Here is a 127406-nt window from a genome sequence, read left to right on the forward strand (position 1 = left end):
ATATTATACAGATATAATGTATGCAGTTTTTCACAATGTGGTGACCCAACGAGGACATCAGAGAACATAAAACATGAACTGCAACTGAAATACATCAGTTGGGCTGCCTTGAGGTGGGGAAGCACCAATAAAGGGTCACTCTTCCTTATTCATCTGTGAGACTGCAGGAACAAAAGCAGTATTTCTGGAAAAAATTCACACAAACATCTGGGGAAGGGCGGGGTGAAATACTGAACTTCATGCAAAGTCCCCCTTTTTCGTGACCACAAAGGTGCCGTTTTTGTGAACTTCAAAATAGAAATAGCTCCATAATAGCCATACCGCAAATAGCATCATCGCTTTCTGCCTACTCTGACTTGGAGCTCTCCGTCAGAGCCAAAAGGAAGAAGTGTCTGTGCTGTCCACCGAGTCATTTCTCCCGCTGCCAGGAACTGCAGTTGTGGAGGTGCTTTTGCAATGCTGACACTTGCTCCTTTCCAGTAGAGCTCAGCACCGAGATCACCAACTAATTTCACAGAGGCTCCTCAGAATGTCATCATAAGGCACCGGTTGTGTTCTTGAAAGCAATGCAATATTTAAATTTTTCAGAGACTTTCATAACTTCCTAGCAATGCTGTCACTAGGAACAGAAATACTTCCATCTGAGGTAGAGATCATGGGTCTGCCACCTTAGGCTGACCTCTGGCTGAATTCTGCTGAATGTGAAATGGCTCTGCAAAATAGTGCAAGACCTTGGGAACCGGAATAGTGACTGAGAACTGTTAAATCTGACACATAGAAACAAGGAGCATACTGGCCCACGTATCTAGCCCCGTACATACAATTTATTGAGACTATAAATACTGAAACAAACAAACAAGCCCGGATGGCTTCTGTCTCTATCATGTCCAGAACAAAGAAATCTCACCAAATGATTTAAAGGACCCATCAGCAACATTTGGTAGAAACTGTACTTTACAATAAATGGTTTTTCATTTCACGGAGACCATCAAAATTACCTGTATAAAGCTGGATTTTTACAGTAGCCTGGATGTTATCTCACTATTACAGAATAACAGATAAAAAATAGTTTAACTTAAGCTTACACAGAATTGTTTATCCAGGGCTACTGATTTCCTGTTTCCTCTACAGATGATAACGCTATGGAGATAATGCAGACATTGGCATGTATCTAAACCAAACAGTTTCTCAATATAGCACATCTTAATATAGCACCATGCATGGGTATAGATCAGCAGTAAAAGCAGAGCAGCTTCGGTTGGCTTTACCTTACCTTGGCCTGAGTGTGGAACACACATCCAAGGAAGCAGTGCAAAAAACATTGGAAGAAAAAGGAGAATTTCAGTGTTAACTGAAGGAACACCAGGGAAGGATCATTAGAAATGTCTCTAGAATTTCTTGAATCATGAGGATGTGATTACATCAATGTGGCAATTAGTTCCGCAGGATGCTACGTATAAAACACAGAGCTGCTAGATCATTCCGTGAACTTGAGTATAGGGATTACAAATCTGTGTAACCGAAGTACCCCTACGGATGGACACTTGTCACTCCAAGGCCCCATTCAAAGTGGCACCGGTTAGGACTATCTTCTCCTAAGAAGTATTTTTGTAAATGAACTATCTGATCAGAAGTCTAAAAGCTCGTATTTTCAGTGAAACCCTTTCTAGCATAATGCTGTATTTCCTTCTAATGAAATGTCAGAGAACTGGCCTTCATTATCAGTACTCTTAAACCCCATTAATTTCACTGTACAAGCTTCTTTCTGTAACAGACAAAAGTAAGTACAGCCACAGCAATTTCATGTTGTTCTTTTTGTCCAGTCTTAAAACAGTTGTTCTGAGTAGAACTTTTAAGAACCTTCTTTTACTCTAGCTACTTTTTCACTTCCTACTGTTTAAATCTTCTTACTATCCTTAAAAAATAATTCAACAAATATAACTGGAAAGCTCGGGAGCAACAGTGCAATGTTTCTAAAAGAGAGAGGCTCTAAAAAACGAACTGTTAACAACTGCACAATTATCTGAGGAGGGCAAGGCTAAATTATTTTTCTATGCTTCCCACATTAAACTGAAACAGATGTAGATGGAAGAAAGATAAATATACGACAGATGAAGACAGGCTCACAGCCAGAGGTAGGTTTGCCAAGAGTGACAAAGGAGGCAAAGAGGGGAAACTTGCAGGACTGTAGCTATTTTGGAGAACTTAAGATAGCAGGGAGTCCTGACTCATTGCTTCTCTGTTATCAGTCCATTCCTGTGTATTAATATGCTGCACTGCTCTGCGGTGCAGAGACATCCCAGTAAGTCATTAAATACATTATTTAAGTCCCAGCAGAAGTGTGGCTGTTCAGCAAGAAGAAACCTTGCTCTGAAAACTTTACGTTATGAAAGACAAGCTAGGTAAAGAAGAGGCACAATGAACAGGAATTACTTGTTGAAAGTTACATGAAGACCTCCAACTTTCCAACGATACCTACTGACAAGATGGCCTTTATGTTCCTGGTCTTGCATAATGTACCGGAACACTGCTGGTCTTAGTAAAAGGTGAAATAAGTTTTCTTTCATGGAGGACAGCATGTCTGTCCTCTTTAAATCATTTCCTGCCTCTCCAGCTCTCCCTTATTCAGGAACAGCTGCTCACAAACTCTCACAGGATCAGGGCAGCAGGAGAATGAACCAGAATGATGTGCTACAGTTTGTACCGCTACGCCAAATCTTGGCAAGCTATTCTATTGAGGAAGGGAATTACAAGCAGAATGTGTGAGAATGAATTCCGCAGGAGAAACTGAAAAATTAAGTAACAGTAGCCCAGTATGAACAGTTAAGTTGTTCTTTCTCAGTCACTGAAGAAAAACATTACCAACTCTTAATCACTAATGCAAAGGTGTTCTTACTCAGCTACTAACTACTGAAAACTTACTAACATGAAGGGCAGACTTCAGTAAGCAGTGGAAATGCTGGGTAACAGAAATGATATCAAAGTACTGCTACTGCCCAGAACTGATATAAGCACCCTAGTTAGACGTAGCAGTTAAAAGCTCTCTCCTGTAACTCCGATTGTGATTCCTCTCCGCTACCAACTATGAAGTCTGTTGTTACACTTTGAAATACCCTTTTTAAGCACCAAAAAAGGAATTACACAACCCAGAGATACAGAACATCTAAAACTATAAAGCCAGCAAGAATCAGAAACCCTTAGAATTCCAAAAAGGGGTATCATATTTCAAAAGTGGTGAAACACAAAACATAACTTGGAAAAAATGACAAAACTGAGTAAAACCCAAAACTCTCGTGTCTTTATTTCATCAGTTAATTGAATGATTTTGCTAATATATCCCAAAGCAACTTCTGAACAGGAGTGGAATTAATGAAAGGCACTTGATTCTTTCTTACAGAAGGAAAAATATTAATGCCATAGGAAATTGGTTAATTGTATTTTATTAAATGACTCTAACCAGATGTTACACACCAGCTCGTTAACCAGACAAGGATTTAATGGCTTTACTCAGCTATAATTATAGAACAGAAATTAACAAATCTGCACTTAACACAGGTAGCTCCTTATTTAAATTAGTTTCACATGCCATTAAGGCTACTCAGCTTTTTGGCAAACTGCAGTTTTATAAGTCGGTGTATTATTTGCAATTATTGCTAATTGCTATGAGCAATGATTGCAGTATCTCTGGAACACATCTGTTGCTGACACTATTTAAATGTAACAATTTCATGGCTAATGACTCTGTACTTGTTATTGAAGTACCATTACCCGTAAGTGACTGATGAAAGTCTTCCATTTTTATACTTAGAAATACAATAGGCACTTTATCTGACATAATGGTTGATCTGTATTCTCTCTTATAAGGGGCCAGTTTATGCGTCCTAAGGTATCTAAAATAGCGGTTGATCTTCAGACAGTCTTAACTGGATCAGGTGATTATTCATGTAATAAAGTACAATAGAAACGCTCGTTATCAGGCATTCCTGGGGCTGGAATAGCTGAAAGCCTGTGGCCAACACACAGGACACATGCTAATGTCTCTGACACAAACCTGTTTGTGTGAGGGAAGGTTGTCCTTTACATATCACACCATCTGGAAACAAGGGGAGATAATAAACATCTCACTTCCAGTAACAAATACATTTCAACTGCCCATGCTATACTACATATGTGCCATGCAGATATATCCATACCCAACAGATGCTGGCTTTGGTAAGAAGAGTGCACTTTCTCTATGCTGACTTCAGGGGATAACACGTTAAAGAAGAGAGACATTTTCAGTCTCTAGGAATGTTGATGTAATCCCCCTTTGTGCCATGTCCACTGTAGCAGATAGATGTACAGCCTCACAGGCTAAAGCAGCAGGTGGGGAGTGCACTGTACTGTGGAGACAGTTGCTGGAGAAAGAGAAAAAATTCCAGTTAAAAAGAAATACTTAAAAAACGTTCAAGAGACAAGCATAGACCTGACAGAACTTGCATCTGGTGGGATGTTGGTGGGATAAGTCACAGAGTTCCTAAAGTGTTTTGAAGACCTAAGGTGCTGGTATAAATTCTGAACATTACAGCCAGTTTGAGATGGGTAGGAAACATTCCCATCGGGCCTGATGACTATCTGACTTACATTAAGTTTGGCATTGACAACACTCGTGCCCAATGAAGACCTTCAGAAAGGCACTATCCTTACACATCTGAATGGGCATAACATAAAAAAAAGAAGCAAAGGATTAGGAAGAATGAAGGCAAGTCAATGTGTGACAAGGCACCTTAATAGTAACTGTAGGCCAATGCATTTTTTAAATGAAAAAAGTTAATAATATCTAAGGACATCAGCAGTCAGGCTGTGCGCTTTGTGAATCCAGTGTCAGACTTTTACTCACTGAGGAACAGTTAAAGCTGCTGTCAGCAACTATGCTAGTGGGAATTCACAATCTGTCCCACTGCGGTAATATAATCCCCGAGGCAGCAGACATGTGGCAAACTGGTGAGCATTTGAATAGAGTGGTTCTTTGTGACAGAAGCTGCAGAACAGGAGAGCTTACAAGGACCCCAAGAAATAATCCAAGACCATTCACCTAACACGATGTCAAGACCAGCTGTAGCTGTGTCATTCCCGACAAATGTTTGTTTAACCTGCTCTTGCAGACCACCCAGAAGCCATGGTTTCACAGCACTAGCTGCAATCTGTTCCCATGCCTTCCTTTCCTCCTGCTCAGAAGCACACGGGTATACTGCCCATGGATGCTACACGTACCACGTGCGCTATGGATGAGAGGAAGCTGGTCTTTCTATAATGGCTTTTTGTATATTTGTATATCATACTTCCTGTCAGTCTTCTCTGCCAGGCTAAGCAACCTACTTGTAGATTACGCTACTTGCAGTTGGATCAGACAGATCTCATGTCTCCCTCGTTAAATTCCTCTGTCTCTTTCTCCTGATGGGCCACATCTGCCTTGAAGTACCATGCCTAAAACAAGACTATGGCCTTACAGCGGACAGGGCAGAAGGCTGACTTCACGTGTTTTTTCAAATTACCTTCTTACTCAGAAATGCATTAAACTGATGCTTATTTAAAACGAAAAGAGTATCTGTTATTAATGGAAATCGCAGCTACTGTTTCTTGTGAGCACTGTGAAGGCCCTTGTCACAAATGACATCTGTTTTTTCCGTTCTCTGTCTCTTAGTGGGATGGGGGAGCTTTAATTTCTGCCAAGTACTAGTACTGTCTATTATCTTAAATAGTTCTCCTATCATCATGATGCTAATTGATTTGACACAGTTTTATAAAGTATTTATATCCTTCTGTCACATTTTTGCCAGAGAACCTGAAATAACTGAGAAGCCTTTCATACCATGACAGCCCAGGGCTGCCCTTTCTCCTGCAATAAGCCCTCTGCCAGGAGTGCTAGTTTAGACATCAAGGCAGTTATAGTCCCTTCTGCCTCAAATGTCAAAGCTGACTCTGACAATGTTTTTCAAAAAAACAATCAATCAAGACTGCAAGCTCAAGTTTACCACTGCATCCTATTGCCAAAAGAATCCTGCGATCCCCTTCTTTAATTACTTAAAGAAAGATCCCATGGAACCTTTATTTTGGAATTTAGATTGTAAGAATTGATTTCAAATTTAGACAACTACAAATAATCCAAATAATCGTACTTTCTCCAGCCCTGTGTAAGACTAGCTCCTTCTATTTCTGAATGCCAAATAAGCAGTTTAACTGATCAATGCTCTGTACTTCACAGCCCCCAAGCTGGAGGCTCCTGACCTTTCCAGGGACATAAGTCACAAGACTATTCTTAGAGATAAACATATTAAAGCAAGAACAAAGTCATAATTTTCAGTCAGATTTTACACATACATAGACATTTACAATTACTTAGAGGCATATATTTGGTTTACTTTGAAAGAACGATAGTTATAAAGTTACTGCCCCTGAATGCAGGATCACAAAACAGAAAGAAATCAATTTCTTAAAATTTTCTAACGTTTTATTTGTAGCCTTTAGCTAAAGATCAACTGCTACTGAAAAACAATCCTTTTAGGCCTTTTAAATAAAGTTGGGAAGACTAGAAATTAGGTCCTTACATAAGAAAAGTACATCAACATTTCTGTTGGTATGACTTCACTTTTAGAGTAACACAGGATATAAACTTAATTTATTTAGTTACCATTAAATCACAACACCTCTGAACTAAATTCCTCGTGCTACTCACTGTCTGAATCCTTCCTTTATTAAGATGAGCCCCATACTTTTCAGATGTTTAGCCAGTGATTGCAAAGATATAGAGCGCGTCAGTTCAAGCAATGGACAGTGCTAGCAGCCACTGAAGGAACTCTTGGTAACAGTTTCTAACCACCCAAAAGACCTAAACCAAGCAGACTGGCATATCTGAAAAGAAAAACACGTAAGCCTTGTGCAGAAGGACTACAAACCTGGAGTTAATAACAATACATACCGTGCTGCTGAGAATGACAGGAACAGTATAAGGCAGACAGCAGCAACTGACCCTAATCCAACAGCAGTCATGTATTGCAGAGTGGGTGATAAATCTGAAAGAAAAATATCAAACAATTCAGACAAATACCAAATAGTGTACCTTCAGTCTGGTGACTGACCAACTGAGTCTGCTCAAAGGTAAAATACTGGACTTACTGCTCAGTCAAGTAGTAAGGGAGCTGACTATCTAGTAGTTACTGTCCAGTTGAGGAAGTAAGATTAAACGGTGTATTTCCCAAAAGTGATTGTACTTTTCCATCACTCAGTTTCCTGCGTTCTTCTTTCTAATTCAGATACTCAATGTCAACATTTTCCCCGCTCACCCTTGGGAATTTCAGTCTAAATCATATGCCAAGGTGGTCTCTGGTGCCAGAAAATCCTACTGCTTTATTAAATGGCTTGATGCATCTCCTTCAAAATTTTTAAGAATTTTTAAGAATTGCCTGAATTGTCTTCCGCATTCTTTTTTTTTTTTCCCCCCAAGCAACAGAATAGAAATAAACCTGGCAACGACAGCCTTACCCAAGCCCATAATACCGTAAGCCACCAAGGGACAGAACAGAAGGCTTACTTTTCACTGTCAAAACCAGAGTTATTAAGAACTACTGGTGAAGGTAACCTGACAAAATAGAAACTCAATCCCTTCCAGCCAGCTCCATCCCATTTTCAGCACTAGTTAACAGTTAACTATTTCTTACTGTATTTCCCACAGACATCTAGGATGCAGGATCTTATTCCTGCAAGATTCCACTACCCTACTTGGTGTTAAATTGTGTAAGCATGAGCCACGTTTTAGCAAAACTTTAAATTCTTGCAAAAATGGCACATATACACTTAAATGTATACGTCCACAATGAGAATCCAAGTGCCCAAACATCAGAAAAGCAACTTCTATTACTTAAACTGAACCCTTATTTGGCTCATATGAATGCATAGATGAGCATTCACCCAAAACACCCTCAACAATTGATCTGAAGCACAAAAAAAATCATACAAAGCCATATGGAGAAGCTGACAAGTTTATCATCTTTGCCTAACACTGCTCAGTGAAGCAAGGCTTGTACCTGTGCAGCATCTTTCACCTGTATACTTACTATAAGTCTGTCAAAATAAAGAATTTCAGACAGGGACCCTACAGGGAAAATCTGTTCAACCTACAAACATGTTCAGTTTTGGTAAAAGGAAGTGTGCTTTTAACAGCTTTCTACAACTTTTTATGACCATGATTTATCATGTAATGTGTAGCTTTGTCTAGATGGCACCTGAAACAGGGCAATTTGGTTTAGATTTAATTTACAGATTTGCCTTCCACACAAGTTGAATGAAGAAACACCCCTTAATGGATTTAGTGAGCCAAAAGTACTCTCAGCCTCTCCAGCAGCAGTACATTAGGGCCAAGGACACCATTTGGCTAGAAGTCCACTCAACATAAAGGCAAAAAATTAATAACAGAAAGTCAAAGGACTGTCCTGTCCTACTCCCATCTTCCAACGCCCATTCTTTAATCACAAAACCAAAATCCACCTATACCTAAGACAGTCTCTGACAATGCCCTACAAGCTGATAAATGACAAATTCAGAAGAGGGCGGATTTATGTCTTTCTAGAGTTATTTTACAGCTCTTGCCTATGCTGCTCTAGCAATAGAGCCCTCAAACCTAGCAAATCCTTGATCTTAGCCAAATCTCCACAACCACAAATTGATTAGATATTCTAAATGTGATGGTAAATTAGATTTTCTAAACGTGATGGTAAATGAACTAGGTCACAAGAGTAGGCAACTAAAGGCAACCTAGAAATACACAGACAGTTGTCACCAGAAGATCAGTAACAGCAGTAGTCAGATGCGGGGTTTGTGAACAGCAGAGGAGATGCACCTCAAGCACTCCATGCACTACATGATTTATTATAATTCCAAAGTACTGTCTCACTTTGCAGTGTCACTGGATTTCCTGACTCAAATTTGTCAGTCTTTCAACTCAAAAGCAACATTTAGAGTTTACAGGGGACTCCAGTGGTGCCACCTTCTTTGTCAGGGGAGGTGAATGTTTGCTTTTTGCTGAAACATGATGAAATGAGTGAAGAAAGTACTTTCTACCACAGTGGAAGGGAGGGCAACTTGATCTCTACTGGACTCCAAACTACTGTGAGGTAAACTCATTCACTAGAAACATTTTATAGCCAAAAAGTAAAACAAGGATAAAGCCATGCTGAGAAATTCACTGGCTTCTAAAGTTATGTCATTATACTTTTCAGAAACTGTGCTCACAACTACAAAAATTAGCAATATTTTTCATTTTTGCATGGTGTCTTTTATTTTCTTAAGTTCACAACAGGTCTTAATTCTCCAAGGATCACCTGAACATACAACATTCTAGCTTCTAAAAGCTAGAAAATGTCTTTTAAAAAAAAATATATTTAAGCCAATATAGAACTACTTTAAAATAGGCTTCTAAAATTTCACATCTTCTGTGCTTCAAATTCTTTGTGCATAAAAATTGCTCTGAAGATTTGGATGTGATGCATAGAAAGGGTAATATTGTAACATAGGAATTAGAGAATCCATTTTAGAATGGATTAGTGAATCCATTAGAGTGGAATACTAAAATGCAGGGCAAATTTTCTGGATCTAACAAAATCCTCAAAGTCAACTGACCATTAATGGCAAATGAAGAAACAGACACTGAAATTATTAGCTTATGCTGCCAAAGCCATGACAACTTCTATTTTCTCTTTGAAGGAAAAATTAACTTACTTTTAATTTGTGCCCAAACAGCACAGGACTGTGTTCTCACCTGAAAATGAAAACATAAAAATCACTGTTTCTCATGAGAGAAATTTATTATCACTAACACTCTGCAAGAGCAGCCATCCACAACAACTGTATTTTATCACTATTGGGAATGGAGTTTGTTATCCCCCTGGGAGCAGACTCTAGCTTGTCTGAAAAGATTATAAACCATAAAGACAAGATTAGAGATAGAGCTTTGATGAAAGGCTGGCTCTAGTCTTCTAGATCATCACTCTTCCTTTCTTTCTACAACCTAGGCATGCAAGTAACATGAAAGGATCTTTGAAGCTGCTTGGATAAGAATTCATTTGTGAAATGCTACGATAAGGCTGTATACTCTGTATTAACTCTATCCCCATGTAGAATATATATGTCAAAATAGGTACTAAATGGAATGTTTTTCAAATACTAGATGTAGGGGGGTTTTCAGTTATGACAATTTGCTTGGCAATTTTTAACAATTTTTATAGAATACTTACAGTAGTTAATGTTCACAGGAGTTGAATAAATCTTTATCAGGGGTCTGCTTTGGCAATTGGTTAGCAAGTTTGGGTTTGGTTGGGTTTTTTGTTTGTTTTTGTTTTGGTTTTTTTTGTTTGGTTTTTTTTTTGTTTTGTTTTGTTTTGTTTGTTGTTTTTTTTTTTCAATAAGCTTTGGTCCCTGTAGAGCTTTCTTCCCCCAGCACTTCAGACTCGCACATACACAAGATGTTCTATTCTAAGTTTGATTGTCTATTGTATAATTGCTGTGAAGTCTATTTTTGCAGTGCTTCTACACATACTTTCCCGCTAAATGACTTTCACAGACTTTCATAGAATACATACATATATGTTTTTCATGCTTTGGCAAAATGCGTATTATGTTGCTCTGCATAACAGTAGGTTTCTAGGAAATTGAAGGCTGCATTTTGAAGTACTTGCACAAAAGGACGAAGGCACATTTGCATGCTTAATCTTACTTTTGTGTGTCTGCATGCTGAACTGTGGAATCTCTTACACTCGTTTTTTATAGGGAATTTTCTGGTTATTTAAAAAGACAAAACACTAACAAAGAAAATCCTCTTAGGAGAGGGAAAATAAAGAACAAGGGGTGGATTTAAAAACTCAAGCAAATGCCTGATTATGGGGGCACTGGTATGAGTGCCATCATCTTGAAATAGCCAGCTCCATGGTATACTGTAGTGTGCAGGAAATCAGTCAACTCCTGTCTATCAGAGACGTTACAGAGCTCCCAATAATCTCAGCAGCAAAGTTCACTGATCTGTAGTTTATACTAAATCAAATTATAAATCCCATCCTCTGATGAATTAGCACCTTTCCAGAAAGCTATCAGTGAAATTACTCCTCCAAATACTTGAGTATCCATAGATCTCAAAGTCCATACTTCAACCCGGCTATTCACAGCCAGCTAAACAGGAGATAGAAACCCCTTCCACAGCTGCACACTTAAAGGAGTTCTGGAGAAAAGAGAAAACATTTTGCCATGCATGTACGCTTTCCAAAAAATAAAAACAGTAATAATAAAAAACAATAAAAATGATTTCTTATTAGGCTAATTAAAGACTTTTGTCACAGTAGGGGTCATTTTGATTCCAATTTTCCAAAAGCTCATAGCTTTTTTCCTGAAAAGATGGTGTGTCATCTTCACCTTTCAGAGGCCCACTCTCACTTCTGTCACACGCATCAACAGTTTGATCCAAAAAAGCCAATGCCGACACTGAACAAAAGCTATGCTAAAGAAATTAAGTTTAAACTCCAAACACCTTTTTTAGTTCTTGCCCTTCACTATGAGCCTTGGCTCTCTGCACAGCATGGAATCCATAAAGTAATCACTGGAGATTAAAATAGATACCAGATGGGTTTCAGTTATTTAATTAGCAGTATCCCTCACGGAGAAGGACAATTCTAAAGGTGGACAAATTGTTCCTGTTATGTAAGATTTTTATGATAATGACAGTAAATTTTCATTTGTTCCCAAATCCTCTCTTGGTCTCCATCATCTCTATATTCAAATTGCCAAATTCATTAGTATTAAAAATGGTAATTTCCATTATCTCTGACTTCCTCACTGCTTTCCATGTACATGCCTCCAATGATCTCCTCAAGATCACCTGACCAGCCTTTTAACACACCTGAATGTCCTGCACAAATGAAATATGCACTTCAAATCCTCCATCTTGAAAAATAAACAGAAAGTAAAAACTGCACAGCAGACACCTTTCTCAGGACCTCCAAATCTGAGAAAGGGATAAAGGAATATGGACTCAATAAAATGGAACAGCTAACTTTTCTTAACTGTGTCCACATAACTTAATCTGAACTGATTTTCCCACCCTTCCCACAGGTATGTTGAGGAATAATGGCACTGAAAAGTCAGAACCAAGCAATGATTTTGCAGCATGTATGATACAAATTGTACCATTCTCAGTATGAAGGGGCACGGAGCCAGAAGAGACACTGGAGGATGCCAGAACATTAAAGTATAATAATGAGAACATTAGTTAACAGTCTATGACATATATTTCTAATGTGTCTGTATTCAAATGGAAATATGTTCACAAGTAAAATACAGTACAGAAATGCTGATTTAATGTGCATTAATAATTGAGGGCAAATAAAAGGACAGATTTTTTAAAAAGCAGACTTTTAAATATTAACTCTTGAATCCAAATTCAGTTACTTAAGTAATCAGATTTTCATAAATTCTCAAAACCCAACAACCCACAATTTATAATTCTGAATGTCTTTAACCTGTTAATATCAACAATTGCACAAAATACAATAGCATGGGAATTGAAGATAAACCACTACTTTTGAGTCACAGATCTATGTTCCATTTCAAAGAAGCAGAGCTGGGAACCAAAGCTGTTTGGTATTTGCAACCCTAACAATGATTTATAAATTTTGTATGTAACTTTGTGTACTTCAACAAGTAACAAAAGCCATGCAGGAAAGTGTATATTAAGGAGCTGATCCATTCTAAATGGAAGGAAGTGAAGAGTGACTTCTACAAGTAACAGTAATAATATTCCATTAAATACTTCTGGCAATGCTAGAGATGAAACAACAGGAAATAATCTATATGAAAGAATAATGTAACTTAGAATCAGTTTAACGAACAACTGGCAGAGATGCATAAGCACTGTTCTGTGCAAGAAAAGACTCAATACAAGCAAGAACAGGAAGTGTTCCCAAGTATCAGAAAATATTGAAGGGAAAGAGCTAGGGAAATCAATGTATAAAATCCAAGGATATATAAACTGAATTCAAGGATTTATTTAGGAATGCTTGAAGAGGCTAAACTTGTATACATTTGACTCACTAACAGTCCTGTTCCACAGAGTAAATTTTTCTAAAAAATACAGTTTGTTGTCCAAATTCCAGGGTATTTTGGGCTAACTTAACATTATTTATGAACTGAATCCCTTCAAATGTCATTTCCCTACTTATTCCCTCACACAATTAATTAAAAATCTATGACAAACAACAGACTCATATCAGGATCAGAAACCACCTTATCTGTGCTATAAAATCTTCTCAGACTATTGTTAAAGTAGGTACCACACAAAACACAGGCTGCAGAGCTTAGCAGATGCCAGTAATGGCTATTACGTGTACTTGTTTTACTTCACTCACTTTGGACTCAGGCAGAGTTACATTTCCTAATAGAAGCTGTTTCCACTTACTGAGATTTGGGTGTGGGCTTCCAAAATTGTAGAGAATTATTTATAAGTGACTCACAGATCAGTTTTTGCATGCCTCCTTGCTTCGTGCTGTAGACACAAAGCCACAAGACTCCATTTTTAATTTTTTTGGGTGGCAGGGTGAGGCACTGTTTAGGTGGTTTTTTTCTTCAGTAGGGGTTGCTTTATTCTGTTTTTATTTACATTTGACATTCAGGAATTGTCTGCACATGAAAAGTCTATCCCCTGGCCCATATGAGAAAAGCCTCCTACTACTAAGACTTATGAAAACATTACAAGCTGTTGACCCCTCAGATAGATAATGACTGGAAAACAAGTGGCGTAAGGACATCATGAGAAGTAAGACACTGGAGCATGAAACAGCTGAGATGCACCTTTCAGAAAGTCTTTGTATCTAATTAAAATACATATTTACTTTTCTAATTAAAATAAGTATTTACTTTAAAATGAAAAAAAAAAATGATAGTAATGCCCTTTTTTCCACAAGGCTTTCCCAAAGGAGCTTGAGTTGAGATTCATTGCTACGTGGAAGGTAACACACATGATAAAATATGTTCTTCCTTGTCATTTGGAGAACTGGAATATTTTGTTATGAAATATTCAATTAAAAACTACAATGGGTGATTTTTTATTGCTAAGGAGTAATTTTCAGATTCTCATACTAATCTCTTTCACTAAATTCTAGCCCAGTAAAGACAACCTCAATTACTGAGGGCAGCGATGGTCATTCATTTTTAGTTTTTTTTCCATTGTTTGCCTTGTGGAATCCAGAGTTGCTCCAACATTATAATGACATAAATATCTGTAAGGAATTACAAGAGTTATTTAGAGAGCTTCAGACTTAATCTAATTCTGTCAACTAACAGATCCTTGCAACATCATAAAAAATTTAATACAAAGCTAACATCTTCCTCTTGTTTAACCAGCAACATTTCATTCAAAATGTGTCAAGAAAAGGTTTTAAAACATCCATTACCTTATTCCACTCACTTATTATTCTCAAAAAAACACAATATTCTTCTCCCAGCTTTAAAGGGGCATTATAAAACTTCCCGTAGTAATGTCTGTCTCCAAGAGCAATTGACATGTTATCAGCAACATCCTTCGCCCGAAATTCAGCTGCCACGTATCCTTTAGCCTCAGTGGTATTACTAAAGAAAGTTGCAGCAGCAAAGGAGTCACAAATAAAAGTGCTTTGCAAACCCAGAGGAAGCACAATCACTTGATAAAGACTGGAGTGAAACAAAAAAAGTAAATGTTAGCCCTCACTTCAGTGTACGAAGCATCAGACATTCATTAATTCACGTTGTCTTTTCTATTTGTAGCCTTTTAAGTGGTTTTTATTACCAATGTCCAAGACGAACACTTCTTACACTAAAGTATCTCTTTCTCTATGTTCCATTGCATTTTGAACCAAAAGCACTGTATGCACAGCTTAGAGCTGGTTCTCCTCATCACATGCCCATTAACTTCACCTGTTTCTTCATGTTCAGAAGAGCATCAAACTAAGTTATTGCAGGCTATCTCTTACTCTTCTCATCTAACGCGTAAGTTCATTTACGAAACAATACATCATTGGCCTCTAAAAATTTACCAGAAACAAGACTTTCTCTGTAACTAATATGAAATATTCAGAATATGCGTAAATACAGACAATGTTCACCATTTCGTCTGGCTCCTAGAAAAAAAAAACAAGTACTGGCTGCATGAGTTTGTTGGAAAATAAAAAAATCACATGGGTAGAGCTGTGCTTGGATCCATCAATAAAAATCTACTGTGACTTCACCGTGGATGAAGGAAAAAAGACCAAAACCAACAGTGAAATCTCAGAATTATCAAAAACAGAATTTTGTTCCAGAAAGCAGGGAAGAGTCTGAGGCCAAATATTACTCTGCTAAGGGAGGAGAAACTGGGAGTTACAGCTCAAGTTTTCTCCCATCGCTAACAAAAATAATCTAACCCCCACAAAACATTCCAATATGTAAGTTACATAAATCTGCAGAATGTTTTTTGAAAGGGTGAAGAGTGCACAGAGACAAACCTGATCGGTCCATTTCGATCTTCTGCTTTCCGGAGTCGGAGCAAGGGTGCAGAACCTTTTACTGCAACAAATTCTACATCTGGGAAAGGGGGATCTAAAAAGCAAACAGATACCAGTGCTTCAGAGAGGTTTTACAAATATTTCAGGCGTGAGGGTTCCTAGCTATTTTTTCCCCTCTGTTAACTGAGTCTCAAACCACTGACGCTAAAGTCTGCAGACAACATAGAGTCTGGTCAAGAAAAACACAGAACAAATAGAAGCATGATGGCATGGCAGCCCCAGCTCAAACCCCCAAATTGAAACATATCTGCTAGCTTGGAAAACAAACAAACAAACAAGACAGAGATGCCCAAAAATGATGGTAGACTACAGAGAAATGAGACAGGAAAGATTTGTTGGAATAAACAGTATTATTTATTAGACTAACTGAAATGGTCAAGGAGAACAAAAAAAAAAATACCCACAAAACCCCCCCAAACTCCAGGCACGCAGCTCACCAGGAGAAATAAAATGAATAAAGGAGAATCTATTAGCGCCAAAAACGCTTTCAAGAAAGCAACTTCCTTAGTTACTGCTCACACTCAGCTAGCAATATCCAGCCCCTTAAATTGGATTTCAATATGGGTACAGAGCTCTAATTTGCTTTAGTGGAAATTTGCATCAAGGCCAACCCTGAACAAACACTTCTGCCTCTGATTTCAATGGCAATGATGACATCTGCACACACACAGAGACTGGTGCTATGATAATGAAAAATACCACTGTATGCCTGGAAGCAAAAATGAGAAGAGCTTCAGTGTGCACAACCGAGGCAGCAGAGTGTGAAGCACAGACTCTGTCCATCCCAGAAGTCAGAAATAACTAGCGCAGATATTCACAGGTATTGCTAGGCTGTTTGAAAACTGGTGTATCAAGCTGCTGAGATGGCATCTGACTAAGAGTAACAAATGCAGTATTTGTATACAGAAAACCAAGGCCTCAGAGCACTGTCAGAAAGAATAATCAATGTCATGGTGACAAACAAAATAAAGCCAATGCAGATTGCCAACGTTAAGTCATGTCAGGCAAGATCTTGCTGAAAAGCATGGATTTTTCAAACAGCTGGAATACAGATAGCTGCACATGTATGTTGAAACATAGAAATTCCTTAGTTCAGCAGGAGAAAATGAGGCTTGTTAGAAAAAACTGTAAAGTGCGTAAAAAACTGGTAAACTGAGAGCTAGCAAAATACAGGATGTTGGAAGTGGAACTGCTGGGCTGCAGGAAGGTTATTAGAGGAGTTCCTCCAAGACTAAAAAAAAGTAAGTACTAAGTCTGGCATTTTGTAAACAATCACGGTGCAAAATCTGCATACAGATGAATTTTGCTCCTCAAACCATGTTAGACATTGTAAACCTGAGCAGTATGGAGACATCATGCAAGAAGAACTGAATCACCTTTACAGCTGTTATTTTGCAAAAACAGGATAAAAATTTACCAGTATAAAGTACAAGATAACCTCTTGCTACTAGCAAGAATTTTTCTGCTACTTGTTCTAAATTCTTTTGAGTAGTAGGAAGAGTATATTAGTACATCTCAAAATGGTATCAAAAAAAAAAAAAAAAAGGACAGGGCTGCTCTAAAAAGCATAAGAAACAGATTTCTGTAACACCAGAATAGTACCACCAGAGGTACAAAAAGCCCAGGTGTGATTATTTCACAGTGTCTGCAGTTGCAAACATTAGTCCAACAGAGCTAAGTGAAACCAGTGCAGAGGATGACTACAAGAAAGATCCAAATAAAGGAGAAATTGTCTTATATGAGGGAAACAAATCTTGTCTTTGTAGACAGTGAAAAAGGAATCTGAAAGCCTACATGATCTCTGCTTTAAACAGATGAAACACAGGAAAGGAACAATTTAAGCACTGTACACCCAAAATAAAGACAACAGGCCATACAAGCATCCCTGGCAATAAAAATCCTACCTTGCCCTTTACAAAGATCATCCTCAAGAGAACCTCCTGAGAACCTACTTAGCCAGATGAATCATGATGGTAGTTCCCCTCTACCAGGTTGTCTTCAAAATCAGGGTCTGGGTGAACTACTAGCGAAAAAAATAGCTACAAATGTTTAAGATTGAAAAGAGAATAAGATTTATATATAGCAAAGCCTTAATGTTCTACAGTGGTTTCCCTCTAACAGACAGGGCAGAAAACCCTTTCACATAGTCTTCTGAGTTAACGAAGTGTACTGCATGCCTGGCTGCAAGAACAGGAAATGGTATTTACTTCAGACGGTCTTTTCAATACTTCTGCAACCGCAGATATTATAAAATGTATAGATAGTATTTCTATCTGAACAAAATAAATGAACAAGTAATATTTGACAGCCAACCTTTATGTCCTTTGCACCTTGCAAACCAAAGCAAACAGAACTTAAGACCTGTAAACCCTCCCTTAACTTCAACGGTTCTTCAGCGCAGACATTGCTAGTGAAGAGAGTGACAAGAAAATGTATGTGTCAGGGTAGATTTATCTGGTACATTTCTCCTATCTTCCTTTCTTAGGTATCCAATGCTACCAGGAGACACCGTTATTAATTTGTCTTGAGAAGTTTCCCATTTCCAAGAAAAACTTGTGATTTTCTTCTTTAATGCTACCCAGAATGTACACTGCATGCAACATTTTTGCATCTTTTTTTCCAGATAAGCAGTGCAAGGGGAACAGGGGACAAAAAGACTGCTAAGTTCCTAAGAATTACTTTTTTTAATTTTCTGTAATTCGACAGGAAAAATGCAAAACATGAAAATAAATAGCCATCGAGCAGTGACAGCCCTAGTAAGTGGTCAAAAGAGAGCAGTTATCTGAAAAAACACGCAGTGCTTTTAAAGCTTGGAGTCTTTTGCCATTTTTAGTTGCTGGTAAAAAACCCAAGTTACTACAAACATCAAGCATGCTGAAGACAACCTCCCTGTTTTAAGAAAAGTGAACAACTTGCAACAATGTGAAGTAGTATTAATGTTAATTATAATGCTATAATATATTTAATGTAATGGTAATAATTAATATTAATAATACTAATAAATAACAGGAATGGATTTCATTTTTGCTTCAGTGACCAGGAAGGAAACTCTGAAGCAGTTATTCCATATGCAGTATTTGGCCACTACAAACTTTTAGTAAAAGAAGCATCTCTCCAGAAATTTAATACTTAAAAGAAAAAAAGAAAAAAAAAAGTCTTCTGTGAGGTCAACATAAGTTCCAGATTTAAAAATCCACATGGAAAATATACTAACTTAACACCATCTAGAACAGGTGGAGGTAAAAGGGTAATGCTACGGAGAGATGAGGACTTGCACTAGGCGGGCCGTGAGAAGAAAGCAAAGTCTTCCAGTCTGTTCAGGTGCTGTTAGCACTTTGCCTTTGTTAAACATTTTTGAGGTTTTTTTTAAACACTTCACCAGCAGAACAGACCAATGTATCTGTAGCAGCACCAGGAAAACACAGAAGAATGCAGCAAGAAATGCAAGTATATCCAGAGATAGTCCCACTCTAACCGCTTCCTTGCCACAGCAGTGCTGTGTTACTAACACTTGGACATTTCAGACACAGTCTCATTTTCCACGATAAGAATCCATCCACTGAGTCTCCCTCTGAACACAGAGGCAGGCTACAGGAAAGAAGTGCACACCAGGAGGTGCCTACCATTGCAACAGCACAGGGAAACAGCACACACCTGAACGCTGGAGCAAAAGCCTGCTTGGTGTTATACTGTAATCACACTCTTCAGAAAAAGCTAGCATGTTGGAAGCAGTTCACTGTTACTTATCATGAAAGGATTTCTCAATGGAACAGCTGCATTTCTTTCTATAATCCTGGAAATGAGCTGTTTACTTCTTGTTTTAAAGCCCTGTTTTTTGCCAATACTGTTTACTGCTGCAGAATGTGGACTTCAGAGGTAAACTGCTGCAATACAAGGAATATGAGCACTTTTATGACATTCACCAGTAGTGGTAACAGCAAAATTTAATGCCTTTCCTGTCACCTGACCTTTTGTACAGCTCTGAAGCTGTAACTCTGGACAGCACTGTACTACTTGCCTTTGTATATATAACCCAGGCAAGAAAGGTTTAAGTTTCATGTACACAGACACGTTAAAAATAAATGCACGAATCCATTTCTATCCCACCCTATATATGGATATGCAGAAAGCCTGTTAAACTGAATTATTTGTACCTTATTAAAAAACCTTTGCTTGGTGCCAGCATAGCCCTCTTTATGGCTTCCCTTCATCATTTTCAGCTAATGATAAAAGCTTTAAAAATAGTAATGGAATTGAACCACAAACTCCAAAACCAGATAGCAACTCTTCCCAAGTTCAGTGAAGTCAAATCAAAGATTCCTCTTAGAGCAAAGTTCTAACTGAAACAACCCTTCACTGAAATAACATTTGCATGGTCTTAGTTTCCTGCAAACAGGGATTTTTCTTAAGGCTTTGAGGGCTTTATGTCCAAAAAGTTTTTTACTGAATTTTAAAACAAGGAAGTCAAGAATACTGCTGTAAAATTAAAAAAAAAAAAAAAGGTAGAGATATTGATAGAATAGACAAGGGTTTTTACCATTTGTATTACTGTCTGAAGTGTAATTAAGTTTACTGTACATATTACAGTATAATTGTTTTAACAAAGTGAAGTGATTTTTAACTTGGAGAAAGACATTTCTTAAAGAAGGGATGATAGGATGGAAGGAAGGAGGTTGAATAAATCAAGACCACTTCTACAGAAAATGATAATTTAAATCTTCTTTAAAGATCGTATTTTAAAAATGGATATACTAGCAGCGTGAATGTGTGATCTGTTCATGTGTAAATTCATAGCTGAAAAGACCTTACGATCTATCTTCTTCCCCATTGTAGCCTATTCTTATATTGGTTTTTTTTCTGTTTTGCATTTCATTTATTTTACTTAATGCTAATTACATGAACTAGGTGAGAACAACATAAAGACTGAGACAGATACATCACTATAAATTTTTAAAGGAGTACCTGAAGCAATACTAAAGAACACCCACTGAAAAAGCAAAGAATTTTGTTCAGCATGTAAAGCACTGACTATAAAGCATAGACTTTACCACCTATATGAAGTGCCCTGTAAACATAATGATAGAGGTGATCAGAACATTCACGGTTTCACAAGTACTTATGAAAAAATTATTGCTATGAAGGAGGTCATAATAATGACAAAGACGTAGAGTTCATATGAACTTAAACATCATGCATTTGAATAGCCTCTGCATAAAAATACAAAGTGCATGCATCAATATATGTATGAAAGTGTTTAAAGGACTGGCAGCTAATTTCTTCCCTACGTTAAAAAAAAGCAAACAAAAAATCAGGTTTCAATCGCTCCCCTTTCCCCATTACATAATTCAGAAACTCCCTTCTTTGCAATACTCGTGGTCTGAAGCTGCACACTGAAATGGACTGTCTCTCTGGAGACACATGATGTGCTGTCAGAGTAAGAGCTGTCAAATCACCACATCTCCAACAGTCTTTCACTTCCTCATTGGAAAGTAGATTTGGGTTTTCCCTCCTTTGCCAGACCTTAAAGAAGTCCCTTTATGAAAGAACAAGTGTAAATCTTTTCCATCATACAATAGAGCAGAACAATAATGTATCTTTTATGTGTGTGTGTGTGCGCGTGTGCGTGTGTGTGTGTGTTTGTGTGTACATCCATGGGTGGGCAAACAAATTAGACATCACAACCTGATCTGTAATGTAATTTGTTTTTCAAATACCGTGATGAAAGTGCAGGGCTCTGGAAGAATATACTTAGCATGTGATGGAATTCATTCTTCTAATTCAAATCACTTTCTAGACTCCCTGCTTGTGAGTCAACTTTCTGACTTACGTGTTCATACAAAGACAGAGAGGATACAGACACAAGAGTCTGTGGCCTGCATGTATATCCTGGACTAAAACAAAAAGAATAGCAGCTGAGAAACATAGGAACTACTACAACTGTCTGAACTACACAGGCTCAAGGTCAAACCCACCAGAAAGTGCACGTACAAACGTGTAAGAAATGGCAGCAAGTGTGAACAGTAACCATAGAATAAAGTCAAAACACACCTGGGTTCTAAGCAAAAAGTTGAGAGGAGGAAGAGTAATGTGAAATCATCATTGAATCTAATATTAATTATTTTTACAAGTAGGAAATGTAATTCAGCAATTCAGGCATGAAAGAGATATTTCTAGTGTCCAGAAAATTTTCTGTCTTACAGACAGAAACTAAACTGCTCTAAAGTAAAAAAACCTAGCCAGACACCATAAATAAGCAGGCATTCATGACTTCACAAAGACCACAATTTTGTCACATCCAACATAACACATAACACATCTATCCCAAAGCAAACCTTGCAAACAGACTCAAATATCAATAGTATTTTAATGTGACTCAACTGAAGAAGTTACTCTTACTTAGGATATTAAAAACAAAAGCCAAAGAGCATTAGCTCTTTCTCTATTATCCTGGTCTTCAAACACTAGGAAGCAGTTACAAAATTCAGTCTTCTTAAATTCTTACGTGAAACCAGATAACGAAACAATGCCTTGTCTGAGCATGCCTTAATAAATGATCTTCAAAAAGGCTAATGAACAGAGCCACCTGTAAATAGTGTAATCCCAACAGAAATAATGAATGAGAAAGTATACCCACAAGACACTCCTTTCCTTCCCTGGAAACAGACATGAACTCCCTTCTTGCTTAAAAGACAGTCTTGCTACCATCTTTTTACAACTACAACATAATCACTAATCATTTTTCATAATTGACTCGATTTCCTATCTCAAGTATACAGGTGCTGAGAGCTTGTCTAAAATAAGCTAAGATGACATGAAAGACTGTGCAAAATGCCTGCTACTGGAAGTGTGAAAGGAGCAGAATTTCAATGATCCATGAAGCATTTACTTGGCTGTATTTACCATCCACAAGATGATGGGCAAAACCAACCTTGTGCTCAGCAAAGAACTATTTTTAAAGGATGCTACTTGCCAGGGAGAAATGCAGGCTTTTAAGTCCCCAGTTCTTGCTTTTTTTCTTTAGAAATACTATGGATATAACAAATCCTCATTTAGGAGATACATAGATATAAATATAGATATTCAGGATATAGAAGTAGCTTTCTTAACACGCATTTACAAATCTTGCTTTTTGAAAGAAGATCCAAACTTATCGCTAGCATTATACATGCTTATTGTATTCTGCAACAGTTGTTTTTTTTTTTTATTTACACAGATGACTATCCTTGTCAGGAAATTAAGCTTGTTAGGCAGTGTTCAGCCAACCGTTTGGGACATGTCTCTTCAGAGTAGGTGAAACTCCACAGTTAAGATTTCCCGAACTCTCAAAATGTGGGAGGTGTGTGGAAGCGAAGGAGATAACAACATCTAGATTCACCCCCAGCTGGGGAAACAGACCAACTGACTGTGCATTTGTTAAAGGATGCTGTATGGAACCTTAGACAACAAATGAGGCCACCTCCAGTACATTAACAGTAAAACACTTTCATAAGTCAGCTTCCTTAGAGCCTCTGGGCTTAAGGCATATCTTGCATGTAAGCAGTACCATTTAGCCAGAAAGCCCCCAGAGCCAAAAACCAGTTTTCAGACTTAAACTGGCAGAAAAATTGAGATCATTCCACCCATCCTGGAAACACAACCTTCTGGTTCAACAACGTACATGATTACAAAATAACGGACAAATGAAGAAGCAAACTATACACCTACTCTAAAATTATAAATAGTTTTTATATAAATTAAATTGCTTGTACAGATAATGCGATTCCCGAAACATAAGGCATAGAACTCAAAGGGACACTGCCAGAAAAATTATTTTAACTGTATCCTTTTCATTTTAGATAAACTGAAACAGCAACAAATTTAAAGTCTTATTTAAATTATCATTACTTGGTGAGCTTTCCAGCATGATCACTGTTGGCTTTTTAATTTTCACTCAATTTCAACTGCAAAAAGATCTACTTTTATTCTCTGGCTTCTATTAAAAAGGCACAACATGGAGTGTTTGCACGGCAAGTTTTGCATGAAGATTGCTAATGACAGAGCAACACCTACCTATTATTGCTTATTGAAAAAAGTAGCTACCAGATATAAAATGGCTTGTGTAGCAGGATCTTTCAAAACAGAAATGACCTAGCTTTTACACAAAGACCTTTTCTGGGGCTATGTATATGCATTTGTTAAGCACTAGCTCAGCAGAGAGGGAAACGTGCCAGCTGCTAAGGCACAAATACCATTTCACAAGCACCTGCTGCAAAGTGTTCTCTGTAGCTCTACTGAGCAACTGACTTGATGCAATCCTGCAGAGTTTAGGAAATACCACAGGACAACAGTGTAAAGGGCTACACCTTTACTCTGAGTATGTATTGAAAAATTACCTCACTCAACCAAATTCTGAGACAGCTTACTAGTTTTTACAAAACTACATGTACTTAGGAACTCCTGGATGCTACTTCTGAGTGACAGCTAGGAAGCTTCTGAAAATGTATTATCAAATCATTACTGTAATTGCATTTAAATTAAAAAAACCCCTGGTCATTGTATATCCTAAGCAGTAGCTTTAGGAAACAAGAGATGTTTTGCCTTTAATGAAGCTTAAAAACCTTAGATTTACTATTACAAGTACTGTAATACTATCAATTTCAAAACCACCACAAATCTCATTCTTCATGAGCAGTCAGAAGAGAACCGGTTCCATCTAGTGGCTGAACAGAATTTTACACACTCAGAGAGCTTGTTTCTTTGGAATTCCAATTTGTGGCCCCAATGGGAAGAACAACACCAGCACCAAACACTGCACTTAACAGTGTAACAGTAATAACCTAATTCAGAAAGTCTGACAGCATTGGGATGGTGCAAAACTGTTCAGAACTGTTTGTTCTAAACAAAAATGAGCTAAAAGGTGACGTCTGTTTTTTATCACAGCACCTTAGTGCCACACAAGTATCTTGCTAAATAGTGAAGCTGAGACTCTTCCCTACGGAATCGCTCAAATGCCTTTTAGGTTTTGTACTTTAACAATTGCAGATGAAAGTATATGTCTGAGGTAGTTGCAGGACTCTCTGCACTTTGGATCCTTGCAAACTTTCGTGATATCTGTTGTCTTGAATACTCACATGAAGTGCAGTTTTGCTATTATCTACATTTAACAGTGGTGAGAACTTGTACTAAAAAAAGTGACTTAGTCTCTAATACGGCAGGGAATTTAATGCAGCTCCCCTATCTACCCATCTTGTGTCTAACCCACCAAAGTATCTTTTCCCTGCTGTGCCAAAATGACACTTCAAAACATTGTACCCGCATTTCTCTCCCCCTTCTATTGCTGGACTGTCAGTCCTATGAGATCTGTGAAATCAAACAATGAACAATTCTAAGCATGGAAAGAGCACTTTGCTAACCCACCATATGACACAGATCAACAATGCTGTTTCACTTGAGCTTCCTGCACCCAACAGATGCTTTTGTAAATTTATAAAATAAACGGCAGGACCTACCTGTGATTTGTGTTGTCATGGAAACGAGCAGTGAAAAATTCAAAGCTACCATGGAAATATTAACTGAGTAATTGGTGCCTGGCTGCAAATCAAAACAAACTTCTGGAGCCTGCTTGTGTGTGGTGAGGTTGAAAGTCATTTCATGAAAGAACTCCTTCTGATACCAGCGCTGGCCCTGCACATGAAACTGTAACAAAACAATCAAGGCATAGAAATTGCAATGTTTTCATATATCTGCACTCAGTCATGTCATGTACGAGAAAAAGCAGAAAAATACATCACTGCATACAGAGTACCAAAAACGTTGGCGCTGACAGTTACTCAAATTCAAATGCTTCCAAAATTCGACAACTGCAGTCCTCTAGATCAGCTCTGGCATTGTCCTAGTTCTTTCACCTCTCCTCCTCCTAGTCTATCCTATTTTTTTATTAGTACTGTAATTTCCCCCAATTCTTGATTTCCTGCAAACATACAGGCTTCCAGTAATAGTGCACTTTCATTGTATTATTTCCTCATAGTGCAAAGTGATTAGTTCTAAAAGTAAGCTCACATGAACACCTCTCTGGTTTGACCCTGAGGATCAAGTCAAAATCAAGTAATTTTGACCTATGTTAAAATGCCAAGTATCCTCCAGGACCTGCCTACGGACAGCTATGTTTCCAGGCATATTTACAGAACCTTGGTTTTTTTATTGTTTCAGTTGGATTTTGTATGTGTTTGTTTTGTTGTTGATGTGCCAAATGATCATGAAGTTATTAACTTAAGACCTCTCCTGATCATTTCTCTATTAATGAAAACTAAAATGCTCACTGTATTTTAATGATGTGCTAATTTTCCTTTAAAGACATACCACGCCTTTACATAACCTCTGAGCACCTCTTAGCACACAGAGATCTGAGACAACAGCAGGTGGTCAAGAGTCTGGCAGAGACAGAAATGCCCTGCTGGGATGAGGGAAGACTGAAGGCATGTCACAAGACACAGTGGACTGACTCCGTGGAATTGGAACAGAGTTGTCTGAGGCCTGAGCGTGACAAAGTTGAACGTACAGATAGGGAAGGCAAAATAGAGTAGAACAGGGTGGAAAATAAGCTAGAAGCAGGAAACTACAAAAGAGCATGGTGGTTTCTTTCTTTTTTGAAGGTTGCTATGGAAGCTTACTCTCTGTGTTTTCATGAGAGACATTATTAGGATAAGGAACACTGCCAGCAGCAAGTGTTTGAAAAGTTACAGGGGCTTTTTTCACATAGGTGATTGATGTAAATGGTTTTCTAGATTCAAAATACAGATTGTCACTTACTGAGTATCTGTCTTCCACATCAGTTCCCCTGACACTTCTCCGCCATTTCAAGCAGGTCTCATTAAAAATTAATACATTATTGAAAGCTTCCTTTACTGTAGAGACAATAAAAAAAGGGAATAACTTATTACAAAAACTTCAGTTTCTTCATCTTAATTGAATGAGTAGCTGAAAATAAAAAATAAAAAGGTTTTTATTTTAATTCTATTCTGAGAAGGAGGCAGAATCTTATTTCTTTTTGAATGAACAAACACAGTAAATAAATGAACATATTCCAGGAAAAATGTCTTTCAGATAAACCCAAGCAGGCTATTCAGCAAATCAAGATAGGATTTATTTGTCCAGACCTACGGAGGTTATAATAACAGAAAGACCCAGGGCTTTAGACCTTCTGATGGAAATAAAGTTATCATAGAACAATTTGTCACAGTTGATGCCCTTTAGGAAAAAGCACAAGAGAAAAGGCATTTTTGTGGATTGCAAAGGCAATTATTTCTTAAGGTCTGTCTCATCAGAATTAGTATGTCAGAAGGCAAGCTTAAAGTTTCCACAACCAAAATACTACAGAAACCTGCTGTTAGAAAATGCCTTCTCTACAATTACTGAAAAACTGCCAGAACACTGCTCATCACTGCTAAACATAGGAACATTATCTATAATATTCACATTACTTAGATTAGTACCATACAGCTCAGCAACTGGGAATTCTCCCACAGGCAGAGAATCAGTTTTCAAGGCAAGGAATGGAAACCAGTAAGCACTGTACCATGGACTGAAATTTCAGCGTGTAGCCAGGAATGCCACTGCACCAATCCTGCCTCACACAGAAGACAAATATCCTGAAGGTGCAAGTTTGCCAAATCTTTCTGAAGGGGACTTACTGCCACTGCTCTGTTTACTCATACACTCAATGGCCACAGTGAGCAGAAAGAAAGATGTCTTCCAGAAAAAGAGGATGGTGACGGTGGCTACATGTGTGTAGTCAGCATCAAGAATGATATAGTCTAGGAGACAGCCTGTTATACTGCCTGCTAGACTCAAAACAGTGAATTCTGCAGCATAGTTAAGTTCTTTTATAAGCACAGAGAATACAAAGCACAACCTACCCTTTGTCTGAACTGCCACTGTAACTGAGACGGTGATGTTTGTGGAAGAGATGGTAGTAATATTCACCACGTAGTTACTGCCAGAGCTGAGATCTAAACACACCTTTGGATTATCTTCGCTTGTAGTGATATTAAATATCGCATCTTCCGAGAATGTCTTCTCATCCCATCTTTGGCCCACTATGTGAAACTATTAAAGGATTAACAAAAATGATGGTGTAATTGGTTGTGGCTCTCCAAAATTCAGAATACAAGTTCAATTAAGCCTTGAGAACCTAGTATTACATCTGTTTTAGAATATGAGCTCAATCAAAAAAATAGGCTTGTGACTCACTGTTTTGGTGCAACAAGATGGCTTAATAAATTAGATATTTAATTTCTGACTGTTAAAATTATGAATAATTTTTCATATATTTCTACAATAAATAGAAGGAATCTATAATGTGGACCCTACAAACATCTCCAACACAAATAGTAAGGTGTAAGTAAATGTTCCTTCTTGTTTACAGCACACAGATGGAAACTACCTCTGCTGGCTACTTTCTTATTTCTAGTTTTTCCCCTTGCCCTACGGAATCAGTACTAAGACTGAATGCCAAACAACAGTAAAAGACAAGCTGCCCTAAGATCGTCCCAGTGGAGTGAAAAAAAAAAAACCTGTTGTTTGAATGAGATGAAGGGACAGACTAAACTTATCTAGTTGAGCTCAAGGTAGTCCACACTGTGTTCTGGACTTTACTGCATGTAGTCTATGTCCACATCATCCTCAGTTTTGACTATTCTGAAGTGTCTTGCAGACAGCTGAATTCACACAAAAGCACATGCACAGAGCACACTACACCGGAGATCCACAGCTCGCCAGTTACCACTGGGTACATGAAAAACTGGTACTGGTTTTGAACTGTTAAGAGTAATGGTGAACTTGATTTTTCCATCTCAGCAGTGCTCAATAAAAGCACCCAAAGTAAAAATAAGTTGGTTTATAAGACAGGAGGAGAAAGACAGATTGTTTTCCAAACTTATTACCCAATCTTGAAACCTATTTTTCACATTAACCTACCCACCCTGGAGACCCTAAATAATGCCCTTTTTCTTTTTCCCCTATGTGTACATGCTCAAAAAAACAACCTTTCTTGGGATGCTATCATTCTCAAAGCATGGCAATTCATATCATACTGTTCTGGCTTTCGATAATGCTGACTGAACTATTTGTTTCTGAGAATTTATATCTTATCTTTTATTCTAGATTATAAATAGATAGCAAGAAAAAAAAATGGAAAAAAAAAGTAGTTACCAATGTTGTTTACAATTTTCTTTAAAAAACAATCCTAAAATGTTCAAATATAAGGTGGTTGAATCTCTTGAGCAAGGCAGGGTATTTCAATATACCTTGTATTTCTAAAACAAGTTACATCCAGTATGTGCAAATGATACACTGTTTACTTGAAATGTTTGCATCACAGACTGGACAGAGCTCAAGTTTTGCAATGTTTTCTATGTCAATGTGACCTTGAGCTCTACAACAGCATTTAACTAAAACATAAACTTGTGCTGAAACGCTTCTTATAGTTTCAAGCAGGTGTGTAGGTGATTTACTGGAATGGGACCCCAACGGCTTTTTAGTTTTTCACCTAACTTCAGGACAGGGATTTGTTTCTTTCCTAACCCAGACACCTTTGGGTTTCTAGGCAGTTTACTGGGAGCAGTGAGACAAATTACCATGCAAATAAAACCCACAAAACAAACCTCCACTGCTGACTCACCAGAATTAACCAGGACAAAGCTACTCCCAATCTCAAATACTGCCCCACTTACTGTGTACGTTTCCTGCACTCCCAGTCTTCCAGTTTTCCTTTGCCACTTCAAACACGTTTCATTGAATATGGACAAATTACTGAATAATTCCTCCTCTGTGAGCAAAAACATGAATACAGAATGAAACAGTTATTATTTCTCATGCAAATCTTAATATATTTGGAGCAATTGTTTATTTTTTTTCTGTTTTGTTTTGTTTTTTTTTCAAACAAGAAAAATAAAACAAGGTAGGCAGAAGTTAGGTAGCTAAGCTTTCCCTTAACTGTGTCAGCTCCTAAAATTAAAATACAAAGCTAACTGAAGAAGCATGTCCTGAGCTAATGACTGTGAAGACCTTAAACACACAGCCAGCATTAGATAAACTACCATGACTAATGAAAACAAAATACTTTGCTAGGCTTGCATTTTAGTGTAGAACAATTTTAATTCTAATGACTTTATAGCTCTTGAAGAGGACATTAAAACCACATTACAGTTTCCTGACAGCAAAGGAACAACCTTATTAACTCCATCAGACTTCTCATATGTTTCTATACGTAAAAGCATACATATACAACAGCATTGTTTGTTACACAAGACTCTTCAGTATATACTGTACTAAAGACTAGAATCTTTCATACCAGGTGACCAATCCCAACAAAAGCGCGAATGAGAAAAGACATTTTGCTGTGCTTCGGAGATTCCTCTTAGTCGTAACACATTAAACTGGTACTATGCATAGGCATTCCTGGTCAAAGTCTTTCATTAAAGTGTACTTATGACAGTATTACACCACCAAAAGTGAAGAACGATAAATAACATCCCAATTCCACTACTTCTGCCACCTGTCCTATATTCTCCTTGAACTTGGGTGCCAGCATCTAGATCTCGTGACACACAATGGTCTGTCTTCTAAAGAATGAGACACTCACAAATCAACTTGAAGACTTTGTAGACCATTGTACCTCGTGGATTAGAAGTGTCATTAAATTGCAAATGAAAAAGTCAAGCAGATTTTAAAAAGCTCTCTGTAAGAAAAAGACGCTACCAATAAGCCAACAAACTTAGAAAGAAAGGCTCTCCTGAATACAACAACCTGCATTAAAGCATTTTAAGAAGCCTTTTGTGTTAGACTGGAAAAGACCATTTTTGGAGCTGAATTAATGTTTTGGTTCATTATTTGTTTGGGTTGCTTTTTAAAAGGTGTTGATATTTTTCCTTGTTTTATAATCAATAAAATTAAATAACACAGCCACAGTAAAACACTTTTCAGAACAAACACTAGATTAAAAGAATGAAGCCCACAAAACTAAGCCTGTAGGGAATACAGCTGTAGCAACCAGGGATATATCCCTCAACATACCTGTGTTAATTTACACACTTTTAAGAGTTGGCTTATGCCTCAGAGAAAAAGCACAGCAAGGAAGATCAACTCATCCGTTCTTTTTTTAGGCAGTTGTCTCACTGCTGTCATCAGACACAGAGCAGTTGCCTTCACATGACAAGATAATCAAGTATTCTCCCAGAGCTAAGAACAAAACTCCTTCTGGTCACAACTCAGATTGACAGTGAACGTATTTGCTCCTTTTCTTTCCTTCACCAGCCTTCAAATCGTCATTCCTTTGTCCCAATACCAGATTTTCTTATTACATTCACTACATGACAAAGGTCATACAAATGCAAGCTCATATAGCTTTTAAGCTGAAAAACCCTTACTAACTGGTGAAACTATGAAGGGGTTTTATAGGACAGTCTTGGTACATACTTCAGAAATATTCACAAAGTAGTTGGTGTTAACAGTCTGGTGTAAAAGCAAGCATTAGTTCCCGGCACTCTTACTCCATATGTAAACTTCATTACCATTTCACAGGGACACCATTGTAGCACATGGACATGAAGCTGTCACTGAAATAAATGAGTACATCAACCATCTCTAAAATTGTAGGCAGTTTTTTAGAACTAAAGTGTAACTGTCTATGTATTTTGCAGCACTTTTCTTTTTCCTTTCCTTTTTTTTTTGATTAAAACTGTCATAAAACTGTCTTTGAATGATATCTCCCTCCACATGTCCAACAAACAGATGCCTCACTCTCTCTCCCTCAACTAATTTTAATTCCCCCACTCCAAACTGCTATTAAATATGGGAATTCTGTTGAAAACCCTCTACATAGCAGAAGAAGAAAGAGATTAATCTGCGGGTCCTCTAAAAAACAAATTTCCTTACAAATGACTGTGTGATTAACTGTATTTAATTGCTGCTTATTATTATTATCTGTTTCACAGTGATGTCTAGAAACTTCACAGTATTAAGGCTTCTGTACCAACACAGAGCAAGAGAGTATGTTCAGCTGTTGTGTTCTTTAAATCAGATACATTTATATTAAAAGAGCAGATGGCAAAAAAGACTCATTAGACCACAGCCAGAGGGAAAAATGTTTGCATATTCATGACATCTGAATTAAAATGCGTAACGAGGAAAAAAAAAAGGTAATCCCTGAGACTGCTCAGCAGATAATCAGGCACTTGATTCATAAGTTTATAAAACAATCAGTAAAAAAATAACGCAAAATAAAGCAGCAAACAACAAAAAAAAGTGATTATGCCAGCTATTCAGGCAAGGAAAAAAAATCTTATACAGTGGCCTCCTTGGAAGGAAGAAGGCAGAACTAGTAGCGGTTTCTTCTGTAATTACGCCATTTTTTCTGTCGTGCCTTCTGAACTTTCAGAAGGACAAGGCCAGCATGCAATTACCCACAGAAGAGCTGGCAGACTTTTTCTCAAAGTTTCCACTCTAAATGGGTAGGAGTGAAAGAGGATGAAAAGCTGCAACATGCTGAAAAAACGTGACCACCACAACAAAGTCCTGGAGACTTAGAAGAGACTGCTTTTCTCCCTTACTCTTACTGATCACACGTTCTTTCATTTGTACAGTAAGTGCTTGGTTTAACGTTAATTCCAGTAGCATAAACACAGTATCCAATAACAGCACAAATGTATTTCTGAAAAAAAATATTCTCACACCTAGAGGGAAACAGGTTCCCTGTCAGATTAGTTCTTCTGTGAAATTCAACAGTGACTTCCAGAGCTTGGGAACTCCCGATGTGAAACGCACTATATGTGCCTGACCTCAGTGTGAAGTCTTAGCAGACAGTAGCACCCAGATCTTCAACATATCTGATTTTGATCAACAGCTTTCACTCAGACTCACAAATGAGACAGGAGAAGTGAAGACCCTCAGCCTGCCCACAATTCAGCACTAGAAATTTCAACTTGTGATTTACCGAGAAGGCCACTGGATGCCACTGCTGCTCCACTGACCTCCAGCTTACCCTCACAGTCTCCTTCCTGTCCCAAGGGAAAGCGTCCTAGAAACAACATGCAAATGCCTGGAGACCAGAGCAGAAGGGTGGAAAAATACCCCGGAGGGGTCAAATACGGAATGGCAAATCTGTGAGAGGGTAGAGATATGCAAATACTACTTGGCTGTTAGCAGACAGGAAAGACAGATGCTTGTAAATAGAACACAAATAGGAGAACACAAAAAGCGAGCAACAAAGTGATGCAACAGTGCCAGTGAGTGTCGGTGCTGGGGGGGGACGGGGACGGGCGGAGAACTCATATTAGGAAAGACAAAGAAATTCATTCCAAGAAGGAAAACAAGGAGTGGAGGTCTGAGTCTCCTTTACTCCACTTTAAAAAGCTCGGCTAGGAAGGAGGGCCTCTCTCTGTGCTTAAGTGTGTGGGGAAAATCTTCATAGTAATTACATCCAGTGCCTCAATGCCTGTACTGTCAGGCTGTTCTGCCTTAACCCTGTGCTGTGAGGATCAACCTTAACCCTTTGTTTATCAGCCTCTTCGAGTTCAGGTCCCAGTACTCAGTGTTATTATTTGCTGATTCCAAAAAAAAAAGGTAACAGACAGACAACTCTATGTCTGAACAGTCATTAAACCCACAACTTCTTCCACATATACAATCCACTAGTCCTCAGTTGAAGGAGCACTTGACTACCACTGACCTCAGCTTGAGATACGTCCTATCAGTGAAGTATTTTTGAACTTGCATGAAAAAATTGTGTTTACCAGAAAGCGGACAGAACCAGCTCCAATCTGACATTTCATCTTCTGCAGGTAGCTAAAGAGCATCCACATGTGCAAATTCACTTATAGAGCTCTTCCCACCAATCCCCACACAAAAATGCAATTTAGGGGAAAGAAAAAAATCCAAATATTAGCTTTTTTGTAGGTTTTGCCTGTTCCAATTCTGTGAAAACTGTGAATGATGGTGCAAATGCCATCTGCTGCTAACACGCACCACACATGTGTTCAGACACAGAAATGAAAAGAGAGTGAACAACAATTCAAAGTGAACTTCTGCTCAGACTGTTGAAAGCACTTGTTCCATACCATACAGGCAAACTGCTCTTACACAGTAGCTTTTACAAGTACATATGGAATTTATTTTACAAAGACATCTTCAGTATTTATACTGTTTAGGGCAGCATGATAAGTTCTTACGAGTTTTTCACATTTTGAGTAACGCATGTGCTTCCAGTTTAACTAGCATTGCAAAATTTCAGCAGGTTTTCACCTTCAGTCCTAAATTTTACAGAGGAAGCCCACAAAGAAACTGCAAAGCTGCAGGCAGAGACAGTCAGGCAGGAAGGAGCAGACAGATAGCTAATGATCTACTACTTCCTTTGTTTGAAAAATCTTACCAGGAGACAATCAGGAACAGAGTAATTCATGTATTGAACCATACTGACAAAAGTGTAAGAGATGCACTTGTGAACATACCTACAAAGCAAAGATGTATCAATCAAGGGTGTCAAACCAGACAGGATTACATGGGCTGGGATTAGAAATGCACATGATCCCCACCTGAAAGAGGCTCCCAAAACTGGTATTTGCCACCATAAACTGGGTAATTATTAATTTGGGTTCAAACAAACAAACAAAAGCCTAAACATCCCTGTAAAAAGCTACACTTTCTTTTTCGTTCGTTTCAACTGTCACTGGGTTGCATCACTGATCTAAATACAACTTCCCATAACACAAACCTCCACCTGTGTTTTTCCAGGTAAGTAAAGAAATTACCAGAAATTTGGATTTAACATATCAAATTAGGCCTCTATAAGAACTAAGGCAAATCAGATCATTTTCACGGATGACTATAATTATTCTAACTGTTTGATAGGATTCTTATTCCTACAGAACCATGGATTTTGAATCAATGCCCACAGATATGAGTGACACCTTTTCTATTAAGCTCATAACTGTTGACATGAATTATTTACACATGGCTGGGAATAAAAGTTAGGACAGCAACAGTTAACTCATTCAGTGTCGTGTGGAAATCACTGATGCTGCCACCACACAAACATTCCAGCTGCTTTTCTATACCATCTCTTACTGCATACATGAGGATGTAAAAACTGACATTCCAGAGGGGAAATCAGTCATTGGGAATACGGATAAAGCATAGGAGAAGAAGGGAAAGTGAAAGCAAGGGGAAAACAAGTCTGGATTAAAAAGAAAGGAACTAGACCCTCTCAGTTGCACAACATTATCTCTGCTGTAGGTCTACAGTTAAATTACACCTGAAGGATGATCCTGCTCTGTTTATTCCTGACTGGATTCAGATTTTGCTTTTGATTTTTTTCAAGGTTTTTTTGTTTTTTATGATGTAAGTATTCTTTTCCTTTTCTGCAATGTTTTAAAGTGCACAGTGTGGACAATCTGCTATGCCTTCTCTGGACTGATTCATCAAACCACTCTTCCTTCTAAACCTTCAAATCTCTGAAGCATCCTCCACCTTCTTCATCCATGAGGATTTTCAGTGCACCCATTTTCTGGGAAATGGCTCAAAACCCACCAACACCTTATTCTCTTGATGCTTTGAAGATACTCCTCAGTACATAATACCCAAGTTTCACATGATTATCTCAACAAAATCTCCAAAGATCAAGACATGCAGCTAAACTCTATTTGTGGATGGGGAATAATAACGCAGAAAAATGAAGCATTCTGAAACAGAAAATCAATCTTTAGTCAAAGATGGACAGTTCACATTGCATTTCATAAAAAGTAACGTAAAAAAGCAAGCATGGACACAAGAGGTTATGACACAGAAGCTCCAAGCTCAGGATCAGAAAGAACGTGAATTGCTGTGAAGAATTATTTTTTTTCCATATTTGAGTTCCAGCTTCACAATACGTTGGGACTGGATCATCTTTTTCTCTGTACACCATGCACATGACACCTACAATCTGCCGACAGCCCGTACTGCCTAACATTGCTTTGGAAGGCTCTCACAACCAACCAGTAACAATTGCTGTGCTGTCAGACTCACCATTAAAGGGACACAGAGGTCAGTTTTACCTTTTGACTATAACAGCTATTTCTCACTGCCTGAGTTTTGGAATGTTTTACCAATAATGCGCATTACCTTTCCATGCAGGTCAGATTCATTCCCTCCACAACCTTTTTACGTATCTATGGACTTTTCCCACCCACGTGCAGCACTTGCCTCTTTTGCAAGGACAATATTTCACTTAATACATAAAAATCCACTTTAATAAATGCATTTCTAATAATATAGTGAATAGTGGTACTGGGGAGTTATTAAATACTGAGAATTTATTCCGTAATGCAGACTTACATTTTCTTTTTCTTGGATAAAAATAAGGAAATTGGACAAACCATCCTTCATAGACACCATATTGTTGCTATCCACACCAATAGATGCTAAACACATTGAATACTAAAAAACTCCAAAGAAAACAAAAACAGAGAAGGTGTTTTCTAGGAGCAAAATAATGAGCAGCAGCCAACCCAGCCTATGTGCTTACAGCCATTGACTAGAGCCAATTGTTATAGAAAGGACAGATCAGATACCGTGAAAAAACCCTCCATGACAAGGATATCTCTACGGCTAGGGACCCGAAAATTGGAAAAAGCCTGATGAATAGTAGAAGAGAGGACTCTGAAAATAAGTTAAAGAGCTGCAGTAGGTAACGGGACTATTTCCCTTTTCAAAATACCCCTAACAATTGTCCAATTAACATAGAAAACTGCACCAGACACTGCCCCTCTCTGTGCATGAACTGACCCCTTCATAACTGTGTGGAAGATTGGAAAAAGTACCAGTTTTAGAGCTACACATTGTATTAAGAGTAAGGCTACCCTGTAAGCACTCTATTATCCATAATTCATCTTAACTTTCCCTGGATGCCCAAGAAATAAGTTCTCAAAAGTTAAGCTCTGTGTGTGTGTGTGTTTGTGTGTGTGTTTGTGTATGTCTGTACATGCAAGCACACAGACAATCTACACATATGACAAGGGGAAAAGATTTTACTTCAGCATCTATGTTAGCCCTTCCTAATCTTTTACTATGAAACATTTGTATGAAAGTTCAATGAAAGATAAAACCAACTCGTTTACACATTTTCATTTCAGACACCCTCCAGTTCCTCTCCCTGCCCTTCTCAAAATGATACACTTCATGGACTTGGTAACAGCTTACCATATACATTGAACACTGTCCCACCTGCAAATGCAGACTTAGGAACAAGCATCTCAGATAGATAGCCAAGGCATAAATAACCTTTTTTTCTGGCCTTCTGACAGACACGATAAATAAAAAAAAAAACACACCCTTATCTGTGGAATCCACTCAAAAAGAGTAACATGAAGGGGATGACTCCCTTTATACTTTTTGCTTTTATAGAAAAATGGAACTATAAGTCTTATGTTACCTTATGTTGCATTTTGAGCACACAACCAGAACAACCTCTCTCACTAAGATTACTATCAAAAAAGCTCAAGGTGACAATTTCTCCGCTGAAATTCACAACAGGAAAACCAAGCTTCTTGTTTCAGACTACATGCTATAGTGCTTCATAGCCAAAGCCCTTCCCTGAAACAAACTGAAACATTATTCCTATAAGGGAATCTTGTTTTCATTCCATAAAGAGCTTCCCAGATTTACCATGAAATCCCATCAGAGCTCAACACAATGTGTGCCTGGAATAACAGCACACTATTTCTGCAATGAAAAGAAATGAAACCACACATTCCTACTCTGCAGGGCAAAAAGAAGTTCTTCTGGACAAGCTGTACAGGATGGCGAGACTCACACATTGAGCATTCTGGACAGCAGGTATTTAATTGCTGGTATGTTTTCTGCACTTCAGTCTCTTGAGTTTATGTATACACATCAACAGTTGGGAAAGGAAGACTGTAATCCAGCTGACTATTGCCAGACTTCATTGCTCATGACTTAATCCAACCAGTGCCTCTCAGTAATGTTGCTAAGCAATTTTTTAATATTTAAACCAGCTACTATAATATGTACATATATATATACACACACACATTTACTATATAGCCCAACAGACAATGCAGCAGACAAGGGCTTTCCACAGCAATCACTGCCTAAGAAATGAAGAAGTGACTATCTGCCAAAGGGAACATACTCATGGGAATTTCTTACCTTCCTTACTTCTAACGAGGTTTTTCAGGCAGTAGGAAAAGACAAATGGTTTTCCAACTTCTATCCCAAGTTATTTTCTCTCATTTTAATGGGAATTACCGATTAATTACACATACCCTTAGGATCCTATACATCTGAAAGGCATCATTACTGAAACAGAGATTTCATTTAATTTGAAAGTCATTCATTACCTCTAGTAAGTGTGAAAAACATAGCAGTTAAGAAACTCCGTAGAAGACCTCTGTAGAGTAGTACAGGAGACCTCTGTACTAACTTCCTATTCATGATTTTTTAATTTTTTTTCAAAGAGGCCTGGACTAGTTAAGACTATTTTTTTTTAAGTTTTTTTCTATTCTACTTGACATAACTCTGACTCATTTTTGGCCCTCTGATCCAACAGCTACAGCTGTAGTCTACATTTTGGCCCCTGGCAAAGCTCTTGCTGAAATCACTGGTAATCCTGTGGGTGCAGTCTGCAGGTTCAGGCCCTTCAAAGCTTGAGAGTGCTCAAGACAGAACTCGCAGCATTGTAACGACGGACATGCCTGATTAATTTAGCCACTCTACACAATGCTTGCTTCAAAACCAATTTAGAAAGTACAGCTATGCGAACTGCCTAAATTAAACATGAATTATGACTTCTAACACGAGCAGTTCCACTTTTATTAGGGCACTACAAAAAAAGTGAGAGAACTGCTTTTCTGCATGCTCATTTTACTTGATGTTTTATATTTGCAGCAAATGCTCAAGACATCAAGTGAGGCAAGGGAGGCATCAAATGGAAACTGTGAAAAGGCTTGGTCTGTGAAGTGGTAGCAGTCAAAGACATACTTCCAGTCCTTTTGAAAAACATAAGGACAGATTACCATCTGCAAAAGACAGCACTGCTACTTAGGAACAAGAGATGGAAAGCCGTAGAGCTATCTTGTGACACGTCTTTCTAAGGACACAGAACACTAAGGAGCACAACAGCCATAGTCCAAAACATCTGCTATTTTTTTGCTATTATTAAAATGTCAGTACATCCTGTCTCCAAGCCCACAGCATGACACCACCTTCACTACAAATTTTCTTTCTCAGGACTCATTCTTTTATAAGAAAATCCTTCTGGACTGAAATTCAGGCAACTAGATCTAGGCCGGAAAGGCAACCATGAACGAGTTTGGGCAAAATGAGAGAAGAAAAAAAAAGAAAAGGGACTTTTGAATTCCATTGGCCCTACTTTCATCACAGTGCACTTGACGGTATTAGGCCCACAATAAAATATTGTTAAACGTCTTCTGCTCATCCGGTGACATTCCCCTTGCTTTTAAATCTGTAGGTTCTCAGTGCAACAATGAAACTCAAATTACATTAGTCCCTTTCTGTTTGAAATAAAAAGCAAGACAGCTACAGAAAGATCTGTGGCATCCCCTAGAAACTGTTGCATGGCTAATATTCTCTTCCATGACCTTTCCACACAGAAGTACAACCATGTTCCATACATCGTAAATTAGAAAAGGATTTACTGCCTTCAGCCTTCCTCCTGTTCCTACCTTTGGAACAGGAATGAGAAACTATTTAGATTGCACATCCCACAGCAACGTCCTAGAGTAATATTTACCTTTGCATATGTATGTAATATTCTCCCACGACTGATCTATTGTGCATTCTGAAAAATTCCTGTCTCCATTAAAATAATATCCTTCTATACACTGATAGTACACTCTGCTCCACAGAGTGCTCGAGTTGTCCCAGATCATTTCTGTGTGTGGAATCAGCAAAGGTTTGCCACAGTCTGTTCCTGGAACAGAAAAAACAGGATAACAAAACCTGAAAATGAAAACAGGCAAGGCATATCAAAAGTGGTTAAGGAAGACAGATGAATTGTCCCAGTAAGTAACATTTCACTTTTTTTCACTTCCTAGTGATTTCTAGAGGTCAGGCCAGCCCTTTAGAACTCAGAATTTTGTGACTGGAGACTTTCTCAAAGGGTGGGGCACTTTGTCCTTTTAGAAATGGAGAATAAGGATCTCTAAGCGAATTTTGACAAATCTATCTTCTCACAGCACTCTCTTATGCTATTTATTCCTTCATTTTATGTATTGTTACTAACAATAGACCTGAAAAATGACACACAGTCCAAGGAACAACACGAAAGAACAGCATCAAGAAGGTTATGTTCCTTTGCCAGGGGATTTAATTCAAGCTTTGAAAAAAAGGTGAAGCTGCTACAGACAAGCAGAAAGAAAGTAGAAAATTTTCTGGGGGAAAATATGATGGATTATTCAGACCACTTTGGAGATAATTAGAAAGCTGGGGTAATGCACTTACAAATTAATTCATTTGCTCAGCTGCTTTCAGGGGCTTCATAATAAAATTAGGGAACAGAAAAGAATAAAGAGCGAAGATCAAATCAATGGAAGAATACTACTTAGGGTTAAAATTCCCTTTGAAATCCACAAAGAATGTTACGCCCCAACAAAAGATTCTGCATCACTTCACTTAAAAGAAGTAAACAATGTAGGAATTAAAATCTTACCTTCACTAAAGCTTATATGCAGAAAACAAGTGTTTTTAAAACTGTTTATTAAATAATCTTAAGTGATTCTGAAATTCTACTCAGAAAAAAAGGAAAACAAAGAAGTAAAAAACAAAGTTTATAGAATCATGATTTGTACAATCTTTAAAGGAAAAGTTTAACATATGAATTGCAGTGGGCAATACATCCACCACCATGACTACCTTCCTCTTCATATTCCAATGTGTATGAATGTACGTATCTATTCTAAATCATTAGAAAAAGCTTTAGAATAACAAATGCACATGCAAAGAATATGCTTAACTTACAGGACAGTATGTCAGAAGATAAAAAAATTTCTGCTGCTTAACTCCAGCTATTTGCTCATGGCCATCCCGTAATGAGATTGCAAGGCAGAAATGCAGAAGTGCGTTTCTGTGTAACATAGCGAACCTTCTATTTATACTGGCAACCCATAATAAGAATATTAAAGAAGATTCTAAAAGTAGAGAGTGGTTGTAACGTACAAATTGCACATTCAAAAAAATTAATACATTTGATTGCAATGAACAGAAGACTTGACCCTGCTGGATCAAGCTGAAAAGATACTAATCATCCAGTGAATGGAAAAGTGAAAACTGACAATGTAAAAATTGACTAAAGACTGTAATTATCCTGAGGTCACATTAATTAGTATTATGAGCTCAGAGTTAAAATACACTAGAAATCTTGTTAGGAAAAATACTTTGTTTTAAATGTACCTCTGTGGATGTACTTATCAAGGAGCTTGTTAGGCTACGTTCTTCCAAATCATAGTAACAAAAGGCATTTATGACTCATGTTAAATAACAATAGCATGCTTGAGCAACCATAGTTTGGAACTGGAAATTGTCCGAATATGGGAATTTTAAAGGAACGCTAACTGCTAATAGTGGCTCAATTTCTGGGTAGTGGCTTCAACCACAGAGTAGATATTGAGCTAGAAAAATGGCAGCAATTTAGGCTAAATTTTCATCTAATGGTAATCCCAATGCTTGACACGCACTGGGATTTTGTCCTTAGCATGTTAACTTTTAACAATTTATTGCAACTTCATTAGCAACACAGACAAAAAAAACCCCTGTTTAATATATGGCCTTTGTTTTGTGACTGAACTTCATATGCCAGGAGACTGTATAAACTGAATGCCCAAAGAGGATGTCTTTAACTGATGACTGCTAATTCTCATGGTGGCTGAAACAGTATCTATGCTAAATAAATCTGAAGACAAGATTTGATTTACCTTTGCACACCAAATCAGCACCATCCCACTGCCCTTCAGCATTGCAGACTGCAGTCTGATTGCCGCTTGCAATAAAGTAACCATGATCACAATTGTAAGTAACTTCACTTCCATAGGTGGTCCCACTTAGAGATACTGGATGCGCATTTAAAACAGAAGGTGGAACCCCACAATCCACACCTATGGCGAAGAAGAAAGAGGAAGACAGCCTTGTTAGTCAAGCAGCAGAAGTCTGCAGAATGATGTCTGCAAACCCATGAGTATTTCTTTTGTTACAAACTAACCCTCTTCTCCTGTGGTAAGGCAACGCTCCCTCATGTCCCCTCCGACATCCCCACCGCCGCTCCAAGCACTGTAGCTACTCCAGAGCCGCTTTCAAATGAAAGTTACTTCTCTCTGCCTTTCTCTCAGAATGGCATGCTAAAATCTGTGACTCCTTCCTCAACCTAGCTGCTGGTATACAGAAAATGTCCTGGTTTTTTTTGGGGGGGGGGTTGGTGTTTTTTTTTAATCTTTAAGATTCTCCCTTCTCATTTTTACAAACCTGATTACAGGTGGCAAGATGGTTCCATACCATTTGCAGTGAGCAACAGTCAAGAGGGAGGCAGGTGAACAGAAACTGCCTTTAGGAATCAAAATTTTTAAAAGTGCGCAGGGACCCGAGAAATGCAAAATCATAGAAAAGGTTACAACATACAACACAAAAAGTTCCTGTTAAAGCAAGGGTCTACATAGTGTTCAAAATGCATTGCAATAGTTGCTATATTCACGAACACGTTGAGTGGTCGTTTACAAATGCATAAAACAAAGAATTCCAGTAGCACAAAAAAGCTATTTGTGTGATATGATGTCCATTTCCTAAGGTAAGCAACCATCTAGAAAGCTTTCACGTTAGCATGACACAATGCACACACTCAACAGTTTAACTACACCACTTCACATACATCAGATCTTCCCACTAAACTATCTGACTTTTCATCTCAAGACAATTCTTCTATTAATATTCAAGGGAAGCTGTACTCTTCAATCCATATACTTATATTTAAAGTAAAAAAAGGGGATCTGCTCCACTTACATCACCCTGATGTTAGGTCACACATCTTACCAAGTTTGACCTACATTCAATGGCCAGTTTCATCATGACTATACAAAACAAACTCCTAAATTACCATAGGAAGGAAGACAAACAACAAACTTACTGATTTTCCTGAAAAAGACGACACTACACTTGGCCAGAAGAAATTCTTAAATTAGTGATAAATACTTATCAGGGAAGCTCTCGGAGTTTAAAGAATTATTTAAAGGTGCCTTTCCTAATATAAAAAAAAATAAAAATCAGACTTGCAGGTTTTACAAAACGAGAAGTCCTAACTGAAATCCAGGAAAAGAGCTTGCAATACAAAGAGGAAATAAGTTCGTCACTTCAGACTCATGGGCTGCCTCTTGGTATTTGATGTCTTTTATTTCAATTAACCATGAGACATGTGCTCAGAAACTCTGACCTGACCTACCATTTGACCATAGAAATTAAAAAAAAAAAAAAATCACATGAAAAAGCAATCATTGAAAAGTATTAATAAAAAACAAATGTATAAACAACTCACAAGGGCTGCATTACACAAGCTTTCTTTGGGGACCATCTTGAGACTTTGAGCACTTCCTTTTTGTTTTCAAATTCACTGTCCTTCATTAATTTTGGGGGAAAAATGTTATTTGAATTCTTTTATTTTTGATGCCAGTAATTTAATATTTTTTTTGTCTTTATTTTCTTATGAATTTTCTACTGCTATTTAATATTTCACTTTTCCCAGCCACACTGACTTAGCATCCTTATTGTAATTTATTTTCTTCCGATAGACACACACACAAACAGTACATCAAAGGGGGAAAAAAATAAAATAGGAAAGAATTAGAAACCAAGAGGGCTTTTGTATTTTGAGATAAGGAACTCCCCTCACCAAGTGGTAATTTTCAGGATGACAATTCTCCCCTGTAGAATTGTTAGACAGTATAGCTTCTACTAGCTAGCACTTCAAGTGTCATTTAACTAATCTACAGACTTTCTAACTACTTGCAGGAACATTAAATCCTACGCTTGTAAGTAAAACACCAAAGCAAGTCGAAGTTCTAAAGATGCTCTCACAGGAAATTTAACACTTGAGGGATGTGAAAGTGTTTGCTCATGCACAAATGCTCTTGAAATCGTGAAGGCTATCCAGCGACAAGGGGTGGTACGATGCCTCTCTCTTGCATCTACAGTCAACCTTTGGAAAAAAACTTCATAAGCTGTCAGAAAAATTGTGCTTTTCATGAGAGGTCACTAATGCCCTCCAACTCTGTGGCCTTTTCCATGAAATGCTACAGAAACCCAGTTGTTTTAAAGGCCTTGATTCACAGGCAAAAGGACATGTTGCAGTTTCTGTAAAAATGCAAGGACCAGCACCAAAAATGTCATTACACTAACAAGAGGTGGCACAATTTTATAACCTGTCCTTCTTTTTTCTTCTTTTTTTTGCAAATAGCCAGATCTTGAAAAATTATCCTTTAGATTGAGGAAACAGTGTACTGTCTTTCACAAACACACTTTCCCATGCATAAGCCCCCTTAATGAAGAATTTAAGAAAGATTTAAGACTCTTTTCACCTTTACAGCTTAAAGTGGCAGGTTCCCAAGTTTCATTTGCAGTGCAATACGAGAACTTTCCCTCATTGCTGTAAAACCCTTCTTCACATTCATAATGAACCGCACTTCCTGGTAGCAAGCTGTAGTTCCCCACAATGTAGCCATGCTTCATTTCAGGAGGGGAACCACATCCAATTTCTGCAAAGAGATTGGGTTAAAAGATCTCACAGTACAAAAATCACAACACATGACCACTTTAAGATGAGCTGAACAGTCACAACACAAAATACACCCAATCTGATGAATGTGAGGGGTCACCAAAGAGGTAGAAGATTAAGAGTTGAACAGTTGTGCTGGCCAGAGCTGGAGGAACACAGTGATCCAGGTATTCCGCTACATCTTTACGAACATACAGCCGGAGCCATTTACAATGCCAAAGAAGCGATACTGCAGTGTGATGGTGCTTTGCATGCCAGCCTCATTGCACCAATAGCTGAATGAACCCTCAATACCATTTCAGGACCCAAAGCACAGGTTTTATTTCCCTGTGCGTGAGAAAGGTGAAGCGCCGTGGATAAGCTGAAATGAAATGGTCTGCCCTTCAATTCCTTCACTTCACCGAACTAGCCTGCATACAAAAGCTACGTTTCTGCAGCACAGCTGCTTGACAGGGCTCCCTCGTCCTACTCTGCAAGTGACACCGTCAGTACAGACACACTACTTTACCACAGCATGTGGAGGGGGAAGTTGGTGAGACAAGCAGGATTATCAGCAATTACAGCAAGATGAAGAGGAGCACTCCAGCTGGAAAAACTGGGTAAACTACAGGCAGTGAGCTTTACTGACGGTTCTTGCAATAATTCAGAAGTGAGAACTGGACATAATTGAGGCAGTTCCTTCCACCTGGGATGCCTGAGTTCATTACATACTCTGACAGCTACAGCATACACTGCTAGCACTTCACATCTGTGAGAACCTACACTAAAGACGAAAGGAGAAACAGTTTCAAATGGATTTTTTTTTATGGCAAGATAAACAGAACAGTTTATTTATGCAGGTGGCACAGTATGTAATAAATAGCTAAACTATTATTTTATTATTCCTTTCCCCTAGCCTGTTTCATTCTTCTGACCTCTCTTACCAGCTATTTCTCATCTCTTCCCTTCCCAGCCACGCAGTGTGATTCTACAAGTGGATTATACCACACTTCCTTCCTATTCAGAAACTAACTACATCACCTTCATGGCAATGTTAAGTTTCTCTGACCCTGCACCTGAACCCCTGCTGAGAGCATGCAGAAATCGTTTCTGGTGTCGACTCTTACCATCCAAACATCACTGGAACAAACTGAACGCAAGAAGAAAAAAAATAAAAAAAAAAAAATCACACAGCAGGCAAAGTCCACAGAGAGGGCTTCTGCCCTGCACACTTAACAGCACAGGTCAGAGCAGGTACTACTATATCGTGTAAGATCTGATTTTATCTGCTAGCAGAAACAGCATCCAAAGACTCTCACCTTTGCATGAAACTATGTTCTCATCTGGATGAAAAGAACGCTCTCCATTTTCTAATTTATAACCATCATTGCAGTAACACCTGTAGCTTCCTTCAGTATTCACACATCTTGCACTGTGACCACACAGCCCAGACTCCTCACATTCATCTATATCTAAAAATTCAGAGAAAAATACATGCACTTTGTAATAGGTTGGGTTTTTCAGTTAATTAATGTAGGATCCAAGCTTAAAACAAATAGAGCATTCCACGAAGTTCCACATAGCTTCTGATGGCTCTTCTGCGAAACAAAGGAGCTTATCCTTGCCTGCTGTTCAAGCATCTGGAAGGAGAAGACTCTCAATTTTGTAGGTAGCTACCTTTTAAATTGTTTGTGCTTTACCTGAAAAATAGTTTCCAATGTTATCTCCTGCTACAACAATCCCAGAAATACCCTCTATCTGCAAATATCTTAATCAGTTACAACAGTTCATTCCTGTAATAAGAAACTGCCTAATATTCTACACTAAACATGAATAGGACATTGTTACAGAAAGATAAGTATCATTTTATTTTCTTTAATCTAGCTGCTGCTTCTGGAAAGACTACTGCTTGCATTTGACTGTGAAGCAATGATTTGTAACACAGCAAAGAATGCAAAATGGAACTAATTCATAGTGGTTAGAACGCAATGGGAAAAAAAAAAGACTTGTGCAGTAGATAATTAAGTTCTGGATTCATGATGCTCAAGATTCTTTGTGATGTCTACCTGTACAATTTGTGCCATCATTGGGAATGAATGTCTTGTTGTTGTTGGAGGCTCGGTATCCTTCAACACAAACACAGTAAAAACTTCCGTGTGTATTATGACACAGTGTATGATTTCCACAGATCTTGCTGGCTCCAATCTGGCATTCATCTTTATCTGTCAACACATTTAGAACATATTAAGAAAAGTAGAATACCCTTCCCTCTTCACTCATCCTTGTGTAACCAGACTTGCCCTTACTGTTTTTCTAAGTTATTTGGGATGTAAACACTGCTAGTAAGCTGGAGGATTTAGACCAACAGTGGCTGTTGCCCCTGGATGAAACTGTGAATAAAGTTTCATGACACTGCTTAAGCTGATCTAAGAGGTGTTGAAACCAGAGGGCCCTGCTCTCTGCTTCAGCTCTTCCTTACAGTTCCTCACTCAACTGGCAGAAAATTAACATGGCAAAATATGCAGCTTGTCTTCTCCCACAATAATGAGACAACTGAACTCTGTGCAGGGCCTGGTAGCTACCAGTGCTTGTGAAGGAAGGGGAAGAGATGGGAGCACAAGAGCTCAGAGGTGGAGGACCTTCCCTTTAAGCAGTGGTAAGCCATTACATATGCTCAGACACAGCACTTGACATCATCCTTTAGTTCATGTATTGATTTGTATGAGATAGTATTAAAAAGACACTATCGGCTACAGTAATAAAGCTAAACAATGCTTTTCATGTAACAGACATTTGCACTTAAGAACTCTGTATATATGCACACTGTTATTAAGAACAGACCTTCAACTTCTGAAATTAATTTTTAGTTACTTAGTAATCTGAGATAACCGGAACAATCAGCAAAAAAAAAGCAAAAATCTTAATAGTTTTATTATCTAGTTTTCAGTTTAAAAATGCATAGGTTGAAAAGAATAACAAAGTGAAGCCCACCATATTTATTTTTTTTTTTTTTGCTGAAGCTAGGATAAAAAATATTAAATAAACCATTCCAATATGTGATATTTAAAAAGTAAATGTTTGATAAACCCCAATATTTTCTAAGACAAAATTAATTTAAATCATTCATTATGTAACAGAAAATTAATAAAATAGTTAAGCAACTAAGTACAAAACAATACTTTTATAAAATACAAGTACAGTACAGTCCATGGCCAGCCGTTAAAAAAAAAAAAAAAAAAAAAAAAGGAAAACAAAGCTCTTACCATGTTTTGAAGAATTCAGTAATATTACTCAAGAAAGAACATTTTAGGAATGTACAGTTTCCTGCCAAGGCAGCCTACCTTGACAATGGGTCCTTCCATTGCCTACAAATCCATAGTTACAGATGCAGACGCTTTTTCCTTCAATTTGATGACATGTAGCATGGATGTGACAAGTTGCACAGACATCTGAAACTGATCTGTTCACAATTGCTTTAAGAACAAAAAGACGTGATTACTTTTTTTTTTTTTTTTTCTTTTAGAAAGGACCAGAAAGGTGGTTTGGTATAGGTAGCTGGCACAGAATGTAAAGTGAAGATAAAATCCAGATTAAAAAACATAAAACAAAATCCCATCTCCTCCCACCTCATTTTCAAATTTGCAGGAAAACCACAGCCATCATATTCAGAGACCAGAGATGAAAAAATAAACAGAAAGGATTAAACAAAATAACTATACTGAACAGTTTTCTCCACCTATCTATTCTTTGACAAAAAACAAAACAGCTTTTCAGCAGTTAGTAAGGCTTAAGAGACTTACAGTAAGTAGATCTATCCAATATTATTAATCTTTTCTCCATATTCATTTTATTTCCCTGTTGACTTGATTTCTGTTTCATCATTTATTCTGTTATTTTGTTTCTATTATTTACACACAGGCATTTGGGCTATTTATCAGCCTATTTGTATCTTATATCATCAATATGTACATGGTATAAATGTTATTCATAAAAACAACACGGAGAATGCTGCCAGCAGGAAAATGACTTACAGTAAAGTCATTTGAGAAATGACTTTATATTAGAAGTAGTTTAGCAGCACATGACACATAACCTAATTTACTGTAATTTGGTATGGCTATAAATACACATGAAACTAGAATAAAATACGAACTTACACCCTTAATTGTATTCACACTTTTAGGGCATTATGTGCATTTCTCTCCATTTTTTGTAAGCTCCTTTTGTTACCTTCGCACATGCATTGGCTTTCGAAATGACAAACCTCAGAATGGACTGCTTGAATGTAGGCAAAGCGTTTTTAAATAAGTAATTGATACTGCAAAAGATGATGTCTCATGATGCTGCACACGGCAGTTTGGAATTTTCTTACTCTTCTAAGACATCTAAGATTGGTAAGGACGGCGTGGTTCTTGCAGAATACAAATCTTAGTGTGTATATAGCAGGTCTGACAACACCTTGCATGCCTTTTCATGGTGTCTAAATACATAACTGTAACTGGATGGAGAAGGCAGCTGAACACTCTAGCCAGCTTTTTTTACACACCAAATTTATCAGCATGATAAAACTGCCCTTCAGCACGCACAGTGTTCCAGTTTTATTCACGGTGCACTTCTGAGTGCATTAAGACTCCTAATTTTCAATGCTTTTATATAACTTTATATACTTTTTTGCATGTGTTCCTTATAAGAACAGACAACAAAAACCGTAGGCATACAGTGGTAGCTAATGTAAATCAGATAACTAAATTTGAAAACAGCCATGGTAAGAGCTTTCTCATGATGCTTCAATCTTCTGATAAGACACGGGCGTGTCCTCCTCAGATTGCTGCTCTGGGAGATAAAAAACGGTTTTCTTCCCCCCCCTCCCCCCGCCCTACCCCCTTACTACCACACACTAAACTTTGCGACTTATTTCTCCTCAGTAACACACAGTTTTTCACTCCGGCACTGAAGTCAACCTCACGGGTTCGGTCCTAGCCTGGACGCTCCCTCAGGCGCGACTCCCGCCCAGGCCGGGCCCCTCTCACCCGCAGCCGCCACAGCCCTCACCGGGCGGCGAGGCCAAACACGGTGCCCCGAGGCCTGACGCCTCCGCCACCACCGCCAGGTCCCCGACATCCTCCGACACCCACCGCCTGCCCGCAGCCCTCCCACCGCTCCCCTTCGCGCCTTCCCCGCCTCGCCCGAGGGGCACCGCCCTGACGGCCCGGGGAGGGGCCGCACTTACCCCGCCGCCCCGCGCACTGCAGCAGCAGGAGGAGGAGCGGCCCCAAGGCCCGACCGACACCCGGCCTCATGTCCCCGCCGCCGCCTCCGCGCCCCTGGGTGCTGCGCGGGCCCGGTGCCTCTGCATCCTCCCCGCGGGGTGGAAGGTGGGAGGGGAGGGCCACAGGCCGCGGCCCCCGGCCCTTATCGCCGCCGCGCCCTCGGGGCCCCCCCGGCCTGGCCTCTTTCCTCCCTCGGCCGAAGAGCCTTTGCCCGCAAAACCCTCTCTTTTCTTCCTTTTTTTTGTTTTGTTTTTTTTTTTTTTTCTCTCTCCCTTCCCTGGCACAACCCCTTTCCTTCCCCAGGACGCCGCCTGGCAGCGCTGATAAGGGCTGTTGCCGTCCGTAGCGGCCGGCCCTCGCCCCAGGGGTGGGGGAAGAAATGGAGGGAAGGGTTATTTATGATTCCTGGGAGCGGGGAAGGCCGCTGTAGGGCTGCACCTGTGGGCAGGTGGCAGCTGTGCTGGCCCCTGCCCAGCCGTGTCGCCTGTGTACCAGAGGGACCCTCTGGACCCCTCTGTCCTTGGGCCCGCAAGGAGCTGGCACATCAGGTCTACAAGTGTGTGAAAATGGTGTAGCTGTGCTTGGCCCTCGGTGCTTGAGATTAAGGAGGCCTTCCACATCATAGGCCTTTGCCGCAGTACAGGTGGATTCCAAAACGTAATGTTTTTAATCAGTACCAGCAGTGCCGCCTGAAGGGTTTTCTCCTAAAACGTGATCCTCCTGAAGCGCTGGGTGCTCAGTCAGGCCTGCGAGCCTGCATTTTTAGAAAGCTGTGTAAACTTGTGTTTATCTACAAGTGCAGTTGCTGGGGTATCACAGCTACAACAGAGGAATGCCGAGGAGGTGAACGGGGGAAGCCTAACACAAATGTAGGTTTAGGCATCGTGGATGTGCTCTAATGAGCTTCCTGAAGAGGTTTTGGTTGTGTGCTCTGGTGGCTTTACATTAATGCTAACACAGTCAAGTCCCTGTCTTTTACTGGTGTCTGCTGTGTTATAACGAAAAAGACCAAACAATGTGTCTAATTTCAATGGAAACAAAACCCATTTTCATAAAACTATCAGCTTCATTGGTTTATTTATGTAAGTTGGTCTGTTCCACTGTTTTTTAATTACCATTCTGCCTACTTAAGCATGTATACATTTTTAACCAGCTTTGTTACCCTTATTCATCTTGACCAGGACAAAAAGTGACCTGATTCTTCAGCAGCGGCCAGTTACGTCACAAGCAACCCTTGTTTTGGAATAACACACTACACATGTCAGTACTGCATATTTCTATCTTAAATTACTGAAATTGGAGGCATGGTGGTAAGGAGTTTATCACTATAAGGAATGATTCAGAGAGGGATTGTTCTGCACAACGTATTAAAAATTGTTTAGAAATTACATTTTTTCTCTCTCTTAGCAGCCCACCTAGTTGCAGACCCACTAATCACTGTGATTTCTACTGTTTCTTTCATAAAAAGTAGTGGGAACAACTGTTTATAAACATCTCACACAGCCAACGTGAAAATATTTTTGGCAGCAAGCCTGAAGAAATATATCACTATATTTATAAAGAGAACAAGCTATGAAATGTAATATAAACATTCTTTAAAGAAAGTAACAAGGAAGGGTATCATTAAAAGAAAATACAGGACCTAGACTGGAACAAAACCTCATCGTTTTGTTCCAGTCTAATATGTTTTAAACAGCAACTAATTGTCTGTTTAAGACATACTTCAATACCAAATAATTAAACTAATACAAAGACTATAAATTACATATATGTTGTTTGCATATCTAAATTCAAAGCACAGTCATGTGAAATAAGTGTCAAAAGGATGATGAGAGGTCATCTCTTCTGGTTTTCTGCTCCACAACAAGATAAACTCTACATAGATGATTCCTGACATACTTGTCTAACCTGCTCTTTATAGTGACAGTGATGTAGAATTCACAGCATTCCCAAATAATCTGTTCCAGTACTTCGCTTTCTTTGTGATCTGAAAATGGTAATTTAAGGTTCGACTTAATGTTTAGTTAAGTTGTTAAGTCTTTTTTCAGTTCCCAACAGCCTTCATGATCTGGACCCAGATTTGAATCAGCCACTGAAAAGAGTCACTGATTGCTTCTGCTCTGAGGTCACCTGCATAAGCCCTGAGATAATTTATTTAGAAAGACAATTAAGCATTCAGGAGGGTAAGACAGATCAGTGTCCCAACATGGTGATCCTTACCGCCTAGGCAAATTTAGTTTATTTCATAGAAAAAACTGTCTATTAAGAATACAGGATAATACCCACATAGATTTTCTGTTCTGGATAGGATAAGGTTTTTAACCTTTCCACTGTCAAACATAAAGGACCTAGTTTGTAATTACAATGTTTCCTTTGTCCCTAATAGCATTAGATCTCACTACCCAGAACACATCTGTACCAGTATTTGCTTCCATTTCTCTTCTTTGTGATAAGAAATCAGTTGTGATGGTCAGAGTAACCGAGACACTTGGAAGCTTCCTGTGCCGTTTTTCCTTGCAGCTGTCTAAATGGAGGTAATTTAAAATCAGAAAGGCAAAATAATAATAAAATAATGGAGATAATTTAAAATCGGAAAGAGGAGATTAAACATCTCATCTACCGTCTATATTTGTTCTGTCTCCTTTACAGACAGTGAATGTCACTATGTCGTCTAAATCACGTTCTTTTTGTAAGGATGTTTGGCATAGATTGCGCTACTTATTCTGATGTATAAAGACAAAATATTTGATACTAATGGCTCTTACAGCAAAAAGAATTTTAAAAACACAGCAAACATCTTCAGCCAGAGTGAATAAATATAATTCATCCTTGTTAACAGATCACTCAGCTATTCATAATGCAGTTGCATTCTCAAACAGCATGTTATCAAGCACTTTTTTCCAGCTGGCTATGAAAAGAGCAACTGCAACCTGATGGAAGGTTCCTTCCATCTGAATTCTGCCTTTCCTGCCTATTTAAAATGAATCAGATTAATAAATGGTCTCTGGTTATCCACTTAATTTCCAGAATAAGCAACAGCAATTGTTGAAGCAGAAATAACTGAAAAATTGGCTGACCCTCTCCAGCTTCTAATGAAAGTGCTTCAGTGAATTTTGCACAGAAGAAAAGCATTCTTTTGTAATGAATTTTGCTCAAAAGGAAATATTACCACTCAAGTTGTTTGCAGCATTTCTGCCTGTACTCTCAGGTGCCCCTGTGCCACTCTCTCCACTCCTGACGAATGAAGTCAAGACGAAAAAAAGGTGGGATTTCTGCAAAAGAATTGGAGTGAGAGATACCTGAATTTGAGCCTTAAATATTGAATGCTTCTATATAATTTCCCTGGAGGATAGGCCTGGGATGAAACAGACATCAGAGCATGCCATATACATCTCATAGCAAGAGCATGGTAGGTGATAAAGCATGCTGACAGTTGCTGCTAATCAGAAAAGCACTCTACAGAGCAAAAGGGATGCTATCTGTGGGTTTTAGCATAGGAGCAAGATCCCAAACAGAGCTTTGCCACATACTCGCTGTGACCTTTGATAAGATAACCCCTTTCTGCCTCTCTTTGCGTCTCCCTCCCACTTAGTTGTGAAACTGGGATAGTAGTCCTACATAGGTGTGTTGAGGCTTAATACCATAAAAGCAGGTCTGAGATGATGCAATGTAAATGTCTCTGATTGAAGCTTTGATGTCACTACAATCTGCCCTAATTTTTAAACCACAGGGACTTAGCATCGGTCTAACTGGGGCAGCATCCTAAGATTGCTGGATCTTGGAAATCATGCAGGAAGGCTGCTGACTGCTTCTGACTGTTCCATGCTGTTATATATGAGCTATGTCATTATTTTGAGGGCTATGCTGACTGAAAGCAATCGTTGAGAGGAGAGAGGCAGAGCCACAAAGGTAAATAAGGAGAAAAAAAAAAAAGAGCAACAGCACCCCCTTCATACATTATTAAAAAAAAAAAAAGTAGCGTTGTGATTTCCTTAACTCCAGATAAATGAACAGACATCTTTTACTTTCTGATCCTAGAATACGTGCTACAGTCAGAAGAGAAAGAACCGGGGAACGAGCTTGATGCTTCCTTCTCTGCCAGGCTCCCCGAGGGTGCTGGCCTTACTATTGCAGCTGCACAAAACTTAAAAACAACTTATGGAAAAAGCAAAAATTAATGATAATTTCTTTGATAGGTATAGAAAGTAACCCAAATCCCATTGGCCCACTATTATCCATCTCTCATGATATATTTCGGGGCAAGATTAGTCTAGAGGTACCATCATTAGATGGCAAATATGGCAACTTGTCAAACTGTATTATCTATGAAAATAAAAAATTCCATGCACACTTCTTACAAGAAGGGAAAATCAAATATTGACTAGAGACCTAAACAGAACAGGTCTCAAGCTGTTCAGGCAGCTGGGGATTCTTTTCCCATGGGCTTCTTTCCCTACAGGCTAACTGTAGGGAAACAGTCACCTGGCTGTCACCTGGCAGACTCGTATTTGCATCAACACTTTGTAGTGGGAAAGAAGAGGGGAAGAATGTAATAACCAAACCTATCCTAGTAAATACCTTGACTTTCCTTCCCTGAGTTGTTTTTGTAAGCAGTTCAGCGTTCACATGCTGTTTATCCAGTTTAAAGAAACTGTTGTTATCTCAATTAGAAAGCACCTCAAGTTACTGTATTTTTAAACTCTGGGAACACAAAGCCAGCAGGATGAGTTGGATTTCAGATTCATAACATTATGCGTTCATTTTTGGCATACAAAGAGAGAGTGCTTTTGTTTGGTTACAAAAACACCAGGAGCTCTGCTCTTTGGTCTTTCAAAATTCAATTAGGTGTAACTCTAATATTTCAATGTTTACTGGCAATCAGAAGAGAAAGAGACTCTGGGTGAGGATATTCCTGTGTTATCATAAATTGTAGTAAAGACATAAGATTGACATTTCTAGGGTAATAAAAGGTCATCTTGTCTTTATATATATATATATAAGCTGACAACCCTGTTTATTTTCAAATAATTTACAATATTCCTACAAGACTCCTCAAGTCTATCAGTAATGCTGCTATCCAGAAATTGATTTGCAATAAGAGACCACTTGTCACAGTAATTAAAAGTTGAATTCTTTCTAGTACTGAACATTTGTTATTGCACCACAAAAATACAGTAGCTAAGTGACAAAATCATCGAGCATTACTGGGATTTTTTCTGCTACCTGCTTCTTCCCACCAGGAACAGAATATGTGTTAGTCAACAGGACCTAAATAAAAATTAAGGATCAGAGATACGCTTAAAGATGATGGACACTTCTCTATAAAAGCAAAAGAACATATTTTGGGGATGGGTGTTCACATTCTAAAGCATCCTAAAAATTTGGAGGAAAAGACTGACACAACTAGACTAGTCAATTTTTCCATTTTATCTAAAGCCAAAATTAGGGAGATTACTATTAATCTCTGATAAAGGATCTGTGTGTGAAAATGCATTTTTGTATGTACTGGCTTTGGAACACAACTTGTCAAACCATAAAACCACAAGTATTTGATACAAGTATTTGTTGGCTTTTAGAGAGATTTTTTTTTTAAAGCACTGTCTAGGGTTAAAATATTTCCAAATATTAAAAAAAAAATCTGAATTCAGGTATTTCCAAAATGAAACTGTTCTTTAAATGTAATCTTCCCTGCTTTAATCTGAAAAATTAGACAGAGAAGTGTCACTGTAGATGGCACAATAGCTAGGAAACAGGGAAAATGGATTTGAACATAACCTACTGCTTAATTGTCATCAGTATTATGGTGAAATGTTTGAAAAAACAAAGCACTTCTGGCAGAAGAACACTCAGAGACATCTGTGTATTAGAAGTGTAGAAACATCTATAGGCATTATTAACTTATCTTATGCCTAAGGAAAAAGAGCTACATCTTGGAAATCATGACATTTAGAAATAACCTGCTCTGCCTTTATAGTTCTTGTTTTTCTTCTTTGTATAGAAGAAACCCAACTCTTTAAGACAACCTGAGCATTTCATTGCAGGTTATCATGAAATTAAAATATAGTGCATATTAACTGTGCTTTTCTAGTGGTCTCTGAATGACAGATTTGTTCCAGCATAGCCTTTCTCAAACAGCAACTTTTCCAAATCTTGGGAATCCAGACTTCTGAGCAAATTTTTACTCAAAACAACAAAAAATAATTGTTACTCAAAACAGTTCAACTTTCATTTGTACATAGAGATCCTTCTACACTTATGATTCTAGAGACAATTATGCATAAAGTGAACATTTGGACCTATAGTAAATGTTTAAGACCCAGAATCAAAATTTTGGGCATGTTTTAAACTTGTAGCTCATCTTCCTGAGGAATGCATGGCCAGCTTACAAGCTAGAATATTTCCCCAAAATTAACCTGGACAGGACAGTCAATAAGCATACGAGGCATCAGTAACTGCTTTTCCTAGACTACTTTTCTGGCCTTGTAACTAAAATACACTTTAGAGTTGCAGAAGAGGCATTGCAATTGTTTTTGGTCATGTGCAATATTCCGCTCAAAACTCATGTGATAGCATTACGAAGAGAGAAAAAGAGACAAATGAAACTTGTCTAAATCCACAAAATACCATAGATTAATCTGAGCCAGAAATCAAAGTTTGTCTTACAGTGCACTGCCAGTAGTAACCTTTAAATCTGCAGGGAAAAAAAGTCCATACAAAAATATAAGCTTTACCTATATAAATGTATAGAAAACCAACAAACAGACACACCCCCACCCGCCTCCCCACAACAGACTTTGACATGGGTTACATGTGGCTACTGTGAGTAGTTAATGAGCTACTCACACACTTAATCCTCTTTTTACCTTCTTGGAGAACTTTCTATACTCCAGAAGAACTTGAGATTCAAATAATGTAAGTCTGTGGGAACTAAGCGATGACTGCCTATTGAGTCCTGCACTAGACTGAGTACTTTTGTCTTGCTATGTACTACATCAACTCACTGTCTAATTACAATTACAGAATTTTTTATTTCATACCTATTTGAAATATAACTATTTCATCTGTGACATTATACAGCTACCTAAATCAAATATTACGATTTATAATTGTCTTAATAATATAACACTGTGCATTCACATAGCATTAAGATCCAGGTAAACGATTTTACACTTCTGTCCAGGCTGAAGGTACAGTCCCATCATTGGGATAGTAAGTGAGAAGATATATATATATGTTCAAGTTTAGCAGTGTAGTTATTTAGATAGGATCCTAGACTTTGAAAGGGGGGAAAAAAAAAAAAAAACAAGATTAGTCAGCAGGATTTCTCAATGTACATTCAGCACCTTAATCAAGCCCATTGTTTCTATGCAATTGATCTGCAAAGTTATCAGCAGTTTTCCCGTTAGATTACATGAGACAGTTAAGTGACTGAGATATCCCAGGCAAGAGAGGATGTTGTTGCCACATCTTATGGTTGTGTCAGACCCTTCAGAAGTAATTTCTTCCTTATCTGTTTTCATGCTGATGAGTGGCAATAATGACTGCAAAAATATTTTTCAGAGACCTTAATATCTGATGCATCAAAATAAAAGTTAAGTGAAAGGTGTTATCTTCCCATAATATAAAGTTGGGAGAATCTAAGCCCTGCAGAATAAGCAGCTTATATAACAACTAAAGATAAAGAAACACAGTAATTTAACATCTTCCTCAAAGAAAAACAATTTACACAAGCAGCAGTCATAGTCCTGCACTGAGTGCTGAATAAAGGGCTCCATAAAGAGCTCTGGGAAGTTCTTTGTGCCCTGAAGATGAAATTAGCCCGCCCAGGCCATCTTGCAGGAGACAGGTTGTAACCAACAGTGCCAACCCAGAGCAGAAAGAGAGAAAAAGACACTTATGCCCGAAGTAGTCTTGGCATCAAGGCGCATGGTGTTTTGTATTAAGTTTTATATCCCTGTGGCTGAATTAACATTAAAAGATCTTCTCTTGGGAGATGCTTAAATGCAAGAACTCAAATAGGATAATGCCTTGTCGTTTACTGTTGGAACAAAAGGCACTCAACAACCGGGATCCTTTCAAAATCTTCAAGTTCCACATCTGATAGACCAATGACGGGTAAGCTTGTTGAAGCACACACAGGGACAGGGTGAACCCTTTATGCTTCCAGCAAGGGAGAATTTAAAGCTATGTAGTCACACTAAGAACATACACACAAAAAGGAAAAGAGTATGTAACATGACCAAACGTCATATATGAAGGAAGACGTAGAAACAACTTTCACTTAATAGATGTGGTAGAAGGGAGTACTTCAGTAGCAAACCCTTTTCAGAAACTTACTGTACTCTTAAATAGAAAAACTACTTTCACAGCTTTGTAAAATGAGGAACCTTAGTTACACAATTCACAAGATGTTTGCAAATCTGTTGAGCAGATGAGTCAAATTCTGCATATGCAGGAATGACATTTTGCTGAATGCACCGTATTGCTGCTGTTAAATCTCATACTGCTTTGGGGCAATTTGGCCATGAGAGAGAATTGGAAATAAGAGGAGAGGAAAGGAAAGAACAGGCTGGAACTACTGAAAAATCAGCCAGTGGTATTCCCATGTTCTTTGGTAAGAACTAAACCTGACAATTTCAATTTTTTGTCAGTTCTTAACTGAAAATTTTTAATTAGAGGAGAACCCGCAACGCTCCCTCCAAGCACCCACCCACACTGCAGTAACTAAAATAGTTTATGGAGCTACATAATGGGATGTTCTTCTCAGATCATCAACAGAATTCATAGTACTGAACAGAATGGTTATCCTAATTTCCTTAGCTTTTGAGATAGTCTTAAGTGTAATTTTTTGTGCATTTTTTAAAATATCCTCACTTTTATTTTTTCCAGGCAGTGGTGCTTACTCAACCATACAGGGTTTGCGAATACATTCTGTAGGTGTGTGCTGGGTACCACCATAGAAACAGAAACTCTGTCCAACCACAGCGCTGCAAGCCTGCAGCATTATGCAGTATCCTTCGGTCAGTCCTCTTTTAAAAAACGTCCGAGCATGGAAGACCCAGATGGGCTCTGGAGGGGGGAAAAAAAACCCCACAAAACACTCAATGAAAACTATTATAGACCTTTCATCATACAAGAGAACCAGTTAAACCATAGCTGGAAAAACACTTTATGCAGTACATTTAATGCAGGTACTACAGAAGATATGCCTGTGCTTTTCAACCAATTTTTAATGCTTGCATTAAAAGCTAGGGTTCTCTCAGATGGACACTGACTAGCTGTACCTGAAGCAGACTGGAAATAAAAAACAGGACCTAAAAGCGTTACCCTGATAAACAGATTAAGCGGCAAGTATTAAGGAGTGGGAACGATCACTAACCTGAGACTAAAGAACTATCTCCTCCTAAGAGCTCTTTTGGAGTCAGGCAGCTCATGTTGCTACCCTACACTACCCTAAAGAGGTTTGTCCTCATTGTCAATGGACAATTTATCTTGTTTTTTGCAGCATCTGAGTTGAGTTTACGGTTGACAGTTCAAGCATTGGTCTGGAAATGGTCTCTGGGAGGATTCACTTCTCTGAAGTCTCTTTTCCCCTCTGCCTCCCACACTTCCTCTCACCTACGTACTCTACCACGACTTCCACTTTCATATCTTTTGTTTGGACATCCTTGTACTCACCTGCTACACTCTGAAGCACTCAAGGCCAAATAGCCAAACGCACTTAAGAAAATGCAAGAGGGGACTTCTATTTTATTTTTAAAACATACATTATCTTGTTTCCAGCTCTGTAAACAGGTGAGCACTGGGACTGTAGAGTAATATTTTGGGATGGAGCCAAACCATATGAGATCTTACCTGTTGGCAAATTCACCAGTTACTGCCCTTTGTGTTTCAGCTTGTAAGTAACAGAACAAATTCTGCTATCAAAAAAATTTATATCCATGCTATTTAAAAGTGATTTTTCACTTTCCGAGATAGACACTTATATTAACTACTTAGCAAAAAATAATTGCTTGTCATTATATTCCAGGGGCACAACAATGGCAGACAAGAACTTGAGATGGGATTTGGTTTTTGGTTAAGGAGGAAGGAGAGAAGGTGACAGCTAAGAATTCTGTTCTCCTACCACACTGCCTCAGGCAGATGGGGGTGTGTGTGTGTCTGTGTACGATTTTGGCCATGAAAAGCTAGCATTTTCTCCAGAATGCTCTTCAAATATTTAAGTATCAAGGGCAAAATCAATATTCACACTTCGGGACTACATATATAGCCTTTGGAGAATAAGTGTTTTGCTGAAAGCTGCAATCCAGTCTAAACGGAATTAGATTTTTTTGCCTACAAAAGCATCTACGTTGATAGGTTGGTAATAGTATAGTTTACACTAGATTTACTCAGTGCTGTAGTCCTAGCCTGGAGACACAGGCAGTCATTAAGTACATGTATGAGACTTCAGATTCTTCAAGATCTGCTAGGCTGGAACTCTGTGACAGACAGTTAAATCCTTGCCAGGTTGGCTGAGAATTTTAGCTCAGAAAGAGCACTACACTCCCCACATCACCGCATACTTGTGCCTATTGCTTTACCGTCAACCTGAATTTTGGATGCAAGAATAAGAGAGTCTGTGTTGTGTAACACACAGAAGGACAAGCAGAAGAGTATGAAAGAAAAACAATCATCAAGAAAGCTAAGAAACAGGAAGCTGAAAGCAGACCATCTTTTTCAGCTACTATTCACATTTTTTTAAATCTTTGCATAAATGATTCAAACTTGAATCCTAAGGCTAGAAAAGAGTACAGCATGCTGAAAGAGAAAATAAAAGAACTCTCATTAATGAGGTCCCAAGGCTTGAAGTCTCATCCCTGTCTCAAAGTATGAGCAGTCTTCAGCTGCTGTATTGGCTCAGTGTTGTAGAATAGATTTCCATCCTACTGAAAATTTCTACCCTGTTCAGGGGAAAGTTTAGGTGCTCCTGAACTTCAACTGTTGTTGAAGATACACATTAGTCCTCTTAAAATACTTTTGATACAAAACACTTTAGCATACATGGCCATCTAAGCAAAAGAAAAAAAACAAACAAACAAAACCAAGAAAAAAAACCCACCAGAAAATAAGGGATTAGCTGCACAATTATAAGAAAAAAAAAAAACCCACCAAAGCAACAGACAAGAACACTGGAAGATTTAAGAGAGTAGAGCTGTAATGACATTTATTAAAAGGCATGCTACAACAACTAGAGTTAGGAAAAGAGTTAGGTATAGTAACAAGTAATCAGCAAATACACTAACCTAAAAGAAACAGAATATATTGCAGCATAAACAAAATCAAATTAACTATGCACTACACAGTCAGAAAATAGGTTTCTTTAATATTACATCTTTTCAGTTTTAAGTCATCTCAACAGACATGGAATCCCTTTTATGCAACACCACAGATGCTTTACAAATGAAAGCTGTTGCTTATTAAAATATACAAGACATTTGTGGTTTTTTTATATAAAAACATTTTACACTTCCATTTGTTCCCGAAAACACTTTTTGCCAGGTTTAAAAAAAAACCCAAAGCATGAAACATGATGTTAAAAATATTTACAGTATATTCTTGTGTTAGATGAACATTTTTATAAACTGAAAGGGAACTTTTATGAACAGATCATGTAAAATGAGGGAATGACAGCAATTCTTAGCCATGCTTTGTGTGTCTTGAATACAGTACTAAAAGTAGTCCATTAACCCTTTGCCTTATCTCATACCATTTGGTTCACATTATGATCTCATTTTCCATGGTGTTTCATCCACCAATAGTAGTCTCAAGTAAAGGCCACTTTGCACTGGGTCTTCCCATCAGAAAGGAGCATGAGAGAAAACAAAGGTTTTCCACAAAATGTCTCAGTAAAACCGGAGCAGTCGGTCTTTGGTCAAAGAGTGAGGTGATGTTCCAATGCAAGAATCTGCTTGGTTAGCAACCTTTGTCTTGTGCTGATGCAGTTTTAGGGTGAACTTTTGCAGAAAGTGGATAACATATTCAAAAAGAATTAGAAAGTGCTTAAAATGAACTAAGTACAAAAGTGGTAGCTTCCCACTCATAAATAACACACAGTTTCCAAGAACTGTAAAAATGCTTACAGTGATAACATTAGTCTACTAAGGTAAAAGCTTTCTTCATCTACCAAGGACCTTCAACTACGTCAGCATTTCATTTCTTTGGGACTGCTCCAGGCACAGCTTGTTATTACTATTCAGAGTTGGAAATATGTGGGTTATGCTTGGATTCCTTCATATTGCAGTACAATAGAAAAAAACACAATGGTAAAAGCAGAAGGATAATTAAATCTATATTGAAACAGCTGTAATTCACTTCTTGTATAATTAGTGGACAACATTCACTTTTAACAATATAGATATACAATTTCCAGGGGAAAAAAAAAAAGTATTTATTATACTTAAGACAGCAATAGATATGAAAAAACCCTACACGTAAAACTACTGAAGGCACATAAACTTTGGTCCAATTTTGTCCCTGTCCTCTATCCCCCCCACAATAAAATCCTGCAGTTAAATACCTCAGAAACTTTCCATTCTTTCTTGAAATAATTCACAATTCTGAACTGTTAGGATTTGCTTTGAACAGAGCAGGCAAACAGTCTTGTATACCGCAAAGAAATCTTCAGGCGGCTATTAGAAGATAATTTAAAGGAAAAATTCTGTGCAATCTGACCAATATCCTTTCAGCTAACAGTAACAGCACTAAGTCTGCTAGTTCTGCTCTGCTTAACAATGTACCAGGGCAAAAGGAAAAGGCAAAACAATGCTTTTTGTTAAGCAATTGACCTCTCATTTGAAAAAGAGCAGAATGAGCTAACAGTATACAGTGACAAGCAGTAGGTCCATATCCCTTATAAAAAAAGAACTCACCACTTTCCCACTGAGATGAATCAGAGATGCACAAGATATTTGGTCACACAAACCACGCTGGTAGTATTATCAATAAAGGCAAATAGTTTTCTCAGCATACCAACACAGATTTGCCATCTGTAACCAGAAAAGTCATATGCAGGCAAATCGCCTTATATATATGGAATATCTTGGGCATATAAATCAATCAATCAATGCACAAAAAAAGTGCAACTGAAAGGACAGGCAGACAAGGCAACCAAGTCAAATTATGAATCAAAGTTTCAGAAACTTGTTTTGATGTTTGAAGACATTTGAAGAAATTCAAAGAAGCAAACGTTTTACCATTATGCAACAAGTTACAGGTAATTTGAAAAGGCACTAAACTGCTCCTGGGTTACTAAAAAGGCCTTACTACACTTTGAACCAAGTGTGCATCCACCAAATAAATGGAGCTAGAGGTAACCCAGAGCTGATTTGTGGACTTTACATATACAAAGGCAGAGAACTCTACGCTCAACCATTTCCAGTACCTGTAGTCACATTATAACCACTAGTGTTTTAGAGTACAAGTTACAGGTTACACTATGCACATTACCACGTACTTCACAAATGACTTAAACAGAAATTAAGAACTTACACTAAAGAAACAATGAACCTATCTTTAACAACTTAAGGCCACAGTATAGAGAAGATGGAGCCAGAATCTTCTTGGGAGTTATACAGTTAACAGGACAAAAGGCAGACATGGGAAGCTGTATCTTTTAAGCCTAATTACCTATTAGGGAAAAAAATTCACGACGAGGGCAGTCAAACATTGGAACCGTGAGAACAGAGAACTTGTGAAATCTCCAGTGGGATTATTCTACAGATTATTGCAATGATGTAGGTTGGAAAGGAACATCTGGTGGCCTTGATTCTACCTCTCACTCAGATTAGGACCAACTTCAAGCAGTTGCTCAGAGAATTGTCCAGTTAAATTTCCAAGATGGAGATTTCACAAGTTCTCTGTTGCTGCTAACTGAAAGCTCCTTAAAAGGTGGTTCAGTAAACACTATAAAGAAAAATCTCTTAAAATGAAATTTAAGTTTTTAAAATACAATCAGAAGTTACTGAAGTTCATACGTACTTTCAACAGCAAAACTAACTGCAGCTCAGCTCATTCTCCAAAGAGAAATGGACATTCAGTATCAAACAATTTTTCATACTTACAAAGGAAAGAATGATAGCTTTTTAGTACATGAAGTTTAATACTGAGAGAAAAATGCAGAAACCCAGAAGTGAATATTCTGATACAGTGAACGTCTCTCAACAAGTTGGATGAAGTCAAAAAACTGGAGTAAATTTGCTGTTTAGTCTTTCTATGTAAGTTGTATTTAGCTCATTTTTCTGGGTGTGAATTTTTTTCAGTCCACTACTGGAACCAGAAAACTGCAACCAGGTAAATTAAAAGAATCTCTACATGATTATGCAATGCGTTAAACCTCATTCCCACCTCTATCCAGTCTCTATACCAAACCACAAAAGACTAGAATTCAGAGTTTTACTTAATGAAAAAAATATTTTGAAGTATCAAGGAGAACATTTCCAAAAAGATGAAGATGACAATTTTCACAACCCCTACAATATATTTTTCAAGATACTTCAGATAAAACTCTAAGCTATTGTATCATAAGCACATAGTAAGGCACATAATCAGAAAATAAGTAAATACACAGTAATTTAAGTAATAGACATTATAGTGGTACAAAAAACCCTTGAAGTTTAATTTTTCTGCCCCCAAAGATGACCTTAACAAAAATAACTTCTTAAAAACTTGTCAAACCATCACAGATCTAAATATTTTTCTATAAGATTATAAACATTTCACTCTTTAAAGAAATGTAAAAAAATTCTTTGAAATCAGGACTATTTTCTTGTCTTATTTTCTCCAAAGTACTATTATACAACATCAATTCATAGTAAAAAATAAGACTTCAAATTTCCGGTCCATGGTTAAGTGAAGCTAAGTCTGATACCATGTAAAATATCTCTTACTCAACAGAGAGAAGGCACTGCCTTTTCTCTAATAATTTAACCCATATGAACAGCACAGACTGTTTGGTTTGTTTTGTTGTTTTTTTTTGTTTGTTTGTTTGTTTGTTTTTTTTAAAAAGTTATTTGTAAAGATTTGCCAAAGTATCACCACACACCCTGGTAGCATAAATACTATTTAGAGGACACTCACAGTCAACACTTGCTTTTCTTCAGGAAACCCAAGCACTACTTCACATTCAAACTAATGTTTAATCTGTCTAGAGTAGATTTACCATTTTGTTAGAAATACTCTGTTTGGTATATTGTACAAGCACTCCAAAATGTTTTGTAAGGTTGATTTCGAAAAAAAGCTAAAAGGATGTTCTCAAAACATAATGTTAAGTAGGAAATTTCATAATAAAGATTGTTGCTAAGACAATTTTACAGAATAATCTTTCTATGGATGAATAATAAACTTTGATCACATACTGGCAGCTAAAATCAGAAAATATCATCACTTAATTCTTTGGATATGAATGAGCCTTTTCTCTTAAGAGACAGAGCTGGATGCAGCTGTTCCAGCCTCTCTTTGAAGATTTTACTAAGACTGTGATGCAGCCTGAAAAGGAGAATTCACAGGAAAGTCACATTGAACATCTTGAGAAGGAAACCCGGAGGTGATGGTTGTCTCCAAGGTCATAATTGTGAAGCTCAATGAGAGCGTGAAGTGCTTCTTCCACACAGGCCAGGCGGATAAGAGCCATTTTGGAATCTTTCCTGAAGTATAATAAAAAACATTATTAATCCTAACCAAATTTTCATTGCACTAGCCAACACAGAAAATGACACAAGGTTTTTTTCAGCCACATCACACACACTAAACTCCTGCACAGTGAAAGAATCAGAACTATTTATGTATCTGCTAAAATGAGGAATTAACAAAACTATACAAATTTTGCAGATCAATGGCCTGCTGCTGTGGCATTCTTCCATTACACTGCACTTCAAAAAACAGGGTCAAAATAAGGCTTGAAGACCTCTGAGAAACACGCGCATTGTCCATATCAATGGGATTATTCTAGCAGTAATGATTATGCTAAAATAATGCTGCCAAGCAACCTTAATGGATGTTACAGCATATTCATTGTCATCTTTTACCTGGTATTTTACATATACACAGCTTGTATTTCTTTCAAGCGAGTATGAACATAGGTGGAATTTGTCAGAAGGCTGAATATTTTTCATTTAATTTTGCTAACATAGTATTCCATTTAGAATTTAATGATTAGAATTATCATAAAAATTGTCATAGCTATACAGCTTTTGCCTATAGAGATATACATATGGAATATTGCCTATAGTTATACACACGTGGAATTTGCCAAAAAAGCAATTAGCCATATTCCAGGATGAAAGCTTGCTCAGCACTTTTACAAGAGAACTTACGGTAAGAATCTGAAGGCTTTCACAGTAGATCCTGCACTTGCAAAAAGGTTCTTCAGATAATCAACAGTAACAGAAGGCCTATTTGAAAAAAGACCAAACAAACAGAACCAAAACAAAACCCTCTCAACTTGTAAGAGAATACAGAGTTCTGCAATAGGACAAAAAAATCTCAATTCTGTCTTCTAAATTAAATTTGAACAGCAAAAACTATCTACACCAACTCAAGCCGTGTCAACACTTTATCCCAAACATCTTGTCTTTGACACTAAGATTTAGCACCACACTGTGCTACAAAAATATTTCAGATACACTCTACCCCTCTTCATCCTCCCCCATTTCCCCCTCAGTTAAATTCAGATTGAAAAAAAAAAAAAAGAAAAAAATCACTTAAGATCTTAACTGGTACCTTCAGAAATACTTTTCATCTTGTAGTTACTGTGAGTGTGCTTCACATATTTTCAGTTTTGGAAGTGTTCTGTTTTACTCAAAGAGGCATTTTCTAAGTGTCTTTTTGTTTTGGTTTGGTTTTTTGTTTTGTTTTGTTTTTATTTTTGGGGTTTTTTTTGTTTGGTTGGTTTTTTTTACTTTATTTGGACAAAATTCCATCATTTTCCCTTTTCCCTCCCTGCACAACTGCTGCTCCAAAGAAGTTTGTAAAACTTATGTTTAGTTGTCACTCCATACATTGTAGACAATACTCTAGACAGGAAAAAAGGTTGTTTCAGTTTTAAAGAACATGCTTCTTCATACTTTTTTTAAAAAAAAAAAAAACAACTTCCCCTGTGTGTAAGAGGTCTGAATTCTATAGAAGCTATTCTTTAAAAACTATTCTATTCTTTACAATGATTAAATGACTATTCTTTAGAATGATTAAAAACTGCATCTACATTAAATAACAATGCCAATGATGAACTTGATGTAATGTAACTCCAGTACATTATGTAAAAAACCGTGTCTTTAGTCTTTGCAAAAGTTTATAACACAGGGCTTAATATGTGAAAAACAAAAGCATATTCTCAAGAAAATGTAAACTGTATTAAAATTCATAAAGAAGAGCATTCAATCAGTTATCCTCTTTGGTAACAATAAAAAAGTGACAGTTAAAGGCTTCACTTACTGTTAATTACACAGCAGAATGAGATAAATTCTCAGGAAACCATAAAAGGCCAAGGAAATTTAAACCTTATGTCAGACTTTGCAACTTAAGTTACAAAATAAAAAAACCCCAAAACTAAAAAAACTTAAGTTACAAAAAAACCTAAAAAACATCATTCCAAGAAGATCACACATGTAGATACTCACGGGATGTTGGCAAGATGCAGCGTGTCACATGGGGGAAAGATATTTTGGTAGCTCTTAGAGCCAGGCTTCTTAAAGCGATGTAAAGGGCTATTGCTATAGTCCTTTGTCAGTTCTTGGCCCTCTTGCCCCTCACAAGGAAGTTGAACGGTCCGATGTTTTGAAAAAGTAGTACGAAGGACCCTTCCATAAAGCCTCTGTCCGTTCAAGTAGTTGATAGCTAACCAGTGGAAATACAATTTGAACAGGAATAGAGGGAGGGGAAGAAAAAAAAGGATTCTCTGAATACTAATATTGCCTTCTATTTAGCGTCAGATTTCACATTCTGAATTTAAACTGCAACTTCCATGTCTATTAGGTGGGCTATGTCATAACATTATATTTAAAACATGTATAAGGATGTAATATAACTTTCAGTCTAAATGCAACAAAAATGCAAAGCAGCACTTCAATGAAGAGCAGCTGATTATTCTTCAATAGCTAGATATAGGATAAACTACAGGAAAACTGTATGATGTATTAAGATAAACTACAGGAAAACTGTATGATGTTTTAATTCTAATATTTACTAGATTGAGACTCACAGGATATTTTTTTTTTTTTCAAACCACTTACATGAAAGCTAACAGATCGTGATTGAGATATACAAGGAAAAGTTGGTATGAGGTAAAGCATCACAATGATGGATTTAATTTGTTTATGCTTGTCACTGACAGATGGCAAATTCCTCATCTATATCACACTCATGCTAGTTAGAAGCATAACTGTGGCTTAAAAATCAGTACCTAATTGAGCCTGGTTTGCATCTGCCATCTGAACCAAAGCATTTTCTTTTTTCTTGAACATGATCTTCACACGATGCACATCACCATACACACCTGTGAAAATACAGAACGGAAATTTGTCCAGAGCATTAATACAAATAGCACAAGGCCAAGTCTGATTCTTTTGACTAACATTAGTGTTACAAAGAATAATCACTGCATTAAACAGTTTGGTTAGAGTATTAGTATGAAGGAGAGCTTTAAAGTTTGCGTATTATTTTTTGAGGCTCAGAAATGGGGGAAAAAACCCAGGATCTTAGTCATAAAACTACATGTTTATGTTCAGCTGTTGAATAGTCCAACAGTGTTAAAGTCCTCTTAACAGAAGCATACTAAAACATTAGTATGCCAACAATCATTGTCCTCTGCAACTAGCGTATGTGCCAATTCTGTACTCCATTTCCTCTGATGCAATCTTTGTTTTTTCATCTTGCTTTGCTTTCCCATTTTTTGAAGTAAACAAATTGGACAACATACTGAAATTCTTCTGACACTGTGAACTTTTTGCCTTTTTGGTACCCTGTGGCCTACAACTATCGACTCAAATTATTGTCATTTTGAAACCAGCACATTCTCTTGTGTGTTTTTTGGACAAGGACAGAAGAATGGAGCTTGCATTAACCAGCATGTGTCAGATAAATAAAAAAAAAATACTAGCCCTGCAGTTTCTAAAGGTATATTTGACATATCTTACCAAATAGGATGAAAAGTCCATCTGGTGTGATGGCCTGTTTAAATGATAAAATGAGTATATTATTTTTAAAGCCATGCAAATAAAGAAATCTGTTCCATAAGTGCGTGGTGAACAAAAAGAATGGAAGAGATACTGCACACTAATACATAAACATGTCTTTCCAAAAGCCATTCCCTGCAATAACTAGTGTATAGCATTCTTGTTAATATATATTTTCTACGCACATATAAGATATTTAAACAAGCTAACACTTCAGCTCATGCATTTTCATCACGCAAGACTCATTCTGTCATGCTGCAGAAGTTATTAACATTTTAAAGTGGCTTAATTAGTTGAACTTATTCTTTCCAAGCTAGCAGTTCATTCCCTGAAAAATGAAAGACATTTGCTAAACCGGAAAGAGAAAAGAGCATTCAAGAACACCTTTATATTTTCTAAACAGCAGACTACACCTACAAAACTAAAAACAGTTGCTTCAAAATATGTTTTTGTCTTCAGTTTTGTCCCCGTCTCTGCATATGACCACGACACACTGAAGTGATACACATACCATTTAACTGTTTATATATGAAATATATAGAAAGTGGCACTTAAATTGTGTTCTATTAGAATCTGTGAACTGAAAGCTAAATATTGAAAGAAATAATTTGTCTTCAGTGGTTTTTAATTAGATCCTTGTGTACCAAGCTCCTCAAGCACCAAAGATGATAATTGGCAGCCAAATTTTATTCAGCTGAGGCAAAGGTTTTGCCAGTAATGAGTATGAAAAATACCTGGGTATCTGAAGCACTACTCACACTCTCTGGCCCTATTACCTCTAAGCTCACAACATTTGAAATGTGTACCAAACTAAATTATTTAAAAACAGAAGATACTGCAGCCTAAGTGTAAGCCCATACCATTTTATCATCAGCATTTAGTAATAAGGAACAACTGCTACCAATGTAAAATTTAAATGCTTCTAGAGTTTATCCTTCTGGCCCAAATATTCTAATTCAGCATAGAGTTTATTTAAATAAACTTCTTAACCAAATGAGACTGCAATATTTCTACTAAGAGAGCTAATTTAAAAAGTCATGACAGAATGTTCAAATGCACACTGAAACCCTGTAACAGGGGAGAAATATAAATTGAAATAAGATCAAACAGATTTTCTATACCCAGAAAAAGAAGTGACAAGGCTCAGAAAACCACTACTGAAGAACAAGTGTTACACAGTTGCCAAGAAATGTATTTACAACAATTTATATTTCAACCAATTATTGTTGTGCATTCTTATTTTTTACCTTTTAAGAAGTTGAGCATTTTTTAATGCATTTCTGTTGTATTATGCAATGCAGCACAAAGTTCTACATGACAACTTCTTAGATATTAGTATTAAGTAAAGCAGCAACATCCTAAAAATAGCTTTGATCTATGCTTCACGCAGGCTTATTCTTGAAAACCACACTCTTTTAAGACTCAAGAGAATCATTGTGAAGAATCAGCTGTGGAAAGCACATCCACAGCAATCATCAGAAATTAACTGATAAGATATGTTAACAAATAAAAGAAAAAAGTTACTTGTCTTACAGTCCTAATCTGCAGCTGTTTCTTTTGATGCTTACTGTGGTATTCAGATATTAGTACAAAAGCAAAAACACAGCAATTACTTAAAAATCAAAGCAACTAGTCAACAGATTTTTAAGCCTCGATAATAAGAAGATAACTTCCATTTTGCCAGTAACTCCTAATTTTATCAGTTTTATGGTTAAGTGAATCTAATGAGTGTGTAAAACAAGAATTTTACATTGCTGTAACAGAACTGCTTGTCAACAGTCAAGTAGAATTGTGTTTTGAGTGTCATGGTCTTGGTAAAACTTGATTTTTATTTTTTAAAGATATGTACATTGCTTTAAATTAAGCACAGATCAACGTATAATATTTGAGTAACAGGACTAAGCTTATAGAACACTCCATATCATTTCCACTATAAAAATAACTATCCAAGTTGTCCTTAGCAATTTTACTGCCAAAATATCAAAAAAAGAAAAAAAATCTGTGTGGTACTATGTAAAGTGAACATGTGTATTTATTAACTTTTAAAAATGGATTTACAGGGATGTCAATAGCAAAGTGCACCTGTGTTTTTCTACTCCAACGTGGGAAAAGTTGCAAAACTAGAAAGATCCTATGAGTGTTTTGAAAGGTACTTGATTTGGTATGCTTTTATCTCCTTTTCTCTTCCCTCTTGTTTCTTTAACTCCTCGTGTTTTGTAGCAAATGAAAAATTCTTTGTCTTCTCTAATGATAAAATAGCATGCAGAGGAGTCATATTAACAGAGATACCAGTAAGTTTAGTCATAATATATGTTGTTTACCTCTTCAAACATTTTTCATGTCTGACCGTAGGCTTTTCTGTAGTTACTAGCTACACTGCTAACATACGTTTCCCAAAGTAAATTGCATGGGAAGATTTTCACTGCTGACTGGAATTTTTAGATCTCATCAATATTGCAAACTATCTCAAAGAAGAATAGAGATGTCCTCTTTTTATATTACCAGCATAGAGATTTCCTCTCTTACTCTTTCAGTGACTGTCAACTTGCAAGAAGGATTCTGGCAGTTGGTACAAGTTCATACTTGCATCAGTTCCACCAATCAAACTTACTTCAGAGTTGAGGTTGCTGACTAGTAAAACAGAGTTTCCTGGAACCCCAGTAGCACTAGGAGCAGTCATGTGTTCGGACGGTGCAGATGAGATGACTGCAGGAGAACCAAATGCTCCAGGAACAACTGGAACTGAAAGACGTGGAAAGGTATTAATAGGATCACTTGACATCTCAAACTGGAAAAGACATTTTAAAAAACAAAAGCAGGTTATGTTTGGCAAAAACATCAATATTCAATTAAAAAACACTTTTAAGGAATTTAGTTATTTCTAGTACCTGACCAATAAAGCAGGAAACCCCTCCCCTCTGGCGATAAAGAAATATTCAGCTACGCCAACAGACCCAAACAAAAGGGGACAAAAATGCAGCCCAAGAAAGAAGAAAAATAATGTAGCCCGAAATTTTATCCTGTGCTAGAAAGGAAAAGATCACTGAGTCTAAAAGACTATTTATTTCTAATTTTATAGCCAGAAAAGGGGAGACCTCCTGCGTTAGCTTTGAATGTCGTCACTGATGTCTTATGATTGTTGGAAAAACAGATGCTTAGTTTCTTCTCTTGCAGGTAATCTTTATCACAACATTTAATTTCTTCACTTATTAAACAATAAGCTACATCAGCATATGTTTTTTATCACAGAAAGTAATTTTACTGAACAATATGAGAAAGAGAATCAGAATGACTCAAACAAACATTATGTTCTAACTATTATATATATTTTAAAACAATTTGCTCTGAATGCAGGTGTATTCAGATAGACCACTAGCCCCAAATGCAAATACCACGTTTTTAGACAATAGAAACTTACCAGCACCTTGAGCAAAGCCCACAGCTGGGACAAACCCAACAGCCCCTGAATATGATGGGAAGATGATATTTTGGGTGCCTAGAGAAAACAGACACATCTAATTAAAACAGATTTTAAAATTTTTAGAAAACAGAAGAGACTTCAGTAATGAGAATCAGCTTCCAGTGTTGCTATTCTGACTTCGGTCCATGATTACATATTTTATAAAACGCTTGGGTTAAAAAAATCTCAAAATCCAAGATTTTATGTTTTACAAAGATAATTTTCATCCAATTCTGAAGGCAAATATTCTGATCAGCCTTAAGTCCCTCTCTAAAATGAAGTCAGGGTAAAATGTAATTTAGACAAGTTTGAATAGGAAAGCACAGAATAGATTAGTATCCATTAAAGTTAAGACACCTGTGGTGCAATGTTCAACAGGTTTTAGAATAGATTCTAGAAATTCTGGAAGTAAGTACACTCAAAGACATTTTGCAATGATGAGATGCAACTATTTCCTAGATATTTCTAAAACCTGTATGGGCTAAATAATACAAACAACTACAACAAAGCCGAGGTTCTGCATTTAGTTACTAGCTATTGAGATGCATACAGAGGGACCGGGACAGGCTTGAGAGGTGGGCCCATGCCAACCTCATGAAGTTCAAACCAGGCCAAGTGCAAGCTCCTGCACCTGGGTCAGGGCAATCCCAAACACAAATACAGGCTGGGCAGAGAATGGATTGAGAGCAGCCCTGAGGAGAAGGACTTGGGGATGCTGGTGGATGAGAAGCTGGACATGAGCAGGCAAGGCACGCTTACAGCCCACAAAACCAACAACATCCTGGGCTGCATTAAAAGAAGTGTGGCCAGCAGGTTGAGGGAGGTGATTCTGCCCCTCTACTCTGCTCTTGTGAGACCCCACCTGGAGTACTGTGTCCAGCTTTGCAGTCCTCAGCACAAGAAGAACATGGACCTGTTGGAGCAGGTCCAGAGGAGGGCCACGAAGATGATCGTAGGGCTGGAGCACCTCTGCTATGAAGACAGGCTGAGAGAGTTGGGGTTGTTCAGCCTGGAGAATAGAAGGCTCCAGGGAGACCTTATAGTGGCCTTCCAGTACCTAAAGGGGGCCTACAGGAAAGATGGGGAGGGACTCTTGATCAGGGAGTGTAGCAACAGGACAAGGGGTAACAGTTTTAAAATGAAAGAGGGGAGATTTAGATTAGATATTAGAAAGAAACTCTTGACTGTGAGGGTGGTGAGGCACTGGAACAGGGAAGTTTTCCCAGGGAAGTTGTGGATGCCCCATCCCTGGAGGTGTTCAAGGCCAAGCTGGATGGGGCTTTGAGCAGCCTGGTCTAGTGGGAGGTGTCCCTGCCCATGGCAGGGGCGTTGGAACTAGATGATCTTTAATGTCCCTTCTATCCCGAACCATTATATGATTCTACATGTATTTTTCTTTTATAAGGAGATGTGCTTTTTCAGCTTGTATTACTTCATAAATAACCAGTGGTTTTTATGGTTCTCCTGGCAATCACAAGCATTAAACAGATTTGGAGTATCAACATACAGTGAGTACCAGCCTCAAAGATAGCTCAGTGATTTTCACATTAGCACATAGAGTTAAGCGCTGCCCAGGGCGGCACACAAACTTGCGTTCTAAGAGGCAGTTAGACACAAGCTTGAGCTGTGGATTCTTCCATATGTTAGCACACTATATTTTTTAAACATGGCACGTATAACCAGCAAATACATCCTGCAAGCCTTGCAATATATCTCTCCTACTACTCAAACCTCCACCATTAACTAAAATAGCTACATTCAATAACAGATGGTTATTGACAGGGGTGATACCATAAGTATCTGTACAAATGAAAGAGACACCACAGATCAAGTATTCATGAATACTGCATCACATTATACCTCCTCTTATCTGTAGCAACAAAGGGCCTTTTGTACAAACAACCGAATACATTTATCACACCAAAGCAAGTCATTGTCTTCTTGAAATGCACGCACTGGTGCATTATACTGACAAGTTCTGGCAATACAGGTATTAATCAGTTATTCACAATCCAAGAATGATAATGGAAACATTAATGAAGAAATAGATAAAGCGCTTTTGTTCTGCAAAGTAAGACCTGCATGCTGCACACTGATACCAAAATCAGGCATGTAAAACTTGTCAAACGGAGCTAACGCAGAAAGATCTGGAATTCTTTGTTGCATTTTTTTATGTGTAAAATCATTTGCTTCACAGCTTGGCTAGCCACTAGCTTTCAAAGCAAGCTAATTTATGTATCTCTGCTTATGCTGGGTGTGGGAACTCTGTAAATGCAAAACATTCACAAAATCTGCTTCTTTATAGTGCAGTATCTTTACCACCAAAAATAAAACAAAAGGAAAAAAGAAGAGAAAAAAACATCAAGTTTCAAGAGCAGCTCACTTTTGCTATTAAGATAATTTCAAGCCTACTGAAAAAATGGATGTATTATTCTGGTAGTTACGTGCTTTATGTTATAATTCTCCAACAAAACTACATCCATTATTAACAATATAGGAAGTGTAAGTGCTGACATGACTCCCAGCTTCTTTTCCTCATGTCATGCATCTGAGGACTATCAGAACATGCCTATGGCAACACATGCACGACGTTACCACTGACAGAAAGGCTAGAAGCATACTTCTCCGAGTCTACAGCTATTTTTTTTTTAAAAAGAAAAATACCTATGCAGCTGCTTCACTGTGACTGTACTACAAATTTGGATACAGATACCAGACTCTTGTTTACACCAGCACCTCTGCTGTTCTAACTATTAAAGTAGTTGTTCAATCTGAAAACAAGATTGCTAGCAAAGACATGCTTGGAAGAGTGAGGGGGAATGAAAAGGAGAAGTGTTCATGTGTTATCCTCCAAAAGCACACGTACAATGTTATCTCTGCCCTACAAGCAAGTTTGTCGTTAATCTACTCTAATTGTACTTTCCCCTTTCATTGACATTGCAACTTTCAATTAATCAGAACTTATCAGATTTATAACAGCACACTTCCATGATGCTGTATGGCAAATCCTCAAAAAAATTATAAAGATGGTTGTACATTACATAAATGTACTGCCTGCTTTAACGGGACCAGCAAAATCAATCAAGAAAGTGGTGAGTTCGACTCATTTTCTTACTCTAATCTAAGACACCAAAACCAACTGTCCAAACAACCAAAGCAAACCCAGTATCTGCCTTAGCTATCACAGAAAACTAAAGGGAAAAAGAGAATTATTCCCAGCCCTTGCTACTGTTCTAACCAATTGGATGGCACTTAGGTACCTATTCAACAGCTGAGAGAGTTCTTTGCTGCATATTATTGCTAATGGCTGTCATAAGAGAGAAAGAAAAATAGCTAAAAATCACTCAAATTGCATTGTGAGCACTTCTGCAGGGTCTTCAGGTTAATCTGTTTGGTGATTCGCAGTTATTACCAAAGTTGATCAAATGAGCATGCCTGAGCTATTTACGCCAAAAAGGCTTCTCCAGTGTGGCTTCAAATAGACACTGTCACCTCTATGCCCTGGAACTGACTTCTAAAATTCAAGAAAATTTCTAAAATTTTATATTTTAGAAGGTGACTTCTCAACATACATAAGTAACTATAGTATTTCTAAGTTTCATATGGTTTTGTTTGTTACAGCAGGCAGGTATTCAAAAATAACACGTAAGAGCTAACACCCTTAAAATGCTTATATTCAAGCAGCTTTAGGCAGCCGGTGTCAATTTTGGATGACTGCCATTGACTGTTCTGATGTGCAACATTTATTATACTACCTGTACCAATGATATAATTTCACAGCATTTTACAAATGTAGCTTTTTGACAACACTTTGAATTTGCCCAAGAGCATTCCTCATGTTACAGTTTCAGATATTCATCTATCTTGACTAGGACTTTCTGCTTTCCATACAAACTTTACTGGATCTAACAAACAGAAATGTACACAAACATTTCTATGAACCTGATATGAAGCCAGAGCATAAATGCAGCATAAAAAGTACAATGATCTTTTTGTATATTTATCACTAGGAGTCAAGGTTTCTTACCATAAGCAGGAGGCATGGATGGTTCCAAGAATGGTTGGCCACTACCAGAAGGAAGGTCAAAGCGAGTGAAATCTCTACTTTTGTCATTGTTGTACTTTACCTTTAGGCTAGTTAACCTGGAGAAATCAACATGCAGAGTGCAGCATGTAGAGTAGATATTTTGGCCATCCAGAGCCTGAAGAAAAATAATTACATTTTCAGAAACAAAACACATAGTGGCAGCCACCGCTCTAAGTTTATTTTCACCTCCCAATTGTATCCAAATAGAAATTCATCTTCTGTTTTTAAAGTGTTGCTTTTAAACACCAAGCAGACAATTATACTGCCACTATCCTTACCTAAACATCCCGTGTGGAGTTCTAGTGTAGTCCACAAATTAGTAAGTATTATGTCACCTTTTGCCAATGGACAAAACATAGCTTTAAACATGATTTGTCTTTCTAGCTGTGCTTCTACTCTTACCTGTCTTCCACTCAACACACAATATCAGATGCTAGTAGTGATACTAATTTGGAAATTTTTAGTGTAAGGCACTGCCCCTTACAGTGAAGGGAGAACAAGTTTTATGAGGAGCAGCTGAGGGAGCTGTGGTTGTTCAGCCTGGAGAGGTTGAGGGGAGACCATATCGCTCGCTGCAACTACCTGAAAGGAGGCTATAGCAAGGGGGTTGTCGGTCTCTTTTCCGAAGTAACAAGTGGAAGGAGTCCTCAAGTTGTGCCAGGAGAGGTTTAGATGGGTACTAGGAAAAATTTCTTCACCAAAAGTTTTGTCAAACATTCCACCGGGCTGCCCAGGGAAGCAGTTGAGCCGCCATCCCTGGAGGTATTTAAAAGAGGTGTAGATGTGGCATTTAGGGACATGGTTTAGTGGTGGACTTGGCAGTGTTAGGTTTACAGTTGGACTCGATGATCTTAGAGGTCTTCTCCAACATAAACAATTCCACAAAATCCATCTTTTCAAGAGCAGCTATGCTCAGAAAGACCACTGAAGTAGTATTTTCTGCCTATACCAGTCATAAAAGAATCATGATAGATGAAGGGGGAAAAACTCACTCAGAAGATACTGGTTTGTTATAATTATTTACTATAATCTAGACTATAATTTCTGTGAAATCTTTAATAAGGTATAATTTATTATTAATATTGTTCTTCAAGAAAAGATGCTGTTGCTAACAAACAGGCTGTAATCCCAAGTACCTTTACTAATTTCCAATATATATTTAATCTCTAAAACACATAGTGAATTTACTTACTGGACTAAAGTGCAAGTAGCAATAGATAAAATATTCTGTGCCTTTAATTTTGAGGCCAAGAATAAAGTCAACTTCAATAATAAAAGTAGGGTAGACGTTCCATTCACTCTAGTCTTTCAGTAATTTAAAAAAAAATGCTAAATACCACTTAACACTTAGCAGAATCTATTCTTCTGTATACCTTCTATGTGAACTTTAAATTTATTTTATTTATTTACTAATACTGAGATGACCACATAGGTTAAAGAGAAATAGGAAGTGTCTCAGGTAAGTGAAGTATTTTATTTTCCATCTTTATTTTTTACTTCACAGTTCAAATATAAGTGACGATTTTTAACCCTGCTGTCCCTTCTACAAAAATCTTTGAGGTCTCAGCTATCAATTTCATTATCAAACTACTCCCTACTGAGGAAATTAACAACATTTTCTAGAAAATAAAATATTTAGCTATTATAAGGAAACTAATTCTAAAAGTTGTTTTGGAAAAAAAAATGTATTTGGTTTACATGGGAAGGTTTTGGTACTGGGAGGGCTGCTAGCCCTCTGGGAAGAGATATGGGGCTGCCCTGTGCTGGACAGAGTGAGTTCCAGCAGGCTCCAAAACAGATCTGCCGTTGCCCAAAGCGGAGCCAGACAGAACACTGGTGGTGCCTCCGTGATAACATGTTTCAGAAAGGCTAGAAAACACTGTGCAACAGCTGGGAGAGAGAGGAGTGAGAAAAATGTGAGAAAAACAACCCTGCAGATACCAAGGTCAGAGAAGGAGGGAGAGGAGGAGGCAGTCCCAGGTGCCAGAGTAGATATTGCTCTGGAGAAGATCATGGTGGTGCAGGTTGTCCCCCTGCAGCCCACAGAGCTCCACAGTGGAGCAGATATCCACACTGCAGCCCGTGGGAAGGACCTATGTGGAGCAGTTTGTGAAGGACTGCATCCCATGTGAAGGACCCACACTGGAGCAGGAGAACAGTATGAGGAGAAAGGAGCTGCAGAGACAAAGTATTATGGACTGACCACAACCCCCGTTCCCTATCCCCCTGTGCCACTCGGTGGGAAGAGGTAGAAGGGCTGGGAGTGAAGCTGAGCCTGAGAAGAAGGAATAAGGGTGCAGGGAAGGTTTACTGTTGTTTTTTTCCTTACTATTCTACTCTATTTGTAATGGTCAATAAATTAAATCAATCTTCTCTAAGTTGAGTTCTGTTATGCATGTGAATGTAATTGGTGAGTAATCTCTTCATTACTGAGAACATGCATTTTAAAAATCAGGGTACAGCTCATCTGAAATTAAGAAGTTTAAGGTGAAAACATTGGTTACCGTAAATTTCTCACTGAAATTCAAACAAGTAAAACATGTAACATTCATTTAATCTCTGGGTATTTAACTGCAGCACTCCTAGTATTGAACCTCACTGAAAATATACCATTTAGTTTGAAAGGCAGCAATGTGCCCTTGTGGCCAAGAAGGCCAATGGCATCCTGGGGTGCATCAAGAAAATGCACTTACCATTTTGGCATGAAATGCATTCCCTGGATCAGCATACTCAAGCAAAGCTTGGAATTGATTGTTCTTAGTGAAGGTGATAATCTTCACAACAAATCCAAACCTAGAGAAAATCTGAGAAGGAAAAACATGGACTTTCAGAAACAATGAATAATTCATGCACACTAAAAACTACCATTTAATACTTCATACAAATTTCAGAAAGTTATTTCTTTTGTGAGAACAGAACAGAAATTGAGTGAACTCAGAATTTTGTTTCAGGTAAAAAAAAAAATTAAAAAAGAAGCTACAAAAGATGGAGAGGGACAAAATTTCCTTAAAATTTAGCAATGACTGTTCAACTAAGAGTAGGGAAGGCCAGCCCAAACAGGCATTTGTCCAATGTCTGCAGAGAAATTGTGGATAATCAAAGATGAGGTTTGAGAAATGGACTTCCACAAGTCAGTTGAGATGGGAACTGCAAACTGCCTTTCAAGATATCCAACTTTACATTCTGTACTTCAAATAAATTCTGCAAATTTGGTGACGAAAAATACATCTTAAATAGTTGATATGCAAATTAATTAAGCAGACCCACTGTCCAAACTAGAAGACAAAGAAGGAAAAAAAGCAAGACAAAGACCTACTTTGGGATCTACCACTCTAGTTTACAATTAAATGGTATTTGATTTATTGCATACACAAACATTGCAGAAAAATTTTAAAACGTTGAAATTAAATATATATACACTCAAAATGAGAGTGTGCACTACAAGAAGGTGTCTACAAAGACCTAGGACAAAAGTATAGCTATGACATACCACGCAAGTACACAAAAACTATGTCCAAATTAACAGTGGAAGAGGAAAGGTGATTTTGGGGAAGTACTAACACTTTTAGAATAAACTGTTAGAATTGATGCAAAGTCAGGAAAGCAGAACGATCCCCCCAGACAACTATTAAGCCTGGAATGGAAAGAAAGGCCAGAGATAAGAACAAGCATCTTTGTCTAGCCTATTAGGCCTAGAATCATGGATACAAGACACACTGACCTAATTCTTTGTGCCCAATTTTTCAATCTCTCAGAAAAAGGTTTTTAGGCTGCAGTCATCATTTTGTGGTAGAAGACAGAACAGAAACCTTTTTCACAGCAATTTAAAATTAGCCAGTGATTTCCTCTTCATAAAGCACTTCCTCTTAAGACAGGCGTATATAGAGCTTCTGAACGTATGCTTTTCCATGTTTATCCATGATTAAATAGATCTTTTTAAGATAATGGAATTAAATGTATTCCTGTTTGGTTTTAAACCAAAAACCCACTGTATATATCAATTTTGTTTCTCCCAAGACAAAGCTGAATATTCAGTATCCTATAATAAATATTTTAAGGTGAATTGTGGTAAACAAAGTGTTAGTTTCTTGATAAGCAGTTTTAACTACAAAATACAATGGAAGGTTTGGATGACAGTTTGCCTGCTAGTATTCCTATGAAACTATACTTACCAATGAAAATTTTAATTTCCATTAACATTACCACACTTACAAAATAATGTTATATTGTAGCTATCAGTCACAAAGTGCTGCTTTAATTAGAGGAGATGGCCCCTTGTTAAGAACTCCAAATAGGATCCCTTTTCAAATATTGCTTAGTTTTCCAGACCATTGCAAAAGTGGGTGAATGATGGTCATTGGCCAATTCAAAGACTGCAAATATAGTTCTGCTGCACTGAAGCACACATTAATCAAATCGAAGTAAATTAACATGAATTTTCTCTTCCACTGCCCGCTTATAAAAAACAAACATACAAAAACACACAACCCACCCCCCCCCCCCCCAAAAAAAATCCACACAAGGTTCGATCGAGGAGTTGCTATTGCACTATTAAACTAGTACAACTCCCATAACCACAGACGCTTGTTCTCAGGTTATTCTGAGCACACTAATAGTCCTAAAGACTTGACATAGTATTTGCACAAGCTCAATAATCAGTGAACAATACTCAGCTACAAACAAAAGTTTAGATCAGGCAAATTGCTACATCAAAGTGACAACTAGTATACTAGTTAATCAGTATCATGGGGGGAGATACTAAGAAAGAGGAAATATTAAAAGGTAAAAGGATAAAGTATTGGTAACAATCAACTATTGTTTGAGATTGTTTGTAGAGCAGCAAAAATCTTCTTCCAGGACTGTAGGTTCTTATGAAAACATCCCAATTATTTTAAATCACATTAATTTAAGGAACTTATATTTGGGGAATGTCTTTTATGGCACAAATTTACTAGTGTTACAAATGCTTCAAGTATGAAATCCTTTCCACTATATGAAAAAAGTATTGACAAATCTTTCAGGCACAAAGAAATAGTCTTGTAAAGTTGTTGTTTTAAACTTTATAGTTTTCAACAGCATAGCACAACCACCTAGCAGGATTGATGGTAATGTCTTTCATAGCTATAGCCCACCACTATTCCAGGCTTTCAGAGGTAGTTAAAGTAAATGGCGTTCTAACAGTTGATGAATAATCAAAAAATATTTGTCCAAGCAACCATACCTGCATATTACATCACTTGCCTGGAATTATAAAAGTGAATATAAAACCATAAAATATAACACAAACTAGAAAAGTTTCTCAACACAAAGAGTGCTAAAATATTAATCCACAAATTCATAACAATCAGTATTTCACTAGTTCATCGTGTGGATGTAAATCAGGAGTATCGCCTCAAGTTTGTTGCTGCTTCCACAGAAACCAAGGAACTAAAAGAAGTTAAAGACAACATGAAAATCTGAGTACAGATGGACTGTTCACTATTAATTTTTTTGTGCAAAACTGATTCAAGCCTAGATTCCTAAATTGCAACAAGTCACTTTAAAGTGACAGTCCTCACTCAAATAATTAAGGATCCACAGGTACTTTAAAAAAAAAAAGTTAAAATTTAATGGATTTACAATGGCAACACTGAAAAATATTTTAACTATTTTTTTTTTTAGCAATCCTCGTTACCTGATGCAGCATTTCTAAAGTCACAGGGTAGAAAAGATTTTCAACAATGACTCGAAGAACAGAACCTTGATCTGGAGGGACTCCACCATCAGCAACAAGAGCACTTTCAGTAACCTGGTTTCCAGGCTGCTCAGCATCCACAGCATGCAATGCAGCTTGGGCTCTCTGAAACAATGACACAGCAGACACCACAATTAACTTACACACATACAAGTTATTCATCTCTAAACAAAGTTCTCTTACAAAGGAAAGCACGTAAAATGCATTTTAAATGCAGCTTTTAAAAAGCATATTCCCTTTATCTGAATATTGATTCAAATCCCACTTTGATAGGTAAATCATATCTCTTCCTTCCCCCCTAAAAGAAGTCAGATCATACTTTCACAGAATTATTACTTTCTTTTAGTTAAACTGTTACTATTTTGTAAAGCCATATAGGCACAATTTTGCTTTGATTCAGTAAGCTTTTGCCATTCTAGAGATTTTCCAGCAAATCAATGTGACAACAATACTGTAATAGACTAACAACTAGTCAGTGTACCAAAACCTATTTGCTCTGCTTTATTAGGATTTCATTCTCTTCAGGAACTAAGTTTTGCTGAGGATAAGCTTAAGGCTGCATACCCTGCTCTTTTTTCTGAGCCAAGCTATCTACCACAGAAACCACTGTCAAATCTCATTTCTCAAACTGCTTCATTGGGACTTTGGAAGTCTCTGCTTGTTTTTGATGGGCTTTCCTCAAAAAGGTTTTCAGATTACTTCCGAGAGCACTGTGGAGAGCCATTCCTTTCCAAATGTAGCACTATAACTTGAAGTCATGTCTCAGTAACACTATTTCCTTGGAAGACAGACTAAACATGGCACACGGTACAGATGTTACCTAGTTTCAGAAATGTGTTACCCTGCAAAATAGTCTGTACCTCAGGCCTGAGTGTAGACACTAGGTCAGTAGCCTAGTGTTCAGCTGCTCTACTAGGGTCTCTAAAACTTAAATAAAACTCAAATGTAAGAGTCATAAGTGAAAAAAAAAATATAAAAGTAGACAATGTTGGTTTTATAGAAAGAGAAATCAAGTGCCATGCACTGAGTTGAAAATACTCTGAGAAACAGATACAAGGAGTCTTATTTGCAAATATGAGTATAGTTTTCCTGAGGCTGTTACATACACTATATCCTTAAAAGTCTTGTTATTTTACCAATCCAGCAATCTTGGAAGAGGAGAGACAAATAATATTTATCAGATTGACAAACTTGCAAGATTTCAGTGACTTTTGTGTCAGCACAAATTAAAAATGATCACCAATTTTTGCCCCAATCGCTACTTGCAACATTCTTACAGAAAACAAAATCATGATACAAACATCACAGTATATAATTTATGTATCTAAATGGGAGGTCAACTGCAATTCATCCAGGAACCCAGAAATCCAAATGAATTTCAACTGCAATATGATGGTTTGTATACTTTGATCTTGCTGTGCAGAGTATTTCCTTGTTTAGAGATTAGGATTTAAATCACTCATCTGCAATGCTCAATTCATATTCTTAAGAATTCAAGTTTTAGTACCTCAAAAATACAACAAAGAAATTAATTCTGGTGTTTGGCATGAAGTTACACATAAAACTGACGTTTAATCAGTAAAAATATCCATTTTACTGGATCTAGGGTTCTTCTTAGAATAAAAAGTCAACAGAAAAAAAAATAACGCTATTAAGAATCGACTTGAACAACTTCAAGATGATGATTTTCTGTTCCTGAGTTTAGCAAAGCCTTGGAACAGTACCAACAACGCAAACATTACAAAAGCAGGTTACATGACCTCTCACAGTAACATCCGTATCTGATAAAGTAAAAAGCTTCAAAAGAGCTGCTTTTTGAGCAGAGAGTGGTTCATCATGTCAGCTGGGTTTGCTCTTCCACGTGTTCTTCAGATAGCATCTAAAGACCTGTGATTAGCAATTAACTTTCAAGAAAACACAAACATATAAAATTGAAGTAGTGTATTTTTGTGGTATTCTTGCTACTATATTATGAACACAGTAACAGGGGGGGAAAAAATCAGGACTAATCATTCAGAGAAAAGATTTGCTGGAGAAGACAGTAGTTTCTTCATATTCTGAAGCTATTGAGAGCTGTTACCTAATATTAAAACTTAGGAATGGAAAAAGTTCTTCCCAAACATACTGTAAGCAAGTATTTATACGTAGTGTAGAATGTAATAGCTGGGTCATCTACAGCAGGCTGCTAAGGACTGTTTCCAGTCAGGTTTTTAAGGTATCTGAGGATGGAGACTCCACAACCTCTCAGAGCAGCCCATTCCAATGTCCTGTACTGAGGAGCCCAGGACTGGACACAGCGTTCCAGATGTGTCTCTTCAGTAGAAGGGAAGGTCACCTCCCTCAGTCTGCCAGCAATGCTCTGCCTTCTGCAGCCCAGGAAATTGCTGACCTTCTTTGCTGCAAGGGCATGTGTGTTGGCCATCAGGACCCCCAGGTCCTTCTCTGCCAAGCTGCTTTCCAGCTGGTTGGCTCCAGTGTACCTGGGGTTACTCCTCCTCAGGTACAGGAGTTGGCATTTCTCTTTGTTGAACTTAATGAGGTTCCTTCTGTCAGTCCATTTCTCCAGCTTTTCAAGATTCCTCCAAATGGCAACACAACCATCTGGGATGTCAAATACTCCTCTCAGTTTTATATTGTCAGCAAACTTGCTGAGGATGTTCCCCATCCCATCATCCAGGGCGTTAATGAAGATTTTAAACAGTATTGGATACAGTAGCAATGGGTTTCCAGCTGGACTTCATGCCACCAGTCACAAGCATTTTAGCCTTTCAGATCACTTCACAGTCTACTTACCTAGACTGTATTTAATCAGTTCATCTAATGTGACATTATGGGAAACAGTGTTGAAAGTCTTACCAAAGTCAAGATAAACACCACCCACTGCTCTCCTCTCATCCACCAAACCAGTCATCTCACCATAGGTGGCTATCACATTGGTCAGGCATTACTTCCTTTTCAAAAACCCATGATGACTTTTCCCAGCCACCTTCTTGTCCTTAGAATGTTTGGAAATGGTTTCCAGGATTAGTTGCTCCATTACCCTCCCAGGGACTGAGGAAAGCTGATCAGCCAGTTGTTCCCTGGATCCTCCTTCTATTCATTCTTTAAGATAGGAGAGAGATTATCTTTCTCCTACTCTTCAGGAACCTCCTCCAATTGCCATGACCTTTCCAAGATCGTAAGAGTGGCCTTGCAGTGACATCAGCCATCTCTCTCAGCACTCGCAACAGCATCTCATAACGGCCACAGACTTTTGTTTATCCAGTTTGTTTAAGTGTTCCCCAACGAGATTCTTCTCTACTTCCTTCATCAAGACTTTCCCACAGTTCTCAGCTGCTTGGTATACCCAAGGGTAAGACTAAAGACTGAGGAGAAGGCATTCAGTACTTCAGCCTTTTCCATCTCCTTTGTCACCAGGGCTCCTGCTCCACTCAGCAGAAGACCCACATGTTCCCTAAATCTTCCTTCTGCTGCTGATACACTTTGAGGAGCCATTCTTACTGCTGTTCACATCCTTTGCCAGAGACAACTCCATGTGGGCTTTTACTTTCTGAACCACATATGCTGGATATTCCTCCTAGATCACCTGTCCATGATTCTACCTTTTCTATGCCTCTTTTTTATGTTTGAGTTCAGTCAGGAGCTCCTTGTTCATCCAAGCAATCCTCCTGACACCTTTACTTGATTTCCTGCTCATCAGGATGAACCATTCTTGAGCTTGAACTCCTCCACAGTTATTTTACAGACATTGAGAAGTCCCTGTCTGAAAGAAGTTACTGCTTAGATGACAACTAACAGAAATAATATCTATCAGAATTTGACGATTGGTGTAGTGGAAGGTAGTCTGTTTATTTAGCAGTGTTGTGATTTAACCCTGGTAGGCAGTTAAGTGCCACACAGCTGCTCGGTCACTTCCCCCCAGCAGGATGGAGGAGAGAATTGGAAGGGTAAAAATGAGAAAACTCATGGGTTGAGATACAGACAGTTTACTAGGTAAAGCAAAAGCTGCACATGCAAGCAAGGCAAAATAGGGAATTCCTTTAGTACTTGCCATTGGCAGGCAGGTGTTTCGCTAATTCCAGAAAAGTAGGGCTTCATCACAGTTAACAGCTACTTGGGAAGAAAAAGGCCATAACTCTGAATGTCCCACCTTCCTCCTTCTTCCCCCAGCTTTTATTACTGAGCACAACACCACACAGTGTGGGATATCCATTTGCTCTGTTGGAGTCAGCTGTCCCAGCTGTGTCCCCTCCCAACTTCTTGTGCACTCACACTGGCAGGACAGTGTGGTAAGCAGAAAAGTGATACTATGTAAGCGTCACAAGCTACTATGAAGAAAAATAACTTTATTCCACCCAAAACCAGTACAGAACTCATGTGCAATCCTATCCTGTTAAATTAAAATATTGTACTTACAGCCTGATTAGGTAGGTCACCAGTTTTAAGTTCTCTGTGACTGGAATACTGAATATAAACGGGCTGATGGCGGAGGTGAGGTGTAGTAGGAGTATAATAATCCATCATACTAACAGCAGCTTCTTCAGAAGCCATTTCCAAAAATGCCTGCAACCAATACATATGAGGTTTTAGTGTTGTTTTGTTTACAGGAGAGAACAAAGCATCAAAGCACCATTTATTACCAATTCCACTCTCACTAAAAATAGATCATATGAAAGTACAGTACTAATCTGCTCAGCATTAAAATGCATTTGTGTGTCCCTGTTTATGGGGATGTTTGATTTGATTTGTGGGTTTTCTTAAGAGGTTTTACATTCTAAGTACAGTAAGTCATTAAAGAAGGGGTGGAGTAAGTCTGGCATATGGGAAGCAATGCTGCTAAAAATACTACACCACTAATTAATTTATTAGATTCCTGAACATAAGCACTACTGCCTAGGTAGCAGATACACATACTGATTGAAAAAGTAGGAACAGGACACTAAACATCTATCAGTTTTTGTACTATATTAACCCAGCTCAGTGCTTTAGACAATTTTCAAATGAATGCCTGTTATTTTATAGAATTGCAGTGTTTATTAATGATGTGAACTACCCCGTCACATCTGAAAAGATTAAAAACCAAAAAACCCTAAGCAATTTATTTCACATTAAAAAATTAACATACATGTTAATTATTTAATCAGGCAGGTTATTTCAAGACACATGACAACATCAATAGGGACAATGTAGTTCTTTACCGTCTATATATTCTTACATAAGGTGTTTAGCAATATTATTAACAAGTTACTAAATCATTATCTAATCCAAAAGTATATTAAAAACTTAAAATAAATATCAAGACATCCTTTCACAGTTGAAAACATGAAAATCTTGAGCTCTCAATGAAATATTTAGGCATTGTTGTGATCATTTCAGCCAAATGCAATACCAAAAGGGTCATAACGTGAACTATATCTTCAGGCTTGCTCTTATAATTGAAACATTGACAATAACACACCTGACTTCTTCCTTTCAGCATCAAGAGGTTGGTTACTTTGCCAAAAGGGAGGCCTAATGAAATGACTTCTTCTTCAGTAACGCCGTTTGGAATTTGACGAACATGAAGGACACGTGAAGGGGAATGTGGTGATCCGTCTCTTTTACATGTCTTCTTTTTATCCTCGTTATCTAAAATATTTTAGGAAGGGGGATGTACAAGGAAACAAGACAAACATTACACATCAGAGACACCAAAAACTAAGGGAGATAAGTCAATGGCAGTTCTGAGACAGCAGTTTATCTACAGCTCTTTGAATCCTAAGAAAGGACAGTTGATATATAACCAAAGGACAGTTTAAGAAGATCCCTTCAGCTGTCCAAATCTCCCCTGCAAGAGGAGTATGTGGTGTGTTTGTTTTGCTTTGGGTATGCTTGTTTATTTTCTTACCTTTTTTTTTTTTTTTTTAAAAAAAAAAGCTCTTACACACAGAGAGGCCAATAACTTCTTCCCAAATGCCCGTGTAATGTATTTACAAAGTCTTAATTACACAGAAGAGGGGCGATTAGTAATTGGGAGGTAATACATTCTTTTTTTTTTATTACTAACTTAACTTCCTGCATGCTATGTTTGTTAATTAGATTCAGTTGCTACCTCAAATATTTTTTTATTTATTTTATTAAAGAAAGCCTGGTGTCCTACATGACTGTAAATTTTAAAAGGTCTTTGAAAAGGACAGACAACAGCAAGGCATTAAATCTGTACAGATTATATATCCTAAAGTCCTCCACTTTGACAAACTGCCTTTTTTTTTTTTTTTAATATATGCCTATGTGGATCCTGTAACAGGTAAGTGACCAATGGTTACGTTTCAAGGAGACAACTCTGAGTCCTTGAGAGCACTTTTAAGCAGAACACCACATCTGGAACAGGCATATTGTTCTAGAAGCTATCGCAATGGAGTAATAACTTAAAGTAGTAAAAATGAAATTCATTAGCCAAACTACAGATGCTATCAAGAGATTTTCCTAAAGCAAACTCATGAGACTTGATGAAAAAAATATCCTAAACTGAGAGGAAAGACAGCATATTTAATGGAAATTGTATTGAAGTCTAGCTGCATAGCATTTAAGTTAAAGGAAGAAACAACATCCTTTTTTTCCTTATGTGCCACAAACAGCTTCACTCCAACAAGTGAGATAGCCTTAACACCTCACATGTTACATTTAGCCTTCCACAGAAAACTACACAAGATTAGTAAAAAATAGCTGTATGATCTTCATAAGTAATTTCAGATTTTGCTGTAGGTTTTGAGTACAGTCTAAGGCTGAGATGCCGTTCACACGAGTCATCCATTATAAGGATCTTTATAGAGTTGTGGGGTTTCTTTAAGTGGAAGCCTGGAAAACTCCAATTTAGAAGATCTAAGTCCCAACCATGGCACACTCATAAGCCAAGTTATCTTAATTCCCCCACCTGCAAAACAGAAAAGTCTGTTATGCATTGATTTTTCCATCAAGAAATTTTAAACGGCATTATGTGCTCTGTGACCATTCTGAAAAATGTGAATATGTGACACGCTTTAAGACAAACAGAAATACATTAAATGCACATCAGTACCAAGCCACAACAGGATACAATACTATTAAAGCCTAACAACCCATCCTATTTTGTTAAATCTACTTTTCAGATTCAAAACGGACAAGATGTCCTTGACTTTACTAAGTCAAGGCTGCTTGACTAAAGAAAGCAAGAAATGAAACCTAACAGGAATTTTGCCTTTAGTTTAAGATGAGAGACTCTCACAGAAGCAATACCTTTGGGTTCTGACTCATTATCAGAGGTGACAAGATGGAGCTAAGTGGCAAGCATGGCTTTTTCTCTCTGCATCTTCACTGAGTGTTACAGGAATTTGCAGGTCACACATTCAGCCAAAAAGGACAATGCTTACCAGAACAGTTTCGGCTTGTTTTCCGTAGCTACCCACGGAACCCATAACCAATATGTTAGCTTTAGTTGATCTAATGTCTGATTAGATCAGATGACTTCTGAACAGCAAGCAACACCTGACCTAAAAATGCTATTACAGTGCTTCTGTTCCTGTTGCAATTAGCTGAAGTTCCACAAAACTTAATATGTCACTAAATCAGCAATAAACGCTAACACTCATTCCATACCAAGTATAAAGCCTTCAGCATTTTTTAAATCATGCTTCATTCTCCAGCTATTGTTTGATACTAATTTTGATGCAGAGTGATAACAATGTGGGTTTTCTGGCATCTAAATTTCAAAACTGATGCAATGATTCCTTAACGGATGCCCAAGGCAATCACATCTTCCAAATTTTACACCCAATTGGGTGAAAGCAAAAAATTCTTTCAGACAAAGGTAAGAGAAGTCTATGAATAAATTGAAGTTTGGGGCCTGGTGGTACAAAATACAAGTTCATTACAATCATGATTCATGACTGGTACAAATATACTTTCCAAGTGACCAGCCTCAGATCAAGAAACTCAAAATGTGTTTTAGATATGTGACCCACCAGATGAAAAAACTGCTGCAGGTGAAGCAGTTGTATTAGGTAAAGCGCATCATCTCAATAGAGATTATATAAAATGCAAAATGAGGCATAGAGTGATCAATGAGAATTAGAGGGTTTTTTGGGTTTATTAGGAGACAAACACATCTATCTTTTTTTAAAGTTTAATACGATTTAGACACCCTGGACATCACTATGAGGATCAGTGGTTGCACTGGCAATTAACAAAAGCCACTTGAATTCAATACAAATTTGTATTCCTTGCCAGATGGTTTATTCTCACAAAAATACCATCTACACAGGCCTGAAATATATTTCAGCTATCAAATTACTGAGTTATAAGGTAATGCTGTTTCAAGCCAAGCAGAAGCCCCTAGACATCACACTGAATCAACTAGCAGAAGTATGAGCAATTTGACATGTGCAAATCAAAGAAATCAAACCGAAAAATCTTTGAGTTAGTTCTTCAGACTATTCCTTCTTCATATTGGAAATATAGCAAGCAAGTCTTACTTAGATGCATATCATCTGCTATGTCTCTTGCCCCATTATAAAATCAACTATTTGAAAACCACTGCTGACAGGCAACTGTCTATTTCACAAGTTACTTAATTTATGTTACTTAAAGTTAAGTTATGTACCCATGGGACATTAATATGTCAAGCCCACCTAAGCTGGAAGTACCTTTAAAGGAAGCACTCCCAGCTTTGTCTCACTTTCAACTTTTTGTCTGATCTAAAACTACAGGTAACCAAATACATTTTCTGCATGTTTCTCAACACCTGGAGTAGGACAGAGCATAAATTTCTTTGGATGATAGTACTAGTTTAACAGAAGAAACACATGGTGGTGGCTTCACACTGACCCATCACATTGCTTAAATAGACCCGGTTTCCTTACCCTGCATATATCTATCCAATTTCCTACCATCTCCCAAAAAACCCACTCTGGTGAAGAACAATCTGTGCAGATACGTAGTAAACCAGATCAAGAAAACATCTGTCCAAGAAAAAAAAAATTATCATTTTTCCTACTTCTTCCCTTGCAGTAACACTACCATTCATCTCAACCCATGGAAAGATTGTCTGGGGTTACGAACTGGCAGGAAAATATCTGAAAACAAGTCATGGGACTGTCTGTGCTGCTGGTCAAGAAGTCCTGGAAGTAGAGTGGAAAGCAGGAATAAGAACACCCAAGAGAATCAGCTTAACTATCACAAATCCACATAATATGCCCTATATTCCACCAAGCTGAGACTGGTACAGGAGTCTAGTTGGAGGTCAGTAACAAATGGTGGGTGTTCCCCAGGGGTCAGTACTGGGTCCAGTCCTCTTCAATATATTCATCAATGACCTGGATGAGGGGATAGAGTGCACCCTCAGCAAGTTTGCTAATGACACAAAGCTGGGAGGGGTGGCTGACACACTGGAAGGCTGTGCTGCCATTCAGTGAGATCTGGACAGGCTGAAGAGTTGGGCAGAGATAAACCTTATGAAATTCAATAAGGGCAAGTGTAGGGTGCTGCACCTGGGGAGGAATAACCCCATGCACCAGGACAGGTTGGGGGCTGACCTGCTGGAGAGCAGCTCCTGTGGAAAGAGACCTGGGAGTCGTGGTGGACAACAGGATGACCATGAGCCAGCAACGTGCCCTCGTGGCCAAGAAAGCCAATGGCATCCTGGGGTGCATCAAGAAGAGTGTGGCCAGCAGGTCAAGGGAGGTCATCCTCCCCCTCTACTCTGCCCTGGTGAGGCCACATCTGGAGTACTGTGTCCAGTTCTGGGCTCCCCGGTTCAAAGGGGACAGGGAACTGCTGGAGAGGGTGCAGCAAAGGGCTACCAAGATGATTCGGGGACTGGAACACCTCTCTTAGGAAGAAAGACTGAGGGATTTGGGTCTCTTCAGTCTGGAAAAAAGACGGCTGAGGGGTGGATCTTATAAACATTTATAAATACTTAAAGGGTGGGTGTCAGGAGGATGGGGCCAGGCTCTTTTCAGTGGTGCCCGGGGACAGGACAAGAGGTAAAGGGCACAAACTTGAGCATAGGAAGTTCCACCTAAACATGAGGAGGAACTTCTTTCCTTTGAGGGTGGCAGAGCCCTGGCACAGGCTGCCCAGAGAGGTGGTGGAGTCTCCGTCTCTGGAGACATTCAAACCCGCCTGGATGCGTTCCCATGCAACCTGCTCTGGGTGACCCTGCTCTGGCAGGGGGGTTGGACTACACGATCTCCAGATGTCACTTCCAACCCCTATCGTTCTGTCATTCTGTGATATTCATCTTCTGTCTCTGTAATCCTGACAGATGTGAAATACTTCAAAACAAATTCCTTTCAAATGCACAACTACAGGAAAATTGAGTAGGCACTTGAGATTCCGTACAGAAGGCCACTCGCTTGGTCATGGTTATAGAAAAGAGATATTTTTTGCCCATTTCAAGCAGTCAGTTTTGGAGGTCCTCAATACTATCATTGAATTGGATAGACTCGAGTGGCTCTACTGTTGGAGTCAGATTACGGTTTAGGCTTAGTAAGGCTAATGGTGACAATAAAGAACTAAAAAATACCTTTACAGAGAAAAAACACACTGTTGAAGAAGAACTGTGATAAAAATCTTTTTTTACATATACCTGTAGCTGGAGTAGTATCACTCATGGTAAAAGGTCTGTTACTGACACCAGAAGACAGTTGTCAGGCCCACGCTAAAAAATAAAAGACAAGATTACTAGTAAAATCTGTTAGAGAGAAAGAGCTTGATATAAAAGCACAACAGCTTCTGTAATTTTTTCTTCCCAAGAACAGCCCCTTTTTATACACATTATCTACTATTGCCGTGAACTTATTTTTCAGGAAAAAAATTGCCAACCACGCCACTTTTCATTCTGTCTCTGCTCTAAGGATACTGATGATCTGAGGCTCCAATTACTAACAGAGAAGAGTCTAAGCACTACAGGTTGTTATAAAAAAAAAAAATCAGTCTCTAGCTGCCACTTTACGACTGCTCTAATATGCCAGCCAAGCATCAGCTTGAAAATGACAACAAGGAACAAGGTACCACAACACCTCTGAAAGACAGTTAAGGTTCCTGAAACTTTCACCACACTCTTCCATAAAGCATTTTCATGAAAAAGTTGAGACTAAGCGAGTGGTTCTACAAGATGGAATAAGCTGATCTAAACAGCTCCTCACCACTGTCATTGCCCTTGCCCCACTATTCCCACCTGCTTGTGGTCATCGGCTGTTTATCTTGCACCAGCACTGCTGCCCAAGAGATTTTCCATGAGAGAACTCAATCCTCCAAACTGCCAGCACTCCATGCTGAGTTAGGTTAGTTATGGTTAGTTTATCAGCTGAAAGAGGGGTTGAAAAGTGCCAGGATCCAGTCTGAAGAAAAGGGTAGGAATACATGAAGAGGAGACAGGACTAAGAAAGCACCCCTTTGGCAGCAGCACGCCATCATATTGGCTTATATCCTTTAAGCTGTCTGTGCTTTAAATGGGCAGTTTTGTTCTTTTCATGCTTACAATTAACCATGTGTTCCTGCTGCTTCCCCAGTGTTGGGATGGTCATTGGCAACAGAAGGATTTTTTCAGCAAAATTTAGCTGCTTGTGAAACAGCACAGGTGTTAGTGTGGGATGGAAGAAAACATGACTGTGCTCATTCCTTTCTGGCAGGAGTACAGACATTACTGTTAGCCATGACACTACATCTTAACAGTATGTTTAAATGCAACATTTAATTGTGGTAAACACTACGAGAAATTATTTTTACATTAAAAAAATAAAAAAATATAGAAAACATTCTAAAGAAATTCGAATTCTAATTCTTTTTAATTGCCACCAATTCTACTCTATGTCCGAGGTCATATCTTATTAATACAAGAATTACCAATTGTATCTCACATGCTTTAATAACCACTCCCCTCCATTCAAAAAGTCAGAGAAACTACAAGCTATAGTGACAAACTGATAACTTTAAAGCATTTGAAACTAAGGAGACATCTTAAAGGTGCAAGGAGGCAAAGAAGAATCCAGTTCTTACACGTTTTCAGGTCATCGATAATGGCAAACATCCACAACAGCAATTTCTGCATCCATAGCTACCTGTCAAAGCAGGTCACCATCTCCCTTCCCACAGCTTAATAGATGCTCTAAAAATATAAGACACACCCATTATATGAAAGTTCTGAAGTACAATTCTAATGCTAAACCAACTCCCTCTCTTTGGGATGCAACACATGTGAGGCACAGAACTCCAGACTTTGACTAAAAATCAAGTTATAAGCATCAAACTCAAAACAACAAGTCCTCTAATTTTATACATAGAGAGGGGGGAAAAAAATGTAGCTCTGGCAATTAAAGCCCTGAAGTCAGGTTTTAAGCACTTTCAACATTTTCTGTGTAGTGAGTTTCATTATTGCCACTTAATACTCATGTTTACCCCTCACAATAGTAGCAGAAACCAGAAACCCAGATACTTGTTATTGAAAGAACTCAAGTTATATTTAACTGAACAATTTTTCTACTATTAACAGTAACTCACCATCTACATTAAAAGAAAAAGTGAAAATGTAAGAGTGACCTGAACATTCTTTCTCCACTTTCCACATATGCTAAGAATTTTATTCTTCCCTTCTCCCTAAAATAAAAACGCAGCTACACATATGCCAGATATAAATACCATGAGTTTTCATTAAGCAGCAAGGTTAGGAAGAAGGCAGGAGTCGTTTTGTCTGCTGGACTCACCACAAGCCTTTGTCTAGGAATATGCAAGGGCCCAGTAACAAAAAGTACTTCTTAAGTTGAGAGCTACTCAATCATTATCTGAATTAAGTACGAATTTTTTTTGTATAACTATAATACTGTGTGTTTTCTCTCTATTCTAGAGACAGTTTGCGTATGTCTTCACCATACAATTTGGCTACTTGTTAAAATATTTTCCTAAGAAGGCTCAACTTCCAATGTGCCTATACTCTTTCCATGCTTCACCTACTTTTTATGCATTTATATGTCACTTCAGGCAAAGCTTGTGAGTAATCCCAGAACTGGACTGGTCTTTATCAAAAGAAGCAATCAAAAATCAAGACCAAATTGTTGTTGAAAAGAGATCTCCTAATGCTAACTCAGTTTGGTTCATGTACATTCAACAGATTTGAAAGTTGCTCTGTTTAAATAAGAAGTATTTAAGAATTAAAGTATTTGGTCACTTTCTTAGCATTCTAGTTCCTATGTAAACTGAAAATATGAGAATGCACATATTATGTCAGTCCAAAAAAACCTAACACTTCTAACAGGTGATGCCCAGGTAAAACTTTAAGAAGAAAAAGTATGTGATAATATTTTCTCAAAATATTCTTCCAGAACCACAGAAACATACATGCACACAAACACAAGTTAACTGAAGGAGAAAAAGCCACATGATACACATCTGAAAGCAAGAATAAATATTAGAGATATGAACAACATGTTAAACACTTAAGTAAATGTGTTAATATAGTGTATCATTCACAGTAATGACTTATACCACACAACGAAAATTAACACCTAAGTCAAGGAAGAAATATAAATGACATTTGTCTTTAAAACAATTTATCTGTGGACAGGAAAAAAAAAAGATGATTTAAACTAGACGTTTTAAAACATCCATTTTGAATGTCAATCACACTTTCCCTTTAGGAGGAGACTAATACAAATAATCAAATAACATATGCTTAGAGCAGAATTCACTGCAGAATTCACAGACTTCTAGACTGCCTTCACAAACCTTACGGAAGTTAGTCTACGGAAAAAGCTTATATTAATGTATGAGCCAAGCTCCAAGTAACAGACTTTTATAATTCTGGGACATGCATTCCTTAGGCATTCCTTATTAGTTTTGACCTTGTGAAACAGATTGCAGGACTAGAAGATGCAGGAATACACACAAGGTCAAAAAATGTTTACAGACAAGGTTTTGTCTACTCACACAATACATGCATATTTATCTCATTATTTTCATAAAATGTAATTTCAAGCCTGCAATAATTTTAAGTGATCATTTTAACAAATGCGAAGTTGTTTTTCACTGTATGATATGTAGGAAAACCACACTTCTTGCCTCCCCAGAATACCAACACAATCTTCAAAATATTTACCAAGAACAGAATTTTAAAAAGGCAGATGGTATCACATGGGCTCAGAGCAAACTGGTAATGGAGCTTCACAAAACATTTCATAAAACACAGATTTCAGAGTTCTATGGTATCAGGGTTTAGGTCAGGACAGACTAAATGCATTAATTAGCATGCAATAACTGTTTTAATTACTCCCTCTGTGAAAGAGTGGTTATTAATGCAAAGAACACTACAAAGTGTGGAGTTCTACAGAACATTACAGAAAAGTGCTTTTCGCTACGTCCCCCTTTCTTGTTGAAAGGAGCACTGTGTACCAGAAGGTCAGACTTATGGGCCTGCAACATCACCCTAATTACTTCTGGGATGTCTGCTCAGTAGGCCAAGGCACATTCCACCACTACTCAACACCTCAGGAGCACACATCCATCTGGCAGTAAGTAGTAGGAAGTTACTCACATCTTAATTTAACACCTTCTGCAACAGCTTCCAGATCTTTATACACAAGACTGTAACAGCCACGGTTAAGATTACAAGCGCTCCCAGCCACATGACAGCGGGGAGAGCAAGGAGGTAGAATAAAGCATTAGCATTTGGACTCCAACCAGAGAATATACCTTAACCATACAGGTTGTTCTCCCCTCCCCAACAGGTTGCATTTATATAATAAAACAAGTGTATTCCGTGCACTTCAGTATTTCCGTTTTAAGAATAATTTATTAGTAAACGTGACTTTGGAGAATTTAATAATTTGCACAAGACTCCAGGAAGGACAGATATATTACCAAAAGCCTTTTCCATACTTCTTATTTACACAACACTTTGCACACTAATTTAATTTGGCTTTCAATAAAACTGAATAGATTCATTTGAAAAGAATTAATCTGAAGGTTTAGTAACTTTTAGCTTGCATGTTCCTGTTGTTTCCTTTCCAGCGTACTAACATAGCCTATTCATACCTAAAGCAACTAAAACATCACTTCTTTAAAAGTTATTTTCTGAAATGTATTGCAGTGCATTCCTGTTTAGAGAGAACACCACCTTTATTATTGCAGTAAACCCAAAATGTTTCTGGTTTGTACACTAGGAAAACTCTTAAATGAGCATCACCAATATCAAAGGCATTTGCCTGCCCCTAAACATACTACAGGCTGTGAATAAGCATAGTAAAATGTAAGGTCCAACTATTGCTTGACTAAGTTTGCACTACTAAATGTGAGAGTGAGCAAGAGAAGTGAAAATTGCAAATTACACGATTTCCACATTGAAGTTTACACTCTAATGAGGACATGGTATAGAACCGGATTACAATCTACTGTATCACAGGAGTTCACAGCGGAAGTTGGCATGAGCCAAATGTAGGTATCAGTCTAACAGTTTGCTTTTCACTTAAGCCGAACAATAACCTGACACTTCACAGACTTTTATGACTACATTTCTCTTATTACTAAAGATAAAAAAAAAATCAGTAATGTTAAGTCTACATCTGGATGCACAGACATGTTTATACTTCCAGCTGTGACATTTAAGACTGACTACTTCAGAATTTAAAATAAGAGACACCATTACCCAGTGTATCAAATCTGCAGTTTGATGCAGAAAATCCAAAACAGACCTCATGACCAGACTCCACAGGTGAGAACACTGTAATATTACATACTTTGTATTTATGCTAGATACAGGGCAAGAACCTAACGAAATAATATTTTCTTCTTGAAATTGTGTGCATCCCATCAATTGCAATTTGAAGATGCCAGAAAGTAAATAACTAGTTTATGAAAGAAATTACAGGCTACTTATATCAATCACGCCTTTCTAAAGATTCACTAGCACAGAGGCTTCTCTCCTCTTCTAGGTTCTTTCCTCTAACATGATGTCTAGACTGCTCAACTAAATTGGGTCACTGGAAGAGGTTGCAGTGGAGCAAGGAGAGCAAAGTAGTAAAATAAACTACCATCAACAAAAGCAACCTTCAGTATATGATTATCGAGAGCTGTAAAATTGGTGTGACAAGTTAAGTTTTTAAATTAACATAAAACATGCATTTTCATTCTTAAAGTATGAAATACCTCCACTTAGTATAAAGCAAAAGAACCACCATGGATTCACAGGAAGCTACCGAAAAGATTTGTGCCTCAACTGATCAATCATTCAACTTAAAAGCATAAAACTGCTTTTTCCAACTTACAAATTTTCAGAGCCTTACACGTTGTCTCAAAAAAAAAAAAAATGCCCACTCTCAACCATGACACTCTAAAGAAACATGTTTTGGATTGTCTGCCTTTTGAGTATTTAAATTTCAGCTTCGCATTTGAAGCTTTTCTCTACAACAATGAAAGCTAGGGTTTTTTTTTTTTATTTTTTAAAAGGAAGATACATGTTCTCAAACAATCACATAACTCTAGGACTAAAAGCTCTAAGAACTGCACACTTGAAGTCAAGTGGTTGGAAAGCAGTAAAAGCCTGCATCACATAAACTAAGTATTACTTGAATAAGCTCTTGTCCTAATAGGTGAAAGATTTGCATCAAGATCAACAATAGAGTATAATACTTCTGTTGACAAGCTGAATTTTCAATTACTGCTTAATATTTTCTAGGAGAGACTTGTTGTATGCAATAAAAACATGGTCACACCTACAATACCCACAGTTCTTGTCCTTTTTGTCTCATCTATGGTTTTTTCCTCCCCGCTTCCTTAGCAGTGTTCCTTATCAGTTTTTCACTGCATGACACTTTCTCATGCAAATGGTCTGTCTCTGTTCCTCAGCCCAACTCTGCTTCATCTGCTGGAGCAATTAGTAGTAAACTAGCCACTGTAAGAATCATCCTTTAGATTAAAGCTCAGTATTAATATACTAATTATATAAATGAGTCATAATCTCAGACTGTCTGGAGACACAGGAGACAGCCCAGCATTAACATACCCCTATTTTTGTTTACATTCTCCCCTGTATCCAGAATGCCTATATCTTTTGTTTAAATGAATGCTCCATCTTTTCAGTATATATGGACAAACTCTTCCTTCCCCTAATATCACCAGTCACACAAAATGAACTTTTCCCTTCAGTTTTACTTCACAATAATACATCCTCTAATGGTCTTCATTTCTTCCAACTCTGAAGAGAACACACAAGTTAGTTGGCGAAATAATAATTTTCTGTGATCAAAGCATACTGTGAAGTGATTTAACAGTAACACTAAAATCATTTTACTGTTAAGCACGACTTCTTTATTTTTAACCCTGCCCTTCTGCTCACAAACATACAACCAACTATGGGAGATACATGATTCTGAGAAGAAAAACCTATGAAGCAAATACAAGTCCTGAATTTTATTAATATTTAAATCCATTCATCCTGTTAATATTGTCTGTGTTTTATAAAACACTGGTAGCTAAATGAATTACCACCTTTGGGCAGTCTTTGTGAGTTTTAAATTAGACTCCTTTGTTTAAACATCAAGAAGTTAACACTCAGTGATCTAGAACACAGTTTTAATCTGTGTTTGAATTGCATGTTTTGAGAACTCCAAGACCTGGCTTTTTTCTTGTCATGTTATGAGTCTCTCTCCCTATCGTTTAAGGTACACACTGAAACAGCAACTAGTACCATGATAAAGACCTCCTCCAAGAGAGCACTGTTCACACACACATTAGGCTACGCTTGTCACAAGCATCCACTAAAAATGTCAATTTTGTACAAAAAACAGATTAACCCTACGGATCAAAAATAAAATTCACAAAAATAAGAAATGACCAATGAATCATAATCTTGTTCCTTGATGATTCTACATCAAAGATGGTATGCATGTTATTACTGTCCAGTCCTCAGCCCTACAGAGAGCAACCGTTACACAGCAAAAACAAGCAACAGAGAGCAGAGACAACAGGGGACCACAGCATATACTGAATGGTCTTTGCATTTACATGTTAGTCCCATTAGTGTATATACATATAAATATACACACATACACTGAGACTTATTTTACACGATGATAAGACCAAAATTGCCATCAGCAGTGCTATTAGCAAGCCAATTTCCATACAGAAAGTATGTTATGGGATCCTGCAGAAAAGACTTAGCAATGAAAAGTTAAGTTACTTTTACACTTTTAAAGCACTTAATTTTACTTCCATACCTTTTTTTTCTATTTCAGAAAACAAAGCCATTGTACATACACAAACTCTATTTCAATAAATTGAAAATAGTGTGTTAGTGGATAAAGCAGGGTTGTAGAGAATAAAAGGAAATCATATATAAACATGGTCATCTTCAGTGATAAACTTACGTAACACTTCCAAACTCATGAAAATTAAGACAACTCAGTTTCTGAAGGAAGAAATAGCTGCTTTTAATCTGTAAAAAACATAAAACTAAAACTGCATAGAATTATACACACTAATTTATTTTGTTTATCGGGAAGTGATACCTATACGCATTGACCATTCCTTTAAATACTACTTTAGCTCATGCATTAAGTTGACCTGTAAGACTGGACCATATATATAGCTTTGCCACCCATACCTTCACTTACACTTTAGTACCCCATCCCTGTAAATACTTGGCTGTCTGGAGGAAAATGACCAAGGGGAAAAAAATAATTTATAGATTAAAAAATGCAAACAACTCAAAGAGACTGTGGATGTCTGAAGTTTGTACTCATCTGAAACTGACCAGTTTTATAAGGACAGCAAGCTTTTCTATACATCTACCAAGTTTTATTACACAGAAAGTTTGCTAGCACTGACAGAAACCAAATGAAAAATGAACAGATCACCTATGTTTGAGAAGTTTCCTCCACAGAAACTAAGTTCTGCAGTACAGCTTCCACCACACTCACGGACTTATACTGTGCACTGAATAACTTTGCAAAAAAGTTATTATTCATTTCAAACTGCCTGTGTTTTGGGAAAGGACAGGTAACTGAAACAAGGGGGAGGGAACAGATGTGAAGCTAGAGTAATTTTCCTGGTAACACAAGATTAGAACAAATAGGTTGTCTATATACATAAAGCAAGAAAGATAAATTAGAGACTAGAAAATAGAAACAGGTGAACTAACAAAGGAAAAAAGAGTAAGAAAAAGAATGCATTATAGTCGGTAGTAAAATGAGAAAATGAACAACCAAGAACCCACAGAAATGGAACTGGAAAGCAAATCCTAATCAAGCCCAGCAAAGCTAGATAGGAAAAGAAGGCCTAACAAAACCAAGAGGGATTATATGTAATTTACAAATTAAGGCAAATCACCTGGCAACATTACAAGTCAGTAAAATACTCAGATGCTATACTCATTTAATTTGCAGTGGTCTTTGGGTCACTGTGGCAACATGCATTTGATACTGACTGCTGAACAGTATTGTAAGTGTTTCTAGCCCTAGAAAATGATACAGTTAAAAGACTGAAGGCATATAGAAACATAGAATCATTTAGGTTGGAAAAGACCTTTAAGATATGGGAGTCTGTATCTCATGAAGGGTTATAGAGTAGTTTCCACACTCAAATGCAGCCCTTGAAGTATGTTGTCACCCTGGAAAAGTCCAAAAACTTGCTTTGAATCCTCCCTTTAAAAAACTCTATGGCCTTTTCCAAAATGTTGCAGTCTAGGAATTATCTAGTAAGCAAGAATCAAAAGGTGGAGCGATACTCCTAAACAAATCTCTGCAAGGTGTAATAGAACGGATCTGCAGTGACATAACAAATTGAAGTTATTTCACTTCCTTCTCATGTGCCATTGCACATGTAGCTACCATGCCACCTAAAGACAAGAAGGGTTACCAGTCCATGATTTCTCCACGAAGTCTGATTGCAAACCAGAAGACATGGTAAGATTTTATTTCTGCCTATACCTGAACTGGTTTTGGACCATCATTATTCCCACAATTAATGCAACCGACCACCCAAGAGATAGTAATGTTTTGTTTAAATGGTAATATCCTAGTAGGGAGTACTGACCCCACCACACACCTGTGCGAAGTATGCACACTTGCACAGAATGTAAGTATGCAAACATTATTTTGATTCCTTTGCTTCTGGTATTCACTATTGAGAAAGAATGATCTATCTGCTCCTTGACTTTAAATGCCACTGTAACACACCATGTCTTTTAACAAATAAGAATGGCAGCAAGTTAAATTACTTGTAGTACAGTGCTGTTAAGAAAGTTAATTGCAAAGATGATGCATAGATTATTGAATCATATGACCATTCACTCTATTGGCTTTCACAGGAAATTTAGGGTACGGTTTCCTGGTCAGTTTAAGCTGATCTAAGGCTGCAGTGAGCCACGGCAGTTGTGTCACTCCCCACCCTTGTGTCTTCATGGCTCCCCCTGAAGTGACTAACAACTGCAAGGCAGCATGGCACCAGAATAACTTAATATGCAGTTCACACATGACAATTACTACACCGCAAGTGAGGTGCAGAAACATGCTGCTAATGATGGTGCTGCACTTATGGCAACAGTCCTTAGTTTGAACAACTTTAGCTAACAGGAAAACAGCAAGAGCAAGGAAGAGTGGTACCAACAGGAACAAAGTACTTTTTCCTTTTTACCTACCCACTCTGCAACACAAAGTCAAAAACGCTGCTTCGTACTCCAATGTAAAAGTCTCATCCACAGACCTGAAAAGATAGGTTCTATTATCACATGCTGTAATGAAAAAGAAAAAAAGTCTCTCATGAAGACTATGCAGCACAAAATGAAATTAAAAGTACAAAAGATATACAATGGTCAAGAGCAGAAAAACCAAAAGGAAGAGTGCAATTCCATGCAACGGTTAATGAATGCAGAAGAAAAAAATTAAGAACTGTACCTTGAAACAGCAGCTGTAGGCATACTTTTATTACATAACTAACTCTCATCCTCACGTTTTGACACAGTATTATGTTTAATCAGGATATCCTTTAAAAGAAAGTCAGCCTGAACATACTTGTGCTTATCACTTAATACCTCCAGAGGTGCTTCAGCTAGCGCAGGATTAGTTCAGCAGAAAACTTGATAAATTCTCCCTGGTAGGACCCAGCATATTTAACTGCTTATCTCCCCCCACAGGGTACCTAAGCAGATAAATTTTCTTGACTATAGACCAAATCAAATAAATAGTACTTTAACCACTGGTAAGGAAACTATAAGATTGATTTATATTTTGTTATTTTCATGTTTCTGATTGTGACAGATGATTCCCATTTCTGATTATATCAGGTATTAATAGTAAACAAGTTTGTTCAGTGAACAGCAAGCTCATAAAGAGGAATACCTTCATTCATACTAAGCTTACATTAGATATTTTTCACAAGTACATAATTTAAAGTGGGTTAGAAACAGGTATTTATGAAGGAACTACAGGAAAAAGTGAGCTATGTAATTCTACTCTATGCAGAATATAAATACAAAAAAGTCAGAAACATAAGGATAATAACATGCAAGTGGTTGATGCCTCTTTAAGAGCTTGAACATCATCTGCCAGAATTCAAAAGCCTTGCTAAACCTGAAGATTTAATCTGGTACTGGACTAGCTGAATTTAACTTGCAAATACAGATTCAGTTGCTATGTTTACTGTTGCTCCTGATTTTTTCCTCTTACTAACCCACAAGGAAGCCACTAACCTCAGTTGAAGGAAAATATACATCTATATACATACCTGGACTGCCTTCAATAGTCAACAAAAAAAAAAACTATAGTTCATACCATTACTAATTCCTTGAATTTAATCAGTCTAACTTGAATCAAATTTTCCTTCAAATGCAATAATCTTAAATATTAAGAGCCAATTTCTTTGCCACAAACCAGGGAAATTTTTACAGCTTTCTAGAGAATCTTTCTGCTCCAAATAATTACCGTCACTAAATACAAATTTTGGATCTAAATTAGCCGCAGTATTCCATAGAAATAAATGAACCCCTGTATTTAATTTCCATATTAGTGACAGTGAAGTGTAGTTTTACTTCTTTTCCTCTTCCTATTCTGAAGAGCATTTAACAACAACAAAGTTACAAGCCAGTTAATGAAAAGTTTTAACTTATTTTACTTTAAATTCATTACGCTAGGGCAGTTTTAACCAATCACAGTATTAATAGCCTGCATTTTCAACTAACAGTTTGGAGATCCTCCAATTGAGTCCAATTCTCAGAAGGTACTTAGCATCCTCTAACAAAAAAAAGAACACCTCCAAACCACCCCCCAAAAAACAGGCCTTCCTGAAGAGTCACATTCAGCATCTAACAACTCAGAGCATACTCAAACTTGCAGTTATCATCAACCACCTGTACCATTACTGAAACACCTAAAAAGCTCTACTTAGGAAAATTTCATTAAAAACAGTCAATTTATTCACCTTTAATGTACCCTCAGTCTTTGCCTTACTCTCTGACAAGCAAGTTTCTTAGGAAGATTCTACTTTGTGATGTTAGATTTGTACAGTTTAAGAACTACAAAAATTTTCCTTATACTATTTCTACTCAAAACAGACTTGTCAACCTTAAGTCATTTTTAATATTAGCATTTCAGGGCAGTACATCAACCAACGCATGCGCCGTTTTCCCTCCTCTCTCAATTAAAATGACAAAACCTTTATGAAAATTAAAAAAATGCTTTACAAAACAAACTCATTAGACTAGTTTAAAGAGAATAGGGAGACCATAGGAACCATACACTCAGCTTAGACAGCAATTCCACAAGCTCATAAGCACATTTAACAGATTAAAAAAGAGCAGACTCTCACTCCAGTGAGAACTTTCTTAATTTTCTTTTGAAATTTTCCAAAAAGTGGTTTCAAAGCAAATGTGAGAAAATGCTGATCATAGCAAAATTAGTCACTACATTTTTGAATGAGGTTCTCCAAAAAGATACTTCCTAATATTGTTTGTTTGATTAATTAGCACTTATATAAGAGTGTTCTCATCAACCTCCACCCCCTGTCAAGTCTTCCACTGCAACAGGGTTAAAAGATGTCAGGAAAGTTTGGGCTGCACTGCTTTGAGTCAGCAAAAAGAACAAGAAGAAAAAAAAGTCTTCCTAACTTCTGGTTCAGAATTCCTCAATTTGAAGAACAGCTAAGATTTTACAGGTCACCAAGGTATAGGAAGCACTCTAAGTTAATAATATCTATGTCTTTGCATGAATTTAGAAGCACTGTCTTTAGTGATTGCTTCCATTTTCATGTGTGCATACTGTTATGATGAAAAAAATAAAAGAAACAGTAAAGTACTTTACTGACCTTAGGCATTCATTCAACTGTCCACAGTTCCCGGGACAGTTGAATTTCCCACCATGGTCAAACTTCCCAGGCTTTGGATTTTGAAATACTGATAGGCTAAAGAAAAAATACCAGCAATCACATGCACTTAAAAAGTAGTAAGGGAAGTTGGCAGTATGCATAACGAACTTAACTTTATTACTTAGCTTCAAGTTAAGAAACTTTATCAAGACTTATGACAGAAGTCAGCTTTCCTCACGCTACCCCCGCGATGGGAGCACAGTGCTTCAGACTAGACAGTAATAATTTTATCTTCTGAGGAGCCCATACTGTATAAACTGACTGTGTACTGTATGAACTTTATCACTGTAACGACTTACTGCCGTACTTAAGGCCTTCGGTGTGGTCTATAAAAATGCATTTAGGACTACACGAATGATCATTCAGATTATTGATTAACGTTGCGGAATAGATGTCAATCAGTTCATTTTCACATATGCACTTCTACCGGGCACCAGCGACACGGCAGACAGCAGCACCCCTACAGTTGGGTTGGTTTTTTTTCCCCTGCTGCAGAAAACCAGCCGCCAGACTTGAGGTACAAAACTTAAGTTACCACATGAAACTGCCACCTTCAAAAACCTGCCGCGACACTCACTTACCGTTAAGGAAGCAGGGCTCTTAAACACGTTTAAAAAAAAGTGGTAACTCTATGATGGGATTAAAGACCGTCCAACAAGTATCATCCCAGCAGCGGGCGGCAGCTTGGTCCGGAGCCCCCCGGACGTACCGGGGCGAAGGAGGGCAGCCCGGTCCCGCCGCCGGTACGGGATGGAGGAAGGGAGGGAGGGCAGCCCCGGTCCCGCCGCCGGTACGGGATGGAGGAAGGGAGGGAGGGCAGCCCCGGTCCCGCCGCCGGTACGGGATGGAGGAAGGGAGGGAGGGCAGCCCCGGTCCCGCCGCCGGTACGGGATGGAGGAAGGGAGGGAGGGCAGCCCCGGTCCCGCCGCCGGTACGGGATGGAGGAAGGGAGGGAGGGCAGCCCCGGTCCCGCCGCCGGTACGGGATGGAGGAAGGGAGGGAGGGCAGCCCCGGTCCCGCCGCCGGTACGGGATGGAGGAAGGGAGGGAGGGCAGCCCCGGTCCCGCCGCCGGTACGGGATGGAGGAAGGGAGGGAGGGCAGCCCCGGTCCCGCCGCCGGTACGGGATGGAGGAAGGGAGGGAGGGCAGCCCCCGTCCCGCCGCCGGTACGGGATGGAGGAAGGGAGGGAGGGCAGCCCCCGTCCCGCCGCCGGTACGGGATGGAGGAAGGGAGGGAGGGCAGCCCCGGTCCCGCCGCCGGTACGGGATGGAGGAAGGGAGGGAGGGCAGCCCCCGTCCCGCCGCCGGTACGGGATGGAGGAAGGGAGGGAGGGCAGCCCCCGTCCCGCCGCCGGTACGGGATGGAGGAAGGGAGGGAGGGCAGCCCCGGTCCCGCCGCCGGTACGGGATGGAGGAAGGGAGGGAGGGCAGCCCCCGTCCCGCCGCCGGTACGGGATGGAGGAAGGGAGGGAGGGCAGCCCCCGTCCCGCCGCCGGTACGGGATGGAGGAAGGGAGGGAGGGCAGCCCCCGTCCCGCCGCCGGTACGGGATGGAGGAAGGGAGGGAGGGCAGCCCCCGTCCCGCCGCCGGTACGGGATGGAGGAAGGGAGGGAGGGCAGCCCCCGTCCCGCCGCCGGTACGGGATGGAGGAAGGGAGGGAGGGCAGCCCCCGTCCCGCCGCCGGTACGGGATGGAGGAAGGGAGGGAGGGCAGCCCCCGTCCCGCCGCCGGTACGGGATGGAGGAAGGGAGGGAGGGCAGCCCCCGTCCCGCCGCCGGTACGGGATGGAGGAAGGGAGGGAGGGCAGCCCCCGTCCCGCCGCCGGTACGGGATGGAGGAAGGGAGGGAGGGCAGCCCCCGTCCCGCCGCCGGTACGGGATGGAGGAAGGGAGGGAGGGCAGCCCCGGTCCCGCCGCATCCCCGCCCGCATCCCCGCGCCCTCCTCAGCGCCGGACGGCCGCCTCCCGCCACCCCGGCCCCACTGGGAAAAGAAGGAAAAAGAAAGCAAAACGAAGAGAAACCCGCACTCCCCGATTACCACAAAGTTCCCCGCGAAAGCTGTCGGTCCCACAGGTCCAGGGCGGCGGCGGCTACTGGTTTCCTCCTTGCACAAGTACCTGGCGGAGCAGCCGGCGGCACTATCCCCACCCCGAGCCCGGCCCCTCCGAAACCCGGCCCCTCTCTGGCACCCACCTTTCCCCTCGCTCCGCTGCCTTCGCCGGGGGCGGGGGGTACCTCCCCCAGCCCCCCTCTCCCCACCCCCGGCACGGCAGCCCGCTGCTCCTAGAAAGAAGGAGCCGGGACGGGCCGGCCCACCCCCACACCCCACCCCGGCAGGACGCGCCCCGTCCCGCCCCAGGCGGCACCAGGTGAAGCCCTCAGGGAAACACCGACTGCCCCTCGGTGCGGCCGCGGCCCCGGCTCCGGTACTAACCCTTCCATGGCCCAGCCGGAGTCGCGGCCGGGGCCGGGGTCGTGGGTGGCAGTGCGGAGCGCGGGTGACAGGGAGAGGCCACGGGCGGGGCCACCGCCCTCGGCCCCCCCCCGGGCCCCCGCCCTCCGCCGCGAGCCCTGGCGCAGGCGCACTGAGGCGCGGCGCCCCGGTGCAGGGAGCCGGCCAGGGCGCAGGCGCGGTGCGGCGGCGGAGCCTCGGGGGGTGGCATGTCCCCGCCGTCCCCCGGGGGGCGCAGTGCCCTCCTGCCCCGCGCTGGGTCTGGGGGAGCTCGGGGAGAGGGGGAGACAGGCCCTTCGGTGGCGGGGAAGAGGATTCTGGGTGGGCCGGCTGGTAGCCCCTGACTTGTGTGGCAGGCAGTCTCAGAGCTGGCCTCAGAGACAGCACAGTCTCACAGTTCTCTTTCCACAGGTCTCATCCCACTGAGCTGCTCTCCAGCAGGTCAGCCCCCAACCTGTCCTGGTGCATGGGGTTATTCCTCCCCAGGTGCAGCACCCCACACTTGCCCTTGTTGAATTCCATAAGGTTTCTCTCCGCCCAACTCTCCAGCCTGTCCAGGTCTCACTGAATGGCAGCACAGCCTTCCAGCGTGTCAGCCACCCCTCCCAGCTTTGTGTCATCAGCAAACTTGCTGAGGGTGCACTCTATCCCCTCATCCAGGTCATTGATGAATATATTGAAGAGGACTGGACCCAGTACTGACCCCTGGGGAACACCACTTGTCACTGACCACCAACTAGACCCTGTGCCCCTAATCACAACCCTCTGAGCTCTGTCTTTCAACCATTTTTCTATCCACCCCACTGTCCATTCATCCAACCCACACTTCCTAAGCTTCCCTATGAGGATGCTGTGGGAGACCATGTCAAACGCCTTGCTGAAGTCAAGGTAGACAACATCCACCAGCATCCCCTCATCTATCCATCCAGTCATGCCATCATAGAAGGCTATCAGATTAGTCAGACATGATTTCCCCTTGGTGAATCCATGTTGAGTACTTCTGATAGCTTTCTTTTCCTCCACATGCCTTGAGATGATGTCCAGAACGAGCTGTTCCACCATCTTTCCAGGGAAGGAGGTGAGGCTGACCGGCCTGTAGTTCCCCGGTCCCTCCTTCTTGCCCTTTTTGAAGACTGGAATGACATTGGCTTTCCTCCAGTCCTCAGGCACCTCACCTGTTCTCCAGGACCTTTCAAAGATGATGGAGAGCAGCCCAGCAATGACTTCCGCCAGCTCCCTCAGCACTCTCAGGTACATCCCATCAGGGCCCATGGACTTGTGGATATCTAATTGACCTAATTGATCTCTCACTTGATCCTCCTCAACCAAAGGGGAGTCTTCCTTTGTCTAGACTTGTCCTGTCACTTTCTCCAAAGTCTGGGACCCCTGAGAGCTGCGCCGAGCAGTAAAGACCAAAGCAAAGAAGGCATTCGGTAACTCTGTCTTCTCCACATCCTCCATCACCATGGCTCCTGTCTCATTCAACAGTGGGCCCACAATTTCTCTAGTTTTCGTTTTGCCTCCAATATACTTGAAGAAGCCCTTCCTGTTGAGGTTGACATCCCTTGCCAGGTTTAATTCCAAGGAGGCCTTGGCTTTCCTCGTTTCATCCCCGCACGCCCTGGCGGCATTCTTGTAATCTTCCCAAGTGGTCAGTCCCTTCTTCCACTTACTGTAAACTTCCTTCTTCCACTTGAGCTTTTTCAGAAGCTCCCTGATCAACCATGCAGGTCTCCTGCATCCCTTGCCCGATTTCTTTCTCTTGGGGATGCACCGATCCTGAGCTTGGAGAAAGTGGTGTTTGCATACCAACCAGATCTCTTGAGCCCCCTTGCCTTCAGAGCCCTAGCCCATGGGATCTCTCCAAGCAGTTTCTTGAAGGTGTCAAAGTTAGCCCTCCTGAAGTCCAAGGTTGTGATTTTACTTCTTGTTGTTTTGTGAGTACTGCCCATGATCCTGAACTTTATCTTCTCATGATCACTACAGCCAAGGCTGCCCCCAACCTTAACATCCTCCACCAGTCCCTCTGTGTTTGTCAGTACTAGGTCCAGTAGTGCTCCTCTTCTTATGGGCTCCTGCACCACCTGTGCCAAAAAGTTATCATCAATACACTGGAGGAACCTCCTGGACTGTGCTGACTCTTTTCAGTGATGCCCAGCGACAGGACAAGGGGCAACAGGCACAAGCTGGAATACAGGAAATTCCATCTCAACATGAGAAAAAAATTCTTTACTTTGAGGGTGGCAGAGCACTGGCACAGGCTGCCCAGAGAGGTGGTGGAGTCTCCTTCTCTGGAGATATTCAAAACCCATCTGGACGCGTTCCTGTGCAACCTGCTCTAGGTGACCCTGCTCTGGCAGGGGGGTTGGACCAGGTGATTTCAGAAGGTCCCTTCCAACTCCTACCATTCTGTGATTCTGTGATATGTTAGAGCTGGTTATGGGGGCTGTAAAGTCACTGGGCCACAGGTAGGACAGTGGGCAGAGGCATAGAAAAGTGTGTGTGTGAGGCCTGTGGAGCAGGGTGGGAAACTGTTGTGTAACACATGGTCTTGTCTGGTAATTTCCATGTATCTGAGATAGCTGCGTGCAGGGTCAAATGAGTTGCTTCTGCATCCTGTTTCCTAGGGGTAGGAGCCCAAGGGGTGGGACATACTGTGGAGACACCAGGCAGCGACCAAATGAGGCATCTGCATGTCATGAGACTGGAAGGAGATATGTTCCTCTAGTTCATGTCCTGTGTAGCGTGGACCTTAAGGACTTCCCTGAACTAACTCCTTTTCTGGGCTATGGCGTTAAAGAAGTGTGTAGCCTCCATCAAATGGATGAGAGTCACAAGACAATTCTTGGCATTATCCAAGTCCTGTGACTCAGATTGACTTCAGTGGGAAATAGAGACCTGCCACAGTGTTTGGGATAAAGCTCTTTTTGTATAGTAGAATACGTGTAGAAACATGGGGTATCTGAGGTTTCTTCTATCACTCTTGACATGAGTCATCTAAGAACATAGGAGAAGAGGCAGCTTCAGTGCAAGTGGGTTGAGAATTCTGTGTGAGATGTCAGTGCTTCACATGATGTGGAAGTTACAAGTGTGATAATGATGTGAAGTGTGTACGTGTGAGGGTTAGAGTGGGACAGCAGGTAGAAGCAGGCCCCATTGGTCTCTCTACTAAACCTGGCCTGGAACAGCAGGGATTAATATGTACAAGAGGTGTCTTAATTTTAAGCGTGGCAGATTGTGACAGTTGCTTATTTGACTGATGCACAAAATCACCTGAAACTAAAAGCTAAAAGGCAGTGAAGACAAGATAATATTAAAAGAGGGGCAGATCTGTATGCTTTCAGAAGCCATTTGCAGGTTGGTGCCCTCATAATGTGAATTCCCACACAAAGTGGGAAAAGGCTTGCATTTGTATTTTTTCAGTGCCTAACACAAACACAGTACATGACAGCCTCCTTTACAGGAAACAATGGGATTTGTTGTATTTTTGCATCTCCTGGAGATCACTCAGTGCAAGACTTAGTGTGACACGCAGGCTTTTGATGATTACAATTCCCAATCCTCTCTTCCTTCAGGTAATGAGAATACATTTGGTGAGTGAACTGCAAGCACTTCCTGACAGATGATACCTATCGCCTGCGGGAGGGTATTTGCATTGAATGTGACAGGACACCTTTTGAGTCCTGCTATAGGGAGAGCAAGTGGAATGACTTGAGAATAAGCTGGTGAGTAGCAAGTTCACCAAGTACTTGGCCCAGTCCCTGCCTGCATCAAGGACCGCCTAGGAAAATGAGTGCCTTGGAGTTCAAGGAACACACACACCAAAATATGCGACTGGATTTGATCGAAGGCTGTAGGTTGAGTCCTGTTATGTAGAAATAGAATGAAGCTTTTTCAGCTGAAGGTTATGAAGTATATAGTGGCAAGACACTGTTGTCTCTCATCCTTTTTGTTTTCCCTCCAAGCATGGTAGCATACCCGTCTGTCTTTGCTGTCACAGCTGCCAGTGTGGCCGGCCCATACCCTGTATTGGGGAATTAACCTGATCTTAAAATAATACTTTTTTTTTAAACTAGGTAATTTGTCAACCAGCTTGGACCCCTAATCCGAGTCAAAAAGTGTGTCTGTGTGCTGTGTTTCTCATTGGGGACTGTTAAGGCAGAAGGCAAGACAAGCATGTTGTAGAGAGGGAAATTTTATTTCCCCTGTGTACCTCCAGTTTCTTGTGGTTTGATAGCACAACCTCGTATGTCCTTTAAATTCAGCCTGAGTTCTCTAACCTGGGAAAAGTTGCAGTCTCAAGTGGAAATTGTGAGAAAATTGTGGTTTCTTGTGGTTTCCACCTCAGACCAAGTTTTGGTTTAAAGGTTATCATCACTTGTGAAATAAATGAGGTTATGAGTGTGTTGTTTGATTTAATTGGTCAATTTCCAAGAGTAAGTTACTGAAAACAGTAGATTTTACTAAGAATATGGGAATGTTTAAAAGTTTGGTTTTCTGTTACCTGTGAAATACAGGAGCAAGACAAATCGCCATGATCAGAAAACCCCATCCAGCATATTGACAGCTGAGGTAAGATTAGAAGTGCTTTGGTGAGTATTCATTTGAAAAAATCCATTTTATTCATAATACCAGACTCAAAAACTGATATTTGAATCAGTTATGATGAGAAAAGGAAAGTAGAATATATATATATGAATATATATCTATTATATAGGGTAATACATATATTCTAATATTAGAATATACATTCACACATATGAAAATATACTGATATATTCAATATTTTCAATGTATTAGAATATATATATTATATATGCTAGTAATTATATAGATTTTTTTATATAAATATAAAATCAATAGTTTTGGAATCCTTTGAAAGATACTTTCTTTAGAGATTGTGAAAAATGCCTTACAGGTTCATCCCTTGGCACAAATGTTTCTTGTTACGAGTTAAACATACAATGTAATTTAAAAATACTCTGAGGGTTCTCCTGTAATTGGTCTGTATACATTAAAAATAGAAAAAAGTGTGTTCCACCAATAATTTAGACCATGCTGCTGTTGTAGAATGCTTTTAAATTAATTTCCAACTGCAGTTCACAAAGCCAATAGAAAATTTAATACATTGTTATGATAGAAAAAGAAAATAAATCCTTTGTGATAGCGCCTGCGAGCTGGTTGTTGACATATGCAGGGAACAACAGACAGGAAGACAAATTTAAACATCCCTTTCCTGGGAGGGAAAGAGCGTAGGGGAGAGAGAGAGATAAAGATAATGCGAGGGAAAACACTTCTAGGCCTAAATCGTAGAGCTGGAGTTGGCTTTGGGAGTTAAATTCTTTGGCTTTGGGAGTTAAATTCCTACTTTCCCTGTGATGCACAGTGTTTGTGTTTTTTAATTCGTCCACTTATTTTACTCATTCTTTTCTTTTCTGCCTGCTTCCCTGTTTGCTTGTGTCTGTTCCTTTTTCCCTGTTTGCAGCTTCTTTAAATTGCATTCTTCCTGATACCTGTCAAATTCAAGTTTTTTGCAATTTTAGGGAAGTTGGTGGAATTGTGCTGTCTATAAATTAGGTGCCAGTGATTGGGTTGAATGGACGTCCTGTGTTTCAGTTGCCTCTTTTATAAGGACATATAAATTGAACGATGGTCTTGTTTACTTTAAAGAGGTATATGGTATAATTTAATTAAGTAGAACTTCAAGCAAGAACAGAGGTCTGTATGCACAAATCCAATTATAGCATCAGGGCCTGGGTGCACAATAATTAGCCTACTTAGCATATAAATATGATTAGACAGGCACAATCAGTCAACATGATCTATTCTAAACAAACTATGTTCATTTGTTTTCAGCAGCACAGCATTTTATTGAAAATTACTTGTCTTTGAGTTTATTAATATCAGATTTAAAGAAACTAACACCTACCGTATTTTTCTCATTCATATCTTATTGATATTCCTATTGTCCACATTACTAATACTTTCTTACACTATGAAAAAAAGACCTGGCCTGTCTTTCTGTTTTGTAATTTTGTCCTGTCGAACTTATTGCACAAATCCATTTTGGAATTTAGCTGATCTGTTTATCACAGAAGAAAACCTTTTCTAGATTCTCAACACTGAAAATACTTTATCTTTGCTGACTCAGTCAGTTTTTAATGCTTGCCACAAAATCAATATGTAATCTTCAAGTCATATTGTTCCCATGTGCTGTAACCAGGAATGCAACATCCCATGTACGCTTATTCGGTACTGAAAGGAAATGGTTCCAAACTTCTCCATTTCTTCACTGGGTCTGATCTGGCATGACTACCTGCTGTTCTGTGTTTTAGAATCATAGAATCATAGAATTGCTGAGGTTGGAAGGGACCTTTAAGATCATCGAGTCCAACCTTTAACCTACCCTGACAAAAGCCACTTCTAAACCATGTCCCTAAGTGCCCCATCTACCCTTTTTTTAAAGACCTCCAGGGATGGTGAATCCACCACCTCCCTGGGCAGCCTATTCCAATGTTTAATAACCCTTTCAGTGAAAAAATGTTTCCTAATATCCAACCTAAACCTCCCCTGACATAACTTGAACCTGTTTCCTCTCGTCCTATCACTTGTCACCAGGGAGAAGAGGTCAGCCCCCACCTCTCTACCACCTCCTTTCAGGTAGTTGTAGAGGGTGATAAGGTCTCCCCTCAGCCTCCTCTTCTCCAAGCTAAACAACCCCAGCTCCCTCAGTCATTCTTCATAAGGTTTGTCCTCCAGGCCCCTCACCAGCTTTGTAGCCCTTCTCTGGACACGCTCCAACACCTCAATGTCCCTCTTGTAGCGAGGGGCCCAAAACTGAACGCAGTACTCGAGGTGGGGCCTCACCAGTGCCGAGTACAGGGGGATGATCACTTCCCTAGTCCGGCTCACCACACTATTCCCGATACAGGCTAGGATGCTGTTGGCCTTCTTGGCCACGTGGGCACACTGCTGGCTCATATTCAGCCGGCTGTCAACCAGCACACCCAGGTCCTTTTCTGCCGGGCTGCATTCGAGCCACTCTGCCCCAATCCTGTAGCGCTTCATGGGGTTGTTGTGACCCAAGTGCAGGACCCGGCACCTGGCCTTGTTGAACATCATACCATTGGTCACAGCCCATCGGTCCAGCCTGTCCAGATCCCTCTGCAGAGCCAACCTACCCTCAAGCAGATCAACACGCCCGCCCAGCTTAGTGTCATCTGCGAACCTACTGAGGGTGCATTCGATCCCTTCATCCAGATCATTGATAAAGATATTAAAGAGAACCGGCCCCAGCACCGAGCCCTGGGGGACACCACTTGTGACCGGACACCAACTGGATTTAACTCCATTTACCACCACTCTCTGGGCACGGCCATCCAGCCAGTTTTTTACCCAGCGAAGAGTACACCTGTCCAGGCCATGTGCAGAAAAAAAAAATTATTTTTTTTTGTCCCCATCCAGCCCCACAACTGCCCCACGGGGCTGACATCCCCTCGTCCAGTCCCTTCAGGGTGCCACGGTGCCAGGCTGGGGGTGGGCAGGCTGGCTATGTCCCCCTGGCCACCCGCTTGTATCGCTCCGTCTCGTACTCACCCTGGTTGGGTTCCATCATCTTCCGGCAAATTTTGAGCTGCTCCAGATGGCTTTTCTCCACTTCCCGCTTGACCAGGAGGAAGAGGGTGATGCCGGAGGGCAACCCGATGGCCCAGGCCACCCCCACCGGCTTCATGGGGTTCTTGCCCTTCTTGCGCATATGGATGTACTCCACCCCTTCGGGCAGACCCCTGCTGCTGCTGCTGGGCTCCGGGCCGGCCTGTGGCCCCGCTGGCCGGCGGCAGCTCTGCCCCAGGAGCCGTGTGCCTGGGAGGGCCAGCCTGGCGTGACCCATGGCCGGTCCTGCTGCTGCCAGCAGCCCCCTCAGTCGGCCGAGCGCTGCCACCATGTTGGGCCGTGCCCGTGCGCCCACATCCATAGTGGATGTTTACACATCCATAAGACAGAATTTTTACTTATTATGAAACTCAGGGAAATGAATTTATCTGAGAAAGAGTATGTTCAATCTTTCCAGTGAGCAACTTAGCACCGCTTTTGCTCTCTTCTTGCCAGGTTAACAAATAAAAAATATGACTTTCCATCTTTTCCCCAATATCTACTGGTAAGTCATTCTAAACAATATACCTAATTACTGTGGATTGTCAACTTTCATGATCATCACAGTAAAGTCAATAGTTCAGACATCTTTGTTACATTTGCTTCTTATTTTTGCCATCCAAATATATCAAATCATTGCTATATAAGTACTAAGTCATTGGAACAAACTCATTATTATATGGTTTTAAGATTTTTTTTTTACATTATTTAGTAGTTGGCAGCTAAAAGGTCTTCTAAACTGCTGTTTATTTAATGGGGAAATATTCTGTTCTACGATTTAATTAGCACCTATTTACTTAGAATAATTCAATACATTGTTGTCTCTCATGTAGTTTTCCTATTAAAATTTTTCAGTTATTTGTAAAATGTTATGTGTACATAGTCAGATGTGCTATGTTTCTGGGAATACAATACAATACAACTTCTAGTAGGAACTTCATTTCGTTTCCTGGAAAAAATCCAAGAGGTTTCTTACCAGGGTAGCGTTGACTAGGACATTCTGCTTTGCTCATGCTTGACAACCCAAGGCCTTTACTAGCAACTGTAGCTCAAGATATAACAGTCCTAATTAAATCTGACAATTTGCTGCAACATGCCAGCTCATCAGCTGTTTTGACCAAACTGGATGTTGGGTCAAATGTAAGGTCATTCCACAAACTGGATTTAAAAAAGTAACCTCCTCCACCACCTTTTTCTTGGAGTCAGTCCAGTTCAACAAAGTGGGGATAGTGATTTCCAGTAGTGTGGGGCAGAGCAGACATCTGGATAGACCAGCCATGGACTTCCATGGCCCATCCCTTGTCTGACTTACCATGCACTGTTTCAGCTGGCAGCTCCTGGTAGGGTTTGGCCCCTCCACTCGACTGCCCGCTGCACTGTGGCTCAGCAATACAAGTTGCATCTTTGATCCTACTGGTCCCTTCTGGAGAGAAACTGAACAAGACGCTTCCTCTGAGAAAACCAATTCCCTTGAGTGAACCCTCAAAGTGACAATTAGATACGGTGATTTACTATTCCGCGTCTTTTACAAAGAGGCCTGATGCATTGCAAAAACGGGGTGCAGAATCTTATCAGAATTTTACTGGCAATTAAGAAAAGGGAGAAATTGTTTTGCTAGGCTACTAAAAGCTGTGTTTGTCAAAATTCTAACTTTAATTCAGACTGAAATCACTGTGTGGCCACAGTTCAAGAGTAGCTACTTATTAATTTTTTTTCTTGAGAGATAAACTTGACAAATTTCTGTTCAGCTGGTATGTGTGAGAATGCATTAAAATATATGTGCTATTGCAATAATCATAGATTAGGTTACTACAAAGCAATTTCGTTATAGCTGCTTCACTATAATATCTGAAATATCCTCACATGGGGAAAATGTTCTTGTAGTTAGTACTCGGCTACCATTCAAGGTTATGGTTTGTTTCCTGATTTCAATGCAGAATCATTCTAAGACCACAGTAAACCTAAACACCACTTGTTGACAAATGGCAACAAATTAATATTTGTCTATCTCATGGAATAGCTAAGAGAATGAACTAACTAAATCATCAGTGACGGAAACAGAGTAACTAACCTGTTAACTATAGCCCTAAGTGGAGTGCATTGCACTAATTTAGCCTAGGACTGCCAAAATCTATGGATACTTTGCAGAGATCCAAGTCACAGAAGGTGGTGAAAGATTAGGGGAGGACAGTGAAAGGCTTTGTCAGAGTTTGGATGTAAAGAGTGTTAGGGAATGGAGTGTGATATTTGGGTATGGCACAAATGGAAAGATATTTTATTTGTCCCTGTTGATGCCAAAGCTTAATTTGTTACTAGAGCTTAAAGTAAACTTTGAAGCAAGATCTAGAAAACTTTGGATGTAAAATTAAGCTCCAAAACCCTTATTTATGCAAGTAAATAGAATTGCCAGAATGTGTAAAATTGTGAACATACCACCCCACAATGAAGTAAATAAATTTTGTTTTTAAAGTTAAATATGGGGCATTGAACAATTCAGAGGAAACTCAGAATGTCACGCGAAATCCAGGTTTAAGCTTAGAGGTAGCCATTTGAATCACAGAGCAGAGGGTCAGGAGACAAAAGACAGACGCAGAGTAAGAGCAGGACTTGCTGTTTCGCCTCACTAGATAACCATTTTTCATTGCTGATAAGACAGTACCAAACACTTCCTGTTGTGTCTGACTGTTCTGAGATACTCTTGTCCTACAAGGGAAAAATAAAATTGGCTAGGATCCATCCAGTGAGTATGGCAGCAAAGATCTAATTCTTAGTCCTTTTCATTGCCCTTCTAGGATCCAATTGGTGTGAATCTTGCTTGTGTATTTAATACATCACTAATCTGGTGGCTCTTTTGGGGGTGAGTGTAAAATTGCGATATGTTCTCAATCTAATTCACAGCATGTGCTTGGAAATGGTCAGTGAATATTATCCATTGTTTCTCATTGCATTTTTATTATGCTGAAGTGAGTTACTCACTGCCACTATTTACAAACCTATTTAAAGTTACTGGATGTGGAAGAGGGGAGAAGCATTCAAGGACTTCTATTAAGTAGGGCTTTCAGAGGCAGAAGCTACTGCTCAAGTTATAAGGACAATTGGGACTCTCTTAGGAAGCCAAGTCTCATTTTTCCATGGGATGCTCAGTAGCAGCAAGAGGAGGCTGCTCCCCAAAACAAGGTGAGAGGAGAGCAGCCACAAGGCCAAGTGGTGGCCTCAGCAGCAGGTTGCAGTCCCATGGCACCAGGGACAGGTGAGCAGAGCATAGAGGTGACTGCAGCAGGTCCTGTTGACAGTCTAGTGAGTATCAGGCAAAGAGGAGGTAACGCGCCAGTTCCAAGGTGAATCCAGGAAATCCAGACAACAATTAAGGTACAGAACTAGGGGCAAGCATACCTCAGATGTTGCTCAGGCGGGGACTGAAGGTCATAAGCTTAAATGGAGACTCAAGTCAGAGGGTGTAGGTGGAGGCTCTGAGAGCGCCTTGTCAGGGTAACCAAGGCCTGTTTGTCACCGAGGTTCCTGACAGGGAATTACGGGGAGCAGGCTTTCCCATTGACTCTGTGTAGGTCAAAGGCAGAAAGAAGATGGGATACCAAGATGAACAGAAGCCAGCAGAAAGGTGAAGAAGTGATGAATGGCTGTTTGGAAGGCAGCTAATGGTCAGATCTTCCTTTGAGCAGAATATCTGTTGGAAAAGCAGACATTGATTTTGGATGAAGAAATATTCCTACCTTTCTCTGCCCTCCCACCCCCCAACCCCCCCAGTGGGTTACAGAGTAGTGTGAGCATCTTTTATTCAAAAATATCCCCCCAAGCCCTCTGGATAACATCAAAACACTCTGACTCATGTAGTCCATTTTTTGCCCAGGTGGAAGTGGTTTGATTTTCTGATTTTCTTTGTATTTGAACCGTGCTTATTGTCATTATGTAACTCTCAAGAATTTCTTGATGCTGTAATAATTCTGGTAATATTAATGAAACTCTGAGTGTTGGAGATCATTTGGCCTACGGTTTCATAGATGGTCTGGTTGATCACTGAAGAGAAACATGCAGGCTTTTTTTCTGTCTCGCCTATTTTAACCATCCACTCCACTTTTCAGGACAGAGACTAATTTCTTGTACTTACATCTTAACATCTGGTGACCCAGATTTCTGGTACAGCATCTATTCAGTTCAATAAAGTTACAAACAAATTGTATGAAGATTAGTCATTCAGTGTTCAGAGAGCTGCCCTTCCTCTTTTGAGTACTCTTTTCTTGAAGTCATGACATCTAAGTTTTCTCAATTTTTCTTCAGCTGAGGCCACTGCTGCACCTAATAATGGAGAAGTGATCACATCCTTTCCATAGAGAAGCCTTTGTACTTCAGTGTGCCAGCAGCAGTGCACAGGTATAATAGATTTGTTACCTCCTCCAGGTGCCTTCCTGTTAGAGCTTGACATAGCACGTGTATAATAGATTTGTTAGCACCTCCAGGTGCCTTTCTGTTACAGCTTTACATAACACTACCCTCTAGTGGTAAAGTTTATTTATTTATTTATAACATATTTGGAAGTGCCAGGGAAACAGCAGAACTCCCAAGACAGCCAATTAGCTGATAACTGTTATAGTGGAATATCATTATCACACAACACCTTTTTTCTCCATGAAAAATTTCCTTGACATTCTTCCAGTGTTATATGTGAGTTTATGGTAGTAAGTTTCACTAGTGGACCAAATTTGCCATCAGTACATCTCTCTGGTAAACTGAAACACATCTTTATTTTACAGTTGTACCATACTTACTCCTGTTCCTTTTTTTTCTTTCCAAATACTCAAAGAATCTGTTTTTTGTAGTTAACCATCAATTTCACTTTTCTTCCTACAAGATTCTTTTATATCCATGTTGTTCCCTTACGGACTTTGATTAATCTTGCATAGTATCATGTTTATGACTTATTTCTTTTGCACATTTTTCATTAGTTAGTTGTCCTTTAGGATGCTCCAGTGTGCTTTTAGAGTTCAGTCCCACATTATACTTTGCAAATTACTATTCCCCACTCCACAGGATTAGTTTACAACAGATGCAGAAACACTACCTCACACAAACTTTGTAAATAACTAAATGTATCAACATATGCATTACTGGGTGAGGAGTCTTAGCCAGGGAAACATCTGCTATATGTTTGATTCCTGGACATCTGGAATAAGGATCATTTGTAACTGCACAGTGTTGCTTGTTAATGCAATATCTATGGGTATGGCTTGACTACAGTTAATGTCTCTATTCCACAACTTTTTGGAATTACTTGGAGAGTTCACAGAGTTGCAGAATTTGCACTGGCATTTATTCATGTATCTTGATCATGTGTGGCCACAAACAGCTCCCAGTTGGCATATAGTGTTCTTAAGATTGCTCTCATGAAGACTGAGCTTTCTACTTGCACTTCTGTGGGTCTAAATAGTTTTTAGATTCTAGCCTAAGCCATCTACCCCAAAACTGGTTAGACTGCTGCATAGTGCAACTTTTGTCTTTTACCAGGTCACACTCTAAATGCCTAGAAAAGTGCTCAACTGCTAAGACTCAACTGGTAATTTTGTGCTCAATCTTATGCCTGTTCCATTGGAAGAGCTTTTAATTGCTGCTGGTAACAGTTTGTACCCTGGAGTTAAACCTAGGCTTTCCCCTGTACACCACAGGCTCTCCTAAATGACCGTTTTGTAAGCCCTGAGCCTTCTGCTCAGCACACCATCCATATTACCGGCAGATTTAACAGGCTACATCTGGCTAACTGAAGATGTATTTCCATTCATAGTTTTCTTCTGCTTCTTTTTAGTAACTGTCAGGTGAACAAGAAAATTACAAAATGAACATGAGAAGTGGAGTTATTTTGCCTTCAAGGCCCAACTAGAAAATAATATGAAAAAGTGTTCCCATTTTTATTTGAGAAGATTGCTTCTACCAGCTCAGATGAAGTCTAGTCTTACAAACACTTGACCTAGTAGACTTGAAGAGAAGGTAACAATTTGGCAGAGGATGAAGTGACTGTGGGGAATAGGAACTGTCCAATATAGATTTGTCAAAGGTTTTAGCAGAATGCCTTTCCACTCTCATTTTTCTTCCTTAATCACTCCTTTTCCCCCCATAGTTGTCAGGAATAACAAATCAACTCCGTGTCTGTGCTCAACAAAGGTGGGAGAAGGTGCTCATTGAGAGAAGTTAGGTGTCTCTGAGAGTGATGTCAAAAGGTCATCACCATTTATCAAAATCATAATCTGTAAAACAGTTACCATTTGGCAGCCCCATTGCTAATGACTGCACTGTTGCTCTGCTCTTTCATGTCCCCACCCTGTTGTTTGTTTTCTCTTTGGGATGCCCATTCTTCAGGGCACAGCTAGTCATGCACTCTTGTATTTGCTCAGCAACTGGCCCAGTGGGATTCAGCCTTTAGTACATTACGGATAAGTTACAAGATGGAAAGGAATATTTCAGTTTGAAGGAACCTACAACAATCACCTAGTCCAACTGCCTGACTGCTTCAGGACATTGTCCAAATGCCTCTAGAACAGTTGACAGGCAGGGGGCGTCAACCACCTCTCTAGGAAGCCTGTTCCAGTGTTTGACCACCCTCTCAGTAAAGAAGTGTTTCCTAATGTCCAATCTGAACCTCCCCTGGCAGCTTTGAACCATTCCCATGTGTCCTGTCACTGGATAACAACAGCTCATAAGATAGGCTAGTGAAACAGTCTGCCATTCTCCTTGAAGACTTGTATTTCTGCTTCTTCCAGAGAACTGTATGAAGACTGAGAAACTTCTTCAAGCAATTGCAGTAAGCGGCCTCTTCTTTGTATGTTTCTTGTAGCATTTCTTGGTGTTCTTTCTTCCTGACAGCTCAGAGTACGAATACCTGGTGAGTACGTATTCCCCATTGTTTTCAAGTGCAAATGTTATTGACCATGGCATGAGGGCTTCAGGTTAGGAGGATGATCCGTACCTCATTTTAGTTTATAATACCTAGTGGAATACCAAGAGCCCTTTACAGTCTGAAGGAAGAAAATATGTAGTATAAAACAGTGGCTTACTGTACCCTGGTATAGATAGAGCTTGAAATTATATAATGCACTGGGTGACAGTCATATTAGTCTGACTTCTTGTAAGGGTAGTACTTGAACCACCAGAGCCCAATTCTGCAAGACGTTTGCACAGAGACCCAAGGATTTAATTCAGGCTCTATGAGGTACTGGGTCAAAGTTACAAAGAGTTCATTTCTGAGCTGAGGTCACTGGATTAGATCCTCAAATGTGTTTATGTACCTGCTTCTGGTTTCAAACTGTGCTTTCAGAACTTGTCTAATATAAGATATAGTCAGTTGTAGCATGATGAATTTCCCTGGTTTTGAGAAGGATTTAAGGGGCATTGTGTCAGAACCAAGTTAATTAACCATAAGTTCTCCTCGTATTGTCAGAACCAAGTTAATTAACCGTATGTTCTCCTTGTATTATTGTTGTAAAAGTGTCCAAGAAATTCTTGGCACGTTGGGGAAAAAAAAAAAAAAGCTAAAGCAAATGTAGCCTAGAGTGGTAAACTGAGAGACACAGGGACAAATGTTGTACCTTAATTTCTCATGTTCAGGAGGGAACACCTGGAAGCCATACAGTATTATTTCAGCTGGTTACTTAGGTCTTTGATTCTTTGCTGTCAAGAGCAGTGCCTCTGTGATTTATTAGACATGTTCATTGTGGTTAAATGGAAATGAACAGTGTGTGTTGAAAACATAAACGGAAAGGAATTAAGCTATGGATGCTACTACTAATTATTTTTTAAAGTGTTTTGTACATTTTACTCAACAGCCAAGTTCCGTCAAGCACATCCTGCAAAAGTGCCATCACAAATTGCATGAAAACATATCTTCAAATTTCACCATTTGATGTTGCACAGGATAATAATATTTGTCTAAATCTAACCATATTGGTGTGAAAAAAAAAGCCAATTAGTGACTGTTCTAATCATTCTAAATCTACACAGAAATGCCACTTTTCAAGGGAATAATGTAAGAGAAAATGCCTCTTGAAAAACTCCAGCCAGAGGTCATAAGATGAAAAAACTATTAAAAGCTTTTCTAACAGAAATACTATTTTGAAGAATATTAAATACTAATTCACTTTTTTTGAGAGAATCCTTACTGCTGTCATTCGCTCAGCTCATATTTGTGAGTATTCTAAAATTTAAGTCCAGATATTCAGCAGCAGGAGCTTTGCGAGTGAATGAATAGTGATAGATATGGTCAGGGCAAATCCTACAAGCCTAGAGCAGGTTTGTTGTTCATTCAAAGTCAGTTAGTTCTTGCTACCCACCCACTCATTTAAAACTCCAGAATAGTGGTGTGCACTCATACTCACAAAAAAAATCTGTTTTAAAAAGTTAATATTTTCAAGCCACACAGTCTGAGGGTCAAATCCAGTTTTCCGTATATTCAAGCAATATTGCTGAACTCAGTGGGACCTCCAGCACCTGCCACATGAACAGGGCTGAACATGTAGCTGGCCGGTTTCTTTACCTATGAAATTGACGCATTTCAAGAAGATGGGAGTGTCACAATAGCTTGTGCTTCACCCTCCACCAGAAGACTTCTGAGTAAAGTCAGACCTTGTGTGTAGTGAACACCCTTGTTAATTCCTGCTAATACAACCTTCAGTGGGAAAGAAAAACCGGAGCGTGCCATCTTTTCCCCAGAAGGGAACTGGACCCATCTCAATGGTGCCTTGAAGCAGAGCACCCTAGACAGGCGTATCTGCCTTTGCCAGAGGTGTGTAAAGAAATTGTCCAGGGTGTTTCCAACACTGGTACAGTTTTGGAATTCCTTTACAAAGGTTGTAAGAATGCTGTGAATAAAACCTTTGGAGCTCAGTTATACCTGTATGAAAAGTGATAGGACATACAAATGTACTGCTGCTTTTGGCAGCAGTCCTCTGCATTGGTCTTCTAGCATGACATTGGAGGTGTGGTCGGACATACTTATTCCTATAAAAGTCACATTGGTTGAAGGATGGAAGGGAGGGGACTTCTGCTGGTCAACTGCCCTTCAGCCATCCATCTTCCTTTCCTTTCAGTGTAAAGCTGAGTGTGTATATCTCATGGACAAAGAGATAATGAGAGTAGAGGGAAACTGAGGTTTTATTTGGGCGTCAGACCTCTCTCTGTGAGTTCAAAGCCTAAGCTGGGCTTCAGAGCACAATTTTTAAACATAGTAACATTTGGGGGCAGAAGCTGTTGAGGATGTCACTGCATCTGAGGGAGGGAGCCTGACTAAACCTCAACATGTTAAAATACAATGTAAGCATGCGAAATATTAATTTTGTAAGGATCTATAGCATCTTTCACCTGCTCAAGTAAAAGGTATTCCATCTTTAAAGCCCTGCAAAATGGTAAATCATGAACAGATAATGCTGAATGACACTCCCTCCTTCCTAGATGTCAAAATTACAAGATAAAAGTTACAGAATGTAAATTGTGAAATGGAAGAGCCTTATCCTGGTTACAACCAAACACAGGAAGGTGCACACTTTTAGGTTCCTGAAGTATTTCTCAGGTGGTTGGAGACACATTCAACCTCTCACCTGCTCCCTAACATCGCACTGGATGTGGGCATCAATAACGGCCTACTGCATACCCTGCTGTGGCTTATTTCTGCAATCAGTTGTATGGAGCAGCAGGCACAAGATAGCAGTGGCAGCCCTGTTGGCTCTTATTAATTATAAAGCAAGTTTCCTTGGTTGTAGATATTACTTGAAGCTGCAAGCCTTCTTTTAAAGCTTTGGAAAACTTGGGTTTGTAACATACGGTACTTTGATTTTTTGTTTAAAATTTGTTTTTCCGGAGAGACACTATTTCTCAACCTTTAACGCTGAACATTCACTCTATTCCAAGATTTAGGTCCTTCTCCTGAACATATTAAGGCTAGTATGATAGATGATCGATCATTACTCCTTTAGAATCTCCCTACCCTTTGCTAGAAGTATGGCCCATTTTCACAGATACCTTTCCTAAATCCAGTGGGGAAGGAGTTCTGTCCTGAAGAGTTCACAATATGGATAGATAAAATAGGGTAGAGGAACATGCATAGAAATGATTGCCCCAGGTCACACAGCTGAGCTGGAACTGAAACCTGACAGGGTCCTCTCCACCTCATAGGCTGTCTTGCATGGCAACTTTGCTTAGTCTCACTGAAATGGAGTTACCCATTTGTACCTGTTTTGAAATGGCTTTTCTGATACATCCGTAATCAAGAAATGCATGATTATATCATGACACTACTTGTCCCCACTGCTGGCAGCATGACAAATGCTGAAATGTGGCCCCTTTTTCTGAGCTGTTTTTCACCCTATCTGAATGCTTCTCCTGTATCATTCCTTGCCCATCCTGTTGTCAATACCCATACTTGCAAGACCACCAGGTAAATGGAGCTTTCTGAAGAAAACAACGAGGAGAGCCACACTAGGATTCATCACAAGATCTTTAAAGAATGTGTAGTTTGTTCTGCATAAACAGACACTTGTAATCTCATGCTTCAGACTGCATTAAAATAAGTTACAGTTATTAAAAGTCTGCACAATCCAAAGTTGTATAGAACAATTTTCATACTTAAAGGCATTGGGAAAAGGAAACAGCAAGTTTTGTGCTTGGCACAGGTGATCTGCCACTGTCTGGAGTTAGCCTCAGCCTATGAAATGAAGGAAGAATGTAGCAGAAGGAGTCTTTTTAATTAATCTTCATGTTTACATTGGCCCTTCAGTTCTTTGTATGCCTATGTATGTGAATGTGTAAAGGGGAGGTTGCACATTAGTTATGTCATGTAGTGAGATATTGCTTTTTTTGTCAGCTTAGCTTTTATGGTAGTTGAACTCACTGGTAATTTATTACAGACTTATTAAAAAGCTTCACTTTGAAGAGGGTAATAGCTTCATTACAGCTTTTTGGTTTGGTTTGCTATGCGTTTGTTTGCTTTCTTAAAACCAAAAAGTCTGCATCCATGAGATAATCAAATAGAAATAAGACATTACACTTGGATGCTTGGCTTAGTCACAGGTTTTTCTAGCCACCTGAATTTAGGTGTGCTGTTACAATTAGTGTTCTCCATTTATCAACTCATTTTGACATATGGTGCTATGAAGACTATAGGCTGGCTATTGCTTTTACCGTTTTTCCTTGGTTTTCTGTATGATGCACACATATGCTAAAGTATGCAGTGTCCACAAACTGAATACAATACACAGTCCTCCCCACTGCTTCAACATGGAAATGTAGTTGAAATAGAAATAGCCCCATAATGAAACTGCCTGTTATTTGGGTGTGATCAACACTGAAGGAGTTTTGCTGACATGAATGATGTAGATTAAGAAGGAGCCTGGAAAGATTTCTTACCCCCATAGCTGAACATAGCTCAGTTAAACATAGCTATACTGGCAAAATATAAATCCTTTTGCCAGTATACAAAACTAGCTAACTGAGACTAACAGGAGGATCATCATTAATGTGACTTGCTTGTTCTTAGCTGTGTCAGTAGAGGTCTGCGTTGCTTTTACAAAGAGAAACACAGCATACTTCATAAAGTACCAGTTATTTTTTAGCTGCAGTTGTAAAAATAATAAAGCAGGGGATGGGGGACAGGTTCACACTTCGTGCATTTGTTTCAGGGCAGCTTCCTGACTGGCCACAGGTCAGTAATCCAGGGGGAGGTCTAAGGAGGATTGGGAGTCTGTCTGCAGACCGTATGGATTCTGACTCTGGTGAGGGACTCCAGAGGCAGCTATCAGATTGCTGGTCTCATTT

General features: G+C 39.0%; 2 protein-coding genes across 12 annotated transcripts; both read right to left on the reverse strand.

Moving 5' to 3' along the window:
• Positions 1 to 3139: 3139 nt before the first annotated feature.
• SUSD1 (sushi domain containing 1) lies at positions 3140 to 50088 on the reverse strand. 7 transcript variants are annotated; one of them, XR_012584958.1, is made up of 17 exons: positions 49604 to 50088; positions 47715 to 47846; positions 46440 to 46595; positions 45693 to 45845; positions 44198 to 44374; positions 41555 to 41734; positions 39376 to 39555; positions 29303 to 29397; positions 27488 to 27677; positions 26382 to 26476; positions 25082 to 25268; positions 15534 to 15627; positions 14469 to 14724; positions 9754 to 9793; positions 6959 to 7052; positions 4194 to 4397; positions 3367 to 4093 (listed from the first exon to the last, which is right to left on the reverse strand). XR_012584958.1 is itself a non-coding variant. In XM_074570557.1 (16 exons), the coding sequence occupies exons 1-16, from the start codon at positions 49671 to 49673 to the stop codon at positions 4259 to 4261; spliced, it is 2226 nt and encodes a 741-aa protein (XP_074426658.1). In that variant the 5' UTR covers positions 49674 to 50088; the 3' UTR covers positions 3140 to 4258. The 7 variants fall into 7 exon arrangements, 4 of the variants coding, with proteins under 4 accessions (XP_074426658.1, XP_074426657.1, XP_074426661.1 ...); XR_012584960.1 differs by lacking the exon at positions 9754 to 9793 and having other exon boundaries at positions 3140 to 4093; XM_074570557.1 differs by having other exon boundaries at positions 3140 to 4397; positions 25082 to 25256.
• Positions 50089 to 60988: 10900 nt separating this feature from the next.
• PTBP3 (polypyrimidine tract binding protein 3) lies at positions 60989 to 108050 on the reverse strand. Of its 5 annotated transcripts, XM_074570387.1 has the most exons (16): positions 107928 to 107971; positions 105434 to 105529; positions 102774 to 102838; positions 92736 to 92807; positions 87591 to 87760; positions 86549 to 86695; positions 82073 to 82237; positions 79092 to 79202; positions 76339 to 76513; positions 72270 to 72347; positions 71463 to 71593; positions 68813 to 68846; positions 68080 to 68172; positions 67298 to 67514; positions 65996 to 66073; positions 60989 to 65326 (listed from the first exon to the last, which is right to left on the reverse strand). In XM_074570387.1, the coding sequence occupies exons 4-16, from the start codon at positions 92758 to 92760 to the stop codon at positions 65194 to 65196; spliced, it is 1557 nt and encodes a 518-aa protein (XP_074426488.1). In that variant the 5' UTR covers positions 92761 to 92807; positions 102774 to 102838; positions 105434 to 105529; positions 107928 to 107971; the 3' UTR covers positions 60989 to 65193. The 5 variants fall into 5 exon arrangements, with proteins under 5 accessions (XP_074426488.1, XP_074426486.1, XP_074426487.1 ...); XM_074570385.1 differs by lacking the exon at positions 105434 to 105529 and having other exon boundaries at positions 107928 to 108050; XM_074570386.1 differs by lacking the exons at positions 105434 to 105529; positions 107928 to 107971 and adding an exon at positions 107687 to 107733.
• Positions 108051 to 127406: the final 19356 nt, after the last annotated feature.

Source organism: Larus michahellis, chromosome Z (assembly GCF_964199755.1).
Source record: "Larus michahellis chromosome Z, bLarMic1.1, whole genome shotgun sequence".
NCBI classification, from domain to species: Eukaryota; Metazoa; Chordata; class Aves; order Charadriiformes; family Laridae; genus Larus; species Larus michahellis.

Excerpts from the sequence above, each read along its gene's own strand:
- PTBP3 (XM_074570388.1), bottom strand. The coding sequence starts at position 105,594 with ATGCATACTGCCAACTTCCCTTACTACTTTTTAAGTGCATGTGATTGC. Across the intron at positions 102,839-105,433 it reads CAGTTGAATGAATGCCTAAG|GTCTGTGGATGAGACTTTTA; the intron begins GTCAGTAAAGTA and ends CTATCTTTTCAG. Across the intron at positions 68,847-71,462 it reads TCAGCAACCTCAACTCTGAA|GCCATCACACCAGATGGACT; the intron begins GTAAGTTTGATT and ends TCATTTAAACAG.
- SUSD1 (XM_074570556.1), bottom strand. The coding sequence starts at position 49,673 with ATGAGGCCGGGTGTCGGTCGGGCCTTGGGGCCGCTCCTCCTCCTGCTG. Across the intron at positions 41,735-44,197 it reads TGCCACTTTAAGCTGTAAAG|GTGTGGATTGTGGGGTTCCA; the intron begins GTGAAAAGAGTC and ends TCTTCGCCATAG. Across the intron at positions 39,556-41,554 it reads TGCTGATTTGGTGTGCAAAG|GAACAGACTGTGGCAAACCT; the intron begins GTAAATCAAATC and ends TTTCTGTTCCAG.